The 133913-nt window shown below is 38.5% G+C and overlaps 4 protein-coding genes and 2 long non-coding RNA genes across 10 annotated transcripts; 4 read left to right on the top strand and 2 right to left on the bottom strand.

Moving 5' to 3' along the window:
* Positions 1-32644: 32644 nt before the first annotated feature.
* Positions 32645-34102, top strand: LOC147176679 (uncharacterized). The gene is made up of 3 exons (XR_015094328.1): positions 32645-32837; positions 33704-33777; positions 33877-34102. It is a non-coding gene; the product is annotated as an uncharacterized LOC147176679 (long non-coding RNA).
* Positions 34103-34685: 583 nt separating this feature from the next.
* Positions 34686-65050, bottom strand: mapk8ip1b (mitogen-activated protein kinase 8 interacting protein 1b). Of its 2 annotated transcripts, none has more exons than XM_086070746.1 (12): positions 64869-65050; positions 57132-57243; positions 50499-50753; positions 45559-45640; positions 42302-43423; positions 40417-40492; positions 39062-39234; positions 38752-38855; positions 38526-38642; positions 38199-38269; positions 37811-37909; positions 34686-36512 (listed from the first exon to the last, which is right to left on the bottom strand). In XM_086070746.1, the coding sequence occupies exons 1-12, from the start codon at positions 64943-64945 to the stop codon at positions 36440-36442; spliced, it is 2361 nt and encodes a 786-aa protein (XP_085926872.1). In that variant the 5' UTR covers positions 64946-65050; the 3' UTR covers positions 34686-36439. The 2 variants fall into 2 exon arrangements, with proteins under 2 accessions (XP_085926872.1, XP_085926873.1); XM_086070747.1 differs by lacking the exon at positions 64869-65050 and adding an exon at positions 60425-60818.
* Positions 65051-65529: 479 nt separating this feature from the next.
* Positions 65530-76588, top strand: LOC147176676 (uncharacterized). Its single transcript, XR_015094329.1, has 4 exons — positions 65530-65600; positions 68179-68255; positions 68318-68373; positions 74887-76588. It is a non-coding gene; the product is annotated as an uncharacterized LOC147176676 (long non-coding RNA).
* LOC147176677 (guanylyl cyclase-activating protein 2-like) lies at positions 66967-74083 on the bottom strand. Of its 3 annotated transcripts, XR_015094326.1 has the most exons (7): positions 73703-74083; positions 73456-73605; positions 72615-72723; positions 70222-72537; positions 70036-70118; positions 68364-68432; positions 66967-68265 (listed from the first exon to the last, which is right to left on the bottom strand). XR_015094326.1 is itself a non-coding variant. In XM_086070748.1 (4 exons), exons 1-4 carry the CDS (start codon positions 73898-73900, stop codon positions 72410-72412), a joined length of 585 nt encoding a protein of 194 aa, XP_085926874.1. In that variant the 5' UTR covers positions 73901-74083; the 3' UTR covers positions 70197-72409. The 3 variants fall into 3 exon arrangements, 1 of the variants encoding a protein (XP_085926874.1); XR_015094327.1 differs by lacking the exon at positions 70036-70118; XM_086070748.1 differs by lacking the exons at positions 66967-68265; positions 68364-68432; positions 70036-70118 and having other exon boundaries at positions 70197-72537.
* Positions 76589-76885: 297 nt separating the features above from the next.
* Positions 76886-99760, top strand: LOC147176675 (solute carrier organic anion transporter family member 3A1-like). The gene is made up of 10 exons (XM_086072208.1): positions 76886-77666; positions 80520-80979; positions 90645-90743; positions 91052-91318; positions 92021-92185; positions 92264-92462; positions 92632-92767; positions 94107-94279; positions 94501-94565; positions 95667-99760. Exons 1-10 carry the CDS (start codon positions 77487-77489, stop codon positions 96044-96046), a joined length of 2124 nt encoding a protein of 707 aa, XP_085928334.1. The 5' UTR covers positions 76886-77486; the 3' UTR covers positions 96047-99760.
* A 3304-nt stretch (positions 99761-103064) lies between these two features.
* LOC147176674 (nuclear receptor subfamily 2 group F member 1-B-like) lies at positions 103065-111234 on the top strand. Of its 2 annotated transcripts, none has more exons than XM_086071936.1 (3): positions 103065-103788; positions 105692-106216; positions 110444-111234. In XM_086071936.1, exons 1-3 carry the CDS (start codon positions 103329-103331, stop codon positions 110716-110718), a joined length of 1260 nt encoding a protein of 419 aa, XP_085928062.1. In that variant the 5' UTR covers positions 103065-103328; the 3' UTR covers positions 110719-111234. The 2 variants fall into 2 exon arrangements, with proteins under 2 accessions (XP_085928062.1, XP_085928061.1); XM_086071935.1 differs by having other exon boundaries at positions 105689-106216.
* Positions 111235-133913: the final 22679 nt, after the last annotated feature.

The raw sequence follows: 133913 nt of genomic DNA, 5'->3' as shown, positions 1-133913 counted from the left end.
TGTGAATGTTTGATGGAGGCTGAAACATCCCTTGCCTCCTTTGGCTGCCTTCCTGCAAGCCCGTCCACAACCCACACGCTGAGAAACTATTTCCAGGTGTGAAATGGATCCACTGTGGCACTGCTTTAGGGATTTGGAAAGGCGGAAAATGGAAACTTAAATTTGATGAAGACTGCAGCTAAAGCAGAATCTACCTTTGCTGGGCCTCTGTGGCGAAGACGTCATTACGTGCTACACTGGAAGAGGAAATCATGCAATACACCACAAGCTCTAATATCCACCAATAACAACATACATAAACAGGTCCAAGTCAATCATATGAACCTTAATGATAACAGTGGTATGAAATTCTCATTAGGTACGAACCCACAGCATGTAACTGTAGAAAAATGTCGGTATGATTAGTACTATTTATGAAAACGTAGCAATATATTGGCACCAGGGTCATACTAGTTTGGGATTTTTCCTTTCAGTTAGTTTTAATTACATTTGAGAGAAAATGTGTTCATTTTTATTAGTTTTCGTAATAGTTTTAGTTTTTAGTTGTTTTTTTTTAATATATGGAGTTTTTGTCGAGTGTAAGATAATTAAAACAACTAACAAATCAAATTATTGTGTCATAAATTACAATTCTCAAACAACTGACCATCCTTCTTCTGTACGGACATACAGCAATACCAAATTAAATACACTTAAAATGAACCTGTAAAGCTCATATATTAATTTTAATTATTAATTAATTATTAATTGACAAAGACAACTGATTTTTGTTTGTTTGTTTGTCTTTTAAACATAAGATGTAGTGTCATTTTGTTTTTGTCTTTTTAAAAAGCATTTCGTGTTTTTTATTTTATTTTGTTAACGAAAATGTCTTTTACTATTTTAGTTTATTTTGTTAACTATAATGACCTTGATTGACTTTGCCAGATAGACTCTAAATGTACATTCATGCTACTACAACTCCTTTGTATCATTGTCTGTCTCGACTGTCCTGAGCATGTAAGCCTTTGGATGAGTTAGCTTGAAGCATTTGGTGGTTTGTATTACAGTACATCCTTAACTCATTCACTGCCATTGACGGCTATAGACGTCAAAAATTCATTTGAACTATTTCTATTAGTTTAACATTTTTCCCACTTTTGTTAAGAGTATGAAAACCTAGAATTTTTTTTATTGTATTAGAACAGATATAACATTTGCGATTAATTACAATTAAAAATGGTAACCGCCTGACGCCCCTAATTTTTTAATAATCTTTTCTTAAAAAAAAAAGATAAAAATTTTGAAAAAAATAATTACAATTATTTTATTTTATTTTATTTTTTAAAGAAAAGATTATGAAAAATTAGGGGTGTCTGGTGATTTTTTTTTATTGTAATTAATCGCATGACTTCACTAGTTGACTCACGATTAATCACAAATTTTATATCTGTTCTAAATGTAAAAAAAAAAGTATCCTAGGTTTTTATACTCTTGTTAACAAAAGTGGAAAAAAATGTTAAACTAATAGAAATAGATCAAATGAACTTATGACGTCTATAGCCGTCAATGGCAGTGAATGAGTTAAAATGCCGCTCGGGTAAGCAGACTGGATTTTCTCCTGTGGGTGCATAACCTCATCACCTGTGTCACCTTGCTCTGCCTGTCACTTCTCAACCCTCCGTTGGTGATTGACCTTTCACTGCCCCAGCTAACAGTTGTTGCTATAGCTATTCACAAAGAGTTAGCATCACATAGCATAAAATTCCTTCATGTAAGAAAACTTAAACACATGAATATTATGACTTATTATGAACACGACACAGTGAGATCCAATACTAGAGCTTTATCAGTTCTTGTTAACTTATTTTGCTGCACGAGCATGGGAAATATTACAGGTAGAAGCACCTTATGTAACTTAAAAAAATTAATTAACGTTAATTAATTCCTAAAATGTCATTAAACCAGATGGTGGGCCCGATTGACCCCCCCACCCCCCCTCGCTGTCGGAGGATATAAAGGCACTGCATGAACAAAACTGACTACATAATTGTTTTCAAAAGTCATTTTCTCAAGTGCTTTCTCAGTGTGTTGCGTTGTGTCATCTGTTTGCATAGTAAATTATAAATAAAATTAACATTGAGTTTTTTGACACTGCTGGCGCTTCTAACACGGGCAATTTGTAATGGATTCAGTTTTTGGGGTTTGTGAGGCACAGCCTGTCCACGCAACTGTTCTTCATTCTTCATGCTTATTCATCCAGACGGTACCAGCCTGCAATTGCACCTCTGCCACCCTCCTGTGCTCCGTCCGTGCACGCACCTGAAAATCATGCACTGGAAATTGGGTGATGTAAGACTCACGTTGTGAGCAGTGAGTCCAATTTCCAATGAATATTTAAGACCCATGCCAACAGGAGATGATGCAACGCTGAGCCAGGAGATGAGATCGCAGGTAAAAACTGGAATGCTGGCTGAGGGTCAAGCAGGGGCGTGCAGAGGGCTGGCCAATGGTGCCAATGTGGTGGCGGCCGCATCCACCCCCTCTCCCGCCATGGTCGATGAAAAGGTTCAATGGTAGCATTTTTGTATATTAGATTGTAATTATAAGCAGTCAATAAAATGACATCATTATGCTTGAAACGTTTTCACATTAACTTTGTGTGCCAACTGCTAACTCATATTAACTGTTCCGAGTCAGGATTTCTAAATGAGTGGGAAATATAATTATTGACAGTGATGTATAATGATAGTGATACACCCATAATACACCCAAATTCCAACACATACATTATATGAAGCTGTGGATGTAGAATAGTTGCCAAGGGGTTGAAAAAGTTGCTACATATAGCGAAAAGTTGGCTAAATTGGCAACACTGCAGACAAGCGGTAGTTCTCGTTCGCTACCTTGCTTGTACTAGCATCCACGCTTTCAAAATAAGAGCACCGCATATTTTACATTTTTCTTTGACTCCATGCTCATTGTGACGGGCCGATCAGAGACTGTGAGCCGCGTGGGCCGTACTTTGTCCAATTCGGGTCTATTATGACAAGAGGGCGGAGTTGCCTGCTTATGCTAGCTGGTAGTCGCTAACAGGCTAGCTGCTAATGTTGTTGTGCTATCAAAAGTCATTCATCATTAATGTTAAGAGTGTTTGAAGAGTGTTGTTTTGACAAATACATCTTATTGCTAACTTTTACACCGCCAAACATGCTATTTTACTTAAAACTTTTTTAAAAAATTGGAGGTTTTACAATGGCAACAGTTTAATCCTAGAAATTTGGATTATGTTGGATTGGCTTTTCTTTTTTAAATCATCTTAAAAGGGCCTTTTACAGATTTTTTTTTTTTCCTCAGAAGAGGAAGAGAACATCTTATCACTCGTGCTCTTTTCTCCCTTTCCCCCCCTCACAGAATGAGCTCATCACATTTCTACATCCCCAACCATTACAAAAGCTTTCTTTCTTCTTTTCTGCCCACAATCCATCTTGGCTCTATTTGTTTTCCCCTGCCTCTTTTCTCGTAAACACATCGTTGAACTTTTGGTGGTATTGTCTTGCTGTAAGCAGCAGAACATAAATGAATGTGTGTGTGTGTGTGTGTGTGTGTGTGTGTGTGTGTGTGTGTGTGTGTGTGTGTGTGTGTGTGTGTGTGTGTGTGTGTGCGCGTGCGTGCGTGCGTGCGTGCGTGCGTGCGTGCGTGCGTGTGTGTGTGTGTGTGTGAATGAGAGATAGAAAGAGCGAGAGCAAGAGCGACCACTACTTCCCCTCTTGGCTAAATGGCAGGTTTTAAAAATGGAACCATGGATTTAAGGAGTAGCCTGCAAACCTTTGCCAGAATGACATCATGAAATCCCAAAAACAACACAAAGCTAAAAATGGAGTGGGGCCTTACAAGAACAACACACTCCAGCAAAGATTATTGCCCGTCTCTCAGCATTGCTTTATGTGAAAATTAAAGATGACCGTGAAGAGGCGGTTTGGATGAATATATATATATCTTTTTCTCAGCCTACACAGGAAGTGTCATATGTAAGCAAAGAGGAAAGCAAGTGTCAAAAGTAGTTGTGGACAGGAATTCATGACTGCTGAACTTCCCCAGAAAGCTTCGTGCAGCCTCGGGTGTTTATTGATTCAATAAAGCTTTCACTGGTTGACGTTTGCCCCGCACCTCCCTGCGTTTGTTTACAAGCTTGTAATCACGAACTCTTGTGTTTCATCCCCAATGCCGCGGCGGGAGATCATGTTGCTGTGCGTGGAGCAAGGGGATCAAGCGTATCATCGCCGCGTCTGAGCTCAGGTGAGAGACAGATGTCTGGCCTCTGATCACAACAGGTCACTGCTAACGTGATCAGAGGAGCAGCGGTGACACGCTGACACCACACGCATGCACAAGGAATGAATTTGTAGCATGTAACCGATCCGGCAGAACCTCCCCTTTTAATTCAACGGCATCTTTGTTTGAACTGTTTAGCCCTATTCTGTTTTTGGTGGTACAAATAAACATTTTGTTTGTTGTTTGTTATATCATTTGTTAAAAATATTGATTTATTTGATGTAATATAGCCTACTTAAGACAGATGATTCCTCTTCTTTTTTTTTTTTTGCATTCAACGTTCCTCGTCCCTGAGCCATCACCTCATTTGACTGGAGGGGTTTGTGTGTCCCAATGATCCTATAGGAACACATTTAACTCCAGCTTAATGCCTCTGGCAGGGTCTGCTTAGGCAATTATATTTCGCTATCCCGTCATAAGTCACCCACAGCTATTGTGTTTTATTAACACTGTATTACTAGTTCCAACTGCTAAACTTGTCATCGCTAATTTAAAAAAACTAAACGTTCTTTCCAAGTTTATGTCATCATATCAAAAAATGTGTAGCGTCTAGCATCTAGCTAGCTCGCTACGTCGGGAAAGCTAGCTAGCCACATTATTACCCTGCCTTCACGTGCTATGGGAAAGATGGACCTTACCACTCGGAAACTCCTAATTACGACTGAGTGATGTTCATGTGCTTTGGTTGTTGTAGCAAAAAAAAAAAATAATACACAGGGCAGCTGACGTCGTCTTTGAATTGTGTACGCTACGTAATTGTGTAGTTTCTACAAACAAACTGCTAGCAGACGACAACGCCCGTATAAGCGTTAATATTTCTTGCCGTTCATGGATATGTCCGCCATGTTGAAACTTGAAAAGTTCTCTCAGCTCGGAAACTCGAGTACCAAAACAAATTCCCAGTCGTCCAGTGGAAAATACGACATGAGGGGGTGTTCACGCGCAATTTTCTTCTCGACATGTGGTGTTTACCATCATTTCATAATCTATCTATCGTATCTGGAGCACGTTGAGCAAGTGGTTAGCATACTTCCCACACATTTCTGAAGGTTTGGACTTGAAATCCAGAGCTATGCAAAAGACCAGGCAAATATATAGAAATACAGTATATATCATGTTGATGATTTTATTTATTTATTTATTCATTCATTCATCTATTTTACATATTCATTATTGAGTCATCCAAAAGTAATAAAGTTAGATTGCTTTAATATTATAGTATTGGATCTTATTATTGTCTTCTTTTCTTTTTTTACTGGTAACTAGTACATGTGTTACATGTGCAATATATTTTTAAAGTAACCTTCCCTACCAGCATGACATAATGAAATCCAATTAAAAAAATAAAAATAAAAATAAAGACTAACCATTTATTTTATATAACATAGTACTGTATAATATTATATTGGACATTTTGGAATGCTATAGTCTAAGGTTTACATTGAGGTTGCTGATACTTGTACTGTATGTTCAAAGTGATGTGTTGAACAATTTAGTGTTTTGTTTTTTAGTTGATTTATGACCATAGAATATTGGTGGAAATGTCAGGGCGGAGCGAAGGTACGCTGACATGTTCTTGTCATTGTTAAAATGAAAGGTCATTTTTTCCACTGTGTACATCCAACAAGGTTTGTTTTGTTTTCTTTAAGAAGTGTTACTCATCCGCTTCGGTGAATGTGGTCAAAATATCCAATATTTATACAATCATAATATTCACATGCGTTTAAAATGTGTACATGCAAAGTTCACTAGCTCGTATGCTAGCTACCTTTAGAGCCAGTTCACGGGTCTTAATGACATGTCCGTGACATGCTTTAAACCGAACGATACTCCGAGAATCAAGAATTATAGGACACTGTACAGGTGGTCTCTTACAAGCATCATCTGCTCTCCACAAACAAAAACAGTCCCTGAAACTTGAGAAAAAGCTGTCGGCCAAGCCGGCGATCTGTTCAGTGTTTCATGCAGCCGCGGATTCGCATTTTTTTTTTACTGTAATTCCATCAAGCGTCGTCGTTGCAGCGTCGAGACTGAACTTGAAAGTGGTGGAAGGGATATCTGAGGACTGGAAGATTGAGAAAGAGGCGAGTGTTCAACTTTTTGTTGCAGGGACCTTCAAGAGGATTTGAGCTTTGAGACTAATTTGAGAGCCGGGGATGATTTAGAATGGAAAAGTTTACTGTGCTCATTTTCACACTCGGAAATTGGAATTGGAAACAGTAAAGTCATTTTTATTTGATATTTCTATGGCACATTAAATGATGAGCTCATGGATTCTGCCGCAAAATTAATTTGTTCTGTCCAGTAATTCGTGTCCACATTCTCTTCGAAAACTTTCTACGTGTTATGTACAACATATGTGCAGTTGTAAATCAAGTGTTAATGTTTGTGGTCATTTTGTAGTGTTCCCGTAATTCCGATTTTTTTCTCGTCATTTTTTTTCCCATCTTTGGCCCTAAATCAACCAAAACACATCAACATTACACACGCATGTACATTCAAAGAGAGTAACCATTAATAGAAAGGAATAACATGACATTTTTATGTCAATAAAAATAAAACTAACCTGTCCAGTTTTATATCTTGACCTGCAAATCATCATGAGCATTTGTAGCTTTTCCTAATTTGTTGGCTGGAAACACAACAAAAGGACAAACACCACACACAATTATTTCCCTCACGGCCCCGAAGAGGTTTGGCACAACGACAGACCACACGGTCCACAAACACTCCGTCCGTCGGGAGTTTGAGAGCTGCTCCAAATCTGGAGGCCACATGTGAGCCTTCACTTTATCCAAATGTGCCTTGATTATTTTATTCCTGACGTACTTTTTTCAATGCAATCTTTAAGCGACGCTTACCCTAACGCGGACCGCTCACCGTGCCTGTACAAACTTGTAGGTATTGCGCATTTACATTTCGACGTAAATGAATTGAAACATTTGAAATAAATGTTGGCATGGCGACGGTTCTGTGGATAACAAGAACTGCTCCTCCTGGCAATCAGTCATATTCAGTAGCCGACATGCTCATTTTTTTCAGTGACTCAACCATCCACTCGCTTTTGCCGCCGGCTTGACATCATGCCGATGCTGGCATGGAAACTTGATTACACACCTTGCGTTTGCGTTAAATATGATTATTGAGCTCGTGTTGAGGAAAATTTGATGTCGTTTCCACAACAACAAGGACTCTAATTGGCTGCTAGACGTCACTTTAGCTTTCGCAAAGCATATAAAGCATCCAGTCTGTGCCTCTCAAGTAATCACCATTGTGATTTGACATCAAATGGATTTCTGACTCTTCAGACAGCGTAATTGCGGAAAACACAAGATGCACAGCAGGGTGGCAACATTGTGTTGAAACCAGATGCTGTTAGTGGTTATTATTTGAATGAAAAGACAACAAGAACAATTATAAAACTCAAAAAACAGATTAAAACAATTCAGTCAATGAATAAATCTATTAATTGATAGATTAATCACAGAACAATTTTTTTGTTGTGATCTCTGAGGTATACAGAAAGTCTCATCAAATTAAAACGGAAGAATGCCAAAATTCACAGCATGTTTCAATGACATTTTGTAAGAGCGATTTATTTTCTTTTTCTTTTATTTATTTATTATTATTATTATTATTTTTTCTTTTCTTCTTTTATAAAGAGCTCAGTATTGTTCATTCGGAAATGTCATCATCATTGCTCTTTTTTTTTTTTATATATATATATATATATATATATATATTTTTTTTTTTTTTTGGTGTGTGTGTGGGTGAGTATGTGTATGTGCGTGCGTGCGTGCGTGCGTGCGTGCGTGCGTGTATTTGTTAGCTCACCAAAAACCTATTAGAAAAAATCCCATACCGTTCACCTAAACCAAACACCGCCGTCAGGAGACCCGAGGGGACCAAAGAAAACCAAGGAAGGTGAAATCCAGCACCAACCAGACACCACCCACCAGAATTCTTCCCCAACCCAAGAAACATCTAGATTCCAACAAATCCAAAAAATAAAAAAGAGCGATTCTTTACTTCAAAGGGACATTATTTAGTGGTGAACTAATACAATGAAACAATTTTGAAGGCGATCTCTGATACCACAAGGCTACCACCAATTCCTATCAATTATTATTTGGAGTGAGCAAGCCAGCCGGGCGGGAGCAGCTAGCACAAACTAACTGGAGCGGCTAACGAGCGGCTAGCGGGAGAAGCTAGCAAAAGCTTACGAAAGCAAAAGCAGAGGGAGATAAGCGGCGGGAGCCCAAATCACGGAACTCAGCAAAGACCACCTGCGGAAGGTAAGCGGCGGTCGACCATCGGGTCCGACACGAGCTGCAAGCACCACCAGAGGCTAACTACGTTCGCAAAGTTCTTCTTCTTCGGCTATCCGTAGCAGAAACATGTCAGCATCCTGGAAGTAATGCATTTAGTGATTACTAGACCTATGTTTATATATATATATATATATATATATATATACATTGATGTGATAGAACATACAGTATTTTCTTTGCATATTATTACAATTTAGATTGGGGTTTTAAAATGAATGAATTATTAGTTTACCACTAGATGGTGCTAGATAATACACACCGTCTCTTAAATATTCAAAGTAGCGAAATCTGTCTGTCTGTGTATGACTCAATCAAGTAGAAGCCTTTATTATTTATGGGGAGTGATATTAACTTTAAAAGAAGCCACTTGGTGGTGAAATTGTAATTTTAGCTTCGACTGGCATGCAGAGAAAAAGGGGGAGAGGAACTTGAGGACAGATTGCTAATGGCTAAATAATGACATGTTATCAAACCTTGACTGACGACAAGGAAAATAAGGGCCTCAGTTCCAAAACAATATAAAAATAAATGGACTGATTGATGTCGAATTCATAACGGCTGCAAGTTGTCATTGCTATCAGGGAAAGTACATTTAAGTTTGATTTTTTTTTTTTTTTTATTGATCGAATTGATTCCTTTTCTGCAGCTTTAGTCATGTTTGTCCATTGTGTGGTCGCTGGTCCAAGTGGCCTTAAGATCATATGGTCAATTTTTTTTATTGTGAATTATAAATTGGATGATAAAATATTGACATGAAATTTGGCTTTTTGGTTGCTCATTTTAGTCAGAAGAGTTTGGAAAAGTTGCCATTAATGACAGAAGACATGCATTTATTTTGACCATAATTTGAAACAGTTCTCAGGTATTTTAATAACATATGCTAATAACTTTTTTTTTTTTTTTTGTACAGCAAGTTTCTTGCCATGATAATATCAGCAGGCCAATGTGCAGACATGATTGTGACACTTGTCAACTAAATTGTTGCTTTGTAACATTAATTTAAATGTTCATAGACAACCCAGCCGTTTTATTCAGGTTTGTACTGCAAAACATCTTTCCTCTTTTAATGAGAAGGCTTAACGGAAAAACAGACAACTGCAGTGTCACTTATGTGTGGCAAGTGCTGCCATAAGCATAGTAATCAACTAATGAAGTAAACATGGGTTTGGAAAGAGCATTTCCACATCAAAAGGGCGCGTGCGTGGTGGAACCAGATGGGACTCTGGAGACGCTGAGCTTCACTTGAGAAAAACAAACTTGAATCTTTCAATAGATATAAATGACGTCATCCTTAATGTAGGCTAAATGTAACAGTCGCATGAAGGAAAATGTTTGTGAATCTGTTTGCAAATGGAATGAAGGAACGATGTGCGTCCTTATCATATAATCAGTTATCAGGCCGTTCTGTTTTTCACAGTAAACACTGTGAAAAAGTGTGGCAAGATTTCTGCAAGCCTATTTTTTTACACAGTAAAACCTAAAAGTATTTGCATCACAATGAATCTTCAACTTTTACGATTTGACTTTTTGGATAACACTGCCATCTAAATCAGTGTCGAGGAGCGCATAATAATAACTGCAGTTATATTTCCTGCTCTGGCAGAAATGGATTTTGAATGCTGTGCATCAGTGATAATGCTAAAAAGGTGCCACTTTGCCGTGTGGGGAGTTTTTAACTCTGACTTGGTGTATAAAGTTGCGGATTCCCCAGAGGAGAGAGAGAGAAGAAGACGACAACCTTATGCTCCCGTCACATTTTTAAAGCTATATTATACATGCTGTGTGTGAGTGTGAAGTAGTCGGTGGGTGAACTTGAGTTTGATCGAGCCGAGGTACTGAAATTGTAAACTCGCGTTGACGTCACGTGTTCAATCGCCTGCTGCAGCTGAAGGTTGAACGTAAACAAACAACTGCCATTTTCTAATAGCTGTTCGTTCGTCCATTGGTGAGTAATCTTACAGTATATTCCCAATAATATTGATTGTAAAGAACGGTTAAAATACAGTAGCTCTCATGATTGGCTGAATGTGTGCAATGATGGAAGCAGACTTCACTGAATTTTAATGTAACAGTAACTTTTATAAACATACTCTAAGATCAGATGATATTCTAGCTCCCTCCCAAAATACAAGTTTATAAATGTTTTCCTTTTGGTTTCTTGTCCTTAGACATCACCAACACTTAGTTTACTTATATGCTTCTGTCTACTTTTTTTTTTATTTTTTTTAACAATTCGTATATTGAGTAAATAAGTTTGCTGTGAAAATATGTCAGAATAAATGAATAAAATAAACAAGGTTATTCCACATTTAAATATATCCTGCCGTCAAGCCAGAACAAGAAACTCTACTACTAACTACGCTCAAGACAGTCTTTGACATGAACCACAGCCAATCGCCACCCCCCCCCCCCCCCCCCCCCCCCTGCTAACCAAGCATCTTAATTAGTGCCTTTAAGTGCATGCTGATCTTAATGCCCATATGCTGGACTGAATATTCATTGAGCCACTGAGCAAGCTGTCCCCTGCGATGGACCAAAACTCGCCATCTCTCTTGCCCTCATTATTCCGACATGCTGACAAAGAGCAACACAGCAAAAGGAGGAGAAAAGAAAGAGCAAAGTCAGACTCAAAAGTTCACCGCAAACTTCATGACACCGGTAAACAGAAGTGGAGGACAAATTAAGTACTTTTATAACGTTCTCTCTCGCCTGTGTGAGAGGCATTTTGCTGAGGGTGAGGGATTGTAATGTTTTTTACTGTTCGACATGGAGCAAAGATACAATAAGAATTTATTAGTCCCCGAAGGGAAATTCAGGGCATGTAAAATGGAAAGCACTTATAAGATACTGTTCATTAGAGCGCCGTGCTTTCAATGGTACATGTGGAACCTATGAACCGCGTCCATATAAATCACTGGAATGTGTTTCTGTCCGTAATGTCAAACTGGGCTGATTTCACCTCCAAGACTTAAAAAAACATGTCCTAAACATTTAGACTTCATCGTTTAAAATAACGAGACTCCCCTTTCAACTCAAGAAATCATCGCATATGACAGGAATTTTAATTGGGACTCAGTAGGTAAACGGCGCTTTAGTTAGTTGAGGTGTTGGCACTTCCTCTCGCACGCTGTGACTATTTGTTTTAGGGGCCAGTATGGAAGCGTTAGTGCAGTCCGTGTGTCAAGTCGTGGAGCGGCAGCAGTAACAAGTGCGCCTGAACTGTACACGGTCGGCGGGTAACCGCACGTGAGTCGAGACGGTGTTCACTTTCGGCCCATCGTGGTGGGTCGACTTTCCAGCGGACTCAGCTGTGTTTCTATTGTGTTTACCGAATGTTCTTTTCTTATGGATGAATGTCACCCCCCAACTTTCTCGAACGTTACTTGTGAAAGCATGTGGAAGATTTAACACGTTGAAACGTTTGATAAGTGGAATCGATGGGATTACAAACATTTGCCGGCGTTACTGCCCGGATTTGGACTACGTGGCAACATCACGTATGCTATGAGGTCGGATGACTCGATCCCAAAACACGGACGTTCTTGCGTCTTCTGTACTTTTGGCTTTTGTTGGTTGCTATGCGCATTTATCATTATGAATTTGCGGTGAAGAATCTCGGGTTATTTTCAAACCAAGTTAGCGAATTTCCCGACCGCGCTAGCTACTAGCGCTAGCATGCTAGAACAACAACAACAACAACATTGTTGATTTGTTACTTATTTTCGTACACTTTAACAACGATTTCCATTTTTGGGCTGCTGGGAAAGGAAAATAAGAGACTTTAAGGAGGGTTTATTTAGAATCGAACACCTTGACCACCAAATCAATTTTTAGCCAGAGCTAGCCACGGCTAAATTATGGTAAAAAGCATTTTTACCATCTTACAATGACACCTTCATCAAAAATGGTCAGAACACATTTTGGAAATCCTTTCGATTTACCTTTTCTATTCCGGACACACCATTCGACATTCCACGGGCCCGTGAACGTCACCCAATGTGGGGGCACATGACGTCATGCGAATACTAATCTATACAGCAACTGTGTAAAGTGTGATGAGCGTGACTTGGGGCGCAGGGATGAAAAGGAGAGCAGATCAGCGGTGCCCGTCCTCGACCTTGCCGCTCTGCTTCGAGGCTTCAACACCTCCGGCAGCCGCTTTTGGAGCAACTCCAACTGTGGGCAAGGTCAGCACAGCTCTGTCACTCATCCCCTCTGTGCACCTATGTGCGTGCGTGCGTGCGTGCGCGCACTCGGGCCGGGGGTATTGGCATTTGTGCAAGGGCAACAACAAGCCTTGATGCGTCTTTGTGTTTGTTACCCTGGTAACATTACAGCACACGCAGCGTGGGGGGGAGTATTGTATGAGCGGTTCAGTTCGATGTTAAAATGTCCCGATACCCCAAAGTCACAACGTCAGGATTATACTTTTTTTTCTGAACGTTTGCCTACTGAGCGCCACGACAATTTCAGGATGAACCAGATGTGAACCTGATTTGACCTTTTTGTAAACGTCAGAATGTGCGCAGACAGCTATTATAATTGCCAAAATTTGCACTTCTCTAATCAGGATATACATTTCCTTATTCCGTGAGGATAAACTTGATTATGCCGTTCCCATTTGGAACAATTGATCTCGCCATTGAGAGGCTTCAAAAAGTGCATGTTCTCGGAGATGTAGTGGCCACGTTAGAGTACCAGATTGTCATCTGTGGGTTGGGTTGCGACAGAAATAGAAATGGACGCTTTTGGGGGAATATATCGCTCGAGCCATGGATAAAACACCTGTTGTGAGTTTTGCCGTTCAGCTTTTTGTTCAAGAAGAGAAATTGTGCAAAATAAATAAAAAAAAAACAGTTGGACGTCCACATTTAAAGGTTTCTAGAAGTTCAAAATAAATAAAGAAAATAATGCATTTTTGAGGGGAAAGTAAGAGATATGAGATTCAAGCAGAAAGCAATTTGATTTGTTCATTTCGTATGATCAACGGTGTGCTGCAGCTCTTTGGTTTGGCATTGACAAATAATCTGTTTCACAACTCTCTCCTCCTGTGCCATCGCAATACAGTCTATAGATAAATAACATTTTTGTTCCCCATTTGCGGCTATGTCGTGTTTTCTGCTTATTATCAGGTTGACTTTTATTTTACTCCCCAAAATGTTTGACCTTGCTTCTATGTTAGTGTTTACCCAAGTCGATATGCGTCCTTTGTCCACCTTTTTTGGGTCTGGATAATATGCGACAGTCAGCAAATGGCCGCCATCATGACACTTCTCTCCAAATTGTAACATTTTCTTCCTGGACCTACAGGAACATTTCTGATTGGCTAGTTTGGGGGAGTTAGGTTTGATTTGCCCCAAAGTACAAACGTGTAAAAAAAGAAAAAAGAAAAAAAGAAGTCAAAGCTCAATTCAGTTGTAACTGTGGGAAGAGACAGATTCATAAACTAATATATTCATGGATTATTCTGTGGTCGGAAATATGAAACCCAGTCAAGGGTTATGGATGCTTGGGATCGTTCGGTAAAACCGGAAGTAAATGAGGAATTGTGGGATGTATTGGTGCCGCTGATCTGAATATATGACCAAGACTTTTTTTCTTTTTCTCTTTTTTTCTTTTTCTAAGAGCTCAGTATTGTTCATTCGGAAATGTCATCATCATTGCTCTTTTATTTATTTTTTAATTATTTTTTTTTTGTGTGTGTGTGTGTGGGTGAGTATGTGTATGTGACCAAGACTTTCGAAGTCGCGAGGCCGCCATATTGCTCCTCCCAAGAAACGAGAGTATCGAAATTGGAGAACATTTGAGACAGTACTTAGTAGAAACAGCATGATATATGATGTTTAAATACATGTATAAATGATATTCTTAATGATGTTTACAGGAAGAAAGTTGTATATTTTTTATTAAATAATTATAACTGTAATTCAACAAAAGATTCCTCTGCCAAATCTAATATTGCGGTCGAAGGAACTGAGCGATAAAAGAAACGGGGTCCTCAAAGCAGCGCATACCGTCCACTTGTTAATTTTTTTATTGTATTTTATTTTTTACTTGTTAAAAAAAAGAGTGACCACCCCACCACAAACCTGCCTACGAGCTGCATATGTCTCATCTGTACGTATACCGTATAGCTTTATATGGTAGTCAGTAGATGGACCGGCTATCGGCTATCCAGTCATAACTTCAGATCAGTGATTGGTGCTAACCAGTGACATTAACCACACGGTTAACTTTGACAGCGTCGTTATGTTCTGAACAACACATTTTTAACGATCAGTTAGCCGATGGCGCGTTATGAATTTAAAACGGTGGTTAGCGGTTAACGAGTGGTTTTTAAATAACCGGGAATTATATATATTAAAAAAATAAAATAAAAAAAAATAAAAAATAAAAAAAAGAGCAATGATGATGACATTTCCGAATGAACAATACTGAGCTCTTAAAAAATAAATAAAAAAATAATAATAAATAAAATTAAAAAAAATAACCGGGAATTGAAGAACCCGAGTAAAAAAAAAAATCATTCTTTACACCATGGAACATGATTAGATCAAATAAAATAACCACAAATTGTTGATCCCGCTCCATGTAGACCGTGCCAAAAAAAACAGTCTTTCACAATCATTAGAATCACCTACAATGTATTTTGGACCAAATTAATGACAAGTATCTTTTAGTGTTCCCGCTCACTTTTTCTGCCACGAGGCCCATAAGCTCTCCAGTTGAACCGTCAGAAGTGACTCGTCTATGAGCATCCCGCGCCTCCGCCTCGACCCTCACAAATGTCATTTGTTGGCCAATCTTCAGCATGAAGGCTTGAACCAGTCGAGCGTGGAGCATTTCGTTCCTGTAACAGCTCTCAAAAACAATATCCTGTTCATCACTGCTATGTGGAGCCCCGAGCTGTCAACACATCACCCAGCAAGAAGGAATAAATAAGTCATGGTGGGGGGTGGGGGTGGGGGAGGGGGGTTGGGGGGGCGCTTGTACCTTGACAAAGCCTTGGGGCATCTGAGCAAACTCGAGCTGCCCCGGCCTTCCCCCCAATCAGCCGCTGTCCATCAACGCCGCCGCTGACTCGACTCATCCGTAGAATAGGTGGTCGCTTTCGCCCAGCCGGTACCGGCGCCTCCTGCCGGTACCAAGCCGCGTGTCGGCGTACACAAATTAGCCGTGAGTCGGGTGTGCTCCGGGGACATCGCTTAATTGGCACAAACTTACTTCTGCAGCTCCGTGACGTTCTCTTCTGACAGCGAAAGAGAGGGAGGCGCACACAATGTGGAAGGCAGACGATGTGGATGTCACCTTGGCAGACTTGAGGCGTCATGTTTTCTTATTCATGCGCTGAATAACTAATACAGAGTCAGTGGCTTTTTCATATCAAATATATGGTGGCGTACCAACTGTTTCAGGAGTCCAGAAAAACTAACCCATTTCTTAGGCTGGTTATATGCTGCAAGTCAAAGTGCCCGTTTCCTATTTCGCTTGACAGCATTTATTGCACCTGACCTTTATATGATATCTCTGTTTACATCGAACACCTTTAACCACCCACATGCCAAAATGCAAAACTCAGGAAGCAGATGAGACGAGCGTCAACATGGGACAGCAACAAGAAGTAAACAATGATAGGAATAATCTGATAATTAGTGTGTCTCACTCTCCTTGCATTTTACTCGAACACACACTCTAAAAACCGTTGGGTCAAAAATGGACCGATCCTCTACTTGGGTCAATCTAACCCAACTTTGAGTCAAGAAATGGGTCCTTTTCGCGTAAAACAACTCTAAATATTGGTCAGATCCTTTTTACTTGGGTCATTTTGACCCATAAAGTGGATTGGTCCATTTTTTATCCATAATTGAGTTACTTTTGACCCAATTGTTTTTAGAGTGCAAAGAATGCCAACATCAGCATAAAGGCAACTAATCCAACATTTTGATGACAATTAAGAAGTAGACTTGCGAGTCTGATGTCTGGCCACGGCTCGAAATGAGCAGTTTCGCATTGCGGTTTGTGAGTCGAAACAAGTCATTTGCGCCTTACAACACATTAAACAGTAAAACAGAGAATCACAGCTTTTTAAGTTTTTCCAACAAGCGTACGTAACGTGCCAAAAGGGCGCTTATGTCACCTATTCACGGGTGCTACTTAGCCCACAACATCGAGCTAGCAACGAAGCTTCAGCTGGCTACACATGTTGCGGACTCACTCGTAAATCAGTAATCAGCTTCTAAGATTCTTACAAGTATTGCTGGCACGAAGAAATGACACGTAGTGATTAACAGAAGATGGAGACGCCATGCTAATTGCTAAGCTAACCTAAAAGTGACGTAACCGCGGCGCTCCTCAAATAAGTGCTGGGGTGATCTGGTACACTTTTTTTTTTTACAGAAGTCTGGCTGGAAAGGTGTTAAAAGCGCAGGGTATACAATTTGGAACAGCAAAATGTTGGGCAATTTAATAAGTGTATGTAGAGAGAATTATATACATGATAATGTTAAATGTTACACGCACACACACACACACAGCAACAGGACAGAACACCCCAAATTCATTGTTACTTTGCGACATACGTCAGCCCGGAGTAGTGGCCTAGAACATTAAAAGTATATTAGTAGCCTATATTTAATACATATTTTATGTTATCACTCCCAGTGCAAATAAATAAACAAATGCTCTAAAACTGACTCCACTCGTACTTACCTACATTTTAGAACCCGTTCTAAGCCCTCGATAAACGAGGCCGCCTGATTTCATGATTTTAAATTTGACACAAAATGTAAGTAATGTACTTAAAAAAAAAAAAAAAGAAAAAAAAAAAAGAAAATAATTAACTATCAAATTCCATCACTATCATTTTAACTTGTACTTTTAGCTGGTCTACAATCACCGGAACCATTCCGTAATTTCGCAAGAAAAAAAAAAAATCACAGGTAAGTCTTATTGCCACACCGAGCTAGTAAACCGCGAGTTGTGTGATTTAAAGGAGTGCGTGCACTCTGCTCGCAGCCATAATTCATTCATGCCAGACCAACTTCACACAACGTTTTTTTAGCGTGAGCAAAAGACCTTCTCGCTCTCTCTCTCTCTCTCTCTCTCTCTCTCTCTCGCTGTCATTACCCGTCTGTTGAGTCCATCATTTCCCATGCTCTTGATAAGAAACAATAAACTGACCCCCTTCCCCTCACCCTGAGGTAATTCCTTTGGGGTATGGAGGGGCCTCTGAAAGACAGAGAGCGAGTATTCGCAAGACATTGTGCGGGAGTGCGCGAGTGCGAGGGTCTGATTAATTAAGTGTGCGATATTGTGTTTGTGTGTATAGGTGGAATGGCCCGCATGTGGGCTCGCTGGCCTGCATGCGTGTGATTGTGCGTGTAAATTTCATCACAAGTGCCAGTGTGTGTGTGATCTGTTTCCAATTAGCCCGCTTGTGTTCGTGTTGCCGAGAGGCATGACTAATGTCTTCTTGGGCCGGGGGGATGAGCGGGGGGGATAAAGCCCCAGCTGATGGCCCTGAAAGGGCTTCCATCTGCTGCAACATCACAATGAAGAACTGGACGGCTGCAGACGGATGGGTGAGACAGGGACTAAAGGCGACGTGCATTATGGGAAGGACAGCAATGTGGGAATAAGCTATTAGGGACGAATAGTGCTTCGGGGAGGGGCGGGGGGGCACCTTCACAGATATAATGGCTACCATCATTAAGGTGCACAAATACACAAAGTCATACGTCATCGTTCTTTCATCCAAATATTATTTTGCCTTCTGCAAGAAGTCATGTGGTTACTTCGGTTGGTCATGATGAATCCCAATTTAATTGGCGTGTTACGTTGTACAGGGAAGTTTATTGTTTACAGGCAGGAATGAGGAACGATCGGATCGGTAGCTTACGATTAATGGATTTTCCCTATCCTTAAGCCTTTTTTACTCGGTTGCCACACTATTTTATAGAAATAATTATATAATAAGAAAATATATAATAAATAATATGAACTCATTCACTGCCATTGATGGCTATAGATGTCAAAAATTCATTTTAACTATTTCAATTCGTTTAATTTATCCCCCCCACTTTTGTTAACAAGAGTATGAAAACCTAGAAAAAAAGTTTTTGTACATTTAGAACAGATATAAAATTTGTGATTAATCGTGAGTTAACTACTGAAGTCATGTGATTAATTTCAATTTTAAAAAATGAATTGGGTCATTCCATGATTTAAAAAAAAAAATTGCAAAAAATGAGGGGCGTCAGGCGATTAATTTTTTTATCGTAATTAATCACATGAATTCACTAGTTAACTCATGATTAATCACATTAATCTGTTCTAAATGTACAATAAAAAAATCTAGGTTTTCATACTCTTGTTAGCAAAAGTGGAATTTTTTTTAAATTAAAATCCAAATCTGTTTGATTAAACCCATTGGGCGACTTGGCATGGAATCACCCAATTCAATATTTGGCAAGATTAAAATGATACATTGCAGAAAGTGAAGTGAAGTCTGAAATTGATATTGTTCTTTTTAACTCATTCACTGCCATTGACGGCTATAGACGTCAAAAATTCATTTGAACTATTTCTATTAGTTTAACATTTTTTTCCACTTTTGCTAAAAAAAAAATTTTTTATTGTAAATTTAGAACAGATATAAAATGTATGATTAATCGTTAGTTAACTAGTGAAGTCGTGGGAATAGTTACAATTAAAAAATCCAATCGCCTGATGCCCCTAATTTAAAAAAAGGGGTGTCAGACGATTACAATTTGTAATCGTAATTAATCGCATGACTTCAATAGTTAATCATAAATTTTATTTCTGTTATAAATGTACAATAAAAATAATCTAAGTTTTCATAAAAAAAGGAAATTAAATGAAAAAAAAAAGTTAAACTAATAGAAATAGTTCACATGAGTTTTTGACGTCTATAGCCGTCAATGGCAGTGAATGAGTTAATAAGATGCACAGCAGCCACATCAAACTAATTTACAATCAAGTTATGAAGTCGTCAATATAGCGTTTGTTTTCGTCCCGAAACAGAAAGGAAGCTCAAAAATCTAAGAATGAATTCACGCTAGCATGTTGTCAAGCTAATCGTAAGAGGCTTAATTTAACTCCATGAGCCAGTGTAGAATTGTTCAAGTAAAGAGCAATGAGTCGAGGGTAGATTAAATCGCGATGCACATTCATTAATGGAGAAATGACAGAGAATGGGAGCCAGTTCTCCGTGTTCCATGTTTTCAACTTTAAGGGGCCCCCAAAATAGCGTCTGGTCCTTATCAACGGTGACACTGCTGTAGCACGACCACCGGAGGTGAAAACTGAAAATTTTTGTTACAACTAATTTGAAGTACAAACACAATCATGATCAACATCACAAGCAAAAGTCACCTCCAACGTCTTCACTATTTTCATCAGTTCAGAGCAGATTGGCGGAGGAAAGCATTTGTCAGCACGAGGAACCTCGCAGCCCACCAACGCGCGCATTTTTGGAAACAGGAAACGGGAGGCGGCCAAGTGAGCCAACAGCGACTCAGAGGTTACGTCTCGAATGGGCCTCTGACATAATGTCAACAGTCGAGTTGACACGCCGTTTTAGACAGGCGGCTCGATATTTTTTGCCTTTGACACAAACAGATAAGAGAGTGCGAGCACCTCAGAGACTTGATGCGTGCAAAACAAGTCCTCGGCACTCTCGCCGGGCGAAGTGATGGCGGGCCTCCTGTGGAGGGCAGCCCATGGAAAAACTCAACTGATCTCACTCGTTAGAGTTACAGAGTCGGGGGGTTCATGTAAGGTAAAAACAGGATTGCCTCAGAAAAGGAATTTTCTGGATTTACGTTGAACTCATTGGCTGCCATTGACGGCTATAAACGTCAAAAATCCATTTGAACTATTTCTATTAGTTTAACATTTTTTTTCCGCTTTTGTTAACAAGAGTATGGAAATCTAGAATTTTCAGATATGAAATTTGTGATTAATCGCGAGTTAATTAGTGAAGTCGTGCGATTAATTACAATTAAAAAATTGAATCGCCTCTTGCCCCCAATTTTTAATAATCTCTTCCTTTTTCTTTTTTTTATGAATTTATGGCAGTGAATGAGTTAAGACTGATACGCAGATTATATGACTTTTTACAGCATTAGCAAACCTCAACATTAGTGTCATTTGCATAATCATAATAAGCAAAAGGGTCTATGAAAAGTTTGTGGCATTTGCGTGTTATCTCTGGTCATATTTTGTGCAGACAGCCAGAAAAAGGGGGACAGACAAGTTGTCTTTCCAACGTCGTTGTGTTCGTCCTGGAGACTCAGGAGGCTTTTCTTTTTTTTTTTGTGTCTGAGTGTTTGAACATCCGGCAGGTGCTGCTTTCCTGGACAAAGCTACCCATCCACATGTTGCAGACACCGCAGTGCAACACGTGTTGCGTCCAGTGACACACTAAACGCTATAAGAAGAGTGAAAGGGGGACAAGACAGCGTTGGGTGTTTTGTCCGTCTCTGTATGTATGCTTGCATTCCGGACAAAATCAGACACCGTGTGCTTCTTTTTTTTTTTGGGACATACGAAGACTGCAATTCTTGACCAAAAAAAAACATTATTTTTAAACTTGTGTATATAGACGCAGTGAACAGGCAATTATTATTATTTATTTATTTTTTTACATACATAACACCACACATACTGTGCCTGAAATATGTTGAACATATACTAATACAGTACTTAAAGCTACTGAACGCAGAAAATTGAATTTCACTACTGCCACCTGTGTCCGAAAAATGGAACTGCATTTTCTCTTCTTCACATACACAACGCTCGTATGACGTCACATTCGAATTCGAACCCGAATCCAGTCGGACAACTATTGGCCAAGGTTTTGATCTACTAATTAAAAAATGTTTCTGTCATAAATGGTCAAATCAAAAGATTTTTTAAGTGCGAATTGTTACAAAGCGCATCTTTAGGATTCGGAATTTAGAAAAGCTTTCCACCGTGTAAAATGAGGACAAGTAGGTTGTCTTGGCAACAACGGCGCGGCGTCGTCTCTTACAGTAAATGTGTTAGCAGTCTAAACAGTACTCTCAAGATATCAGGCACCGGCTGAAAGGAAAAAAATGATGTTATTAATTTAAGTGATTCTGTTTCTAATATTTTTACAACAATATCATATATGCTGTTGTGAAACACCGGGATGGCACCTGACCCGAGTGAGAAATAAATAAAACTGTGAGCAGTGGAAATATAAAAGCCACAAAATGACACATTTCTACGTACTAATTTCCATGCGTGTTTTGCCGAAATGTGCACCCACGGCATGCACGCTCTAATTAGGAAGCTTTTGATCGATAGCAACTGGCTACTCAAACTCAAACCGTGCATTGACACGATTGACAGCCGACTTCCCTGTTCCTGCGCGTGAAAACGCCATAACGAAGCCTCCAAATGTTCGGCTGTCAAACGCCGTCCATGTGCTGCGCAGGCCAAACGCGTTTTTGGAAGGGTTCACTTACTTACGAGACAACATACCCAACTGGAGCAGGTCAAAGATCAAAACCTTTCAAAAGCAAGACTAAACACAGCCCCGGCCGATCGTGTCCCTCTTTGCGTACATGTTGTGTGCAATGTATACAGAAGCAGATGCCTTCGTGTTAATGTCGTGTATACAGTAAGCGTGTGAAGCTTGACTAACTTTAGCTGTTTAGAGTCAATCCCAGGTCACATGATTTATCGTGATTGCATCTGCACGCAGAATCACACGCAGTTGCAAACAAATAGCGGGTTGGGCCTCACATACTGTACCGACACTCGTTAAAAGTTTCCCACAAGGCAAAAAAATCTTCTGCCGCCGCTATTTAACAACGATTTTTTTTTTTTTTGTTTGTGAGAAATGTATACCTTTGAGCGGCAGCTCGTCTCATCCGGTGAGTTTAACTGCCTGCCTTATCTCGCGGTGACCGGACGTCGGCGCTGAAAATGACGTACAGTTACATGGTTAAAAACAAAAAGGACTAAACTAAGCACAAGGTTACCAAACTGCTGAGTTTTTTTTTTCTCTCTCACCAATATTGCCAACGTGCGTAGCGCCTTCAAATCCAATTGGCGGCGGTGAGGGAATTTTCGCTGGAAGTTTGACGTACTACGCATGCGCAAAAAACACTCCAAAAATCCTTTGGTGATGGAAATTAAAAACGTACATTTGGTGCTTCGCTATAAATTTTATTTACATGAGGTTAAATACATTTGATCATAAATATAAATTAGAAACTTGACTTGAAAACAACAAAGAAATATTTTTAAACAATTTTAGTTAAAAAAAAAAAAACGATAAAGGAATGACAGTTGTTGTACATATTTTTCAGAACTACTACCATTCTACTAACTTGGTGGTCAAAGTTAGAAATATTAACATTTGTGTCCACTTTCTGACATTTTTGTTTGATGGTGTGCTGTGAGATTTTTTTTTTTAACTCATTCACTGCCATTGACGGCTTTAGGCGTCAACAATTCATTTTAACTATTTCTATTAGTTTAACATTTTTCCACTTTGTTTACAAGAGTATGAAAACATAGAAACAAGTTTTTATTGTACATTTAGAACAGATATACAATTTTTGAATAATCATGAGTTAACTATTGAAGTCATGCGATTAATTACAATTAAAACTTTGAATCGCCTGACGACCTAATTTTTAATAATCTTTTCCTTTTTTTGAAATAAATAAATAAAAAAAGATTATTAAAAATTAGGGCGTCAGGCAATTACATTTTTTAATTGTAATTAATCGCATGACTTCAATAGTTAACTCACAATTAATCACAAATTTTAAATCTGGTCTAAATGTACAATATTTTTTCCCCTAGGTTTTCATACTCTTGTTAACAAAAGTGGGGGAAAAATGTTAAACTATTAGAAATAGTTCAAATGAATTTTTGACGTCTATAGCCGTCAATGGCAGTAAATGAGTTAATGTAAAATTTTTGCCTTGGCTCAACAAAGTTTGGGGGGGGGGGGGGGATGAGAGCCTTCATCAAAATATTACGACTTACAAAAAAAGTTTGCATTAATAACATCGTGCTTAATGCTAAATTAACACATTTCATTTCTATTTTCATTACAAGGGGTCATCATGCTTTATGATGGTGGTAACGCCCCCCCCCCCCCATTTTCCTTTTGATGACTTTTTACAGTACTTTTGGTCTAATGTTTTCCATACAACTATTTACTGCATGAGTAAGTTAGCGAATAATAGAGACTGTGTGGTCCAACATTTCAAATTAGATTTACACCAGTGTGACACGAACAGAACACCTTCAAAAAGCTATCAATGTTTTTCCATGAAGTTGATGGTTTTGCACCAGTAAAAAAATGTTCCCCATTAATAGAATCAGGTACAATGTTGATTTGAGGTTCAAAACAACTCAAACAAACTGATATGAATGACATGCAACGAGGATTCAATGATAAATTGGAAGATCGTTGCACTTGGGTCCCTGGGATGAGTGGCCCCTACCTCCCTATATAAGAACTTCAGCCCAGTGACATATTTGGGCAACCAGTTACTGTACAGGCTCTTTAAATTAGTCTTGTTGTGATTATTTAATTGATGTAAAACCTATGATTCTAAGAATTCCGAAAAACAGATGCACATTGTGAAAGGTGGTTTGTGAACGTTCCCTATATGCAGGCCCTCCGAAAGCCAGCTGACTCTATAAATACTCTGCGGCACTTTACATAAGCGGGGTTGTCATTAATGTGGTTCACTTCCCTCTCGACCCGAAAACGTACACACACACACACACACACACACACACACACACACACACACACACACACACACACACACACACACACACACACACCACACAATCTCAGTTAACTGAGATTGTATTTGCAGGAACCAATCATGCATCATAATTGTATGTTCTCCTATTAACATAATGACCATGTAATTATTAGAGCAGAATTACAACAACCATGATTATAGAGTTAAGACAGAAAAAAAATCATGACTTAAAATGATTCAAACCTTTTGATGAAAACAAAATGATCGACTCAACACAGATGGAAAGATGCACGCAGCTGACAATCCACAAGAAATCCTTCTCTTCGTTATTGTCAGAAACTGCATCCCAACGCAGACTACAAAATAAACACACACAAAAACAAGTTTATAAATGAAGTACTGTGCCTACTGTTAAGCGGGAGACACAGGAAACAAAACAGTAAGCACGCTGGACAAGGAATCCACGAGTGAGCAAATAAATGGTAGAAATGGAGACAAGTCAATGAAATAGTCTGACGTTAGGAAATTGCCGCAGCCCGTAAAAAGTTACTGATCAACAACAGGTGTCTCGCTAAGGCACCCACCCACCAAGCGCACCAAGTACTGAAACGCGGAGAAAAAAAACACAACTGAACAGAGACGTAACAATTCATACGTGTTGTGCAATACTGCCGAAAGAAAATATCCCAAATCTGACACAACACATCAAAAGAATACAGTGGAACCTCTGAGTTCGAACGTCTCTGAACTCGTACAAATTGGAAAAAAATCTAAGTAAAAAATGCCGAGCAAACCCAGCAAACCCGAACGTACCTTGATCGGGTAGCCGAGTGAAGCCGAGCGATGCCGAATGCTCACGTGAGGTAGTGGAGACGAAACGCTGCCCATTTCTAATCAGAGCGGGTGAATACTCCCGGAGGTGCTCCGTACATTCGCGAGCGCATTTGGATTTTTCAACGACAATTTTCTTTAACATTGGCCCGAAGAAAGACAACAGTGCCGGTGGCAGAAAAGAAAAACGTACAGTGCTATGAACCATAATGGATTTCGGAAGGAGATTATCGCGCCGTTGTAACTACTTCCGTAAATACTGGCACAAGGACCCCCCTTAGCTGTTCAACAACGTGCCTGATGCTAAACAGTAGTCTAACAATATGCGCAATGTAAAATACACAAACTCAGCACTGAACTAAAGCATGCATTCGTTAACATTGTATTTATCATCCACTGATGCCATCACACCACAGCAAAAAAGGTACGGTATTTTTTATTGTTTAAATACTGTACAGGGTGTACATGTTTTTATTTTATTTTTTATTTTTTACGTAAATAGAAATTAAAACAGGAATTTTTGGTTTTTGGAGCTTGGGAACAGATTAATTGCATTTACATTATTTCCTATGGGGAAAAAAAATTCCGAGGTGGAACAATTCAGACTTTGAACACTCCACAGGAACGAATTGTGTTCAAACTCCGAGGTACCGCTGCATTTATATGTGCTACACCGTATATCAACGTTCTCTAAGGCCCAACTTGACATTCACTGTATGATCCAGTTTACAGCATAATGGAACACATAGTACAAAAGATTAATGGGACACCGAGCACAGCATGTGGCAGTGACAGAAGAACATGGACAGAAAAGGCCGAAAGAAAGAAAAAAAAACATCAAAAGTAGAAGAGGGCTTGATGGAGCAGGCCTGAGGCTGGGGGAGCGATCAAACACCTCCTTTATGTACACACATGCACACTGCATGTCACTCATATGTCAGAGGACAGACTAAAACCCTGCTGGAGATTAATTACCTAGCGCCATTCATAAGGAGAATTTGGGGAATTTTCCTTCTTGTCCCAGTTAGTGGACACACACTACTTCTTCCCTAGACACATTTGACTCACAAAATTGGTTTGCTTCTGAGTATAAAAGAAGCTGCACACTCATTCACTCAGAATCTGCTTTTATACTTACAATTTACATACTAAATAAGTTGTAGCCAAACACAATCAATAAATGCGAAATATACTTGATATAAAGTGATTCATTCAAAAAGCAATTTTGGGAAAACCTAGCCGAGTCAAGTACAAAATGTTCTTTACAATTATGCTCTCCAGCTATAAACACAGTTTTCAGATTAATATTGTGTTTGACTAATATGAATAAATTAGGGGGGAAAAATCAACCTGTTTTTTAGCCATCACAGGGGGCGGCCATTTTACCTTGCACTTATGATGCGAATGTAAACAACAAAGATGGCTGATTCCAATCAATTGTTTGTTGTTCCGGTTAACACAGTCAGTCGAAATCATGTTGAGATACGTGAAGTGCACTCCCATTCGTTTTGTTGCTAACACGTGGTTAGCAGACCAAATATTCCCGTTGCTAGCGGTGTTAGCCAGCCAACAGTGAGGCGTTAGTCGTAGCCGGCCAACAAGGAAGTGTTAGCTGGCCAAATATTCCCATAACTGTTTCTGGGTGAACCGTGTACGTAGTTTTGCATGTGCACTTCCCACGTAGATACGGCAGACATAGGGAGACGGGACACGTGTCATTCCCCGCTAACAACAATATGCTATGACGTTTTCTGTCTCGAATGGGAAAATTCTGATTCGTTTTCAACAAACGATTTGCTACTCAAGTCAAGACGCCGACTGATTCGTACACAACCCGAGTAGCCTGTTAACCTGTACACAGGGTTGGGAGGGTTACTTTTTAAAATGTAATCCATTACAGTAACAAGTTACCTGCTAAAAAATGTAGTTAGTAATGTAATCCAAGTACCATAATATTAAAGTAATGTAACTTGATTACTTTGATTATTTTGGGATTACTCCAATACCGAGTATGCTCATGAAGACAAAATAAAAAATAAATAAGACAAAATAAAAAATAAATATCACCCCCCCCCCCCCTCAGTTGACCTTAATTTGGGTAAAACAGAGAAACTTGCGGAGAAGTGACTAAGTTTGAAGATGAAGTTGAATGTGAAAGATGAATTATTAACACAGCCACATCCCCTGCTTAAGATGATGCAAATACATATTTTATAACAGTTATATTATTTTAAGTAATTTATCGTGGTGACTTGAACAGGGGCGCGCGTACTTTTTTTTTTAAACCCGCCGTGTTCGTGTTACACAAGCAATCATTGGCCTGACTTCAGAACTCGTTGGGTTGTTCCTCGATCATTTTTATTCAATGAGATTTTATTCGAGAACAGTGATGACCTTTACCCTCACCCTTTGGTTGCCATTACTCGTAACTTTTTTTTTTTTATTGACACGTCCTGGAATGAGTGGCTTTGTCACATCATTTGTCCCATTTGACCACAGGTCACATAATCGTAAAGCCTATTTTTCTCCCCTCGCCTTTTGAAGTTCATACCTCATATTTGAACAGCGTCGAATCACAGGTGCTATTAAGACTGTCGCTGCACAATGGAAGATTTGGCTCAAGGCCAGATGTGTGTATGTGTGATATGACTAAGCTCAAGCTCAACACAATGACGCTTTGTGTGTGTGTGTCAGGCAGGAATGCGGCTGTAAAAGGATGTGCCAGATGCCCTTCAGTGTTACCTGATTTTATTTCTACACTCCTCTCTCATTCCATATTTCCGACATCTAAATTCGAGGACGTAAGTTTTAATCTGTCACAATTTAGCGTCATCCACGTGGTTCCGACAGAGGCTAACGGGTCAGGAAAGACCTTGTCTGGTTATGTAAAAGAGAAGACCACATACCTGGAGATAACCTGTGGCGCTTCAGGGCAGAATGTGAATGAGTTAACTCATTCACTGCCAATGACGGTTATAGACGTCAAAAATTCATTTGAACTATTTCTATTAATTAAAAAAAAAAAATCCACTTTTGTTAACAAGAGTATGAAAAGCTAGAATTTTTTTAATTGTACATTTAGAACAGATATAAAATTTAGGATTAATCGTGAGTTAACTAGTGAAGTCATGCGATTAATTACAATAAAAAAATGTAATCACCTGACACCCCTAATTTTTCATAATCTTTTCTTCTTTTTTTAAATAAAAAACAAAATAATTGTAATTATTTTTAATCTTGTTTTTAATTTAAGAAAATATTATTAAAAATTAGGGGCGTCAGGCGATTATCATTTTTAATCATAATTAATTGCATGACTTGACTTCACTAGTTAACTCATGACTATTCACAAATTTTATATCTGTTCTAATGCAATAAAAAAAAAATCTAGCTTTTCATACTCTTGTTAACAAAAGTGGGAAAAACGTAAAACTAATAGAAATAATTAACTAGGGAAGTCATGTGATTAATTAAGATTACAATTTTTAATCGCCCGACGCCCCTAATTTTTAATAATGTTTTCCCTTCTTTTTTTTTTATCGCATCAAACGTTTACATTTTTTAATTGGAATTAATTGCATGACTTCAATAGTTAACTCACGATTAATCAAAAATTTTATATCTGTTCTAAATGAACAATAAAAAAAAATTCTAGGTTTTCATACTCTTGTTAACAAAAGCGGAGAAAAAAAATGAACTAATAGAAATAGTTCAAATTATATTTTTACGTCTATAGCCGTCAATGGCAGTGAATGAGTTAAGAGGGACAAACGCTGGTCTAACACAATTCATCCATGCTTGGATATTAGCGGGAGCGGACCTAACATTGGTTGGACGATTACTCCATAATTGGGTTAAATGGGTTATACTACCAATGTCACATTACGGACCCAAGAACTGAAGAGTGCACAGCACCGAGGGAATTCCCACCTGCAACATACAGCAAAGAAGGTGATGCGAAATAGCAGCTAATGACAGAGTACAGCTAGAAAAACAAAGGAATATTATACAGCAAGTATGAACGAGACTCCGGTCGGATACAATGCTCCTGTTTACCTAAGATTCCCCCCAAGCCTTTGATGGCGGAACTTGATCTCGGTCTGAGAGACACAAGTCTCAGCAAGCTTTGCAGTCGGCGCTGCCATGCGAGATCGACGGTAACAACGGAAGGCCAGAAGCGCCCGCGACTCTGACATTAGCGATGATGACGATGACGATGTTGTTTCCCCCAAAAATCAAGATGATGAAGTTGAATGAGATGCTGACATTGAAACGTGTATTAGGGACGGTGACTGAATCTCAAATATGAGGCTGAATCTGTTAAAAACTGAGACTGAATGGAAATATTCAACAAAACGTCTTACTTAGGGTTAGGATTCACACATTAAGCATGGAAGAATGTTATTTATTTATTTTTTTAAGCCTGACTTTTCAGATAAATAAATACATTTTCATACAAATATTGCAGCATACATGTACAAGTTTACTGATTTGCATTTTCTAAATTTGAGTTTAAAAAAAAATCGCAATAATCAATTTATAGATTCATATCGGGATTAATCGGTATTGAATCGAATCGTGACCTATGAGTCGCGATACGAATCGATTCGCCGGGTACTAGGCAACTCACACCCCTAGTACCTCATTTACATAATAACCGTCTGCACATAGAGTAGGCTATCTCCATTCATAACTGATGGACGATATTTTATTTTGATTATTAGACAATATGCATCTTCCACGGCAAGAATTAAACACCGTCAAAGCCAAATGCAAAGCCGTACTGGACAGATTAGCGTTAGCTAACAGTGTTGGAGTCAGAAAGACTGCGATGCAATTTTGGGGGCAAAGAAATTCGTATTGAATTACTGTACATATTTTGTTATTCGTTCAGAACACAGGATTATATGAAACATTCTGAAAGTCTCACCTTTGAAAAGTTTTTCTTTCTTCTTTTTTTTTTTTTGCAGGGGGAACGAGCACCAGGAGGTCTGGCAGGTCTGCAAACACATGAAAGAGTGGCTACAGTATACCACGGACGCACGCAGGTGTGTTCACACATCGAGTTTATGGGGAGCATGACGGTTATTCGCCAGTGTGTGTGATTTTAGCTCACCTCCATATTTCCATAGCTGGGTTCCACCTTAGATGGCGTCGCGGATTAAGCAGAAAGTGATATGAGGTCCGCACGTTCCAGCCAAGAAGAAATTAACACAATTTTAAAAGGGACTTGAGAGTTTAATGTCAGAATTCACAGGAAAAACTACGAACTGGGTACAATTGATGACATTTTTAACCCGTGATACAAACTTTATTAGTTGGATACTTTCTAGCATTTCTTCTCACTCATATTTTAGATCCTTAAAAGAATAGTAGTCTAGTGGTACATTTTGTGTTATAAAACCTTCTTGGTTTAATATTTAGTGCGTTCATGTTACCGGAGGGGGGATTTAAAAATAATAATAATAATAATAATAATAAATCACCTACTGTGCAGTTCGGTGCTTTTTATGATCGTTGATTAAACATTGGCGCCCTCATGTGGTTTAAGGCAGAATAACATTTTATTACGCCTTCACACTCTTCAGTTTTCTTTACTTACTAAAAGGGTTACAAAAAAAAAAAAAACGATTTTAATGTTATGTTTGATTTTAAATTTTATGTTGGCTTCAGCTCTTCCCACAAGCTTCTGGAATTACCCAAAAATGGTTCCCACTGCTTCCAGCAGGAACTTTTGTGGATGGAGAACATACTGTAATATCCTATAATAGACATCAAACTTATTTCAAATAGCATTTTGGGAATAGTATACCTTATTTTTATTTTACAAACCACAAAGAAACAACTGAAACATTTAACCGCGTTATCATTAAGTTTTCTAAATTAGGGAACGCTCCCACCATTTTTTTTTTTTCATCAAGGCCATTACTTACAGTATATTGAAGATTTTCTGGCCTTTCCTTTCTCTTTGGCAGGTATGGGCGAGGGTAGAATTGAATTGACCCAAGCAAATAAACAGAAAGTATATCACAGATTATTATTGGCCCTCGTGAAGAACAGAAACGATGAGTCTGCAATCTCCAGTTACAAAGAAGCACATTTGAAGTGACAAAGTTCTGCAACGTTTGATTTAAGGGAGGTAAGATGACCTCACTTGAGCTTAGAAGAAAATATCATTATCCATAAACATTCATAACATCTGTCTTCTATTCATCTTAAGAAGGGGTCCTCATATGGTGTGTGTGTTTTTTTATATGACAATTTCAAGAACAAGAGCACCTCGAGTCAGAATAAATCATGTGAATTTTCAAAAATCTCAGATGAAACCTGCTTTTGGATCGTTAAAAAAAAAAAACGCTTCTGAAAGGCAGGCGCAAACCGGCAAAATGGATATAGAAATAGTAAATAATAAATAAATAACAAAAGTTTTAAAAAATTGCAATGCCAGACACAAAACAATTTATTTATTTATTTTTTTAATCGTCTATCCGGCAATAGTTTTGGAGCGTCTCAACGGTGTCACAAGAAGGAGTCATGCCATATCACTACAGGTGATTAAAACAGTCAATAATTGTACTCGAGTAAGAGTATGTTACTTTAGAATAAATGGCATTAAGGGAAAAATTACTCAAGTACTAAGTCCCTGGTGAGTAACTCCTTCATTATTTGTTTTAAACGGAGCATGAGTGTCAACTAGATAAAAATATACAATTGTAATAAACATTCAGATATTGCCCAACAAATACAACAAAAATCAAACCCAAAAAATAAAAAGTAAGTAATGCACTGTGGTAACAGTTTCCCACTCTTGCTTGATGTACAACATCAGTTGCTCAACAGTCCCTGTTGTCGTACAGCAATTTGCGTGTCATTATGTCCTACACATTTTCAATGGGAGACAGGTCTGGACTGCTGGCAGGCCAGTCTAGTACTTGCATTCTTCTACTACCAAATAACGCTATTTTAACAAAATATGGCCTGGCATTGTCTTGCGTAAATAAGCAGGGACGTCCCTGAACAAGATGACGAGAAGACTAAGGACGTGGATTACTGGAACCATGTCCTGTGGTCTGATGAGACCAAGATGAATTTATTTAGTTCAGATGGTGTCAAGCATATGTGGCGGCAACCAGGTGAGGATTACAAAGACGAGTGTGTCTTGCCTACAGTCAAGGATTGGTGGTGTGAGTGTTGTGATCTGGGACTGCATATTGGTGGCATTTTCACTTAGGGGTGTACTCACTTTTGTTGCCATGCTATTATTGGCTGCGTTTTGAGCTATATTGAGGGACCAATGCATGTGCACTGTTAAATAAAATGTACATTGACGACTTTGCCATGATGTCAGTGTTATTTCCTCAGTGTTGTTTTTTTTGCATCACTGTTGAGCTTTGAAGTTGCATCGTTCAACATCGCCACTATTGCTGACTTCAGAGCTCTGCGATACGTTGATTGTTGACGAGTTTGTCTATTTGGGAGCTTCGTACTAAATTTAAGCACGCTGCAGAAGAATGTTATATCTCCTAATCCTCCCACTTCTGGTCAGTCGAAGTATGTCAGGCCCTGAAGGAAGGTAATAAGAATCCTTAACTTCATTGTTTACAGATGAAGCCACTTTGTTAACTCATTCACTGCCATTGACTGCTATAAACATAAAAATGTGAACTATTTCTATTAGTTAAATTTTTTCCCCTACTTTTGTTAACAAGAGTATGAAAACCTAGATTTTTTAAATGTATTCAAACAGATTTTTGATTAATCGTGAGTTAACTAGTGAAGTCATGCGATTAATTACGATAAAAAAAATTAATCGCCGGACGCCTCTAATTTTTAATAATCTTTTCTTTAAAAGAAAAACAAAGATTTTTAAAAATATATATATATCTATATATATTTATTTATTTATTTTTTAAGATAAGATTATTAAAAATTAGGTGCTTCAGGCGATTCAAATTTGTAATCGGAATTAATCGCATGACTTCACTAGTTAACTCACGATTAATCACAAATTTTATATCTGTTCTAAATGTACAAAGTTGTTCTAGTACCAAAAAAACTCTAGGTTTTCATACGCTTGTTAAAATGTAAATAATTTTTTTTTTAACTAATAGAAATAGTTCAAATGAATTTTTGACGTCTATAGCTGTCAATGGCATTAAATGAGTTAAAATTGTTTATGTGCCGCGTGTGATCATGACAAATCTACGGGAATCTAGCAGCAGCATAAAATTCTGCTTGACTGGTTGTTGTATTGTGGAAGCTGCAATATAAAAAAAAAAATCTCTTGCTATTACGCAATACAACTCGAGACAAAATACAACTAAAATTAAAAACATGTCCTAGACAATTAACAAGTTGTGAGAATATGATCTTGTTTGGTCAAATCAACTGTAAAAAAGTTTTTGCAAATAATGTCTTTTTTTTCACACCTCCCCCCAGAACTGCCAATGGTATGCAAAAAACGGAGTTCCATTACTCCAGCAATAATGAACCATATGTTGGATATACTGATGGTGAGGCAATCCTTTGGTAGAGCTCCTTCAAATGTCCCTTTTTATGTTTGCCACTTTCACCAATAAACACAAATGTATATTATTTTCTTTTTCTTGCAGATTACGGCGAGAAGCCCCTGTCTGACCTACATGGTACAGAAAGTTCCTATGACCTACATCTGGAGAATGACTATTATGAAGGAAAGTCATAAAACGTTACCTTTTGAGTTTTTCCTCCTGAGAGTTTGATCAGGTGATGTCGCCGATCTTTGTCGACTGTGGGCGTGTAAAACCCTTTGACACTCATTTGTGATTAAGCGCTGTTACAAATAAACACACCTTTGATCAAAAATCCGCATTTTTAAATGATTCTGCCCATGTCAAAGGTCAAACAGAGAAATTTGAAATATTTGTTGGAATTTAGATGTTTCTTGGGTTGGTGAAGAACTCTGGTTGGTGGCCCGGTGGGTGGTGTCTGGTCGGTGCTGGATTTCACTTTCCTTTGCTTTCTTTGGTCCTTCCTCGGGTCTCCTGACGGCGGTGTTCGGTTTTGGTGAACGGTATGGGATTTTTTTTAATAGTTTTTTGGTGAACTAACGAATACACACACACATACACATACAAAATAATAATAATAAAAAATAAAAAAAATAGCAATGATGATGACATTACCGAATGAACAATACTGAGCTCTTAAAAAAAAAATAATAATTAAATTAAAATTTTTAAAAAAACAATAAAAATAAAAGAAGATTTATTCCATCACCCGTCTTGTAAATCTCATCAGACTGTAGATGTATTTCGACAACAAATGCTCTAATATTTCTCACGCAACAATATTCCTGACGTGTTTGAATTATTAGCGCAATGTGAAATGGAATGAGCGTGATTGCCTTCTCATGATGTAATAATAACAGGACACAAGATAATCATCTTTAAAAAATTTAAATAAATAAGCCACACCTAAAAAAGGAAATAAAAATAAAGAGATTTCACTCACTATATGTTAAATTAGTACATTGTTTATAATTACAGATAATAAATTTATATGACAGATCTGTACATTTTTCATGTAGCCGCCCCACGACCGTCTGGCTTCTCATCACATGATTAGCAACAGCAGATTTTCTTAGGAACTACCAGGGGGAGGGGCTTAAAGATGGTAATGAGAATCTTGCATTTTTAGAAACATTCTGTGTTACTCATATATCCCATAAAACAAATAAATATTAGTGATAAAGGATGTAGAAAGCTGTTTTTTTTTTGTCCCCACTGCAAAACAACTGTTGTTTGACTTCTCATCCGATTACCCTTCATTCAAAAACCCATCCTAAGGGTAACAAAGACAAACAAGGCGTTCATGCTTTGAATAGTTATTGCGGGGAGAGAAAAAAAGCGCATCAAAACACTACATTGTCACAATCGTCAATTCGTCAATCACACGCACACACGCGCACACTCAGTAGCGTCATCATTTAGCTAGCATGTTGTCAACATGATGGAGAAGGTCCCAATGAAAGACGAAAAAGAGGCACTAGTAGTGAAGTTCTCTGCTCCCGTCGTGCGAAGTCACTTAACTGAGCTTTAGCCTCCATTCTGTCCCGACGCGTAATGGTTTGTTTTTGTAACACGTACTAGCGCAGCACAATGTATCTGGATGCTAAAAAAAATACAGCAAGAAGCAGTTGTAATTTCCATCAGCGCTCTTCAAGATTAATATCTTAAGTTTCGAAACGACTACCCAAAGTTGTCGGCACGGATGTGATGTGGCGAGTGCGCCTTCAATTTCATCCTAAAATGTTTACTCCTATTTGGTCGTTTCCTTCATTTCTCAGGATGCCTTTGAACTCATTCACTGCCATAAATTCATTTAACAGTACGGGCGACAGGCAATTACATTTTGTAATTGTAATTAATCGCATGACTTAACTCGTGGTTTATCGCAAATTTGATATCTGTTCTAAATGTACGATGAAAAAAAAAATCTAGGTTTTCATACTCTTGTTAACAAAAGTGGGAAAAAAGGTTAAACTAATAGAAATAGTTAAAATTAATTTTTGACGTTTATAGCCGTCGATAGCAGTGAATGAATAAAAAGAAAAGATTATATAAAATGTGGGGCGTCGGGTGATTAAAACTGTAATCCTAATTAATCGCATGACTTCACGTTAACTCACGATTAATCACAAATTTCATATCTGTTCTAAATGTACAATGAAAAAAAAATCTAGCGGTTCAAACTCTTGTTAACAAAAGAGGGAAAAAAATGTTAAACTCATAGAAATAGTGAAAATGAATTTTTGACGTTTTTAGCCGTCAATGGCAGTGAATGAGTTCATTGACAGAAAGCCAACATGGATGGAACCCCGAGACGAGTGTTAGATTCTAGTCTGATGTTCTTCTTGAAACACTAAATATTGGCCCTCTGCTGCCGACTAAACAAGTGCAAGTAAAGTCATCCACCTTCCGACTGCTACTTAGTTGACTGGCAGCGCTTACACCCAACCCCCATTTTGCATAATATTCTTGCCTGGAAAACACTCTTTTGGCTTCTTGCGTTCTCTCCTCCTGCTTGCTCGCTCGCTCCTCAAACGTGTTGTGATTATTTGAAATGTGTCCTTCATGCAACACCATGTTATGATACAGTGTACTGTACAGGGCTGTGGTTGAAGGCAGGACAAGGCTACTCCAAGTAGATATCTTCTGTGGGGCATGAAAACTCCACAAATTCTTTGTAATACAACTGGAAGGCTTTCCTGGAAAACAAAGACAGTGCAGTGAAAAAATAAATACTCCTACTTACTGGACAACATCATTTATTGACTTCATTCATTTAGGGTGACCTGATTTTCAAAATTAAAAACCAAGACACTACAATTTTGTTAAAAATCAAATATACAATAAATTCTCACCAGGAACTAGCTTTAGCCTCTGATGCTAGCTAGCAGGTAAACAAGCACATGGGAGCTAGCTAGCTAGCATCAAACTGTGGCAGGGTTTTTACTTTCTGCCCAGTTTCTGGACCTGGATTTGCCACCTCCGACTATAACTGATTGAATTGCTTGTGAGTGGTGCTTAGCTAATGTTAAATGTTATCTTGGTTGACAGTTCAAAAGCACTAAACAAGTTAGTGTAGGCCTACTAATCATTATCCAACCTTTTTTTGCTCGCTCCCAGCAGCTATTGGAAGTTGTCTGTGCCGTTTACCTCGCGCCAGTCTCACATTTTAAGATTGGAAATACGCTGCCAGAATAGTAAATTTGTTGTATGAATTGCAATGACCACGGTGTGACCGACATACACACGGTCAAAACAATTGGCTTGCTGACTTGACTGAAGGGAAGACAAAAAACACCTGCATAAATATCGGACAAAACCGTGGTGAAATTAATCGGAACTCGGGACACATGGCTCAAAATGAGACCGCCCGATTAAACCGCAACGTCTGGTCACCCTAGATTAATTGAATAAAATGTCACAATTACAGTTGCATCATTTTATGTACAACCGCCCCCGTTTCTTCGGCCATAAATTGGCAGCTAGGTTGGATAAAGATTTTTGTAGTCTATGTAGCATTTGGAGATTTCTTCATTTAATTTTTCTCCATTTTTTTTAAAAATAGTAAAATAAATAAATAATAATAATTAAATATATCATATAAATAATAACAATAAATAATAGATACAATTATTAAATTAAAATAAAAAAAATCTTTTTTTAAATGTTTAATTACTGCTATTATTATTATTATTATTATTATTATTAAAGATGTGTCATAGTCAAGCAATTGCCAGACTACACAGAAGCACAGTTAGCTAACTGTTCTTACAACAATAGCATGTTGATAATCTGCCTATTCTTAAATATTTGAATAAATAAATAAATAAATTTGCTTGCTTCTGTCTCACCGTCACGCTCGTAATGCGCTTCTGTAATCTGTAGCATACAGTAAGTGGGCTTTGAAATTGTGGATTTCATTAGCACATAACCTTGTAAGCTAAGTGTTGTGCTAGCAAGCGTTTTTAGCGAGCGTTGTGCTGTGTTATTAACTTACCCTACTGACTCTGCAACAGCCTTGGTAGAATTTTCAGACACAAAAACATGGCAGGCAAATCTCTGGTCTGCCGGGTGCTTGGTTATGAAACCAAAATATCTGCAGACAACAAAAGAACATTCACTCCAAGTCTCAATTCTTTGAAGGGTGATTTTCCACTGTCATGGTTGCTATTTGAAGGGATGTCATCTTAATTATTTAACCAACAACAAAATTAAATGACACCTAGAAAAAAACAGGCAGGAATTATGTTGTTGGAAAAATAAAAAGTAAAATAACCCTGACACCAACATGGTCCTAGCAAACACTATAAAACGTAAACGTACAAAGTATAAAAAGAACACGATGGAAGAAACTGGAGGGTTTGTTTTCAGTACAGTTGACTTACTTGCAGTTTTTGGGGTGATAACCACAGAAGGAGACGTTCTTTAACTGGAAAAAGTGACTGCATTCGTTACTCTGACAGAGATACGAGAGGAAAATTGAGTTAAGAGCAGGAAAGGGACAATAATGTTTCAACTGTGCAAGCAGGAAAGTGTAGAGGATTTTCTTTTCAAAAAAATCGAACACATTTAAATTAATGCCATTGATGTTATACAATTTAATTGTTCTAAAATCAAATTGTTGACACGATTGCCTGTAGTGTACACTTATGGCCACATGGTGGCGACACACCGCCGTTGCAGAGCAAAAAGCACAATTTAAGCAGTCTTACTCGGTCACAGGCGTAATAGTCCTCATGAACAGCCAGTTTGATTCCCTTCACGTTAATTTCCAGGATGCACGATGAGGGCGGGTTGTGCTTGACTGTCATTCTTCTGTTGGTGGCAATCTGGGAAGAGCAAATGTCTCTTAAAACTTGAGCGCTTCTGTATTATTTAAGACATCTGTGATACAAGACGACACTGGTGGCAATATAGAGAGAGGGGGGGGGGGGGTACCTTCTGCATAGCTGCACATAGAACATCATTTCCTTTGTGGTAGGGCACTTGGACTGAGCCCAGGAACTTTAGCCGGTATCGGTCTAACCACTCACTATTCTTTGCTGAAAGGATGTAAAAGATCCACGCAGTGTTATTATATTTATAAATTAAATTATAATGAATGAATTAATTATCATTAAGAAAAGCAAGTAACCAATGGTCTTGAAAGTTTTTTTTTTAAATGATTTTATCAGTAAATATTTACTGTAATTATGACTTTGCAACTTTGCCAGGATGCCAATATTGAAATGTTTGAGGTGCTAATAACCTTTGAACCCGTCAGTCTCCTTGGTCACCTCGATAGCATAGTAAGCAGGGAAGATCCCGCGGGCGCCCGTTCTCATGTTGAAGCCCTCGTACCAGTAATCCTCGCCTTGAACCTCCACCAGCAACGGATCATCCACTTCAAGTTCGAGCTCGTCATCGTGCCTCGGGACAAACCTGCAGAAAAAAAGAAAAAAGAAAAAGAGGAAGCTGTGGCATCTCTGAGTCATGAACTGAATGACGAAGCACTGAACGATTCGCTGGACAAATCTTTACAATGAATAATATCATGAATTGACTCTCGTGATGCCACCTGCCGCCCCTGCCCGTTGGCTTTCTCGTCCAATCACAAATGAGGAGTCAGCCTATTAACATTAATGCTGCATTCGAGGAAGGTCGCTTTTCCCAGTTCCGACCTGAAAGCGAACCAAAATGGCGGAGACTGATAAATAGTTTTTGGTCCTCAAAACACATTTTGACCTTCTCGCAATTCTGCTTCATTTACTGTTTTTATCTTATTTCATAAACATTCCATAGAATTCAGTACTTCACCGTTTAATTTCACGCAGGCACATGGCAGCATAACTGCCACGTATGTTTTGTTACGTGAAGTTATGTTGAATATTTATGAATGAAGAAAAGAAGAATCTAGTTTTATACTCGAGTAAATTATGTTTTACCATTCACGGTATGTTTCTCCAATGGGGTCGCCATTTTAGAGTGACGTCGGTGATCCCCCGATTTCGCAAGTGGGATTTCAGAGTTCAAGGGCGGTTCCCGTACACACTTCCTGGTTTGAAAAGTCAGACTTCCCACCTTCCTCGAATGCAGCATAATAAGACTGAGATATTTCATTATTTTTAACTGATTTTCCAAACCACTTATAGTGTTATTTATGCACTTTACATTTTTATGTTTTTGTTTTTATCGACTCTTATTGACTAAGATTTGAAAATGGAGCAACAATGCTATAAATCCCAAGTAGGAAATGATCAAATCCAGATTTTACGTAACAAATGAAACAATGAGTTGGCTGGCACTTGGTTAGGCATTTTTTTTTACCACAACAAGTGTCCAGTCCAAACAAAGCTTCAGATCAAGAAGCCGTGCTTAGTTGTGCAAGCACACGTTTATTAGCGATATTTCTGGTTCTTGCCAAATCAAAGGTTTTTGATAATCTGGATTATCTTTTGGTTTGCTTATCCTGTCCGATCCCATGGAAAAACACATTTCTTGCCCTGAAATACAGGGGTCATTGTTTCATTGTTTTTTCATAGAGAAAAAAGAAAAGAAAAATTAATTCATATAAAAATGTAGAGTATCTCTAATATTTCATAATATGTCTTATTTTCATCTCACCTGTAGACAGCTCGATGACTCTGATCCTGCTCCTCTCCATTTATGGTGCAGGAAAATAAACCAAAAGACTCAGCACCTAAGCACCCCCCCAAAAAAAGAGAAGAAAAAAAGTCAGTTTTAGAGGCACAAATGATAACAAATAGGCACATTTGCACAATGAACAAAAGCATTAAAAATGTTATTCTAATTAATTACTAGGACCACACGCCCCAGAGACGTTTGCAAACTTCAGAAAGCAAAGCTGTACGACATAAGGAAAAGACAGGAGATTTTTCCCGAACAGTTAATTATGCAAACTAATCGAATGCAGCATATTTTTCTCTGTGGCAAAGTGACCAAATCTTCTCCTTTGCATTTAATGCAGGTTACTGATGTAATCTAACTGTACAAATATTATTATTATTAATATTATGTGAATCCGTTTTTACTTATTTAGACTTATTTCACTATAATGCACAGTACTATTAAAACATAAAAATGCAAATTTTGTGACAATTAAAAAGTAATTTAATTAATCATTTCCCCCACATCATTATTTTGTATTCACATTTTGTGACTATCATTGAAAATAAAAAAATAAAAATTCATTAATTTTCCCGATTTCCCTGATTTCTAAACATTCATCTAGCATCTAAATATTTCCTTGAATATTTGGCAGGACCACCTAAAAGCCTTACTGAAGACATTTTTGAACTCGTGGAAAGAAAAAACACAAATTTGTAACATTATGGCAAAATGTTTTTACATTATGATTTACATGGGAGAGGTTAATCCATAGTTACAGACTGCATTACACACAATACCTTATCATACAATGCTTGTGTATTGTAAACAAGAAATATTGTTATGAAATGTAAAAATTAGATTGTCACCTAGTAAAATCTAAAGCACATTTTAATGTTCAACAGAGAAAAAATATTTTATAAAAACAAGTTTGAAAAAGTTGATTATGATGCATTTTTTTCTTTGGAAGTATCTTGGACACAGACATGAATATTCAGGTTAGAAAGCGGTCTCCAAGTGTCCACTTTGCAGTTCTGGATCTTCCTATACCTAGTCCCTATAAAGTTCCAAAGACTATCAGTGCGCTTGAATTTAAAGGGAATGACAGGAGCCACTTCAATTAGTAGCAAATTGAGTTGACTGTGTTCATGCTTAAAATGGCACAAAACAGCCTTTTTTAATATGTCATGCTAAAATACCAAAACCTAGTCTAGCCTACCCCTGCGCAAACCAAAAAAGTTCTTTACAACAATATGTTCTATGTAGCCCAACTAGTCTAAACACGACATTTTGATTAATATTGTGTTTGTAGAATATGAGTTAAACAGCAAAATCCAGCCGTTTTTTATCCATCTCAGGGAGCGGCCATTTTGGCCACTTGCTGTCGACTGAAAATGACATCACAGTTACTCAGGGTGATGTTAACGACCAATCACGGCTCACCTATTTTCGGAAGTTGTTGAATCAGCAAGTTTTTTTTTTTTTTTTACGTTATAGAGTGTATCCGAAGCTTGCAAAGTAATCACAAATGCAAGACTTGACTATACTTAATCACTAGCGCGTTATTGCTTATCGCGATTGCTAACCGTTTAACAGAGGCTAATTTTGTTAGTGTTTTTGTTGGCAAAAGATAATAAATAATTAGTTATATCCACTCAATTAATCTCCTGTATATATAAATGACGCATGTGTGAACTAAACGGCGGTTTGTGTTTGTTTACCTTTACTGGTAATCAATAGCGCGCTAATGCTAATCGCGATTGCTAACCATTTAGCATAGGCTAATTTAGCACTCAACTTCAACCCTTTTTTGTTACGTTATAGAGTGTATCCGAAGCTTGCATGTAACCCAAAAAAAGCACAAATGCAAGACTTGACTTACTTGACGAGCTGGATCGTCCGTTCATGAAGACGTTGAGAAACTTTTTGGAGAAATGCATATCGCCGTCTGGCGTCGAGTCTTCGGACAGGCACGCCGTGGCCTCTCGTCTGACTCCACCCAAATGAGCGCAATCTTCCTCTTCGTCTCCCTCCTCGTACTCTTCCCCGATGGCGGACTCGTAAGGCGAGGAGACGCAGTTGTCGTAGACTGTGGCCGAATCGCTGTCGTCGCTATAACCTTGGTAGCACTGTCTCAAACTGACAAGTTCTAACTGCGCGTGCTCGTCCACCACCAAGGTGTATTTGACCGAGTCGTACGACAGGCCGCTGGCGTCGGAGCTCAAGGAAGTTCTTAGCAGGGCGGCTCTGCTGTTGCCGCCGTCCACCTTGCCGACCACTTTCTTTATTCTTTCGTCCATGATTATTCGGTCCACATCCTCATCCTCCCCGCAGTAGCTTTCGTCCGTTGCGTCTACGTACTCGACAGACGATCCGGTTCTCAACATTGCCCCCGTGCCCGTTCCTGACCCCTTGAGACTGAAGTCCAGCGCCAGGGAACAATGAGTTGACAAAGCCATGCTAGGCGGCGTGATGAGCGATTCGACGCAGGACGCGTAAGAAGGTGGGGCGATGTAGACTTCGTCCTCCTCGTAGATTGACGGGTTGGACTGGTCAGGTAGTGGCTGGTAAGGAGGCGGGCCTTCTGTGTCAGAACTAATGGACATACGACCCTGCTCACTCAGTTGTGAAAGGAAAGGTCGTTCCTGCGCGCAATGAGGCTCCGACGGGTCCGAACAGCGCTGGACTGGGGTCAGATATATCTCCTCTGTCGGCTCCAAAGGAGCCTCCGAGTGGTGCTGGATTCTCTCCTGTTGGTAGCCACTTCCATCCAACTTTCCCGCTGGATAAAGAGGAGCCGGTTTGTAATTCTGTGGTGGCGGCGGCGGTGCAGGTGGCTTCTCTTGAAACTTTGGTCGCGTCGCCGCCGCTGTCGAGCTTCGTCCCGATGCGTGCCTGCAGGGGGCGTCGGTGGAGGTGCCTCGGTCTTTGGTCTGCGCGGCGCCGCTCCGCGCCTTGTCCTCGTCGCTCAGGCAACTGTGCTCGCGCGGAGGCGTTAGCTCGCCTGGAAGACGAGAGAAGATGTACAGGAACGTAAAGACAGCCGTGTAAACACACACGCACAAACACACGGAAAGGACACACGCACAGACAGTTGAGTTTAAGAGCATAATGCAGACGCGAAGGCGGACATGGCAACAAAATACAGAAAGTGGAAAAACAGGAAGAGCAAAAAAAAAAAAAAAAAAAGTATAAAAGGTTAGGTAACATATGTCAGGATTACTCAGCTAAATCCCCATTACTCATAAAAAGTCAAAGTACGCCTACGGGATGGCGATTGACCGGTTATGTCATAATCCATTGCCAGGAAGTGCAGACATAATGATTTCACTGGGGATGATACACTGAAATCGGGAGCTACGGATTAGCAAACAACCGCTGAATATAACAAGATAATTCAACATGTAAGGGCCAAGGATTTCTTGTAGGATTGGGGAAAAAAAGTCGACTGGAAATGTCTGCCTCGAAGTTCGGAACCATGTTTGCACCGCCTGCCATGTTGCGACATAAACGCGCGCAGTGGACAGGAAGCTATTTAGCTCGCTAAGGAGGCAGCTCCACTTTTTACTCATGGACTATTGTTGAAGCATCATCTGTAACTTTGTAAGTAACTTTTAAGAGACTATTAAATGTGTAATGTACAGTAAATATGTATGTGTGAACTAAATGGTAGTTGGTGTTTGTTACCGTCAATGGTAATCACTAATGCGTAATTGCTAATCGCGATTGTTGACCGTTTAACAGAGGCTGATTTTGTTGCTTTGTAATGATCATGCACAAAAGATAATAAATAATTAGTAGTTCTATCCACTCAATTCAACTCCTGTAGATATAATGATGTATGTGTGAACTAAACGGTGGCTTGTGTTTGTTTACCTATAAATGGTAATAAATAACTGCTAATGCTAATCGTGATTGCTAACCATTTAGCATAGGCTAATTTAGCACTCAATTCAACTCACGTTCAACTTTAGTGGATTAACAAACAAACAAAAAAAATTTGGGGGGGGGGGGACAGGCGATTATTCAATGAAATTATCTATAGGATAATTGATTCTAAAAAGATTTGATAGTGACAGCCCTAATTTCTTGATTTGTTACTGAGCATTAACAAGCTAATTTAAAATGTACAGCTTAACTTCACCTTTTTTTAAGCAACAAATTTAAATTATTTTCAAATAACTTATTCTGAATACAATTTATTTTTTCATCAAATATATTGTCGCTGCTATGAGTCTACCCAGCAGAACAATAAATGCACTCACGTTTATACTGAAAAGAAGCCAAGCATCAACATGTTTGGTTGGAACATGTGACGCGTTATTTTTAGGCATGCGTGACGTCACGTGACAGACTGAATTTATGTTATGATATTTCCGATAATTGCTGATATTTGTCCTTTGTTTTCAAACGTGAGCCCCAGATATCACTGCACAGGTAAATAATGAAATAAAAACAAATTCATTTGTAGAGCTGCTTACACAAACTCAGAAGGTGCATCATGTGAATAAAAATAGCAGTGCTGAATACATTGAAATCATGGGAGTGACAAACTAAAATGGGGCCAGCACATAAGAATTATACGCAAGAGCGTGATTTTGTATGGACTCCTCGCCAATTGTCTTTTGAAATATTTTGTGATATTGTCATTATTGAAGCAAGTGCCGCCTCACATGATGCGGTCAAGAGAGTTAGAGCAGCTCGCTAGTGATGGCAAAATGAAGCTTCATGAAGCATTTGCGATACTTTTGGACTCCTCTAGATGGTGCTCTTGGTTTAAAGATAAAGGCAAGTGCAATGAAAATGGATTACATTTGCATTGCATCTTTGAATCATGAGTGCCATCTTGAGGAGTCAAAAAGTATCGCAAGTGCTTCATGAAGCTTCATTTTGCCATCACTAGCGCTGCTTGTACACACACACACACACACACACACACAAGCACATAGACACACACACACGTTCAGCAGTCTGAGCAGCTTGCTACTCAACACACTCAACTGTGACCATTTGAATCCTTATGATATTATTATTATTATTATTATGTGACATTATTAATAAATGAAACCTGGCAAATGCACATCATGCCTCAATTAAAAACAACATCATTCCGATCATATTTGAGAGACAAAAGCTCACCAGTTTTGAGAGGTGACGATGAGCCTGAAACTTTATCCTGCCATGTGTATTTCTTGCCAAAGGAGTTGTTGTTGAGCGTGTCCTGAGGAAAAGAAGATGTAAAGAACGAATGAAGGAAGCGGTGGGAACAGCAGAAGATGAAGAGAGACGAGAGGGCCACTAAGCTCGGGATCCTGAGACTCCACCTTTTGTCCCCAACTCACCACACAACACGCACAAAGCTTTTTTTTTTTTTCTGGTGAAAATGCACTGAATGAGTCTTTTGTCTGTGCATAGTGGTGTGAATTTAAAGGGAACCGGACCTTTTCCCAACCGGGAAGACAAGACAAATACTTATTTCATTTTCCATCCCATTTTATTTTTCATTCTGGAAACACAAACACCACAATTTCGTTTTATCTGCCCATACAATGACAACAATGGGTATGGTAATTTATTCTATCCTGTTTTACCGTATTGTGTGCATACACCAACAAACAGTGCGTTTGTTTCCAAGTACAGTATGTTCAATTCTACGGTCAAGTTACAGTATCAGAATCATTTATTGTCCAAAATATGTAAAAACACACAAGGAATTTATCTCCACTCGTATGAGCTAAACTAGTATTGCACTCTAAAAACAGGACTTCCCACTTCTTCTTTTTTTTGTATTTGCACTACGTATATGCACTGACCAGCATGACCATGTGTGTGGATCAAAGCAGCAAGATGTGGTTGGACAAACTTCAGTTAAAAATAAATAAATAAATAAGTTGGACATTTTTAACAGTAATTATCAGAAGAACATCACGAATTGTTTGACCAAAAGTGGCAATCATTTATACACAACCTACACTCTAAAAACAGTTGGGTCGAAAATAACCCGACTATGGGTCAAAAATGGACCGATCCTCTACTTGGGTCAATTTGATCAAATTTTGAGTCAAGAAATGGGTCTTTTAGTGTAAAACAGCTCTTAAATATTGGTCATATCATTTACTTGAATAATTGGTCATTTTGTATAAAACAACCCGGAAAATTGGGTCAAATTGACCCATAAAGTGGATCGGTCCATTTTTGATCCAGAATTGGGTTACTTTTGACCCAACTGTTTTTAGAGTGCAGTAACAAGCAACTACGACAAAGACATGACTCATAAGAGAGAAAGATGTCATTTGTGCTGTCGTATCAACCAATGACATCTGTGCAAAAGAGTCATCAAGCAAAGATAACATCAATTATAAGTAGAGGTAGTTTGTGTCTAAATTGCAAACAGTACACTCTAAAAACTGTTGGGTAAAAAGTAACACAATTATGTAAATTAAAAAAATAATAAAGGACCGATCCGCTTTGTGGGTCAAGTTGACCCAACTTTCTGGGTTGTTTTATACTAAATAACCAAATTTTTTGACCCAAGTAAAGGATTTGACCAATATTTATACATTTCTTGACTCAAAGTTGGGTCAAATTGACCCAAGTAGGGGATTGGTCCATTTTTGACCCATAGTCGGGTTATTTTTGACCCAAATGTTTTTAGCGTGTATCTTGTGTATAAATGAACGTCACTTTTGGTCAAACAATTCGTGATGTTCTTCTGATACTTATTGTTAAAAATGTCCAACTTATTTATTTATTTATTTTTAAGTGAATTTTGTCCAACCACATCTTGCTGCTTTGATCCACTTACACAGTCATGCTGGTCGGTGCATACATAGTGCAAAAAAATTAAAATAAAAAATAAATAAATAAAAGGAAGTGGGAAGTCCTATGATCAAAATATTATTTTCTAAATACGGTTCCTTTTCCTGTGTCCATCCACCCATGCATGACTCACCTCCCGAACTTGTGTACCAGGCGGAGCCAGAGCTGTCGTCGTGGTAACCAAAGACGTGCGACCATCTTGCCGTGAATATAAAAAGATCACATCTTTGGGCAAATGACTCATGTGGTGTGCGTATTATAATTAGTCAGATATACGTGGAAGTGACACCGCCTGACTACAACTACACCGCCCACAATTCCTCATAAAATGCGGATTATCTGTCATGTCATTGTGTCTGCAGATGAATGGGTTTAGAACCCAGGTAGATTTTGCCTGCGAGCTCAGACTCACTCAGAAGTACATACAACAAGTGTGGTGTAACCAGATGGGAGATTATCAGGTCTCAGGATTAATCCTGACATCACGTCTGAATACATTTACTCAAACAGCCTTGGAGAGGACAAACGGCGAAATTAAAGCTGCCATGTAAGTCTGGGTGAAAAAAAAAAAAAAAAAAGTTTACAAATGACAATTAAAAGTACTGTCTTATTATGACCCTCTTGTTTTTCGGCCACAGAAGTCTGCCAAATGAAGCAGAGCTGAATTTTCAGTTTACATTTTTATTTATTCGCTGACCTGGAAACAATCACCCACTTTCCTCCGTGCCTCGGATTGTAGAACGCATGCGTCTTATGTAATCTTTTGAGCCTGCACAGAGAGGTTATGGTTTTACATTGGAGGGGTAGGATTGCTGTCCGCATGACTGATGAAATGACAATTAAGGTGTACAATCTATAGTACGTATATCTAGGGCTATGCAATTAATCAAAACTCAATTACAATTTCAATTATTACACTCCACAATTACAAAATCAGCATAATCGTCAAAAACACATTTTTATTCATACAAATTTTTTAAATTCTAAAATAACTAATTTAATGAATTTAGTTTCATCCAAAAGGAACTTGCATAATTACACTCTTTCAAATAATTTTATTTATTTGTCTTAATCATTTTTACGTCTAAACATTTTTTTTTGTAACAAAAAAATAAATGATCATCCTATGAATAATAATCGTGATTAATATTTTCTTTATAATCGACAGCTTTTTTTTTCTTTTTTTTTTCAAAGTGTCAAGCGTGTAAAGAAAGTGAATGACTTCCAAACAGCTCACAGTCCTTCGTAGCAATTGCGTCCGTCATACTTTCGAGACGTGACAACTCAAAACACAGACAGGAAATTGGGAAGAGAAACGGTAACGTGGCTTCAAACAGTCACTTTTGCATCTCAGGGAAACGGGACAAACTAAAAGCGCTGACAAATGGGACACTGCTCAAAAGATCGTTTTGACAGCCTCCAAGCCTGGAGCAGTGAGCGCACAATCATCCAGAAGAGAAGATATAGCTTCATATGTACTCGACTTACATATATACGGTACAAAGTAAAAGCAAATGTTCAATTTTGATTTAACACAAAGATGAATCCGATATTTGCTTCCTCGCTTTGTTCATATTTGAACAAACATGCAGCGATATATGTGTATGTTAACGTACATACTGTGTGTATACAATTCTGAGTATGTAAACTTATGAGCGCAAACGTAAAAAAGCTAAACGTCGCTTAAAAGGTGTATTCAAGGATTTTTCCTTGCTGCGTCTTAATGATTGTTTCTCGATCCTGTCAATCAGTTGCTCGTTAACAGATGCGACCGCCTGCGCACTTGGAGTGTTTGTAGCATGATAGCCGCTGAGCTTCGGATTTAGCCATTCACCGTTGTAGCTCCAGCGCGTACTTCGAAAATAGCCGAGAGCCGCAAGGCCGTTCTATGCAGTGAGGCCGGCTGCAGAGACGGATGAAGATGATGATGATGAAGATGAGCTTGCACGTTTGCGACATTTGAGAGGCGTTTCCCCCGGACGAGCAGGAGAGCTGGTGACAAACAGACGTTTGGCTTCTACTTTGAGAAAATCCTTGAATACACCTTTAATGACAAGTGACGAATTGTCACGAAAATTCACTTGCACATCTCTACTCAAGTCTACGTCAACCTCTGAAAATATCAGAAGTTGCCACTGTATGTTGGATTGGATGTCTTTTAAGCCTTTTTCGCACTACAAGACTATTGAGGGAGCTTGATTTCTTGCATTCATTGGATGACCACAAACATGACTCAAATGTGCTCCCGTAATTATAACTCACACTTAACATGTTTTAAGTATCCAAAAGGCATATTTATACGTTTTTTTAATGTTTTATTTATGCTAGAGCATACAGAAGGCTTTGATGCAGCCTCTCAACTGCAAAGAACTGTTGAAGAAATTGTAGTTATTACACTAACGGCCAGCAGGTGGCAGCAGCGCAAAAGAGATTAACCAGGGACCATGCTGAAAAAAAGCTCATTTTGTACTTACATTTCTAAATAGATTTGTGAATAATGAAGAAACTTAGCTATATTCTAATGCTAATTGCTGCAAAACGGAAACAGATTCAAACATACTTTTTTCCTGATGAAAAAAAGAGAATCTAAACTCTCTTTTGGTAGATTCCATGTTTTTATAGCAATAGAACGCAATTTTCTGTGGGCCTTGCAAAATCCAGTCAAACAGCCGGCCGGGAGTGAAGGGGATTGCTTCTGTGAAAATGGCTGGGAGTGAATTTGTTAATAAAGTTGTGTCTAACAGTAAAATCAAAAAGTCATAGGGCAAAACTACTGCTACATCCACATCCATCGTCCTTTACAAACCACACGATTCAACTTTGAACTTCCTGCCGATACGGACGACTATCCCACGATTTATTCTTCAGATTTTGGAAAGAAGACGACTTCCACTCACATGCTCATATAAGCTGCTGTGTACTTGTGAGGTTCATCATCAACATATAACATCCTACATTCTATTCACAGTGATTCCAAAACATGGTCACGACTATTGTTGACATTTATATACAACAATAGAAATTATACACACACAAAGTGTGTGTGTGTGGGGGGGGGGGGGGGGGGGGTCTTGACAATAAGAGATTGTTGTTCAGCTGAGTGAATACATCCTCTCACAGAAATGCAAATACAACAGAGTCAATAGTAAAATGACCGCCATTGTCCAGAGATGTCCGCTTTAAAAGAAAATTTAAATTTGACTCACTAAAAGACACAATTTAATATTTTCCTATTCAAAAAAACTGAAAAACGACCTTACCTGTGTGCGGGGCACAATCGGAAATAGGTTAAGGGTCGTGGGTCTCTTGGGTCGGTAGGTATCCATGGTAACCGGTGCTGTAGGGTCCTTGGTGACCAGCGGAGGTGCGATGGAGGCCTTGGAGGACTCTTTGTCGCCGCGAAAAGCGTCAGCACCATCAATGAGCTCCAAATGCAGCATCTCTGCCTGGAGCTGTCCGACGGCGCCGAGCTCGGCCCTCCCCGGCCTGCTATTGGTCCCTCGCCTCACGTGGCCCTGCAGGGATTGGGAGACGCGTCCTGTCATTTGCGGCAGACAGACGGACACAGCCAGCAAGGGCGAGAGCGAGAGCGAGAGCGAGTGCGCGTGGACCAGATGAGGAGACTCGACTGGCCAATTAGAAAATTCCTTGACTTTGGCTCGCAGCGTCTCGCTGTCAACACTGAGCTGCTTAGAGCCCAAACACAGCCGAGGCTGCTCTATGATGAGACCCCGCACAGCTTTGCTCTATTTTCTTCAACATACGCAGATGGTACATGCTGGCGGTCTGACTTGGCCTAATAATCCCCGCTATGTTGCTAGTTGGTAGCATTACGAAGACGTTATCTTATAAGCAAGAACGGATGTATCAGTCACTCAACACACATGACGAGTAGGGCACGAACCGATGTGGATTTTTTTTAGGCTGATGCCAATTTGTGGCAGAAACAAAATACAGACCGCCAATTAATTTGAAATATATATATATAAAAAGCATAAAAAAATGATTCAATGCATTTCACTGGCCATCACTTATATGTAGATTTGTACTATTTGCCGGCTGTCCTGTTTCCCTTCCATTTCCTAAATATCTCATTAACTCATTCAAACCCAAAAACGTATAAATACTATATTTAGTACGATTCAGAATCGATTTCAAATGTCTCAAAATCGATTTTATTTAAATTATTTTATACTGTCTTCCCTTTGTTTGTGTGTGCCCTTATTTGGAGCGCTGTTCATGTTGTACCCGATTTGGCCACTTAGGGGCAGTGTGGTTCCATGCGGTCTGATAAACTGTTAAGTTGTAGCCACATTAGAGAGTAGAAGGAAAAAGCCACGATCAAGTTATTCCAATAAAAGTTGGTTTTTTTGCAGGGTGGTTAAAGTGATAAAAGTGATAAAAGTGGCGCGACTAGAGCACTAATTAGCATTAGCGTGTCAGACTGAAGTAGATCATTATGATTCCTTGAACATCTATAAATTTAAGCAAAAATCATTGTCAATCAAATAATTTTTAATAAAAAACGGTCTTAATCGAAAAGCGATTCTGAATCGAATCGAGCACCCAAAAATCTGAATTGAATCGAATCGTGAGACATTCAAAGATTCTCACCCCTAATAAATATGTTTTTTTTTTTAAATAATTTGTCCTTTACTCCCAAAAACTTATTTAGACCTTTTTATATATTTTTATGCTAGAGCATAGGGTTGTCGATCCAGCAATATATCGCCATATTACAGCGTGGAATTTTCAAATTGATTCGATATGCAGCCGATGTTTAAACATCAATTTTTTTATGGGAATATTCAACAAAACGTCTTACTTAGGGTTAGGGTTCACACGTTAAGCATGGAAGAGTGTTTTATTTAAGGGATCATTAAGCCTTAATATTTTATTTCAATGCTGTTCAAACATGAGACAGATTGTTTGTTAAATACAGTGGCTCACAGTTCTAAGCCTGAAGTTTCAGATAAATAAATACATTTTCATACAAATCTTACAGTGTACTTGTACAGGTTTACTGATAAGTATTTTCTAAATTTGAGCAAAAATATAAATAAAATCTCAATAATCAATTTATAAATTCGTATCGGGATTAATCAGTATCGAATCGTGACCTATGAAACGTGATATGGATTGAATTGGTACTTGGCAATTCACACCCCATCACTAGAGCATACAGAAGGCTTTGATGCAGCTTCCGACCTGAAGAGGTCACTTAAAGCAATGGTAGCTATTACAAAAAAAGGCCAGTAGGTGGCAGCAGAGTAAAAGAGATCAGCCAGGGCCATGTTGCAACAAGCTCTTTTTGCCAGTGTTTTCAACAGGAATGTGAAGAACTATGAAACTTAGTTATATTCTAATGCTAATTGCTGCAAAAGAGACGCTAATCTTTATTTTGGTAAGTTCCATGTTTTTATAGCAATAGAACAGAATATTCTGTGGGCCTTGCAAAATCAGTCAAAATCCAGTAAAACAGCTGGGAGAGAAGGGGATTGCTTCTGTGAAAATGGCTGGGAGTGAATGAGTTAAAAAAAAAAAAAATTTATTCCCCTATATCCAAATATAGCAATTTTCCTATGGATGGGCAAGTATCAATACAAGGTATCGTATCGGGCTGAAGATAAGTAGAATTTAAGACATCCATCCATCCATCCATTTTCTTAACCGCTTAGTCCTCACAAAAGGTCGCAGAAGAATGTAAAGATTTATTAATTTATTTAAACTTAACATGATATACGTTCGTTCTGAACTAAATATTAGGGATGCAATGATATCCAAACGTCACGATACGATAAATATCACAATGAACCTTACAGTATGATAATTATCACGATATTGTAAGGGGGTTGGCGACAAAAAAACGCACGATACAAAAAAAAGAAAAAAAAAACTCATATGGAGGGGGAAAAAAGCACAATATTTTGTTTTTGTACATAACAGCAGTGAAAGAAATAGGCTTGGCACAAAGTATCCTGATGTTTCTGCGGTTGGTGAAAGACTGGTTGATAACCCGGTGGGTAGTAGGTAATGTCTGGTCGGTGCTGGATTTCACTTTCCTTTCTTTTCTTTGATCCTTCCTCGGGTCTCCTGACAACCTCCCGACTCTAGCTGGATTCTGATGTATTCGGTTCAGGAGAACGGTATGGGATTTTTAATAGGTTTTAGGTGAACTAATGAGTACACACTCACACGCACGCACACAAAATAAAATTGAAATAAAACAATTAAAAAAAAGAGAGCAATAATGATGACATGTCAAATCGGTAAAATTACCAAATGAACAATACTGAGCTCTCCAGAAGAAAAAAAATAAAAATAAAAAATCAGAAACTGGAAATGACAGAATAGAAGCCAATAGAAAAATACTATATTGGGATATATAGGTATTTCTTTAAAATGATCTGTCATTATATGAGCAAATTTTCTGCCTCAAAAGTACTAGTGGTATCTGTACTTTGTATTGGTGACTATTCGATGGTAACGAACATCCCTAGAAAACAGCATTATTATGATGCATGGTGTATGATGTAGGGCTTTCTATTCTTAGCTCCTGTATGACAAGTATTTCTTCTCCAGGTACAGTAGCTACACACGCAGGACATTGGAAGCGCTTTGAACACTTAAAAGGCTCATTTTCCGTCCCTTTGACAATTTCAAAAGCGTAGATCGATACCCGCTAATGCAACCCGCCGCTTCCGTTTGCCCTCTTGTGCTTTACGGCCTCAATTTAGAACTGGCCCCTTTAAAAGGCTCTGCTGTGTTGCTAGGAGACAAGTGACGAGGAGGAGTGCATGCCGCTGGCCCCCTGACGCCGCCGCAACGCTGTGATGCTGGGCTCTCGGCCAATCAGAGAAGCCAACGCAGGGGAAACCTCACAATCGCCCTCGGTTGCAACCTGATGACTCACAAATGATATCAATCGCAACCATCGGAAAAAGATGGACTTTAATCTTTGTATAGAGCCGTGTCGTTACAGTGATTGCATCAGAGGAAAATCTGTTCTGAAGTTTGTAATATTACAGCGATTATCCACCCTGAATAAAATAGTCCTCAAGGCATCCGTGGATTGGAGAGAAAAAAAAACACGCACACACAATCAGAGACAAGGCGCTTGTCTGTTTGCGTTTGCGTTGATGAGGCCGGGTCCTCTCCTCCATCCATGAGTGGATGACGTGAGCAGTATCCATGGAGGCAGTGCAAACCACCTCTTGATGTATTTTCAGCTCAAACACAGGCGGCTGGGAGGTGAAAGTAGGTTGCCATGGAAATAGCTCCTTTTGCTGTTTTGCTGAAGCGTCTCTTTCCCCGCACCTTCCCTCACATTCTGGATGATGTTTTCATTCCGATCAATCTCATGATTGGCACTTACGATGTGAGTTGATTTTATAGATAACATTTTTAGAGCATTAACAACGGGGAGTTAATTCATTCATTTTCTACTATAGTCTGTTTAGGGTTGTGGGTAAGCGGGAGAGGGAGAGAAAGTATACACCCCGATAAGTCCATGTGATAAGCAAGTATTAACAGAAACTCATTTGACCAAAATAAATGAATGACTATGTCCTTCCTTATCTATGGCACACTTAGTTGTGAAGTCACACATTATTACGCGGGCTAGGCCAGTGTTGTGAAACATACGGCTTCGGGTCAGAACCGGCCAGTGCCTTAAAACAGAACACAAACTGCAGTTTTTGACCAAAATTAACTGCAGTTCCTAATTATGCCCATTGGAGGGCGCACTGACAACCACTTAAATGACATTCTGAAATTTGGCTGTCACTCAGGATTTGATGCAAACACATTTTTGTTGTGAAATTTCACATTACTCTGCATTGAGATACTTTTTTTTTTTTTTTTAAGGAAATATTTTGACCTGTTATTTATATATCATTAGGCCACGGACATACTGATTCAGCCATCTTGAGATCAAATTTGGCAGTAAGTGAACCCGGAATTAAAATTAGGTGAGGCTTCATGGCCGTGTACTCAATCTTTTTGGCATCCATTAAATAGTTGAACATACAGTAGTACATATATAGGCTATAGTTTAAACATATGACATATTTACATTTATATATATATTTAATAGTCTTCTGATAGTTATTTTTAATATAGTGAGTTTTAAAGATGAATAAATCAGCGGAGGTTCACACATAACTTTTCATTATCAACACCCCAATTTACAAAATAAAATAAAAATTATCCAATACTGAATTTAAATGGCTTTTTGATCTAAAAAGGCTTACTTTGGTGTACAATGTATAGTTTTCTTTGTTGCTTTTCCAATAGCTTTCTGTTTACTACATACCGGTCGATCTCGTTATTGCCTACTTTAATTGAATGTACTGTAGAGATAATCAATTGAGGTGCTTTGTGTTACTATGGTTACCTAATCTGCCATTCCATTTGAGCCCAACCTCTAACAAATAATAGGAGACTGCTAAATCAAAGATATCCACTCCCTACACATGAGCATTTTCTCTCCCCACTTGTCATTTACACACCCTATGAGTGATATACAGTATCTGTAGTCCATCGTCATGCTATGCATCTAAAAGAGAGGCTTCCTTTTTGTGAGTTACAGTATGTTACCTATAGTAGTCTTCAAAAAAAAAAAAAAAAAAATAGGTAACCTATTGCTATTTGATCACCCGCTACTTATCGTTTTTGACATGACTGACAGGACAAGCGGAAGCCTGAACCCCTTTGGGAGGGTGAGCTTAATGATGAGGTCACCACTGTGGGCCACTTGCATACAGTGCAGGGTCTGTGCTGAGGTCACACACAACCTCGGTTTGTGAAACTGTATCAACGCTTCATGCATTATTAAACAGGGCTGGGCCTGCTTCACTCATTGCTGAAATGATGAAAAACTGTCATGGCTGTGTTGCTATCCCGACTCCAGCACCTCACTCGTTTCACATACACAAAAATATAACGTTTCGTGGAGCATCATGTGTTTATTATAATACTCAAGTAAGTCTGAATGTGTTTCAACAATTTTTTTTTCCATCTACATTCTACAATTAAATGGACTTTGGCCGCATGTGACTTTTACATACACGGCTTATAGTCCGGAAGGCTCCTCTATGGTTTTCACCCCAATGACGAAAGCATGACAAAGCACAGTGAGCGACCCAAAAATATAAAATGCTCATCTGATAGCATAAATAACTCAAAGGAATCAGAGCTGTCGAACCTCCCGTTGCCTTGGTTACCAGAGAAGAAATGATTAGCACAGCTGATGGTGGTGGAAGCGTCAATGTATTCAGAAAGAACAGAGCCAAAAAGATCTGACGGAATAATACATTCACCTCTATCACTTGCTCTCTCTGTAGCAGTCAGTTTTTCTGCCTCTCTCTTTTAGTTCAAACATGCTCCAATTAAAAAAAAAAAAAAAAAAAGAGGGAGATGAATCTTTTTTTTTTGTATGCCAGAATTTTGAAAAATGTAGGAGGGGGATCGGGGTGCCCAAAATAAACAAACTTCTAAATGTCAATTATTAAAATGTGCATGACACAGAACAGTATACTCATCACACACACTTAACCAGATGTCCCATTTCGAGACGGGCATCTGGTGTCTATTCTCTCCTGGCAGAAAGCTACATAACAACAACAACTCAGAAGGATCTCGCATCTTGTTCAGATTTGAATGGTGCGCTAGAGGTTGTGTACATTAACAGCGGCGAAGCGAAAAAGGCCGGATTTAAGGGCAGAGCTGGCAAAGCTCCGCTTTACTTTTGTCTCTAAAACGCATAAACCATGTAGAAATGCATTGCTGAATGGATAGAAGGAAAAAAAAGTGGACTACAAATACAGATCTTATGAATCTTCACAGAGAAAAAAATAATCATAGTTGTTGAATTCCTTTTGCTCTCGTCTTACCTTGATATCTGGGCCATTGCAGTTAAGGCTCATCCCACGTTCATCTGTGATCTCCGTAATCTCCGACAGGTCATCATCTTCAAACTCCCCCAAGCTAATGTCGTGAGTCAACCTGGTCAAATGGTAAAATTAAAGAGAAAGTGACAGATTAGGGAACAAATACAATTGATCATTAATCGGGAATCAGACTAATCCTCCAGTCCAGTCCTGACAGGAAGGAACACTACGACAAACAATGGCCACAAAGTCATAATTCTTAACTCTCAGTCAGAGAAGTGATCAATTTCAAACAATGAATCAATCAAACTTTATTTATAAAACACCTATCAAACAAAACAACTCAAAGTGCTTGACGATATTAAATCACTTTTCACACAATCACAATGAAATTACTCCTCAGAGTTAGAATGTTGCTCCTCAAATCAATCTATCAATCTTCAATGATTAGCAAAATGACTTCTCAAAAAAAACAGGTTCTTTAAAAACCGTGCAACCTCGTCATCTAGTTGTAGCTGCACATTTTACGCAGTCTTGGCTTCACTGTGTTTATTTCGTTCACGACTCAATTCATGCAATCATCTGAAATGGCACCAATAGCCCCAAGATGACCTCTGGTATCGATATTATCCTCCACAAATGCTTCCTTAACATGAACATTCTAAAAAGGACAGGATCAAGCACAGACATGTTTGTGGCAAGATTTAGTTCCTTACAATGTTTTACAATAAGACGCCTCCTTAACCTCGAGCGTTGTAGGTTTAAAAAGGTAGGAAACAATAATAAAGAAGCTAACTTAGTTAATACATGCCTTACCTAATGATCAAGCAAAAATAAAAATGGTTTCTTCTGAACGGAACATTTTTGTACAAAATGGAACGTACATTACAATAACTGCTACATAAAAATAAAAAAACAAATTGATTCACAATAAAGGATTCATTGAAACCCTTGATCAATACATGCAATTTGGTGGCACCAAAAAGACCAAGATAATAGCCAAAATCCACGTCTAACTGCCGACCACTTAAATGCACCGCTTCTTTTTTTTTTTAAACACAAACATTTCTTCAAAAAAAATTAAAATAAACGACTCCTGTTCTAAAGCTAGAGCACCACCTGAAATTCTGACATTAATATAATCCAGCTGCTTTCCACATATCTGTCAGTTATTAATTCAAATGCACCACAAACTTGCGCTATAAAAGAATGAACTAATGACAATTGAAGGGAGCTGAAAGGATGTTTTCTTTATTTGTTGCAGTGGTCCCCAAACATTTTTTTCTAGTGCCCTCTTTTCTAGATTTTTAAGTCAACATATCCTGACACAAATCTTTTACCACACAATGTACAAAATATTAACATTAAACAAATGCACATGCATCCGCTCTCACTCCATCTCTCCTATAGCTAACGGTCATCCGAGGCTGAAACGAGACGACCATATATTTCTGACACATGTCCGTTTAGATTCTTGGGTTTTTAAATCCTGTTCCTGTTCCAGAACAGTAAAAATATATAATTGCACCTCTCTGGGAATGTAATTTTTAAAAAAAAAAAAAAAAAAAGGGGAGAGAGAAATCATTGTAAGTGAACTGGAGGATCCAGAACAGCTAACTTGTGTCTTAAGGAGTGAATTCTCTCTTGAGTTGACTTTAATACTTAATTGACTGTGAGGTCATTTTGGAACAATTTCAACAATGTATTATCGTTCTCCCATGACAGCGCAATTAATTATATACTTTTTTGAGCCAGTTGTGCTCATCTAGATGTTGTGTATATTCATATGCATCAATGTACATTATACAGTACTGGTCTGAAAATGTCAAGCAGAAAGATTCCTGTGTGTATACAAGACATGCTTCGGTTTTAAAACATTGCTAATGCTAATGCTAAAGTCAATGTAAAATCCGATTGACATGCTAACAGGAAATTGTCATCGATTTAGGGATTGATATTCCTTCAAATAGTCAATACAGTACTGTATTCACACAGGTAAAATTACAATACTCAAAAGCACAAATTATTCCCAATCTGTGAAAAAATTTGTTATATCGCAACTTTCTTCTGATATCATTGTGACTATCAACCTCAGCAAAAACAACTGGTGTTTTTTTTTCTTTTTCCATTGCTATTATTTCAATCTATTCTTATTTTTACTCCTTACTCATTTATTTTATCGTTGTTATACAGTACATAAAAGGTGAGCGTACAAGGATTCAAGGAATTTGAAAACTGAAAATTCAAGGATGCAAAGATCCAAGGATGTTTTTTTGTTGATATGGCACTAAATACGATACCTGAGCTCCCAGGTGAGGTCAGTAAGCCCCAAAATCAAGCTAGGACAATAACACAAGGTAAAATAAATACAAAACGTAATCTGTCATTCTTTCTCATCCACATTTCCCTTGTAACATCTGGAAGTAGATCTCCTTAACCTGTAACCACAAGTTTTGAGGGCATCCATCATGTGCCGACACTCTTGCTCTTTGACCTGTGGGCTGGTTGGCACATTATCAGCTCTGTGTTTTCTAGTTCCGATCACACCCAGTTTCCAAGTTTTGTCAAGTAAAAGTTTAACATTAGATTGGCCTATAGTCAGTGAGTTTACGAGGCTTGGTAAACATTGAGATAGTATAGATGTCTAAAAATATTCAAAAAGTGCATGCTGTGAGTATTATTGAACGTAAAGTGGCCAATAACAACTTAGCGCTATCGGGTATGTCAAAAGCATCATACAGTCGAAAAACTGAACCTGGCATTTTCGTTGCTAAATCAAATCAGACGCACGTACAGTAAACCTGCATCCGTCCCACAATGATTCACACACCTTTATACTCCTACTTGGAGGCTACAGTGGTGCAAGCTGCTGGCCATTCATCAGCTTCGCCCTCTCGCAAGGACACGCTGAGGACCAGAGCCGGACGGTCCTGTCAGATGCCACACATCCACATAAGTCACTATTTGATGTATGACAACAAGCGAAGCACAGGCCTATTCACACAGAGCTTTTCCCTGCACTCACGCCGCTGTCATAACAACGTTATGTGGGCTGTGTGTTTTTCCTGGTCGTGCTATTTCGGGTCTGCAGGCTCAACATCTTTTTCTAGACACACAAAGGCATAATATGCATACCCCTCCAGTCAAGGGCAAGCCTGCCCTGAGCTTTAACATGCAAAGAGCCGACGTGTTAAGAGTCGCACACAAAACACAAGGTCACACAGCCGTCCGTGTTGCTGCATTCCAGTAAAAAAAAAAAAAATAATAATAATCAGAAAACGTGCCTAATGTCCTACCATTTTTCCCACTGGTCCTCCATCCAACCCTCTTCTCCTTCCCCTCCCGAGTCCATACTGTAAGTGAGGAGGGCATCCGAAGCCGAGAAGAGGAGAAGGAGCAAGGGCTTTAGAGAGTGAAGGAGGCGGTGGGGGGGGGAGTGAGAGGGAGGAGCATCGAGCTGGAAGAAAGGCGTGGAGGTGCAGCTCGCACGGGGTCGATGGAAGAAGCGTTTGATTCAGAGCTTGCTGTTGCTTCTCTCACCGGGGAGAATTATTTAAAGAAGAGAAGCCGGGGCTATCGAAGAGGAGCGTTACCTAATCTGTTCCCGCCTCTCTTTTCCACTCTGATGTTTACACTGCCCGTGTGAATCGGTTTTACTATGCTAAGGCAGGAAAATGCTGGCGTTAGCAGAATACTCGCTGGGACAGAAAGCCCCGGATAAGAGAAACATCAGCACAACGGGGCACTCCTCTCGCTATGCACCATGGTCATATGCTCAATTATTCATGAGCCCCATTGATCACAGAAGACTTTTTTTTCCCCTTTGTTATTCCCTTTCAATTTATCTGAGTAGAATACTGTTGATCATTGGTACAAAATCATGATACTTAGAGCAGTTACAATATAGTCACTCACCCCTCTTGGTAAATATATCACTGTACTCATCAAACCACAATCTTTATTAGAATTGGATCTGAGAATATAGAAAGGTGGAAATAAAGCCACACCCATTTCAAATGTGGAACAAACTAATCCTGAAATTAGATTTTTTATTTTTAATGGAGTAAAAATACACCATTTAAGGATTGTTAAAAGAATGTGATTGTATCAGCATTTAGATTTATTACAGATATAACGTCTCTTTTTTTACTGTACTTCACAGCTTCTTCTTTTCTTTTTTTTTTTTACAAAAGTTCTGAAATCTTTATTCCTGTTTTCATCAATACTCTGATTTGGATTTCAAATTTGTAACTGTCAGTGCACTTTCGGTCATTGTCATACTGAAAGGCAAAATTCCTCTTTCCTTTTATGGAACTTTTTTCCCCAAAATATCTTTACAATAGCCTTTTTATTTGACCATTTATGACTGAAACACCTCAGCTGTTCACACTCTTGCAAGCCTCTAGCCAATAGTTTTCAGACTGGATTCGGTTCGGGTTCAAATTTCCCGCCCTATGGCTGCGGATGTGACGTCATGTGTGCTTTGTGTGTATGTGAAGAAGGGTATGTGCAGTATCACTTTTTGTCAACAGGTGGCAGTAGCGATTCGAAATTGAATATTCTATGTTCAGTAGCTTTATTAAAAAGGGAAGTCAAACATTTTATTTACAATATGTTCTATGCAGCCCGACTAGTCTAAACATAGTATTTTGGTTAATATTGTGTTTGTGGAATATGGGTTAATCGGCAAAATCCAGCCGTTTTTATCCATCTCAGGGGGCAGCCATTTTGCCACTTGCTGTTGACCTAAAATTACATCACATTTCATCAGGGCTCAGGTAACAACTAATCACGGCTCAGCCTCAGAAATCAGGTGTTGGATAACTTTTACGAGTACTCGTATTGTCCTGGCATACAGTATCAATACTATGGGTGTGATGTTTGAATAATTATTATTTATTTTTTTAAATAGAATACATTGGTTGTCTACTCTAGACAATGTCTGCTTCTGGACGAGTGGATGAAATAGCAAGCTACATAAGGCTACAGAATCTTATGAGGAATTTTTTTTACTTGTAGTTTACACCAGTGTCAGCCAATTGTTATTTTATTGCACTTTGGCATTGCAAAAGTGACGAATAATTGATTGCTTTGAATTCATTTGGACAGAATGTTTATTGATCAAGGCTACTTTTGTCATTAACCCATGGAGGGAGGTCTCAGAGAAAGTGGGCGTGCATTTAGTCCGCAGAGGCGGTGCGGGGGTGGGGCCGCACACAATGACGTCAAACCGCGCCAACAGCTCGTTTTCTCAGGTTGGGAGGGGCTGGTGCTCGGAGAGCAGAATAACCTAGAATTTCTCATACAGGGGCGAATGGAGGAAAACACAACTTTGGTCATGTTTCTGGTGAGGAATTAGCATTTTAACATGGCTAAAAGCTCGAAAAAGTGGATTTTTCATGTTGCAGTCCCTTTAAGATGTGTTCAGAAAGCGGCCCACGTGGAGGCAGCAACGCGACTTGGTTAGATTACTGAAGATTGTTAGGTTCCGGCGTATTTGAACAATGGCAGATTTGAATGATTTTGTCTTTTCTGTTCCTAGGTTTTCCTTGATCAAAAAAATATCTACAACAAGGACAGCTCCAGGATTTTTGACCGATACAAAAAGGGGCTGAGAAAATAAAACCTGAGAAAATCATACCTGATCCACAATCATCAGGATTAGATGTATTTTGCTATATTGAGCTCAATACAAAAGTGCATTTGCTGATGACAAAAGCGAAGAAACGCAGCAAGTAATGGAGGTTGCCGTGAAAGACCAACCATGCACCTCCAGGGAGGAAATTCACAATTTGGTGATGTTCATAAACTCGATAAGTCCAGACAGCAAAGAATTTCCATCCAAGTTATTAACACATTGGAACACCTAGTAAGTACAGTTGCAGTCACTTTACATGACTGTATTTTCTCAATAGTCATATTTTTGTGAAAGCTCAAAATGCACGCATCACCTATTGATTCATTTGAAATAAAGGCAAAATCATTGAAAAATTATGACGTACTGAATGATGAAGAATTTGATCACAGACGGAGGATGAAGGCATGTGGCCGACAGGAAAACAAGGCAGCAACATATGGCTCCATTGGAATGAAGCCAACTTCAGGGCTAAGGATTACATGATTTCCCTTCTCTGGCAAAAATCTATTCTGAAACAATTGCGCACGTATTCGCACAAGCCATTTGGAAAACAATGACATAAAATAATCGAAAAGTTTAGCCTACTTGCATTATATTGTTTAAATGTGTTCTGAATATGAATTTTAGTAATTTTGCAACGACTGCAACCATGAATAATACAATGGTTAGGACGTAATTTGTAAGCAACATGTTTTCTAAAGAATTTGGCTGGATGTTGAATGTCAATAATGCATTATAATTAGCAGAAAATATACCGTTGGTGCAATATGACACACACAATACTTTAATCATAATGACACATCCATGTGGTGTGCATCATGACAGTTGTGATATTTTTTAATGCACTGACATTTAGTATAGCATTAGTACAGTATATATTTTTTTTATAAAATTTCCAACTCGAGATTTATCATTTGATTTATAACAGATTTAGATGAATGGTCCAAAATCTTGATTCATATCAATTAGAAAACATAGAAGACTGGCTGCAAGGATTCCTGTATGGTAAATAATAATGATCTGTTAACTTCCTGAAAAGGCTGATCAACGTGTGGATTAGAAATTGAGCATCAGGTTCTATGATCCTCGACAGCTATTGTCTTTATTGATTTAGCAAATCAACTATTCAAGTGTGCATATGTTCCCTGCAGTAACGTACTGTGAAAAAACACATTCACTACTTGATGTTAAGTTGGCTCTGACCATTTCCTTATGCATGCTTTGGATATTTATATTTTATTTTTTTGAATGTATAATAGTAATTGTGGTTATGGACTTCTTCCTGCTCCACAGTGCTTTCACAGCACTTCATTTTTTACATATTTTGTATTATGAATACATCTTTATACCTTTATTACACTTCGCATGTGACGTTGACATCATGCCTGAGCACTTGTTGGTAGATGGCCCTTCATGTTTAATACAGTAAATGGCGATAACTTTTAAAGTGAAACTGAATTAATTTCTCAAACCAAATACTGTACAGAATTTCTTTCTGATAAGACCGCAATTGCCACATCTGTGAGTTCTTATTGGTCACTTCTCTTGTGATCGAGGACTTGTCCTGTTGCATTCAGGATAGACAATAGTGTGATTACAGCTGCCTGCCTTGGTTGGATTCATAAAAGTCCAGGAATATTATAAATATATATATTATAAAAGCCTACTTTTGTGACATCAATAACGAACAGCATGCATTAATCAACCATGCGGGTGGAGGGATATAAATGTATTAAATTGATATAGTACACAAAACTGGCAGTGTGTTTTGGGCTGTATTTGTAGTTCCTTTAAATGTTATAGTAGCCTGCTATAAATTGCTTAACAATACAATATAGCCACCATTTTTAAAGGACACACAAGATTAAATGTACTAATTTAAAGTGCTGGATTACTTTTGCAATTATGTCAAACGTAATCAGAAGACTATGGAGCTGTGATAAATAGAAACCGCTTCACACTTGGGACTTTAATCAGTAGAGGTGCAACCAAAACACCGAGAGACTCCAACCAGTCGGAATCAAATACAGCACGAGCTCAATTCCAGCAAGCAAACATCTCAGCCCTCCTCATCGCACCGAAGCCCCGCCGCCGTTTCTTACCTGCAGCTGGTTGGAGACTTCAGCTGAAGATTGCGGTCTGACTGCTGGTTGACTTCCCGCTTTTCGCCGTCCGCCATGCCGCTCGGCTCTCATGCATGCCTTCGTTAGCGGGAGCCTTGAGCACTGAGCAGTGAGCGGTACAGCCGCCCTGCGGTCGGTTGCACAGCCAGTGACACACCTGACACAGACACATGAGATGTCATCGTAGGCTGCGATAGGATGCTGCCTTCACGGACTGTGGTAAAATGGAAAAACACTATGTGCTCAGGCCTATGAGATGAGTTGTTTTGTTTTTAGTCTTATTTTGAGAAAATGACAAGGCTGTGTTTACATACTGTATCTTCTCATGAGATTTGCATCTTAATTGTTTAAATATAGTGTAATTATGTGACACATGCGGATAAACATTTACCTTGCCAGTGTGTTTCCCGCCTCTTTTTCTCCTCAATTGTTTTTTGAAACTTTGTTTTGAACAAAACAAACAAACAAAACAAAAACAACCACAAACAAACAAAACCAAGCCACAAACAAAAACGAAATCAAAGAAAGCAGTAAAGTCAAAGGCGAAAATCATTCAAAGTCTATTTTAGATCAATCCCTACGGTATAACGATCACTCAAATGTGTCTAAAATCCATATGCCTCTACTTCCGGGTGACAAAAGCTGGGGCATTCTCCGATTGAACGACTAGTAAACAAATCCTTAACAAGACACAGCGATTGAGAAAAGAAGGTAAATGACTTCAGGGATGATTTTAGCCGTCCTATTTACTGCAGTAATTTAAATGTTTGAAGTGGCAGTCGAAATGAAGCTATTAACACTTCACCTGGGACCATCGCTGCCATTTGGTCAAATTCAGACATACTGTATTTGGTAGTGATGCACCGAAAATTTTCGGCATTCAGTCGAAATAAAATTAAAGTCGGTGTACAACATTTAAGCGGATCGAAAAAAGACAGAACTGCCGTGTACTGTAGTACAGGTGAGCCACTCTTTCTCCCGCAGCGCCTTCGAACGCTTCCACTTTTTTTCCGGTGGCCGTGCTAAATACTTTAGCTAATGCTAGCTAGCACTATTGCTATCGACAGTTTTAAACACGGAAACACTTACCGCTATCTCCGGGTGGCGACAGACCTCCTGTTCAGGACGCTGTGTGTGACTTTGCAGTCCGTTCCCGAAACCGATTAGCTGGTGCGAACAAATGTATTTATTTATTTTTAAACGTTGGTAAATATGTGAATGTGTCTATTTTAAGTGCGCCGCACGCATCCGTGCCCGCCTGTGCGAACGACATTGACTACAAAGTGCAATCGCACCGCCAGAAAATGCTCAACCCTCATTTGGTGTTTAACGTACCATCGGCCAACATGACTGCGGTGTGGACAAATTTCAATTTATATTGCGCTTGGTTAAAATGCCAGTACTAAATACATATTTTATAATAATATTATAAATTTAATTAATTATAATAAATGCAATGATAGTAAAAATTGGCATAAGTTTTCGGGTTTCGGCCAAACATTTTCATTTCGGTGCATCCATAGTATTACGCAAACATGATCATCGAGGAACTGGCTACTTAGTTGACATTGCTGTTACTCTGAGGTGCTCTTTTAACTGTGAAATCAATAGGCAAGCAATTATGTTTGGTTAAATCTCAAAGACAACGCAACCAAACATTTTATGCATACTTATGAGTAATGCATTCTAAACCCAATGATAGTACCATACCTGTTGCCCGCCACCTGCCAGATCCTATAAAAAAAATTAAAACGTTTTTCAAACACGAACAGGAAAAACAAAAAACAAGATTAAGCTATTAAAAGTGAATCTGGAAGCAAAATCTATCACCATTGTAGGTAGATGTTCTTTGCATCAAATGCTTTTAATCTTAGTATGTTGTGGATTGGTAATGAGGACATTAGCTCAGGAAAATCCATGTTTAAAAAAAAAAAAAAAAAAACTAAATTTAGTTTAATCTTATACTTGTTTTATTTACTTACTGTTGCAGGTGCAAACAGCTGCAGGCTACTCCAAAATAATGTGATCATACAACACATTTTAAAAACAAACTTTTATTTGTAACATAACAGCAGCACCACATTATGCATATATTATTTACTGTGTTCTGTAAATGAAAATCAAACATAAAAGATGTTTTACGAGGATTGTTCCAAAACACTAACTCAAAATTATACGAACAGCTAATTAACTGTCTATCCATAATAATCCATAATGAGTTGCACACACGTATAACTGTAAAATTCAGTTCACAAAAAGGCAACTGTTGGTTACAAATAATTATTCTCAACTCGCGTTATTGAGTGTCTGAATGTTTTCTTTCATTTATGTTCCAGTGAAACATTTTTAAGCACATGGATGTGTGGTTTGGGTGAAAAGGTGGTTTCCAAGTGCCCACTTTACAGAATTATGATCTCCCGAGCTAACTTTATATTAGGGCTGGTAGATATGGCCCAAAAATAAAATCAAGATTAGATTTTTTCTGTCATTCAGAAACAATTCCAATTTTAATTGATTTTTAATCTAATAAACCCAACAAACATTTATTTAAAGGTTTCATTTATTCAAAAATCATTCCTGTGCAAAATTTTCAGACTAACAATAATGTATACTGATTCTAAATCAGTTTTAACAAACTTAACATTCATAGTTTGTGCTCAAATTTGTCAAACGTAAGTACAAATATGATAAAAGTCTATCGTAAAAATAAGTCGACACAAAAAGTTTTGCCCCCAGGTATTGCTGGCATCATTGCAAGACATCCACACAGACATTTCCAAGGCCTCTTTGTACACTTACTAAACCACTCATAACCTTTTTATTAGCACCCTCTATTGGTGGAAAGTGGACACTGCAGTCAGTGACATTTTCCCTGCCTCGTCAGGTGTCACCACAGTAATTATATATTTGGCATAATTTTTACACCGGATAGCCTTCCTAAACACATCTCACTCATTTTTATCTGGGTTTGGAAAGCAGTTGTGCCTGGGAGTTAGGGTGTAGCATACCAGAATGTTATCATTCATGACTGGGATGTGTGTGAACCCGAGTCCTAGGACATGTAGTGGCGGAAATCATTTCATTTCATTTATACGTTGTAAAACACAGGAAAAACTCCATGTCAGCGATATCTATCAGGATTATGTAGCAGGCCTATCAAGTCAACAAGACACTTGTGATATTGGTGGGTAATGCATTTCCATATGGCATGTTGTATGTTTTATATGTGTTTAAGAATTTTTCTCAGACATAATTTTTTTGTTACATAAATGTCTCCGGACCCATCCAGTGGGAGTGATGATGTCAAACTGTAGGAAGCGTTGCACCCACGGACTCTTCTGTGCTCCGCCAACAAATGCATCCAGGGTAATCGCACCTGCATTCCCAAAATAAATTAAAAAGAATAATGACTCTTCTTTGAATTACAGATCATCACATCTAAAGAAAACTATTTGCTGATATCTGATCACACACCTGCTCAGACGTGAGTCTCTCATTGCCAGTTTCATCACAAATGGAACCTTTCTTTATCTTGTAGATGATCTGAAATTCATATACAAATATTAGGCAGTGTTATGATGACTATTTATGTAAATCATTGAATATTTTAATTGTATTCTACAGTCCAGGGCCTCAACTAATACCTTTCCTAAAAAGTCCAAACTCTAATTCCAATGAAGTTGGGACGTTGTGTAAAATGTAAATAAAAACACAATGCAATCATTTTTAAACAATCAATTTCAACCTACATTCAATTGAATACACTACAAAGACAAGATATACAATATACAGTATAATATGTGTCACTCACGATGCTTGCGCCATGCTGCAAAAGAGCTGGGACGGGCGTCTTTACTAGGGCCTGACCGATGTGCATTTTTTTTAGGCCGATGCCAATTTTTGGCAGAAAAACATACTCATTATCGATGAATCTGCCGATTTATTTAAAAATATGTATTTAATGCACAAAATTGTTTTCCCACAGCATTTGCATGTGAATATTCGTTGTTTGAAGGAAAATCTCTCCCGAAGTTGATGCTAACTTTCCGTTAGCATTTGAATGGGATCTTCCCTTTACTTTTGGCTTTAGCGTTAGGCTAGCGATGTTTTAAAAACGAAGCATGTTTTTTATTTAAATATACAGTGGATGTCATTCTTATCGTCGTGTGTTTAGTTTTATAATTAACTCCAACTAGGGTGTCATTAAACAGCTTAAAGGACGCTTAGGGACTAACACACTTGCTAGCTGCTAATGCTATGCAAGCAAAACTTCGGTTTTCTTTGATGATAACATTTAAGGGGAAAATAATCGGCCAATTGGACGATCGTTTTGGCTGACGTTTGAAGGCGGACGATTAATCGACCGGGCCCTCATCTTTACCACTGTGTTCCATCATCTTTCCTTTAAACAACACTCAAAAATGAGTGTCTCCATTGCGTCCTGTGTCGAGTCTATAACGGCGTTGAATGATAACCATTTAATGGGATGCCTGTCTTTATCCAACATTTTTATTTTTAGCCACTGGTTGTGAGTTTAACTGTGTAATCCATATGCTTTATCCCTTCCTGAGTTTAGAGTGACCACAGTAATCTGCATTTTAACGAAATGCTTAGTGAAAAGATCAGAATCAGAATGACATGTAGGAAAGCTGTTAATCCATGTATCATAGATCTTAAGCCATTTGTTGTAGCTACGTCCAAACAAACAAATCACAATCACGCTACTAATGTAAAGCTTTAAACTAAATTTGGGCTCTAAAGCATTATTTTTGGATTGAGGGGGAGTGGGTTGCACCATAAGGTTCCCTTGACGTTTCTCCATTTGACCAAAACATTCTCAATGATCAAGTTGACTGTGCACTATTAAACCAAATATAGATCTATTTTTAAAAATGATTGTCATCCAATAATATTCATTATGACAGGCTGGACAATTTAAGATCGTCAGCATTCAGCTGTACACATAATAATAATTAAAAAATCTTTTTTCTGCAACTCATCACTGTTTCAGCCTCAAATAGTCGAAATGTCACTGAAAACATTTAAAAGTATATTTATGCGGGAGTTACCCATAAATGACAGTGTGGACAGCAAGTTCAGGGTCACATGCTAATAAATGTTTGATATTATTTTATAAAACTCTTACATACAGAAGATGGTCAAATTCACTCCTTTCCTAGTAAATCCCAATGATTGATTGGTTAAAAAAAAAATACAATCCAGCAATCTCTGTAGAAGTAAGAGATAAGCAATTTAGTAAATGTTCTTTAGTGATTAGTAAATAAAATGATGCAACAGCAACAGCACTCCATTGTGAGATCACTTTACTTACATTGCAACATAACATTGTATTGGATCACAGAAGGAAGGAATGCAAAAGAAAGAGTAAAAAAATCATTAATGCAGTTAAATAAACAATGTAGTGTGTAGGCCTACATGTCAAGAGGGCTTTGAGTCGTATTCATGAACATTATGTACATTAAATATAAACAATGGTGTTGTTATAGTGGTATAAAGAAATTAGTTACTGTACATAAAAAAAACTAGATTCAGAATTTTTAACTGCGCGCAGTATAAACGTTTGCCGGATAACAAATTCTGGCAGCTTGCACATATTTCAGTCAGTGGACACGGAGCTATTTGCAAACGATATTGAAAAGACGTTTGACATGAAAGTACTTTTATATTTCCAAAAGCATTTGCTCACCTGTCTTGATTTACATCTGAACTTAAGTGACATTTGCTTCTTAATCCATTAGATTTAACATCAGTCAACCCTTTGCCACAATAACAGCTTCAACTCTACTGGAGAGACTTTCCACTAGGTTTAGAAGTGTGTTTATGGTTTTTTATTTATTTATTTACCATTCTTCCAAAAATATGTACACTCTAAAATGAGTTTGGTCAAAAATGAACCCAATTTGGGTTAGAAATTGACAGATCCATTACTTGGGTCAATTTGACCCATCTTTCTGGTTATATAAAACACGTAAACAACCCCCATAAATCGAGTTGTAAAACAACTCACAATTACCTCATTTTTGGGGGGTTTGTGTAAAACAACACATGAAGTTGGGTCAAATTGACCCAAATAGTGGATCATTCCATTTGCTTTACCCAAATCAGCTTGTGTTTTTTTTCTACCCAATTCTAAAATTGTTGGGTAAAAAATAAACCATGTCGGGTTGATAATGGACCAATCCACTACTTGGATCAATTTGTCGAAAGTTTTTTTGTTTGTTTTTTACCAAATGTTATTTATGTTTTGTACAAAACGAGCCAATTTTGGGGGGGGGGGGGGTTTATGCAAAGCAACTCAGAAAATGGGTCAAATTGACCCTCTACTGGATTGGATAGTTCTTTTTTCTTTTTGTACCAAACAAAACAATTTTTAGGTATGACCCAATTTCTGTGTGTGTGGGGGGTTGTTTTCATACAAAATGACCATTTGCGAAAATGGGTCAAACTAAAATGAGTAGTGGATCGGTCCGTCTTTTACCCAAATTGGGTTATTTTTGACCCATCTGTTTATAAGAGTCTACATTTGTTGATTTATTGTTTTTGTACAAAACAACCCACATTTTTGGGTTATTTTCATACAAAATTACCATTTTCAAAAATGGGTCAAATTGACCCGAGTAGTGGATCAGTCTACTGTAATTTTATTTTATTTTGACCCAAATTGGGTTATTTTTGACCCAACTGTTATTAAGAGTGTACATTTGTGAGGCCCACACTGATATTGGACAACTTTGTGGGAGTAGTTTGTGGTTAGCCTATAGAGAGTTTGGTGTAGACGAACTTGACTGGCCTGCACGGAGTCCTGACTTCAATCCAATAGAATACCTTTTTTTTTTCTCCGAATGAATTAGTTGAGACTGAAAAACAGACCTTTTTGTCAAACATTAGTGTATAACTTTACAAATGTGCTTTTAAAGAATGATCAAAAATGAAACTTTGTTGAAAGACATCCAAGAACATTTGAAGCTGTTCCAGCTGCACAGGGTGGACCCACTGGATTCAAAATGGGTGACACTTAATTTCCAAAGTCAGACAAGGCAGGTGAGCAAATACTTTTGGCAATATATAATGTAGTGTTTTTAAAAACAAAAGTGTTTGACGCATAGCCCGTACACTAACCTGAATGTTCTAAGTTCCTGTCTTTGGTAAGAGATCAGCAAAGATACTGTAGCACTGAGTGACCGTGTGCCATTGACTACCCGATGTTAGTCTACAGTACAATTATAGAGGTAAAGCAACCACACTCGCCAAATGCAACCTAATGGTCGTGTGTTTGCCAGAAAATCACTTTGTTTCAATTAAAAAGAGTGTTTCCTAAAGACAGATAGCAAATTTGAATGTTATGCACGATTTTAGAGGAATTAACTAAATGGCTGAAAGTCTCAGGGATTGGACCCTAGTTAAGCTTTGGTTGGATGCCCTCTGCCAATTACAGCCTTGATTTTTATAAATGTGTTATCAATGTACTATAAAGACCCCAAACGTGGACTTGGCCATTTTCAAAAGTGTGCGCTCTTTCTCCTCTGTTCAAGAACCCATAGTGCGGGATTGATGTCCAACTTCAACATATTAAGAACCCAGGGATCCTGTTGCGCTCCTCGAATAAACTCTTCCATATTAATACAACCTGTCGAACAAACCACAAGAACATATCATTAATATACTCTTATCTTTAAGACCTGAGCTTCTTTAGTGTACACTTACCATCCCCATCACTATCAACAGTCTGCAGTATTCGGTCCACGGAATCATCGACTGTAAAAGGGGGCTCATTTGTGTCCGTCTTTGTGCCTTTCTTTACACGGTAAATGCTCTAGACAGACACACGGACAACTTGATGTAAATCGTGTAACGCATATCCTTTATTACAAACTGAATTATGCTAATGAGATGCCTCCTCCTCAGCAAAATGTACAGAATAAAGCTAAAAGCACTATATGCACTATATGATCACTTTAATTTCTTATCCATTCCTCATGTGCAGATATTGGCATTTCCTTTTTATTAATTGTTCTTTTTCTTGGAGCTTTTTATCCATATGTCTATTTTCTTCACCGCTTATCCTGTCATGGGAGGCTGAAGTGAAAGGCCGACTACAATCTAGGCAGGTGGTCACCTTTAAATCACAGGGCCAGTAACCTTCTTTTTTTTTTTTACATTGCCTAAGAATATTTTACAGTTGACATCCTGATTTTAAAAATTTAAGTAGAAAATTGTTTGTTTGGAAAAGTGATGATGTGTGAATAAATGGATTATTCTGCATGTATTACTTTCATTTCAATTATTCAAGACATTGTTTTCCATGGAAGCGTAGCAGTCAAATTAAATAGCAAGTGACTTGAAATACAATAAATGGTAAAATAATAATAATAATATTGCATTTTTACATCTTATAAAGAGTTCCATAAAATTAGCTTGTTACTACCAACATGATTAAGACATTTTGTGATCTAAAACTTCAATTTGAGTGTTTTTAGGGAGATGCTTTATGTTGTTACAGTTTGTATACAAAGATATCACTGTGCTTAAAAGTACATTTACGTACATGGATAATTGAGCGAAGCTCGTCCCTGTCAACATAGCCGTTCTTGTCTTTGTCGTACACCTTGAATGACCAGCGCAGTTTATGCTCCATGTCTCCTCGAAAAACAAGATTCAAAGCTGCTACAAACTCAAGGAAATCGATTGTATTGTCCTGAAAGGCAAAGTGGATTAAAGGAAATTGAATGAATGTTTTTTTTGTTACACCAATTAAAATCATAAACTACATGAATTTAAAAAAAAAATCTCACCCCATTAGTGTCAAAAGCTCGAAACATGTTCTCCGCGTAATCCGATGCTTCACCGGTTGGGTCCACGCCAAAGAAACGCTTGAATTCATGCAGGAAAAGTAGTCCACTCGGGCACTCTGTGACAAATTTTTTATACATATCCTGAAGCGCTTTGACATCGATTTCTTCTGCATTCTCCGTTTGCTGGGCCTGTCCCATGGTTTATATTTTAACAGGACATTGTCCTTTAGACCGTTGCTATGAACTCCATCGTGGAGTGTCTAGACTAGGAATGGCCATCTTATTGACCTGGGCGTTCCATAAGCCTGTGGAATCCCAAAGATCCAGTATACCTTTGAGACAGGTGATTAGCGTGGGTTGGAGATTAAGACCGGATTACCTGCTTGGGGTTTCCTTTCAGCGGGTTTGCCTTCGATTTGAAAGTGGACTTGCCCAAACCCACAAATAAGCGTATTCATCAAAGTCTAAGTGGGTGGGAGAAAATGTGGGATCCTTGCACCCCCTTTTATGTCATCAATAAGGTCAACCGTTTTAGAAACATACATTCAAAAGTATGAAGTTTTGTTTTTTTTATGTACCAAAAACTGAATTTATTTATTTCAAACGAATGTAAGCTGTGACTGATTTAAAAATGTAAGCTGTGACTGATTTAAAAATTAAAAGTGAAATAAATGCTGAACGGAAACAATAACTTCAAGTATTCCAGGTCAACACTGTCATTATTGATGTAGCTTATTCAAAACTTTGTCGCCATTACAATATCTACCTTTTGACAAAAAGTGACTTATCTTTAATACAATTATGCATAGTGCAAGTGTACATATTGTCTTGACCACCCGCTCATGTCCAACGTTTTTAATCAGACTGCTGTGGCCCAGTAAAAACAAGCTAAGAGCATAAGACGCTCAAGGCCATGCTCATTTGGAATTGGTATATCAATCTCTTTTAATTAAATTGCACTAGGTAAGGGAGACAAATCCTTTAAGAGATGTGCATTGAGATGATCTCTAGGTAGGTCAAACTTAAGTAGGGGTAACACTGACGTTGGCTTTTTAATTTGGATCTAATCTAATCCTTGGGGAATCTAAATTAAATCATTTTCACTGTTGATTCTCAGATATGTGTTCGACTGATTTTCCACGCAAATCCAATACTAATTTCACAAAATGTCTCTGTTCAAATAGATACAGTACAGTATATGGATTAGAAGTGAAGAGGTAGCAGCGAGCAGCCATCCTCACATCTGATGCAGAGAACAACAGCACCTTCTATTGGTAACATTACTGTATTACAACAGAGGAGGCTTTTGGTACAAAGCCACATCCCAAGTGACAGTAAAAGTAAGTTGTTGGTTCTGCAGTTTTGTAGACACATTATCTCAGTTGTTTTTTTCATTTGTCTATTTTTTTTATACATCCTAAAATCAAATCCTAGCATCTTAACTCATTTACTGCCATAAATTAATTTAGAAAAAAAACATTATTACAAATTTGGGGCGTCAGGCAATAAAAATGTGTAGTCATAATTAATCGCATGACTTCACTAGTTAACTCACAATTAATCACACACTTTATTTCTATTCTAAATGTACAATAAAAACAATTCTAGGTTTTCTCTTGTTAACAAAAGTGGGAAAAATGTTTAACTAATAAAAATAGTTCAAATTAATTTTTAAAGTCTATAGCCGTCAATGGCAGTGAATGAGTTAACGGGTGTGTAGACTTTTTTTTTTTTTTTAACTATTGTACATGGCACAGTTGTGTGCTATTATATTGCATTTTTGTTGGTATCTGTGGTGGTATTAAAAAGTGTTTTAAATCTGATAAGTCCCCATTTAAGTACAAAATGCACAGCTCGTCACTGCCAGAAAGAACTTTAAATCATATAAAGAATGCAGAACTTCAAAGCAACCTTCTGTTTTAACATACTTTCTTGCCTCGGCAAACTGTACGAAACACTTTTGGACACTAAAGCAATAACACAATCACCACCAGTGCCCTTGTGATGTACTTGGCATTGTCATGCACTCGCCGCATAATTCCATCTTTCTGTGGACCTGGTGATTAATACACGTCCTAAAATAATGTCCTCAGATGGTTTTCGCCGCGTCAGCAGGCTTTATTGTTGATTTTAAATCACCGCCGCACTCGGTGAGTCTGTGAGAAACGGATGATCTCCCTGCTGAGTCCACAGTTTGCCTGATGGATTGTGCTGCTTCAGATGCTATTGAATAGGTCTTGATGGAGCGTCTGAATGGTCTAAATATTGTGAGCCAAAAGCTGAGGGGGGTGTGAGTATGGGTGGGATGTTGATTGACCTTGACACTGGGTGCACCACTAACTCACTATATTTCACGTTGATGACGGAGGATTTTTGCATTGCGTTTACTGCTGTCGATTCCGCCACTCTGCTGTCATTTTCATTTCTTCTGCACGGCTAACTTCAATAAATGCCGGAATGAGAAAGTAATTGATGCCTTTTATGTTACTCATGTACATTGATTTGTAACAGCAGCATTGAGAATGGAAACAATACCTGATTGTTTCACATTTGTGGGTATGAAACGTTATTGAATTGCTTTCATGTTCCCTTTAACAGCACCCAGAGACATATTATGATTTTATTAGTGCTATAAAAGTTAAAGCTTTAAAACTTTTAATATTATTGAGGTACTATGTTTGTCCCGCATGTCATTCCAAATCTGCAAAAAAATTATTAGGCCTACTCATGTTGTAGTATAAGGCAGTATAAGACCCTGTGTAAGAGCAACTAAGACATGTCTGCCATCTAGTAGTGATTGGTGACATTACAACTTAAAACTGCCACCCGCTAATTTGCACATTTGCAGAATTCTTATTATTTTTAATTCTCTGGATTTTTTCCCTCTACCCATTTACCCGTATTTCGTGGGAAACATGTATTGAATGTTTATCAGTCTTTTCAAATATTTTTCCCCCCTTTTTTTTTTGAAAGGGCGGGGGTATATTATCATAGGGTCAAAGTGGTCTCCTTCAAACGCGCAGTTGCTAAGCCTTGCTCTATATATTTCTCATGTCACTTCCAAACTATTTTGTGCAGATACATCAAGCATTTAAGTAATGTTGAAAGGTAACAAAATGGGTAAGAAGCATTGCAAAAAGGAGTGATACTTTTGCAATGATAGATAGATAGATAGATAGATAGATAGATAGATAGATAGATAGATAGATAGGAAGGAACTACTGCTCATACATGCAGTGTGCTGAGGTCGTGCAAGGTGTACCTAATGAAGTGTCCAGCCGTTATTCTTGCACGTACAGGACTCAGAGCCTACCTGGAAATATTGACAGAAAGGTAGACTATAGCGCTGTCACAGTCTTATCGGGTATACCGACAATGACGACGACAATGATGATGACGACGACGAGGAGGAGGAGGAGGCAGAGGCGCTGAGCACGTGTCGACGGGTGGGCGGAGCATCGTCATCCTTTGGCCGCCTGGAGGACGCAGAGGATGCAGCTCGGACCCGGCCTGACCAGTCGCTGGCGGTCCCTGCGGATGGCGATGTTGTAACATTGCGGATGCGGGGAAACGACCATTAGACGGCGTCGCTGCCATCGAAGCAGTGACGCGCGTGATGCCGAGTGGTCCACATCGGCGCCTCTAGCCCGCGGAGAGCTCCTCGCTCTTCGCTCCTCGCTCCTCGCTCCTCTCTCGCCGCCTCGCTGTGCTGCGTGTGCGGTCCACGGGGCGCCGGATGATCGCCGCCCGGACACGCTGACGATCCCTCGGGCTGCATGCAGAGATGCAGGTGAAAAATCAGATGTGCAGCGAGCGCATCGGCGGCATCGGCGGCGGTGGCGACGACGACCCAGAGCAGGACGACGTCAGCCAGAAGAAGACCTCGTGTTTTTCCAACATCAAGATCTTCCTGGTGTCGGAATGCGCGCTCATGCTGGCGCAGGGTACCGTCGGCGCCTATCTGGTGAGTGACTTGCTTCTTCATCCTCCTCCTCGTCATTGCTTGTGTTGTGTGCGCGTCCTTCAAACGCGCAGACAAGGCCGCGCAATCGTGTCATTAGAATGAGCACCAAACGGGCAGATGAGGCCTTTGCAGCAGCCGCATCGCAGCATCGCCACGTTTTTGTTGTGGTTTCCAAACGACGTCTTGCACGAGGTTCACAACCTGACGGCTTAGTCCGGGGGATGTCGCCGATAGCAGCCACTGTGGGCCTATCTACAAGGGGGTGCTTGAAATGTGGACGCAAAAAAATCAATTTCAATTCATTTCTAATATGATCAAATGGCATCTTCAAGTCAAAACATCAAATAGTGTTTATTTTGGCTTTGAACCAAACCTTGACATCAGATTCCCAAAACATGCATGTCGGTTTCATTGGAGACTCTCGTTGGTTCTGAATCAAGTGTGAATGATTGTTTGTGTATATGTGCCCTGGGATTGGCTGGCAACCAGTCCAAGGTGTACCACACCAATCACCTAAAGTTGGCTGGGATATGCTCCAGATTTCCCATGACCAAGGAGGATAAGCAAATATACACGGAATAATTGTGTTTGTTGGAGTGCCGTCCTTGAAAATGTCGACAACGACAAGGGCCAGAATTACATCTTAATCATCATAACTCGTGCTCCAATGACATCCAAAAGACTGTTTTATTGGAGCCGATGTTGTTTTGTTGAAGCCCTTGGAGTCATAAAAAAAATAGACTAGGCCTACATGCACGCACTTCCAAGTTTGGAGTACGGTGCCATCACTTCCGGTCGAGGCTGGTGGAACTATCACCTCGCCTTTGGAAAGTAGTAAATATTTGTTTTACTACTTTGAAAAATACTAGGAGTGAACTATTGAATATGCCTACACAACCCCAGGTTATCACACATTTAGCAACAGAATGTGGTATTTAGTAAGACGTTGACAATAGAAATTGTTATGTCATATTGATCTTATCTGAAATGCTTCATGCATAGAGATCCCAACGTTGACATCGCAGGTCCCAAAATGGGCGTTAGCGCAGCCATTTTGGCAGCATAGAAAACACGTCTGCCACTTTGAGTAAACGACAAACGCCACACTTTAACAATGATTGACAGCTGTTGTGGACCAGCTGCCACAACGAGAAGAGGCACACAAAAAAAGGATCGAGCAATCTCCAGGCTACCAAAAGAGGAACCAATGCGTAACCAATTTTGCACTTTGTACATGCTGGCTGAATCAGCAGATGCTAACTGTTACCACATGCAAAATGTGGGGGGAAATAATCTGTTTTGTGCATTTTTGCTGCTACGGTTTAATAGATATTACACAGCTGAATTAAAATCTGACCAACACCATAAAGAAGACTTTTTACGGCATAAAGGACGGCGACCAAATTAGCAATGGCTAAGTTGCTAACGTGAATAAATAACACTGCAAGACTTGCAAAACTGCTCATTTCGATGGCATCTTGACCACACATAAAACGGAAATTAATCCGAATTGTACAAACTTGTAAAGCCTTTGTATGATCAGATTTGAAAGCACTCACCGGCAACAGAGGCGGTCATTCCACGTAGCAGTGTCGCCGAATTGGAAAGAAAAGCACTCCTGACACTTCATCGGCAATCCAATATGTCCACCTTGTGCATGTATATCATGTTCTTTTCATCAAAGTGACCGTCAACGCTTTTGGGCGGAAAGTTGACGAATAAATGCTAGTTTTTCTCCTCCTCGCCGTTGTAGTCCATTAACGCTGCACCGCTACTTTCCTGCCACAGGGGGCGTTTACTCCCAATTGTTCAGTTTAGTGAGATCACTGCAGTGCATTACTCAGCCATGTAAATTCCAAAACAGAAATGATTCATGGGTGCCTTTTTTGTGTGAGTGAGTATACCTTATCCTTCGCCAGGGTTTTTGTTGTTGTTCGCCCGCCTAATTAGCATGCATTCAGCATTATTTCCCCCAAAAATGTTTGTTACAATATTCCAACGATGATGGATAAGCATCAGTCCCCTCCCTTCAAAAACTAAATCTAAAATAAATGAAACGTATGTTTGCTTGTGTGCTGGCCTTGGCTCAGGGAGCACACTTCGGGAATTGGAAACACTGTGTTGGTTTTAGATGTCAATTCAAAATGCATTATCATATTGCAGCCATACTCATCCTTGAACATTGCCAAAATCAAAAGTGCACTTCTTCATTTCTTATCTTTTATTAAATGCTGTCTGTCTTGTTGTCTGTCTCTTTTTCAAGGGCAGATGATTTTGTTTGTTGGTGTTGCTTTGTTCCTTCAACTTTTTTAACATTCTGAATGTCTGAAGGTCGTCACAGGCAAAACACCGTTGCAAGTTGGTTTTAATCAGACTAAAAGATTACTATTTAAACAATATGATAGAAGTTGGGTAAGCAAGCACAAATTCCGTTTTTTGAAATGTGAGCGAGTCCACACGACTGGGGGGGGAAATTGTACCAGCGAAACATGTCTGTCGTAGTACCAAGATTGACCTGTGAGAGGCAGCATGGTGCCACAGGGCATCCAGACTTGAGAAAAATATAACGCAGAAAGAGAAGTATTCAAATTGGCGAACACGTTTATACCAGCCTGATTATCGGATGTCTCTAAAAGATAATCCGGATCAATTGTGGCGTTCAGATGGTGTTTTAAGAGTTTTTACTCCCTGATTTGCGCATAAAATAATGATAAATGTTAAACATGTTTGACATTTCCGATGGCAAATCTTTGTGTGTAGTCAAGTCATTCAGCACAACAACAGCGGACATTTGGACTTCCTGCTTAGTGCTTACCCATCAACTGGTCTTCTGTCAATGTGTCCCCCTGCCAGGTGAGCGTCCTGACCACGCTGGAGAGGCGCTTCAACCTGCAGAGCGCCGACGTGGGCGTCATCGCCAGCAGCTTTGAAATCGGGAACCTGGCCCTCATCCTTTTTGTCAGCTACTTCGGCGCCAAAGCGCACCGGCCGCGGCTTATCGGCTGCGGCGGCATCGTCATGGCGCTGGGGGCGCTTCTGTCCGCCCTGCCCGAGTTCCTCACCCACCAGTACGAGTACGACGCCAGCGATTCGTGGCACGCGGAGGACGGCCGCGACGTGTGCTCCAACAGCTCGCGCTCGGACAACAACGACTCGGCATATAAGTGCGGCGACCGGGCCAACACCAATATGATGTACCTGCTGCTGATCGGCGCTCAGGTGCTGCTGGGCATCGGTGCCACCCCTGTCCAGCCTCTGGGGGTGTCCTACATTGACGACCACGTCCACAGGAAGGACTCCTCTCTGTATATAGGTAAGCTGTGATGGGAGAAAGTCATATACTGTATGTGCAAGTCTTAAAGGTGCATTGTGCTGTTTAAAAAGGTCATATTAAAGCTTTTTCTACATCATGCATGCTCCCACTAATGGCCAAATGAGTACGAAGAGCCCTGACTGTTTAACTCTGACTGCACCAATCAGCTTTTGTCTTCCCTTTATAGTAGAGTGTGCGGACATGCCAGTTTCTTTGGAGAGGGGAGGGGCGGCGTTTTTTTTTCTTACCTTATTTGAAGTCATGTCCTCGTTTGTCAACAGTGGCTGTCGCTTTAAGATTGTGCACGTACTCGCACGCGCACCATGAACGAGCCTGACACAGATGCTGCAGTTACGCTTTGGGCCAGAGGTGGCAGTCGCGAGTATAAAAAAAAAAGTGCACAAAGATCCTTTAACCTTCAAGTGTCAAGTAAATCCCAAGTTGCAGTGGCAAATATATATATATATATTTTTTTTTAATTGATATAAATAAATATTTATATTTATATTAATGTGTAATATAATATAGTAATATTCAATATACATCATATCTAATAAAATTACAGTAATGAAAAATCCCAAAGTATTATAACCCTGGTCACAAGTCAAGTTATGCAACCTTGCTCACACACAAGTTATGCAACTTTGCAAATTAGCCACATTGTAGTCACTACCTGTACTTCCATTAGTTTGCTGTACTAAGAGATTCACCATCACATTCTGTCATTTTGTAATGGTCCCAAACCCGTTTTCATATTGTTTATTACTTTGTCAATCAAACGCATCATGCACATGAAGCAGAGCTCTTGTTTGACCAGCTATCCGTTAGCTAAACCTTTTTTTTTTTTTAAACCCAATAAATTCTTCAATAAATGCTGATGAACATTGAATTAATATTTTCTATGAAAAACGGAGAGGAAATGCTGTGGGGTAGGAGAGGAAGGGGGACAAACAAAAAGCAAAAACAAAATCTGCAAAATATTGAAAAAAATCTGCAACATGCGAATCCGTAGGTGCGGAACCGCGAGTATGCGGGGATCAACTGTATTCGATTCAAAGTCAAACACTATAAAACCTCATATGAAATGGATATTCTCGTCATTTTAGTTTTATGCTAAGATAATCATCTGCCAGGTATTTCATACACTTAATTCCGCAAAGAACATACACACGCACGCACGACATCCTGTCTGCCAAAGTTGCTAGGGCAACAATGCAGAGGCAGACAGCAAGTGAGAATGCTCTTGTTCCTCTTCATCTTGGGAGGGACTGAATCCACAATGAGACCAAATAGAAAGGAAATGAAATAAAAGCCATGTACAATGTTGTAAATCTCCTTCTTCATAACCGTTTCCCAACCTTTATCGAGCTGAGGTGCCCAATTTACATCGGAAAAATCCCAACACGCATCACCAAATAAATGTCTCACTCACAAATGTACTTACACAATGTGAAATTTCCACCTGTTTATTTGACCTTGGCCATGATCCCATTTTGTTGTATTAATTGCAACAGGTTTTCTTTTAACTGTACATACTTGTCCTGTGATATTTTTCACATTGGTTTATTTATTATCAATTGGTCGCTTAATATATTTTATCTAATTAAGTAATTAGTTAATTCACTTATTGTAATATGAATATTATAATATTAATATTTTAATCTAATTAAGTAATTAGTCAATTCACTTATTGCAATATTAATATTATAATATTCTCTTTTTTTTTATCTAAGTAAGTAATTAGTTCATTCACTATTTGTAATACTATAATATTCATATTTTATCTAGTAATTAGTCAATTCACTTATTTTGATATTAATATTATAATATTAATATGTTTTATCTAATTAAGTAATTAGTTAATTCACTTATTTTATTTTTAATATTATAATATTTTTTTAAATCGAATTAATTAATTAGTTAATTCACTTATTTTGATATTAATATTATAATATTAATATTTTTTATCTAATTAGGTAATGAGTTAATTCACTTATTGAAAATATTGAAATAAAATATATAATCACATGAAAATATATCGAAAACGAGCCTCGTAATTGCACCGATCGCCTCTATTTGACTCAATTAAATTTTTCACAATGACTTTTCTGCTGCTCGGCGTTGTTTTGTGTATCTGTGAGCGCCAAGACAGGCTGGCGTGTAAGCTAACCCTCTGAATAATGCAGTGTGACACAGAAGCAGTTAGGAGTTGTTTAGCAAACACGGCAGCCCAACATTAAATATTAAGCGCAAACACTTGGTGCAGGCAAGCGAAGGCTGCCTGCGGGGCGCCCGGCCGATCGATAGCGGCCTCCGAGCGGGATTTGGTCCGCTGGGAGCACTCTGGGAAGTACTGAGTACTTAGCAATCGACCGAAGGGAGGTCGCCCACAATGCACCTGTGTCGACGACGTGTCTGTGTATCCTTATTGAGGTCAAACAACCGCATCCATAAATCTTTTCAATATGTTTCTTCTCCAGTCATGTTCTCATTGGCTGTGATGTGCCGAGGTGAAATACAAAAGTTGGCACGAATTTCTTTCCTCCCATAATATACTTGTCTCCTTCCTTCCTTCCAACCTTCTTTTCATTTAACCTTGATTCCTTCCTTCAGTCTTTTGTCTTTATATGCTTGCTTCCTTCCTTAGTTAGGTTTTCCTTACTTCTCCTATCCTCTCTGTCTTTCCTTGCTGGCTTCCTTTCTTCATCTTTTCTCCATTGCTCCCTTCTTTCTGATTGCATCCTTCATTCTGTTCTTTCATCGTGCCTTACTTCCTCCTTTTCTTCAGTTCATCGTGCCTTCCTTACTTCCATGCCTTCCTTTGTCCCTTAGTCCATCCTTTATTCTATCAGCCTTCTTCCTTCTTTTTTCCTTCCTTCCTTTCTTCCTTCCTTCCTTCCTTTAATTTGTCATTCTTTCTTCCTTCCAACCTTCAGTCTTTTGTCTTTATATGCTTCCTTCCTTAGTTACGTTTTCCTTCCTTCCATTTGTTTCCTTTCTTCCTTCTCCTATCCTCTCATCTTTCCTTGCTAGCTTCCTTTCTTCATCTTTTCTCCATTGCTCCCTTCCTTCTTTCTGATTCCATTCTTCATTCTGTTCTTTCATCTCCTTCCTTCCTCCTTTTCTTCAGTTCATCGTGCCTTCCTTACTTCCATCCTTCCTTCGTCATGCCTTCCTTTGTCCCTTAGTCCATCCTTTATTCTATCAGTCTTTTTCCTTCAAACATCCTTCCTCCTTCCTTCCTTCCAGCCTTCAATTTGTCCATCCTTCCTTCTCTCCCACTCCTTCCTCCTTCCGGTTCGTGCGTACCTACTCTCGGCCCCTCTGTACCGTATGTTGTTCTCATCCTGTTTGTCATAAAAACTACACAAATGAGCCATTTGATTTTGGTATAAATCTGCATATATGTTCATTTGACTTTCTTTCTTCTGCCATTTAAGTCCCAATGAAAGCAGCCTGTTAAGCGTAAAACAAAAAATAAGTTCCATTAATGTATCGGTGGGGCCTCCCACCCAGCGATTGCAAATGGAAGAGCCCTGTTAATGTACTTTAAACATCCTCCTTCTTGTCTGAACTCACTCCATTGATTGCATAACAATTTCCTTTGAACAAACAACTGTGCTATTCTAATTGGTTTTTATAAATGTTTTTTTTCCTCGTAAGATGAAATTTTTTTTTTCACTATTTCTATTAGTTTAACATTTTCCCCCACTTTTGTTAACAAGAGTATGAAAACCTAGATTTTTTTTTATTGTATTAGAACAAATATAAAATTTGTGATTAATCGTGAGTTAACTAGTGAAGTCATGCGATTAATTGCAATTAAAAATGGTAATCGCTTGGGAAAAAATAATTACAATTAGTTTTTTTTTGTTTTTTTTTAAAGAAAAGATTATTAAAAATTATAGGTATAAGGGGATTAAAAATTTTAATCATAATTAATCGCATTACTTCACTAACTCACGATTAATCACAAATGTTATATCTGTTCTAAATGTACAAAAAAGAAATCTAGGTTTTCATACTCTCAACAAAAGTGGAAAAAAACGTTAAACCAATAGAAATAGTTCAAATGAATTTATGACGTCTATAGCCGTCAATGGCAGTAAATGAGTTAAATTTGAGAGTCAATCCAAGAGGGCGTCGTGTTGAAAGCCCGGACACAAGCTGCTGTCATGAGGAAGCCACATAAGTAGTGTAATTGGATTATTGATTGTTGTCATTGGCTGTGAGCGATAGCTCACGCGCAGACAAGTGACCCTCCTGTCTGATGCATTGCTTGTCCGGCCTGCTGCCGTTAAACAAGCCTGCTGTCTCATCCTTCAGCCTCTGCTAAAGCACACCTTAAATACAGTACTACTTGAACTCACAAGTGCCCCCCAACTTACAAGTTTTGGGAGTTGAGTCATATTCATGCAGGACATTTTTCAAAAGGCTCATTTAAAGTGGCTTCTATCAAAATGGGGGTCTCAGCCTCCAGGTTGAGAACCAGCGCAATGGAGGATGCTAAGCCGCAATCGTCTTGTTTACAGTGGCAGAGGCAAGCCACAGCGTTTCTCTCCCTCTCCTCTTTCCCGGCCGTAATGCGTGTAATGAAGCGCTGCGAGGCCACTGCAGCAAAAATGTTTGCACTCCGCTGGAGTGATTGCGCCGAGGAAGCGGCGGTCGCTGACTCAGCACTCGGCCCGGCCCGGCTTTTCATTGGTGCACCTTTGCCAACGTGCAGTGTGAAGTGATTACTGCGACCTCATCCCTTTGTGGCGTTTCTTACACAACATAATGCCATCGACGAGTCCGATGCACCGTTTCTTCAAATAGTGGCCATCTTTTTACCCAATTAGTCACATTTTTTCCCCTTCTTTTTCACTTTCAACTTGAAGCATTTCCCAGGTGTTTTATGTCATGTCCTTCCCTCGACCACTTCAATAAGCAATCGAGTAAGTGCTGCTTATCGGAAGCTTACGCTGGTAGATAAAGCTAATCTTTCCATGCTACAAAACTCAGTGCAGCTTAGTTTTGACTTTATTCAGCCTGCCGCACCTCACTTGCGCAAAAAAGCCACCACTGGCTAATGTAAGCAGTTTTCCACAAGCTATGTTTAAGACCAGATTTGCTGTCAAGGAATACTGTTGATGTGAGAGGAGAAGCTTCATTTAGTCAGGCCATTGCGTTTTAATTATCTCGTCACATACGGTAGACGCTGTTATCCAAACACGGACACTAACGCGTTGAGAATGAAAAGAGCTGCAAGTAAAGGTTATGATGAATTTAAGTGTTCTTTTCTTTTTTTCTACACTATAGGCCACTTTAAAACAACAACAACAGTCAGTTATATCCACAAGACAACAGAAGCCAGAAGTCAACTCCATTGCTAACCAAAACAGCAGCACCAACTGAAGCACAAAAATAGTCTCGACGATGAATTTGTAGAAAGTGTGGAGTCTTATCGCACGTTGGAAACAAGATAGTGATAAACCGATATGTTTTTTGTCAAGACCGATACCGCTTATTAGTAGTCAAGGAGGCCAATATTCATTTGCAGTAAAAGAGAAAATATTAGCATTGAAATAAAATAAAAATAAAAAATTTCAGCATGTAAAGAATTGACAGCTTTGTTTAAAAAAAAATATTTAAAAAATTGCAGTGAGCTTCCAGGGTCATCAGCATGTGTTAAGCTAAATTAAAAACTAAGCAAGTAAATAGTTCCCTAAAATGTTCTACTGTTTTCCAAAATTCCAACATCATTTCTTATTTTTAATTTTGTGTTTTTTAATTTTTTGTAATAAAAATTGTAGGGTGTTTGCAGTGTCAGCATAATTTTTTATAAAGTAGAAATTTAAATAAGTCCATAAATGAAAAGTTCCCTGCACTGTATCTCACTGAGTGACAAATACATGCGAATGTAGCTAATTTAGGGTTTTCGTCAGGGTTCGTAAAAGGTTTCAAAAGATCTTCGCAGACAGAGAAAAATTGTCTGAATATGTTCTAAATATCTTTGCGACAAGTAAAAACTGTCTGAGAAGATCATACAAATCCTGATGAAAACCCTAAAAGCTACGTTCGCAAGCATTTACCGCTCAGTGAGATACCAGCTTTATCGGTCTTCAGATTCGTAAAAAGGCCGATATTTTCTGAAAATGACGTATATCGGCACCGATAATCGGTCTATACCTAACACAAGATCATCTTACGTGTTTAACGGTGGTTAGATTCATCCTTTTTATTTTGTTTTGATCTCCACTTTTACGTGACTAAAATTGTAATATAGTGGTAATACAGTTATTATCTGAGTAAATAAATACCCCGGCCACCATTTGTTTTGGGATATTATTGGTCCAACCATACCGTATTGATGGTATCACGATAAGCATTTGTGCGATGGTGGGCACAGCTGGAAAAAAAATCACTATTTTATTTTTGACTTTTTCTATTCAACCATTTATGTATTATCAAAGCGAGTGAATATCTTCCTCCATGCTGTGATTTGTCCTTTACAAATCTCTCTCATCGCCAAGCTCCCTGTTGGCTCTTCTTTGTTTGCTGACCTTCCCCCTCTCTTATTTATTCAAGTGGGCAATCTGTCAAGCTGCCACCTGCAAATGCCTGACCATCACTGCAACAGCAACAAAAGATAAAAGTCGTGCATTTAGGGAGAACAAATAATCCCACCATTTAGCTAAGCTACATACCGGGAAAACCACAGCGTTTTAATGAAGTCATAATAAAATAAGAATGATCAATTGCACAGATTACACAAATAATTTTTGATTCATTACAAATAGAAATGCGTAACTAATCGCGGTGACATCATCCTGTTGCCAAGCAGGATTTTTCAATAGCTGCTACATTAGCCAGTGAAAAATAAAGCCATAGTAAATTCAAGTGTGGAATCTAAACCGATTCCTTTTACACATTTACAGCACTTTCTGACCCAGCAGAGTTGGTAAATATCGATACCCATAGTCTAATTTAAAATGCCAGTAAAATAAGTATCCATTAGCTGTTAGAAGTCAAAGCTGTTGGTAATCAAAACAGCAGCACTGATCAGAAAACAGTTTATAGCTCCTTGTTGCCAGGCGGATTTCATGGGGCTTGAACTGATTTGCCCGGTAGGTCAGTTGAACACGAGAAAACTTAGATGTGCCATGTACTAAACACGCACACACACAGATAAATTTTGATTTATCTTGTAGGTGATTGTATTTGTTATTTCGCGTAATAGCACTGCTGATTTGTAGTGCTGCTTCCTCCTAATGTGTTTTCCAATGTCCTCATAAAGGGCCGCCCGCGTTCATTCTTCCGGTGTCATATTCCACTGATTGCCTCTCACATCTGCGGATGTTGCTGCAACGTCAATAAGAGATTTACGTTGGCCTGGGAGTGCTCATTACAGCTTTTATAGTGCTGTGCCACTGAATTAAAATGGCCGTTTAATACGTTGAATGGGAGCTTTAATTGTGTACATTTGGCATTGGAGGTTTATGAGAAGGAAAAATGTAGACCGAGCGTTGAATTACATGATTGTGTCACGCTGAGATCTGTCCAAATATTACAAACAGCAACCTAAACCTATTCATGGCAATTGGCAAGAAATTTTATTTATCACAAAAACGGCCAGCAGTTTGGCAGCAGAGTAAAAGAGCTCAACCAGGGCCATGTTGAAAAAAGCTCATTTATCTACAGTTCTAAACTGATTTGTGAATAATGATGAATTTGAGCTGTATTCTAATGCAAATTGCTGCCAAGCGGAAACAGATAGAGATTAGACTCTAATCTTTCTTTTGGTAGGTTCCATGTTTTTATAGCAATAGAACACCATATTCTGTGGGCCTTGCAAAATCAGTCAAAATCCAGTAAAACAGTCGGGAGCGAAAGGGGTTGCTTCAATGAAAATGACATTTTGACACTTCTAACATGTTTTACTTCATTCATTCATTACCATAAATAATTGAATGTTATTAAGTCCATTTAAAATAATATTTTAAATTGATAATTATTTTAATAAGGTATTTTACATACACATTTTTCAAATGTTCAAAATGTTTTACTTATTTTATTACATAATTATGAATAAAATAGAATTACATTAATTATAAATATTGGCAAATAAAATGATGAGAATAAATGGTTTTATTTTTAAAAAGATATATTTCAGATACACGTTTACACATTTTAAGCAATTTTGTATTTATTTTATTAAATAATGTGTTAATAATAAAATATGATAAATATTGTATTATAATAAACTATTTCACACATTTTATCTTACTTATCACTGTTGATGGCGCTAACTTTTTATTTTTCACAAACTATTGGTCGGTCCCCACATGGATCAGTTATATTTAAAAAAAGAATATTGACCAATGGGGTAGAGGCCATGGACTTCCCACTTCCGGGTTTTACATTGGCCGCGTTCCAACACTCGCGCACCGCCCCCCCATCCCCCTCCCCCCGCGCTTCCTCCTTATTGACGCGATGTCTTTGATGACGCAACCGTAATAGCACTACAAGGACGACATTGTTGTTTTTTTTCTTCTTCTTCTTCTGAGGAGTGCTAGTTTTGGAGATGTGATGATTTTGCCCAACGGCAGCAATATACAATACATAATAGCTTTTTCTTTTGTTTTCAAACGTCATCTACAAATGACCAGGTCCATCTGTCTGCTTTAAGAATCAAATGTGGCACCAAAGTTTGCCCACACCTTAGGTGGTTCAGATGTGCCTGCTAATTGTCTGCTTAGTTTGTCTGAACGATCACTTTAGTGGGTCCACTGCGGTCGGACAACTTGAAACGTGACACAACTTCCTGTTTGATTATTTATGATGGTGCAGGCTTATCAATAAATAATTGAGCTGCCCATTACACACAGTTCAAATACACCTATCTCAACAAGAGACACGATATCGTATTGAAAGTCACAAAAAGTCAAATAGCTAATACAGAATATATTGAAAGAGTTTTACATTCATGCTTTACAAAAAAAAAATATATATTATTATAATTATTATTATTATTATTATTATTATTATTATTACCCTTGTGAGGACAAGCGGTTAAGAAAATGGATGGATTATTATTATTATTACATTAGATGTGTATGGGCATTATATATAATGTAAATACGCTACATTAGGCCTAAACAGATCATTATGACAAGTATGCTACATTCGAGGGAATTAATATGTGCTAGAAAGGTGTATCGAATAGTTGGTGTAAATATGGTAGCTGTAAGTACAGTATATGTTAAATGTGATGTAAATGTGTTACATTAACAGTTTAAATATATTAAACTTGATGTAAACAATTGTACATTAGTGTATATATATTACTTATGATGTCAATGTGGTGCATTAGAGGTACATACACGTGGATTGTTGGATTATATTGATTGTAATATGCAAATATGTAAAAAAATAAAAAATAAAGGTTACACGGGAGGTGTATAGACATTAAATATGATGTCAATATAATATGCGGCTATGATATAATATTTAAAATCATAAAGGTCCAATAGCTAATACTGTTAATCACTGATTAGATTTGAAGGAAGGTGCCATTTTGCATCACGTTGAATCCAAGCACAGCTTTGGTTGAGTGGCGCCATCTGCTGTACATTGAGGTGAAATACACTCTGATCTGCATTCATCCTGTTGTTCTCTTGCAGGTATTTTATTTTCCACCTTAGTGTTTGGGCCCGCTTGTGGCTTCATCTTAGGTTCCGTCTGTACCAAAGTCTACGTTGATGCCGTCTTCATCGACACCAGTGAGTTTGGCTTTATTTTTTTCCTCTTTAAAAAAAAAAAAAAATTATTAATCAGTGCTGAACACAAATGTGGCAGACTGGTAAGCACATCCGGATGGAAATGTACTCTTGTTATTTATAACGCCTTACCCTCAAGTTATTTAAATCGTTCAAAGACAAATGCTGCTCAAAATCCCTTTAAAAAAAAAAATGTGTTTGAATCAGTTTGACCTACAGTACTGTGAAACGACAGGAATAAAAATTAAGTAATTATCGATTTTTTTTCCCCCCAGCACAATAAATTGACACGTTCCTCATGTCCCATCCAGGTAAGCTGGACATCACCCCAGAAGACCCTCGCTGGATCGGGGCCTGGTGGGGGGGCTTCCTCCTGTGCGGTGCCTTACTCTTCCTGTCGGCCCTCTTCATGTTCGGCTTCCCTCAGGCTCTGGACGAGCAAGCGCTGGACAGCGGCGGGGAGAGCGAGCAGGCCATGCTGCCTTCTCCTCTCAGCCTGGACTACCAGGACAAAACCCGGGGGGGCATCCACGGCTTCGACTTGAACAGCGGGCTCTCCGTATGCCAACATCTCAGAGGTACATGAAACATCAGGGAAATATGGTGCATATATTTAGAGTATTAAATATGAGGCTAATATAGTATAATGTTGAAAATATGCTATATTGGAGTTAATTGCACTTACGCTGATTGAGGAGCAGATACAGTGCCAAAAAATCAATTCTCATAAGAATCGCGATTCTCATTTAGTACGATTCAGAATTTATTTTAAATGTCCCAAAATCAATTTTATTTAATTTATTTTATACTGTCTTGCCTTTGTCTGTGTGTGCCTTATTTGGAGCGCTGTTCATGTTGTACCCGGTTTGGCCACTGGGGGGCAGTGTGGTTCCAATACCCTGTTAAGTTGTAGCCACATTAGAGAGTAGAAGGAAAAAGTCACGATCAAGTTATTCCAATAAAGGTTGTGTTTTTTTTCAGCGTGGAGCCGTTCTTTTGAGTGATAAAAGTGCCGCTAGTAGCGTGCTAATTAGCATTAATGAGTCAGACTGGAGTAGATCATTACAATTCCTTGCTCATCTAAAGATTGAAGCAAAAATCCTTGTCAATCAAATCATTTTGAATCAAAAATCATTCTTAATCGAAAATCGATTCTGAATCGAATCGCAGACCCAAAAATCGGAATCGAATCGTGAGACATTCAAAGATTCCCACCCCTTGTATGAATGTAAACACAATGCAATCATCCTCCATTTTGAATCCTTGCCTGTTTGTTGCAGTGATCCCGCGGGTGACCAGGCACCTTCTGTCCAATCCGGTGTTCAGCTGCATCACGCTAGCGGCCTGCATGGAGATTGCCGTGGTCGCCGGTTTCGCCGCTTTCCTGGGCAAATACCTGGAGCAGCAGTTCAACCTCACCACCTCCTCGGCCAATCAGCTGCTAGGTAGGCGGGGCGTTGGCCTCACCCGTCATCATTCACTGGAACGTCATGGTGTAAAAAGCGGCGGTGTGGTGATTCCAGGCATGACCGCCATCCCGTGCGCCTGCCTGGGAATCTTCCTGGGCGGGTTGCTGGTGAAGAAGCTGAATCTTTCGGCCCTGGGCGCCGTGCGTATGGCCATGGGCGTCAACTTGGTGTCCACGGCCTGCTATGTTTCCTTCCTCTTCCTGGGCTGTGACACTGGTCCCGTAGCCGGGGTGACGGTTGCCTACGGGAACGAGTAAGTCAGCCTGCCATAAGACCACGTCAGTCAACATTGCCGTGTTACTGTTATTTTTCTACTATTGCAGCTAACTGCTTATATTTATTTTGGAAAGGAGACATGCTGTGTCATTTTGTTGCGAGAGTGTATGAATGTACTGTATTGATTTCTGTGGCGTGTGTTGCAGGACGCTGCGGCACTGGCAGCGACCCGAGTCTCCTTGCATCAGCAGCTGCAACTGTTACACAGCCTCGGTGAGCCCCGTGTGCGGCTCCAACGCCGTCACCTACCTCTCCGCCTGCTTCGCCGGCTGCACCAAACCGGTGAGTAAAACCCGGTGTGACATGTAACATTTATTTTGTCAAATTATCGGTTGATTTATTCATTGTAATAAATAGTCAAAGAAAAATACTGTATTACCAAAATAAGCCATTTTATAATTATTTATAACATTTTTTTTTATCTTATTAAATATTTGGTCAAAATACATAAAAAACAATAAATCATATTTTAAATTCATGTATTGTAAATAATAAAATAGAGTATTTAGCAAATATTATATAATTATATAATTATAAATAGTCAAATAAAAATACTATATTTCTTAAACAATTTTATAGTTGGTAAAATTTTTATCATTAAATATTTGGTGAATTATTTGTTGTAAATACTAACATCTAAATATACATAAATAATACATAGTATTTTTAATTAATTCATTGTAAATAATAAAATACAATATGTTGTAAAAAATAAAAAATTATGCAGTTACAGTTTATAGATAGTCAAATAAAAATACTATATTATTTCTTGTAAATAAGTAAGCACTATCAACTGTACAGGAAATGTACTTGTGTAATATTATTGTATATTGTGGGAAATTGATTTGTGATTTTAATGACTTTTCTTTTACATCTGCCCAAAGGACTGCCAATGAAAATTAGCTTGACTTCGCTAACTTGGGCACATTTGCATTGTAAAATGTTGATTAATGTGCATTGTCCCTTTTTAAAAATACATTAAAATTCAAATAATATTATCTGAAAAATACACAATAAACAAATAATATTTTAAATTAATGTATTGCAAATAATAAAATACAATATTTTGTAAAATATTTTTATGTATGCTGTTACATTTTATACATCATCTTTTTAATTGGTCGGTGAATAATAATAATTGGTGAATTTACTGTAAATAATAAAATAATTGTAAAATAAACAATATTACACTTTTTGTATGAAATACTTGCAGTGAATTTATTGTAAATAGTAAGATGAAAAATAATAACAATAAATTGGTTTATACTTTTATGCTATACATAAAAAAAAAATTCTATATATATTATTTATTTTTATATGTATATATATTTTTAAATTGTGCATTTATAAATACATTTGACTTTTTTAAGCGCTTTTTTTCTTTTATCATTAAAATGGACACAGTTTTTGTTTTACTATCTTTGTGGGGCCATCATTAACATAATGCCATCTCATTAACATAATGCATTCCCATAATGCAACCCCAACCATCAAAAATTATTTTATATATATATATATTACACCTACACTGTTTCTTACCTCATCTGTGACTGAATGAGATGCACTGTGCACAAAATGGCCGCAGCGAAGCCTTATAACAGACCTACGTGCTGTTTGTCAGAACCTGACAGGTTGCACGTGCATATCGAGCAGCGTCGAGGAGGCGGTGGCTCTGCCAGGCAAGTGTCCGAGTCCAGGCTGCCAGCAGGCCTTCCTCACCTTCCTGTGCGTCATCTGCCTGTGCAGCATGATCGGAGCCATGGCCCAGACGCCCTCCGTCATCATCCTCATCAGGTCAGGAGTGGGGCCGCAAACGTTCATTTTGACCAAAGCTGTACAACTTTTCCCCTCGTGTTTTATTAGCCCCAACGGGCTTTCCTTGCTTTCAGGTCAGGACCCCCCCAAACAAATAATAATTTCCAACTCGTGTGCACTGACTTCCCCCGTGGTGACTTTGCGGACCCCTCATACTACTGACTACTGCTGTACTTTGTTGGTCCTTTTGGCTTCTTTAGGACGGTGAGTCCAGACCTGAAGTCGTACGCCCTGGGGGTTCTCTTCCTGCTCCTGAGGCTCATCGGTAAGATGACACACAGCAACACGTCTCACAACTTTCAAACGCTCAGAACAGAACACCCTCCCTTCATGTGTCGCAGCTCCGCTTCTGGCATCATCGCAATACACTTCGTCCACTGCTATTATTATTATTACTATTACTATTACTATTACTATTACTATTACTATTACCATTGCTATTGCTAGCACTACTATTACATTATAAAGAAAGGTCTTCATAAAACAAATATAGACTCAATTATTAAATTACAGTACAGAAAAAAGCAATTATAATAATAAGTAAGTATAATAATAATCATCATTATTATTATAACAATAATGACAAGAATAATATAATAATAAAGTATTATTATTATTGTTATTGTTATTATAAAAGTATAATAAGTAAGTATAAGGTTGGCTACAGAGAATAAACTAATCAATTATTTATAAGTTTTGTTATTTAAAAATGTATGGATATCGTATCGTTTATATACATTTTTACAGCTGAAATTTTCAACTCAGTTTTATGACAACGGTAAAAAAAATTGTGACCGCGCATGGCATCCAAACATTCCTTTGATACCTTTCTTTGAAATCCTGCATCCTTTAAAACCCAAAGTCAAAGATTTTTACAGCTGATTTTTTTTTCATCTGATTTTTTTTAATTTTCATGTCAATTGTTAAAAAAAAGTGGTGCCCGTGCATGGAAGCTAAACCTTCTGTCCTTTGAAACCCCGAATCCTTTAAAACCCAAAGTCAAACATTTTACAGCTGATTTTTTTTTTTTATGACAACTGTTAGAAAAAAATGATGACCGTGCATGGAGGTCAAACCCTTTGTCCTTTGAAACCCTAAATCCATTAAAATACAAAATCACACAATTTTATAGCTGTTTTCAGCTCAATTTTATGACAACTGTAAAAAATTGGTATCCATGAATTGAATTCTTTAATAGTTTGTTTAAAAACGACTTAGCTAGCTGCTGTCCAATCTAATCTATCTTTCTATCCATCCAACCTCCACCTTTGTCACTAATGTCATTTTGACTACCACTCTTATTCTCTCGTACTACTACCGATGATCATGAATACAATATTTATCTTTTTCCGCCCCCTGCTTCCAGGCTTCATCCCGCCGCCGCTGATCTTCGGCATGGGCATCGACTCGACGTGCCTGTTCTGGAGCTCGGTGTGCGGCGAGAAGGGCGCCTGCATGCTGTACGACAACGTGGCCTACCGCCACCTGTACGTCAGCATCGCCATCGCGCTCAAGTCGTCGGCCTTCCTGCTCTACGCCACCACGTGGCAGTGCCTGAGGCGCAACTACAGGAAGTACATCAAGAGCAGCGAGGGCTACCTGACGCCCACCGAGCTCTTCTCCTCCAACGTGACTCTGGACCGCCTGAGCAAAGAGGCGGCCCACTCGGACGCCGCCAGCCGGACCAAGTTTGTCTTCAACCTGGAGGATCAGGAGCCGTCCGACAACATGGAGTCGGTCTTGTAGTCGCACCCCGGCGGGATTCTCCTCATCAAGAGCCTCATCTTCCTCTTGGCTGCACACAAAGGTTGCACTAAAATCATTTTCATTTTTGACTGAAGGATGGACATACTTGAAATTATTTTTCAAACCTAACAGCATTTATGTCAAGGATAATATTGCCGCTGTCCAATTAAAAGCATGTAGCTCCACATTTTTAGCTGCTAAAACGAAAAAAAAAATATTGTTTTTGTCTTGGAGGAAAAAAATCCTACAATTTATTTGTTTTAGCTCAGTGGGTAAAAATCTTTTTTATTTTGTCTGATAGAAACAACACATTCTGTTTCTCAAACAAAAACAATTTCATGCAATTTGGAGATTCATGTTTTTTTATTGGACACCATCCATAATCACATAAAGATTATAAATAGGTTTAAAAACACAATTAGATATAATTATTGAAATAAGATGCTATTATATATTGCGTATCAATGTGAAAATGTTTTAATTAGACAATTTTATATTATTAATATCAATCATTTAAATCTATCAACTATTGATAATATGATTAGATTAGTCTAATTTATCATTTGTAGCCACTTAACTAGTGTTTAAGTGACAAGTTGTGACACTTGAATATGGAATTTGCACATTTTTTTTGTTTAAGCGTAAATGGATTTTATTAGGGGATAATCGCTTATTCATAAGTGATTGATGAAAATAAACAAGAGGGAGAAGGCAGTTGCAGTGGAACCTCTAAAGTCCAAGTTTGGATACCCCGTCGAAAGTAATCAGTGTAGAATTAGTCGGTCCATGGGTCAAACAGCGAAGCCGATTGCTTCAATCAACATTTTAACGTTTTGCAAGTGTAAAAAGAAGAAAATTACAAACGATGGTAAAAAGTAGTGGCAACTTTGATGACAGTGACGTTGGAGATTTACTGCTTTGTTTGTAGTGTCACTTCCTGTTTAAATTCTTGCCATGTTAAGGCTGCTACGTGCGGCATAAAAAAGCCAAAGAAAAAGCCCCAAAAAACAAAACTAAATGCTTGCTGAACTGAACTCTAAAGTTTTGCGTGCATATAGAGCCAGGGTGGGCGACCCATGATACAATTTTTTAAAACATCAGAGCAATTCAAATGGCTACAAAAGGGAAACATGCAGCGTAATTTTAACTACAAAGGTTAAAATGAGGAGAAAACCGCAAAACAAAGTGCAAAATATCAAAAGCAAAAAAAATTAAAATTTAAAAAGCATTTGCCATAACTTCAAAATGGGAAAAATATAAAACACAATTTGAAGATCTAATAAAAATATGACGTGAAACGGTATAAAAAATAATAATGTATTAATTAAACTCAAAATTAAAAACAACTATGACTGCAAAGGACATGATCAAATGCAATTTAAAAAGCAAATAAATCCGTAGAAAACGCAAAACCGCAAAACATCAAAATAAAAAACCTTAAAGCCATTTGTTATACAAAAAACAGAAGAATCGAAGGCAATTTGAAAAATCATACAATGTAAACATGAAGCTCCTGAATCAACTGTCAATGTAAAAAAGCACCCGAGGAAAACTAAAATAATTAACACATCAATGAAAATAACAAAAAAGGCAAAAATAACCTTGACGGAAATTTAAAACAAAACGAAGGAAAACTCACCGTCAATTCGGACTTTAGAGGTTCTACTGCGTCCCACAACACCTTCAACGTAACGCGTCATTATCCGTGTAGCAATCAGCAGAGCTTTCGTATCACAAACCAACAAAACGCAACAACATGGACTTCATCTTCCTTCAACTCGCTCACTGCCAGACGTCTATAGCCGTCAATGGCAGTGAATGAGTTCATGAAAAAAAGAAAAAAAACGGGACGTACCATATCCGCCGTCCTCCCGCTCCCCTCTGCGCGTGCGCCTGTGTGTGCGTGCGTTCGTGTGCGTGTGTGTGTGTACATACAAAGTGCCAAAGTGACGCATCATCATGGACCAACACCGCAAACCTCCTCCAGCTTGTATGTAGCCTCTCTGCGACCAACGGCGCGCATAACAGCAACTTGTTCGGTGTCTGTGCTCTAGAGGAAAGTAGGATGTCGTCACTGTTGCTAGGTAGAACTTTCATCAAGTGGACGTGCTCGTTCCCATTTGCATCCGCGCCGACGAATGAGAGCGACGAACTTTAGCGTGCCTGGAACGTCCTCGACGGCCGTCTCGTTGTTGCCGTGGCAACACCCACAAGAAGAAGAAGTAGACGCTGTTTTTCTTTTAGCACTTCAAATGTTTTTAGCCTTGTGATGCGAAAAAGTAACCTTTAGAACAGCAATGCCTTTTTTTTTAATCATGCGAATGATGATGAAATTCGCAGGTCGGTAGTTTTTCGACGCACATTTCTCTTCTTATTCACAAAATTCATGACATCTTGGGAACCACACATTCACAAAATTCTGCTTTTCAAAACAATTCCGCATTTTACATGAAAAGAAAATTCCAGTTGAAATGAGACATTTTTCAAGTTGAGCTCATGTTCCCACATTTCTCATTCCAACGTTAAAAATGCAATGTTCCCTCACTACTTTATGGTTTGGTCATTGCAGTTTCACTCTATTCAGTTGTGACCATCACTTTTTATTTTGTGGCTTTTCTTGCTATTTTTCTTCCTTTGAAGTCAGACCAGTCAAAAAAGTTAAATTTAATATAACCCACAAAAAGTGAGGGAACGCTGTATTCACAAATGTTGGAGCCATTTTTCCATATTTCCCAAATTTCCATTTTTCCATATTTCCAAAATTTCCATTTTTCCATATTTCCCAAATTTCCATTTTTCCATACTTCCATATTTCCCAAATTTCCATTTTTTCCCTCCACCAATTGATTTCAACCATTCCAACTTCAAACTGTTCATTCAAGACCTCTTGGGATGTATTTGACCATATGATTCAATATTCCGCATGTTTCATGACAACATTCCCAAATATTTTTGTTTTAAAATCCTCTTATCATTTAATGAAGCCTCGTTTCAGACTTCAGTCACGTCATCCATTTCAATTGGTTGCGCAACATTTCAGTTCTTTCTACAGAAATTGCATCCTCGAGTTATGATGACGAAGTGTTGCTTTATTAACGTGCATTGTGGAGACCTGACTGCAGGCCAACTTTGTTTTTGTTTACGTTGGGAACGGCATCTTCTAAATTAATAGCACGGTTTTATTAGAGGCGCGGTGTTTTTCTGCATACGGCAGCATGTTGCCTTCAGCTAAGAGAAACCATAAACTGCGGTTTTCTTTGAAATGGTTGATTGTGTGCAGGGGACCTTTTAAGTAGAGGGAGAAAAGGGCATTTAAGTAGAAATATATCACTTGTTTTTTGTTTTTGTTTTTTATTTCAACTACATGAATTTGTTTGTTTTTTATTAAAAGCTTTACATCCTGTATATTCTTTGGAAAGGATTACGATGATTGTATGTTCATTGTATATAAATTAAATATACTATTTTTGCTTTGAATATTACGCCACCCGTGCTTGATTGTTGTACATGAGAAAATACTTGGCAGCTTAGCATTACAAAATATCTTGTTTATGTTTCAGAATCAATAACATGCGAATGATTTCGTATTTATCATCTTATCCCCAAGTGGTTTGAGTTTTGACTTCAACTTTTGTGTGTACTGTGCGTATTTAGAACATATTTTTATACGTTAGCACTTAAAATATACTGCAAATTAAAGACTTTATGAAATTATTTTACCTTTTGTAATTTCTCAAATTGTCTCAAAATATTATTTACTAATAGTAATATATATGTATGTACATGGTGTATGGTCATGTTCTTGGAATTTTAATATAAAGATACTTGGGAAAAAAATATATCATTTAGCACTTTTTATGTCAGCTTGGTTTTATATGAGTATTCATAGCTATTTTAGATATTGTTAGATTCAAGTCTTTCAAATTGACTAGTAAAGGGACTATATTATCTAAATTCAGGACATGTTCTATGGCGGAAATGGAATGACATTTTCGTCTAGTAACTAATAACACTGACAGTCATGGCCAAATTCCTCAGTATTTATATGCTTTTTTTTATTCAGTTTGCATTGGAGCAACAATATTCCTGCCCCAAAAAAATGCACATTTATAAAATGAATCTACTGTCCTTGCTTTGTGTAGGCGTAAAAAGCAGAATCGATTACGTAAAATTTTCAAATTAGACCGTCTGAATGACTTCCTGTTTTTTTTCTTCATTCATCTTTCACATTTTCACCATCTCACAGTAAATTGTGCGCCACCATCTAGTGGTCAGGAATAGAATTACACCCAGTGTGTGTGTGTGTACTTGTACATACGACATTGTGAGGACCAAAATACGTCTTTACCCAACAGATTGAGGACATTTTTGTAAAGTGAGAACTTTTTGGCCGGTCCTCACAACTCAAGACCTCTTTTTGAGGGTCAAGACTTGGTTTTAGAGTTTAGGTTTGAATTGGGTTATTGTTGAGGTTAGGGTAAGGAATGGGGGTGGGCAATCATTTTTTATGGTTAGGGGAAGGGGCTAGGAAATGCATTATGTATATGGATGTCCTCACAATTATATAAGTACAAGTGTGTGCGTGTGTGATGTCATCAAAGGGACTTGACTGTGCTCGGTTGTTGTTTCTTTTCACGGTAGGAAGAAGATTGCTTGTGACAGCGCTTATATCCAAAAGCGCTTGTTCTTCAACACGATCTCATTTCCGCCATGGATCTCCGCTCAACCGGTAGCTCGCCTCGTGGATGACGGGTCGGGGATCGGTCGAGCCAGGTCGCGACGTGTCTTCGCCAGGGCTGTTCACGGGGCCGCGGCCCAGCCTGGGGGGGAAAAGCACGCCATTCTATGTCACAAGTGACTCTAAGGTCGTGTCGCTGTTTGGCCGGTTGACACGATGACTCGGGACTGGGCGCCCGAGACGCAGCTGACAGACAAATGTGTCTTCCACTCGTCTTCACTTTTCAAGCGCTCTGGCCTCGGCAAGCCGCCGACCACCTCGCCGTGACCTTGGCCGTCTGTCACGCACCGCCTCGCGGCTGCTAAGGTTTTGAGTGATGGTGAGGCGTGGTTAGCACATCTGCCTCACAGTTGGGAGGTCTGTGGTTTGGCGCCTTGCGTTTCTCCACATGCCAGTCGTCACTCTAATTGGCCAAGCTGTCAAATCACATACATAAGTAGGCAGGTAATATAATGACATTCACGGACATTCTTTATCATCTACAAAGAGCAACTAATGTGACAGCTGTGGAGTTGTGACATCTCCTCCAGGGACGGCCCTAGGATTATTATTTTTTCTCTTCTGGGGGGCTTTATTAATATGGGCGGAGGGCTGAGAAAATAAATTATTTTTAAAAAATTATTTATTTATCATTTATTTTAATTTATAATTTATTTAGATTTTATTTTTATTTTTATTTTTTTATTTAATTGATCATATTTATTTATATATTTTATTATATTATTTATTTATTTATAAATATATTTTAGAATATTAAATAATATGCTGGAGGGGCTCGCAAATTTATGTCAGGGCAATTTAAACATGGCCCTGTCGACAATCTCGTGGAGTCAAGTTGGGGATATGTTGCACCTGGCCTGCCCGTCCGTCGTCCATGGCGAACACGCTCACGTCAGTCTCTGCGAATCACGCTCACTGCTGCTCGGCGACCTTGAAAATCACCTGTATCATTCGTGCCCAGTGGCCTTGGTGGCACCTGTCCGATTGCGTCAGTGCCGACAGCCCATCCAAAACTTTCAGGACAGACGTTCAAAAATCCCCTTCGCTCGGAACCCTTCAATATCACAGCGCATCTAATCAACGAAAATCCCTCACGCATACACATGAAAATGCTCACACATTTCATCTACTCACACATATGTTGAATTGCTCTTATTAGTTGTTTGTGCCTATATAAAAAAAAAACTGGACAACTGAGAAGGAAAAAGAGGTCAAAACCTACGCAGGGGCAACCTAAACTGGGTTTTGGTATTTTTCGCAAATGCACTAGCTTGGCGCCAACAAGTCCTCTAAATTTTGCACCGTTGTGGGTGTGAACAGTCAATTGTAGCGGCTTATCTCTTTCCCTTTTAATGCAGCACACGTGCCCCAGGAACCCCCTAGCCACCCACCACAACCACATCTTCTTTCCTTGTCTCTCTGTCTGGAGGCAAGACCCGAGGCCGTTTTTTTAGCAATAAGTCGCACAGCATTTACACATGACTTAGCATCAACACACGGCGGCTTCTGAGGACAAGATGATTGCATCTTCCACTCTAAAAAAAGAGAATTGTTAAAGATTACAAATTTAATTGTTGGCCAAATTTTTAAAAATTGCTTCAATTGGTAACACACGATTGAATTGAGTTAATCCAAAGTGAGTATATTAAGTTTATTTAATTATGAGTTCAATAAACTTAATATATTCCGTTTGAATTAACGTTGGATTATTTTATATTATAATTAAGATCATAATTAATATATTCCCTTTGGATTAATTTAATTCAATCGTGTGTTACCAATTGAAGCATTTTTTTAAATTGGCCAACAATTTAATTTGTAATCTTACATTGGTTCAATTCTCTTTTCAGAACAAGAAAGCATCCATCTTTTTTTCTTCTTTTTTTGGGACATTATTAATATTTATATTTTTACACTGTTTTGAAACCTTTGCCTATATAGATCATTTCTTATGGTGACATTTTGACCCCGGAACATGTTATATCCATTATTTCCTTTTATAAATCTGAACCAAATCTGCTCTGGGGTCGAACTGTCACCATTTTAAAAACATTCTAAAACCCTTCCCAGCATTCGCAGTGAGGGCATCGTGTCATGTGTTACTCCTTGTTAGCACCAGGGGGAGTCATGCTACTACTGTTGCATAGTGATGCGCACGCTGGTTTCCCCTCTCGCTTTGACCACGCCTCTTCTACACGCCACTGCTGATGATGTCACACCCCCTCCCTGTCCTCTTCAGTCCCGGAGCCAAAAAACATCATCAGACCCATCAGACCTACACGCGTGATCTTCCTCTCTTCTTCTTTGCGTGCTACTCGGGGACTTTTGGGGGGAGCAAGGGCTGCCTGGAGAGCCGGGTAACAAGCTGGAGGACCTGGACGTGGATTTGTTTATTCTAATTTTTTTTTTCTCCATAGGATAAACCTGTTGGGTGGTCTCCACGCACGCTCATCTTCTTTTGTCATGCGAAATTTATTGTCACTTTCCTCCTAGTGACAAAAAACAAAACAAAAAAAAAAAACGAGTGAGGAGCTGGGGAAGTTTATGACGGACATGGCGATGGTGGCGTGGAGGAACCCCGAGGAGGGGACGCTCTCTTCCCCGGCGTCACACGTCGCTCCCTTGGCTCTGCCGGTGCACATGAACCCACCGCCGGCGGCCTCCCTGGAAATGCCCCCCGCTGCGGCTCCACCCACCCCCGCCACCGCCACCGCCACCGCCGCCGCCGCCGCCGCCAACAGTTCTTCTTCGTCGTCCTCGTCGTCGTCGGACAAGCAGGCGAGCGCGCACATCGAGTGCATCGTGTGCGGGGACAAGTCGAGTGGCAAGCACTACGGCCAGTTCACCTGCGAGGGCTGCAAAAGCTTCTTCAAGCGCAGCGTGCGCCGAAACCTGAGCTACACCTGCCGGGCCAGCCGAACCTGCCCCGTCGACCAGCACCATCGCAACCAGTGCCAGTACTGCCGGCTCAAGAAGTGCCTCAAAGTGGGCATGAGGAGGGAAGGTACGACACATTGCAGGGTTCGGCTGCCCCCAAATTCTTGATCGGTATCGTTACGTCCATTTCCGACACGCGGTTACTCTTTCCGCATGTATTCGGTCAATTCAAATCATTCCACTTCAAAATGTTCGATTCGTGACCTTGAGAAGTAGGCCTTTTATTTATTCTATTCTCTTAAATGCCCACATTTGGCCTTAGGCTGTGTTCCACATTTCGACAACTTCAACGTCCCTAAAATGATCAGTATTTAATTTTCCACAAAATCAACGCAGTCATTTTACATATTTACATCCTTCCACATTTCTTGATCGATTCAAACAATTTTTTACCTTGTGTTTATGGAACACGCTAACACCAATATAGATTTAAATTGGTTGTATATGTCAATATGCAGCTAAGCAGTTAAACAGAAAAAATTATCTCATTTTGCAAGAAAAAAATATTTTACTGTGTGGTAGGCCTATCTACCATTTTTTTTAAATAAAAAATTGTGATGCTTTTATTTTTTTGAAATCCCACAAGAGGAAATTTTACTTCATTCCAACTAACATTCTTTTAACGTTCAACTTCAAACATTGTTTTAATTTAAAATAGAGTGACATTCACATTTATTTACAATTTGGAGAAAAAAATAATGTGCCATTTTTTGTGTTTCTTTAAAAAAAATTACAAAACAAAAAAACACGCAACTCAAGTCATTTTTTTACGCGTTAAACATTTAAAAAGTTGACATTCAATAAAATCCCCGAAATAAGCCATCTTCCAGTGCAGGGTTTATAAACGACTGCACAAATTGGTCATTGTAATACAATGCATTTTACATTGTATTGTTTATAATACTGACGTTTCATGAGCAATTAAACAATTGATAAACTGGAATAAAAAAAATACAAAAGTGATATATATATATATATATATATATATATAGTAGGTTACATGTTAAGGAACTACATTTAATACATTTAATCTCAGTCCAAATGGACGCCATAAGGGAATGGAGAACCATGTGATTTATCTCAGCCAATCAATAACGAAAGAAGATATACAGTATTATTAAATATTTATAAGTACATATTTTATAGACTTCAGGTTTTAAAACATTTATATATATATATATATATATATATATATATTGTATATCAACACGTGTGTGTGTGTGTGTGCGTGTGTGGGAGTGTATGCGCGCGTGTGTGTGTGTCCTTTTGAGCCAAATCACACCAATGTAAACAAATCCTCGTGCAGTCCAGAATGGAAGCAATAAAAATTACCTGAAAAAAGACGCCACCCCCAAAACAACAACAACAACAACAAACAACGAGCGTGCGTGCGTGTGTGTAAACGACACTCAAACAATATCCCCCACAAAATCGGAATCGGGCCCCTAAAAACAAATCTGGATGGCATCCAGATGAAACGAGTCGATATTAGTGAGTATGGGTGCATCCAAAGTTTCAGGCTGGCAGTTGAGGAGGAGGGGCTTGGGTCTCCACGTGCGTATGGGGGTTGGGGGGTGAAATCAACCGGGACGCCAAGAAGACAGCCAGTCCTAAATTTAGCACCTCTCCAAACCCCCCTCTGGCGTGACGGCGGAGAGGCTCGCACGCGATCCACAACCCTTTAATCCCCTGCCTTTTTTCAAGTCTCTGTTTGATTTTATGGCATCTTTAAAATATATGAATTTCGTGTCGTTACAACACATTTATGGCGAATATGAACCACACATAGTGATGTGAGCTGTTGTTGTTGTCTTTTTTATTGCGTTTCTGATGTATTTAGTAGGCCTATTTTTTATGTGTTACACTTGATTGTATTTCTTTTATGATGACACTTTTCATTTGTATGTGTTTCTTGATTGTTTTTTTTTTATGGATTGAATTGTTTGTTTATGTATTTATTTTTCCAGCAGTGCAGCGAGGCCGCCTCCCCCCGGCGCAGTCGTTCCACGGCCAATTCTCGCTGAGCACGGGGGAGCCCCTCCAGTGCCACTCTTACCTGTCCGGCTACATCTCGCTGCTGCTGCGGGCCGAACCCTACGCCACGTCACGCTTCGGCTCGCAGTGCCTGCCGGGCGGCGGCGCGGTTGGCATCGAGAACATCTGCGAGCTGGCGGCGCGCATGCTGTTCAGCGCCGTGGAGTGGGCCCGCAACATCCCCTTCTTCCCCGACCTGCAGGTGTCCGACCAGGTGGCTCTGCTGCGGCTCACCTGGAGCGAGCTGTTCGTGCTTAACGCGGCGCAGTGCGCCATGCCGGTGCATGTGGCGCCTCTGCTGGCCGCCGCAGGACTGCACGCCGCCCCAATGTCGGCGGAGCGCGTAGTGGCCTTCATGGACCACATCCGGGTCTTCCAGGAGCAGGTGGAGAAGCTCAAGACGCTGCACGTGGACTCGGCGGAGTACTCTTGTCTCAAAGCCGTTGTGCTCTTCACCACAGGTACGTGACGTCATCGTCCGCCGCCGGGTGACCTGTAAAGATCACAATTCCATCTGGTCACTTATCTCGATATAACGCGACACTTAGCTTGACTGGGCTATGTCGTTCCAATGTACTGCAAAGTCGTTTGATCATAAGTTGTTTGAACGGATTGTAGCGTGGGTGAAATAATCAGGCCAAGCGTAGAACTAACTTTTTAATGACAATTTGCAAGTTACTGTCAATTTAACCACAGCTCAGAACACAACAGCTTGCTAACGTGCTAGTAGCTAAAAACAAAAGTCTGTGTTGCCTTCAAGGCCCATCCAAACCATGGGAAACTACGCAACCCAAAAGGGTTGCTACATTATTGATCGAGTCATTTGAGCATATTGGTAACGTTATTTGAACGTATTGGTAAAGTCGTTCTAACATATTGGTCAGGTTTTTGAACATATTGTATTGGTAAATTCGTTCGCACGTATTGATAAAACGTAGGCTAAATGCCAAACATATATTTTTTTCCATAATGCCACTTAGTATTGACTTCCGCATGCGCAATTGTGGCATTACCCCGTTGCATTATGGGGATATATATATATTTTTTAATTATTATTATTTTTAGGAAATAAATTCAAACGGCATTTTAAACTTTTTCTTATCCTGGTGTTGTGACAAAAACTCTTCGGTACTTTAAGGTTTTCCAAATTAAAATAAAAGTAATTTACAACAACCTGGAAATATTTGTCATTGTTTTCATAGTGACATATATCATCTTTCAAAGAAAAACAGAGATGACATGCTAGCAGGTTCAAAAATAGTCTCCAGCCCATCAACCCTCACTTCCTGTGACCTCACCAAGACAAATTTGACTTGTAGGAAGTCAGTGTGTGACCTAAAACGTTGATCTTTCAAAAATATTTATAATTATAATTATAATTATAAATATAATTATAATATAAATATAAATAAAATATAATTTATAATTATATATATATATATATATATATATATATATATATGTATATATATATGTATAATAATTATAAATAAGAGGACTTTCACTGGATAAAAAATCTATAACTACTATTTACAACAAGCAGCAGTATCTTATGTAAGAGGTTCAGTCAGGCAGTCACCTCACTTGACCCGGTTGAACATGGCCGCCCTTAAAGGGACACGCTGCATTTAATCTGTCATGGAGAAAAGAACCCACTCTGCATTAATTATGGAGTGCAGAAGGGGAATCAAACCCATCACTATTATATTGCTTCTTAAAAAAGCACTATCATAAAAAGCCCAATGCTTTAATTTACTATTTATTCACTTTTTAATTACAGTTAAAAAATAATAATATAAAACATTTAATGTTGCATTTTTAAAAAGTACTCTCATTATTTTGTCAATGGTAGGTTATGTCCATTCCCTGCCTACAAAATATTTTTCTTTGCTATTCAAAGTGTTGATATATTTCAGTGCTGTTTTACAGTATGGCACATTTAAATTCTATTTAGTGTTCCGGGATGTTTTGGGGCAGCGATGATCAAATTGTGGCACGTATGCTCCCTCTAGTGGCACGCGAAAGAATCGCTGAATAAATTGTTCAAATTGCGCAGATTGTTATAGTGTCTTAAAAGTGTTTTAAAAGCAGTACAGTGCATTTGTTCAGTGGAGTATGGTTGTATTTAACTTTTAACTACAATATGTTTGCATGTAATCTTTTAGATGCAATTTTTTAATAACTTTTATGTGCAATATATTTTAATTGAATACTATTTAGGTATTTGTTTTTTGATATTTAAGGGCAGTGTTTATGTTTAAACTGTGAAGGATGTTATAGTGGTTTAGAATAATAAGATATGTGTACTTGTTAGGAATTAAACATCTGCCTATATGCTATTGTGGTGCTACTTGGTGACTGAGCGACGTATTTTTTTTTTTTTTTGTGGGGCCATATTTGGTATTAACTATTGTTATGGCATATACTGTTTATGTGTTGTTTTTGGCACATTTAAAGCATTATTTGGTGGCATATTAGTAGATTCAATGTGATTAGTGCTCAAATGGTTTGAAGTCCTATTTCTTGTTTTGCTTGTGGTTCCCGTGTGCTTGCGTTGGCGTCCGCATGAGTGGGCGTGTCCACGTGTCATCATAACGGGACACATGTCAGCGTTGGCGAACGCTTGCGCAGCTGCCATGCTGCAGCGCGCTGTCCTACATTTGACGGCGGCCATCTTGGCGGTGGCGTGCCGAGCGAGCGGGTCAAACGAGGTCGACCTGGATGTTTATCTGGGCGGCAGCTTGCAGATTTGTCGTCTCGTACGTTCGTGCGCTGTTGATCTCGTGAAAGTCACACACTCGTTAAGGCATTCCTGTGCCGTTTAGTTTGATGCCCTCGTATCTTTTTTTTTGGGGAAGTCTGATTTTGATGAGTTGTGAGCAGAAGTCATATTTGATTTGGCATTTCAATCCACTCACCAAGATTAAATCGCGTTGCCAAGTTTTATTATTTGAATGAAAATCAATCAAAATAATGAAATGGGAGGACGTATTACAGAATAAAAGGCTTATGTGTGCAAATAAATGCACTTTTTTTTTCAATAATTACTGATTACAACTATCCTAAGTGATTGATTGATTGATTATAGTATTAAAAATATAGAAACAACCAACAAAGCACAAACAATAGCAAAAGCAGAAGCTTGAGATGTTGCTAACTTGGGGTCAGCAACCTTTGCTGTCAAAGGAGCCATTTTAGGGCAAATGAATAACAAAAAAAATCTGTCTGGAGCCGCAAAACATTTCAACGTTGTGATGAAGGAAACAGTGTGTTAGTGTTAGTCTAATGTACTGAAGGCCCAAGAGCTAATTGGAGTTGCACCATAACAAAATATGCAGCATTTAATACATGTTTGGGATTTATTATCATTATTATTCTTTTGTAGTTTTCATGCATTTTTAGACTTTTTCCTGCCTTTCTGACAACATTTCTGACATTTTGTGCGAATGTATGGACATATGGTAGTTTTCTGCCTCTTGTCTTCCTTTTTTGTACATTTTATGGCTATTTTTCAAGTTGTTTTTTCCCCTTTTTTGCTAGCAATTTTGTGGGCATTTGATGGTCATTTTCTGAATTTCTTCTTTTGTTTTTGGACATTTTATGGTTACTTTCGAAACATTTTATTTTCTGCCTTTTTTTAATAGCTGCTTTGGCAATTTTGTGTACATTTTATGAACATTTTCGTGATTTCTTCTTGTTTTTGGACATTTTGTAATTACTTTTAAAATGTTTTTTGTCTGCCTTAAAAAAAAATCAGTTTTCTGACATTTTTTGTTTACATTTTATGCTCATGTTCTGCCTTTCATCTTTAATTTGGACAATTGATAGTTACTTTGAAGTAGTCTTTTTTTTTTAATTCAATTCTCTGACATTTTGGGCAACTTCATGGACATTTTATGGTAAATTTCTGCTTTTCCTTTTTGGACATTTATGGTCTTTTTTTTTTTTTTTTTACATTTTAAGATCTTTTTAAAACCTTCATCTACCTTTTGTCTCTTTTTCTGACAACTTAAAAATTTGGACTCTGACATTTTTGGAATTTTTAATTATTCATTTTTTTTCTAAATTATTAATTCCCTTGAAGAATATTTTATATAAAATGTATTTTAAAAACTTTCCCATTTCGGGACAATAAAGTGAATCAGATTGTGATTCGGATTTGTTGACACTGCTTGTGATTAAGGTGGTGAACTAAATTTTCGTAAGTTTCATTTATGGCTAATTAGAATTGGAAAAAGGCAAATACAAAGCACAGATACTGATTTAAATGAAGTTTCATAAGATTGTTGGCTTATTAAAGGATGCTGGTTTAAACGCTGATGTTTTGCTTGACTTTGTTCTTGTTACCTAATTTTTTAATAAATAAGTGTTGCAAAAGTGCCTAAAAATAGTTTCAAGATAAGTCTTTAGGTTTAAATGTTGATGATTTAGTTAGAGGCACATTTTTAATGAATGCTGTACATATAGTAAATCCTCACCGATTTGCAAATCACCATTGGTATAAACTCGACATAACAAAAACTTTTCGTCCCAAAAAATTGACAGTTTTGCGCATTCCATTTTGTCGAGCCATATTTACTCCAAACAGTCAACTCGACTTTAAACGTATTTTGCTTGATGATGTCACAAGATTTCGACACTATTCTTTCTCTTTTCCCGATTCCACTTCCGGTTCCCGTCCTGACCAGACGCGTGCGGCCTGTCGGACGTGGCGCATGTGGAGGGTCTTCAGGAGAAATCGCAATGCGCGCTGGAGGAGTACGTGCGCAGCCAGTACCCGAACCAGCCCAGCCGCTTCGGCCGCCTGCTGCTGCGTCTTCCGTCTCTGCGCTCCGTGTCGTCGGCCGTCATCGAGCAGCTCTTCTTCGTGCGCCTGGTGGGCAAGACGCCCATCGAGACGCTGATCCGCGACATGCTACTGTCGGGCGGCAGCTTCAACTGGCCTTATGTGCCCGTGCAGTAGCGCCCCCCTGTGGCGGGGAGGGCGACTGCGCTGAAGTCAAATCGTCTTCTTCGGGACAAACTTGCACAGCCCCAGACATGACATTCGGGAAACACAACAAAGATATAACATGCGCTTAAAATGCTTATTTGTAGCCACAAAATACTACTTTAACCTTCCCCTGTGCTTATTAGCTTTTCACAAATGTATGACATAAACAGCTAATTTAGGCAAACCAAATTTTTGTTTCTTTCTCTATTCATTTTAGGGCTGCATTTTACTGTGCTACAAAAAATTGACACAAAATATTGATTTGTGGGTTTAACTCATTCACTGCCATTGACGGCTATAGGCGTCAAAAATTAATTTGAACTATTTCTATTAGTTTAACATATTTTCCACTTTTGTTAACAAGAGTATGAAAACCCAGATTTTTGTTTATTGTACATTTAGAACAGATATAAAATTTGTGATTAATCGTGAGTTAACTAGTGAAGTCATGCGATTGATTACGATTAATAATTTTAATCGCCTTGACGCCCCAAATTTTTAATAATCTTTTCTTTAGATTTTTTTTAAATTAATCGCATGACTTCACTAGTTAACTCACGATTAATCACAAATTTTATATCTGTTCTAAATGTACAATATTTTTTTCTAGGTTTTCATACTCTTGTTAACAAAAGTGGGAAAAATGTTAAACTAGTAGAAATAGTTAAAATTAATTTTTGACGTCTATAGCCGTCAACGGCAGTGAAAGAGTTAATATTGTTTACATGAAGAATTCGGGCCTTGGGGGCAAGCAAATGGAGCACACCATCACTTTCATCTTATCTTTCTAGGAAAGTTGCGCTCATTTTGAAAACCATTCACGTACTTCATGGCTACAAATTAGCGCTTTGTGTGCATCTTTTATCTGTATTGTGGTTCAAAATGAAAAATAAATAAATAAATTACCCCGCCATGTCTGTTGCTCCCAACAAACTTTCCCTTTTTTGAGATTACTGGACATTTTTTTGCAGTGTTGTAAAATATGTCTTGCGTGTGTGTGTGTATATTTATCATAGTTGTCATTTTTTAAAACGTTTTAAAAAGGCAGCAGGGCTTTTTCATGATATTTTTTGTTGTGGTTTTGTCAATATGTTATTTTTGTTATTTTGCAGAAGTGGCACTTTTTTTTAGTTATGGACTAGGCCAGTTTTTAAAAAGTAAAAGTTCACACAAAAAGGACGCACAAGCTTCGTGCTAATGTTAGCTATTAGCTCGACTGTCAGCTAGAATGCATTAAGAGTGTATAAAAGCAAACATTTTGTTACTTTTATATTTTTATTTATTCATAATTGTTTTTATTTACATTGTCAAAGTTATTGAGGGGGGGGGGGTTCAAAAAATAAACAAAACACAATATACAGATAGCATATTTTAATTGGACAGCGATTACCCCGGTATGTATTTTCTTAACAGCAATAACAAATATTTTTTGTTTCCATTTTTCAACCAAATGTAGCATTTCTAATTTTGACTTGATGTTGTCACAACATGCAAATATTCTCTCAAATTCACATTTTTTATTGACATTTTGTGGTTCAACCTGTCAATTGGGTTACTTAGACATTTTGTTGACATTTTGACAATCGGCAAAATGCAAACATTTCCGTGCAAAAAGATGAAAAAAATCAAATAAATTGAAATTCTGATGATGTTATAACAATTCCATGAATTAATTGAAAATGTTTGATTATTTCCAATTACTGACTAAATGAAACGAGTCACCCTGAAAAGTCTTTAATATATTAGAATAAAAAAAATATATTAATTTTGAGGAATCCTTCAAAATTCACACCAGACATGAAGATAGTTGGTTACAGATTTGTTTTTAAATTTATAATACTGCAGTATAATATCATTTTCTTGTATTGTATTATTACCATGGCTTGTATGATGTGTAAAAATGTCATCTACAGACTTTTAGTTATTTAAACAAAAAAAGTAATGACATTGCTGTAAGTGTGTGTGCGCGCGCGTGTGTGTGTGCGCGCGCACGTGCTTGCGCGCGCGCTTTTTGGACAAGCACTGATGAACTGTGAAAGCATATTTGTTTGATAAAATATTTCTCCTGTGTTAAATTATAACTCAAGATTTATACAACAAAATAATAATAATAATAAAGTGTATTTGATTGATTTTGACACTTGTAATAAGTCATGTTTCTATGTGTGTGTGTGTGTGTATGCGTATGTGTCATTGTTATGCTGAAAAACTGACATTATTAACACTGACCCCACCTGAGTCTGATTATCTTTAGATCTGTTCAATTAAAAAATAATAATAATAATCCTGTCTTACAAAGTGAAGTCGGTCAAAAACTCTCAGCGAAGTTCAACTAAGGCACAAATGAACCCAGGACAACATCTGAAGAACGTCAAGCCTCCCTTGCCTCAACAATCAAACAATAATAATAATAATAAAACATTTGAATGATTTCCAAGACTCTTGGGAGAATATTTGATGTACCGGCGAGACGAAAATTGAACTTTTTGAAGATAAATGTAACGCAGCATTACAGAAAAAGAACATATAGCAAAAGTCAAACATGGTGGTATGATAGTCTGGGGCTGCTTTGTTGCTCCATAACCTGAACAACTTTGTCATTACCCCAAACGGCACGTTACCGTGAAATTGAAAAAGCGATTAGCAAATCTCTCACGTCCTCTGCACTCGGAGGCGGAAGTGCTAACCAGTGAGCCACCGTGCCGCCTGTTAGCCAGCTAATGAGCATTAATTAAATGACACTGCACTGTGCAGTGCCGACAATGAAACTCATCTCGGTAATGTATCAACACCTCTGTTGTTACTTTGCTCCCTGCCTCTCACTCTGTCGGGGCAACAAACGAAGGGAGTTAGCACAGGAGAGGTGACCCCCGCTTTCCCATTCCCCTAGCTAGCTAGCAGCTAGCAGCTAGCTCCATCACTCTGTCAGGACAACAAACGAAGGGAGTTAGCACCAGAGAGACGACTCCCCAGCTAGTTAGCTAGCTAGCTAGCTAGAAACCATAATGCCAACTACAGTAGTATTTATTTACAGCACCAACAGGATCAACATTTTTAATTAATTAATTTTAAAAGTTAAGTAATACTAATTCAGTAGATATTTTTAATATGTTTATATTTTTAATATGTTTAAGTCTAGTAAATGTGCATGCGTGTGTGTGCGCGCGCGCGCGCGCGGATTAAACCGCTTCTTCGCTTGGGGGACTTAATGAGGGCCCCCCCGGGGGGGCTCTTGTCACTCCGCTTTAGCCTGAGGAGCATGACGCTGAGGATCCACTGGAGGGGTCCGGGGCCAAAGGGGCCAACACGCACCGCGGGGTGGGGTTACCACAAGTGTTGATGCTGTGGAGTTGAGACGTTCAAAAGCACGTTTGGAAGAAAAAGAAAGCTGCTCTGGTGTGTGTATAGGCTACAATTGCGAGCAGCCAATCAGATGGCAGAAGAGGGAGCGATTTGAACCAATCAGATCACGTCGTATACGTCCTGCACTTTTACGTCTCCTGATGAGATTTTTCACAGTTTTCACATAAAGACAAACTTGCACTCGTTTTTTCAAGTAAAAAAATAAAGTAATATGGTTTTAATTTGTTTTAAACGTGCCATTAATTAGGTTTTTAAACGGCATTTTCAAAACGGCATTAGGACATATAATAACTATAACAATGTATATTTGGCTAACTTAGTATAATGATCGATGCATAACATCAAAAGATATTGATTAGCCTACGTCAGATGAATGACTGTTAAGGTTGAATTGATACGTGACCTTTCCGGCAAATACAAAGCAGAAAATTGTAATACGAATTTAACAAATATGATGGGGAAATGGGGCAAACCGACATCCAAAAGAAACGAAAAATAATTAAGTAATTTGGACCTTAAACATTAAGGTTGACCTTGTGCTTTTAAATCGATTGTTTATCTATCTATCTATCTATCTATCTATCTATCTATCTATCTATCTATCTATCTATCTATCTATCTATCTATCTATCTGTCTATTTATTGATTTATTGATTTATTGATTGATTTACCATAACTGAAAAAAATCTACATTTTAGTTTCATTGTTAGTCAATACAAGCATTAACAAATTAATGAAATTTGTGTTTATTTGGAATATAAAGCAATTTAGTTGTTTAAGATTAGCCCCCCAACAATACTTCGGAATTCATCTTTTTTTCCCAATGTAAAAAGTGTAAAATTCAAATCTTTCAGTACAGTTCAGAGTAAAAAAGTTGAAATACAGACTTTTTAAAGTCGTAGCAACATTCAAAATATACTCAAATTTAACATGGAAATTTGAGATTATAATTTCGATTTATGATAAAAAAAAATAATAATTTGCATAATGACAATTTACAGAATCGTTTGATTATTAGTTTTATTACAGAATTTACAGAACTACCTGTCCTTTTCTTATTATTATTATTATCACTCAATTTAAATTTGTATGCATTGTTTATGGACTCAAACTACCAGGAAAATGAGCATTGACAATGAAGGCGAGGCCCACGACTGTCTTTCAAAGTTGCTGTCAATGTAAAGATTCTTGTTGTTGTTGTGCTGAGGCAAAAATCACGCCTGATCATTTATAAGACGCTCAAGTCACACCTGACGATGGACGTTGATTATATATGAAAGATATGCAAATTATTTATCCCTTGTGTTAATGCTCCCCCCCCCCCCCCCTCCAAGTGTCTGGTTGGCTAAAATGCTCCGAATTTTAAAAGCATGCACATGCATGCATAAAAAAAAAGCTTTTAGGACTCGAAAGTTGTTTGCTGTAATAAAATACTAATAAAAATAAACAAACAAATAATATACATTTCGTTGATGATGAACATGCCATTTTGTTCGTTTGTTTGTTTTATCAGAAGAAGAACAAAAATAAGTTGGGTTGATTCATGTTGGATAAAAGGAAAAAAGGTAGATTGAGACACATTCTTTTAACGACATAAACTTTCAGTTTAATAATTAAATAGTTAATTTTTAAAAAAGTATTTCAAAAGAAAAAAGAAATAGGCCTAATAACAAAAATAAATAAATATAATACCAAAAAGAAAGATTGACTCAAGGATGGCTTAATGAAAAACATTATTAATTCTATTTTTAATTTTAATTTTAAAAACAATTAAAAAAAAGTTTTTTCATATGTTCGATAAAAAGTATTAATTAATTTAAAAACAAATCCCTGCAGCTATAAGATATGAACTCTTAACCTCAAAACATTTTGAAATGCACATTTTGAGAATTATTTTACTTTTTAGTTTGATCGAAAAAACAAAAAACACAAATTAGTGTTTCAAAAGCAATTACATTTTAAATGGAAAATGCAAAATGTATTATATATTATATAAGTTACAAGTTATATGCCTTTTCTGTAACAGCAACATTGTACCTATAAGTTATATTTTTATATATGACAAATGAAAAAAGGCAAGTCCAAATGGAACTGTTTTTCTTTTAATCAGATACTTTAATCAATTTTGTGTGTTTGGGATTTGTATTTTATTTTACTTTTTAAATTGGACGTTAACGATGTGAAAAAATGTGACACGTGCGACACCTTTGAGGACGGCACCATATTGTTTGTGTGCTGTGAACTTTGACCTCTTGATCTCCTGAGCGCCCCGTAACCTCGTGTGGATCGGAAGTGTGGAATTCCTGGAGGTTAACTGCTTGGAATGGAAAAAGTGGACACACCGGCAGGGGAGGGGCGCAATGCCGCCGCCCCGCCCCCTTCAGAGTCAATTATTAAAGTTCATTTCTTTTTAAAACTGTAATTACATTGTGACTTTTTTGTATAATCACATTGATTGTAAATTTCTATGGAATATACATTTTTGTTGTGTAATGAATAATAACAATTACAAATGTATAAATATATTTTTTTTAAATATCTGTTTTTATTTTTTATTATTGTTTTAGCTATTTAAAAAAATAAAATGTAGCTATTTTTATTTAGAAACTTTAATTGTGACATTTTAAAATAATATTTTCAATAGACTATTTTTTTAAAACTCATATTAACTTGAGCCTAATATATTTACATTTTATATTTACATTTTAACACACATTTTTTTAACTTTATTGTATTGTTTATCAAAAAATGCTTTCTGTCCATGATCACATTTCATTAATAAATAAATAAAAATTTATTTTCTTTTTTACTTAAATTTTGTATTTTAATTAAAAGTTTGTATTTTAATAGGATCCCACTTAATTGAGTTTTGTTTTTTTAGTTTAGTTTTAAATCAGTTGAGTCTGAAAAATAAATGATCTAAACTTGGTATGTGTTATGTAGATCACTTGAAAATTTTAAAAATCCAAATTTTGAATTTTTATGTAATTTATTTGATCATCGTTTTTGTGAATAATTGACCATTGTACTAAATTGTTTATTTTGAAAGATACACATTTTTTGATTGTGTGCCCTCTACAACTTATCTTCGTCATAACAACATGTCTTAAAAGTACTTTTATTTGTATTTATGCGAATGAATGAGTGTGTGCGTGCGTGTGCGTGTGTGCGTGCGTGTGTGTCCGAGGTTTCATGCTAGCGTGCAAAGCGAGACGTCTGTCTGTATTTGGGCAGGTTACGTAAGAGCGAGTGTAATCGCTTATATAAGCAGAGAGAGTGAAATGCACTGAAGCTAAATTGGTGCATTCACAGAATCTTTTTTTTCCTCTTTCCCAGCCACCCTTCAAATCCCAACTGTTTCATCTTCATCACATTCAAATGTCTGATTGACATGTAAGCCTGTCAATCAAGATGTCGTGTGATGTGACCATGTCATCTAATGGCAGCCTATGTTCATTATACATAGTAGTCAACCGACATTTCCTCACATTTTGAAATCAAAATAATCCTCACAAATAATACGTTTGCCCCAAGGAAGACCGCCATTTTGACTTATGACGTAATTGTGACAAACGCCACATTAAACGAGACTTATGCATTAAAACAACCATAGTAGAAGCACGGCGACTACGATTAGTATTGGTAAAATACTTTGTTACAGTTGCAGCTGCTATGAAAGTGCTATAAAGTTGATTTGAGTTTGGTTAGCATTAGCGGCTTAAGCTAACGCATTCTTTCTGTCTGTCTGTATGAGATTGTTATAGTATTTGGACCAAATAGCATGCTAAAGGTCTAGCTGAAGACTTGGACCAAAGGACTTGCTTCTTGGACTTCTTCTCCTGGACTTAGTTTTTTTCAGTCTTCATGGTTCAAATGAGCAGGGACTGCATACATGGACCAAATGACTCAAGTCTAGCTGTTGCAGTGCTGAGAGAAGGAAGATAAAAGGCAGGCCACCATCACAGCGGCACATGTGTGAGAAAGAGGGGCCCCTGGGGACCCTCAGGCTGAATGGGAGCGAGGGGGCGTAGGTTACAAGGGAACGGGAGCGTCTCGCTTCTATCCCTCCCGCTTTGAGAGGCGACGTGTTTATTATCTGCGGGTGGGCGGGGGTCCGTGTCACATTGAAATCATGGTGCGGTTGACAACTTCATCTGCCATTGTGACAGGTGCACAATGGCGCCGTGAACCCGCAACACCATCATATACTTAAGTAGCACGTGGGAAAACTTGTCATGCCACTGTTAACCTGGTTGAGTTGAAAAAAAGGTAAGGGTTAGCCTAACCCTAACCCTTTTTTAAAACCCTACTTTGAGATCCAAACCCTTGTTAAAAAACCCTACTTTGAGATCCAAACACTTGTTTAAAACCCTACTTTGAAACCCAAACCCTTGTTTAAAACCCTACTTTGAAATCCAAAACTATAGTTTAAATCCCTACTTTGAGACCCAAACCCTTGTTTAAAACCCTACTTTAAGACCCTAACCCTAGTTTAAAACCATACTTTGAAATCTAAACCCTAGTTTTAAACCCTACTTTGAAACCCTAACCATAGTTTAAAACCCTACTTTGAAACCCTAACCCTAATTTAAACCCCTACTTTGAAACCCTAACCCTAGTTTTAAACCCTACTTTGAAACCCTAATCCTAGTTTTAAACCCTACTTTGAAACCCTAACCCTAGTTTAAACCCCTACTTTGAAACCCTAACCCTAGTTTTAAACCCTACTTTGAAACCCTAACCCTAGTTTAAACCCCTACTTTGAAACCATAACCCTAGTTTTAAACCCTACTTTGAAACCCTAACCCTAGTTTTAAACCCTACTTTAAACCCTAAACCTAGTTTTAAACCCTACTGTGAAACCCTAACTCTAGTTTAAAACCCTACTTTGAAACCCTAACCCTAGATTTAAACCCTACTTTGAAACCCTAACCCTAGTTTAAAGCCCTACTTTGAAACCCTTACCCGAGTTTAAACCCCTAATTTGAAACCCTAAACCTAGTTTAAAACCCTACTTTGAAACCCTAACCCTAGTTTTGAACCCTACTTTGAAACCCTAACCCTAGTTTAAACCCCTACTTTGAAACCCTAACCCTAGTTTTAAACCCTACTTTAAAACCATAACCTTAGTTTAAAACCCTACTTTGAAACCCTAACCCTAGTTTAAACCCCTACGTTGAAACCCTAACCCTAGTTTAAAAACCTACTTTGAAACCCTAACCCTACTTTGAAACCCTAACCCTAGTTTAAAACCCTACTTTGAAACCCTAACCCTAGTTTAAACCCTACTTTGAAACCCTAACCCTAGTTTAAACCCCTACGTTGAAACCCTAACCCTAGTTTAAAGCCCTACTTTGAAACCCTAACCCTAGTTTTAAACCCTACTTTGAAACCCTAACCCTAGTTTAAACCCCTACTTTGAAACCCTAACCCTAGTTTAAAACCCTACTTTAAACCCTAACCCTAGTTTTAAACCCTACTTTGAAACACTAACCCTACTTTGAAACCCTAACCCTAGTTTAAAACCCTACTTTGAAACCCTAACCCTAGTTTTAAACCCTACTTTGAAACCCTAACCCTAGTTTAAAGCCCTGTAATTGAAACCCTAACCCTAGTTTAAACCCCTACTTTGAAACCCTAACCCTAGTTTAAAACCCTACTTTGAAATCCTAACCCTAGTTTTAAACCCTAACCCTAATTTAAAGCCCTACTTTGAAACCCTAACCCTAGTTTAAAGCCCTACTTTGAAACCCTAACCCTAGTTTTAAACCCTACTTTGAAACACTAATCCTAGTTTTAAACCCTACTTTGAAACCCTAACCCTAGTTTAAACCCCTACTTTGAAACCCTAACCCTAGTTTTAAACCCTACTTTGAAACCCTAACCCTAGTTTAAAACCCTACTTTGAAACCCAAACCCTTGTTTAAAACCCTACTTTGAAATCCAAAACTATAGTTTAAATCCCTACTTTGAGACCCAAACCCTTGTTTAAAACCCTACTTTAAGACCCTAACCCTAGTTTAAAACCCTACTTGGAAACCCAAACCCTTGTTTAAAACCCTACTTTGAGACCCAAAACCTTGTTTAAAACCATACTTTGAAATCTAAACCCTAGTTTTAAACCCTACTTTGAAACCCTAACCCTAGTTTTAAACCCTACTTTGAAACCCTAATCCTAGTTTTAAACCCTACTTTGAAACCCTAACCCTAGTTTAAACCCCTACTTTGAAACCCTAACCCTAGTTTTAAACCCTACTTTGAAACCCTAACCCTAGTTTAAAACCCTACTTTGAAACCCTAACCCTAGTTTAAACCCCTACTTTGAAACCCTAACCCTAGTTTTAAACCCTACTTTGAAACCCTAATCCTAGTTTTAAACCCTACTTTGAAACCCTAACCATAGTTTAAACCCCTACTTTGAAACTCTAACCCTAGTTTTAAACCCTACTTTTAAACCCTAACCCTAGTTTAAACCCCTACTTTGAAACCATAACCCTAGTTTTAAACCCTACTTTGAAACCCTAACCCTAGTTTTAAACCCTACTTTAAACCCTAACCCTAGTTTTAAACCCTACTGTGAAACCCTGACTCTAGTTTAAAACCCTACTTTGAAACCCTAACCCTAGATTTAAACCCTACTTTGAAACCCTAACCCTAGTTTAAAGCCCTACTTTGAAACCCTTACCCGAGTTTAAACCCCTAATTTGAAACCCTAAACCTAGTTTAAAACCCTACTTTGAAACCCTAACCCTAGTTTTGAACCCTACTTTGAAACCCTAATCCTAGTTTAAACCCCTACTTTGAAACCCTAACCCTAGTTTTAAACCCTACTTTAAAACCATAACCTTAGTTTAAAACCCTACTTTGAAACCCTAACCCTAGTTTAAACCCCTACGTTGAAACCCTAACCCTAGTTTAAAGCCCTACTTTGAAACCCTAACCCTACTTTGAAACCCTAACCCTAGTTTAAAACCCTACTTTGAAACCCTAACCCTAGTTTAAACCCTACTTTGAAACAATAACCCTAGTTTAAACCCCTACGTTGAAACCCTAACCCTAGTTTAAACCCCTACTTTGAAACCCTAACCCTAGTTTTAAACCCTACTTTGAAACCCTAACCCTAGTTTAAAACCCTACTTTAAACCCTAACCCTAGTTTTAAACCCTACTTTGAAACACTAACCCTACTTTGAAACCCTAACCCTAGTTTAAAACCCTACTTTGAAACCCTAACCCTAGTTTTAAACCCTACTTTGAAACCCTAACCCTAGTTTAAAGCCCTGTAATTGAAACCCTAACCCTAGTTTAAACCCCTACTTTGAAACCCTAACCCTAGTTTAAAACCCTACTTTGAAACCCTAACCCTAGTTTTAAACCCTAACCCTAATTTAAAGCCCTACTTTGAAACCCTAACCCTAGTTTAAAGCCCTACTTTGAAACCCTAACCCTAGTTTTAAACCCTACTTTGAAACACTAATCCTAGTTTTAAACCCTACTTTGAAACCCTAACCCTAGTTTAAAGCCATACTTTGAAACCCTAACCCTAGTTTTAAACCCTACTTTGAAACCCTAACCCTAGTTTAAAACCCTACTTTGAAACCCTAACCCTAGTTTAAACCCCTACTTTGAAACCCTAACCCTAGTTTAAACCCCTACATTGAAACCCTAACCCTAGTTTAAAACCCTACTTTGAAACCCTAACCCTAGTTTAAACCCCTACTTTGAAACCCTAACCCTAGTTTTAAACCCTACTTTGAAACCCTAACCCTAGTTTTAAACCCTACTTTGAAACCCTAACCCTAGTTTAAACCCCTACTTTGAAACCCTAACCCTAGTTTAAAACCCTACTTTAAACCTTAACCCTACTTTTAAACCCTACTTTGAAACACTAACCCTACTTTGAAACCCTAACCCTAGTTTAAAACCCTACTTTGAAACCCTAACCCTAGTTTTAAACCCTACTTTGAAACCCTAACCCTAGTTTAAAGCCCTGTAATTGAAACCCTAACCCTAGTTTAAACCCCTACTTTGAAACCCTAACCCTAGTTTAAAACCCTACTTTGAAACCCTAACCCTACTTTGAAACCCTAACCCTAGTTTAAAACCCTACTTTAAAACCCTAACCCTAGTTTTAAACCCTAACCCTAGTTTAAAGCCCTACTTTGAAACCCTAACCCTAGTTTTAAACCCTACTTTGAAACCCTAACCCTAGTTTAAAGCCCTGTAATTGAAACCCTAACCCTAGTTTAAACCCCTACTTTGAAACCCTAACCCTAGTTTAAAACCCTACTTTGAAACCCTAACCCTAGTTTTAAACCCTAACCCTAATTTAAACCCCTACTTTGAAACCCTAACCCTAGTTTTAAACCCTACTTTGAAACCCTAACCCTAGTTTAAAGCCCTACTTTGAAACCCTAACCCTAGTTTAAACCCCTACTTTGAAACCCTAACCCCAGTTTAAAGCCCTACTTTGAAACCCTAACCCTAGTTTAAACCCCTACTTTGAAACCCTAACCCTAGTTTAAACCCCTACGTTGAAACCCTAACCCTAGTTTAAAACCCTACTTTGAAACCCTAACCCTAGTTTTAAACCCTACTTTGAAACCCTAACCCTAGTTTAAACCCCTACTTTGAAACCCTAACCCTAGTTTAAACCCCTACTTTGAAACCCTAACCCTAGTTTAAAACCCTACTTTGAATCCCTAACCCTAGTTTAAACCCCTACTTTGAAACCCTAACCCTAGTTTTAAACCCTACTTTGAAACCCTAACCCTAGTTTAAAGCCCTACTTTGAAACCCTAACCCTAGTTTAAACCCCTACTTTGAAACCCTAACCCTAGTTTAAACCCCTACTTTGAAACCCTAACCCTAGTTTAAACCCCTACTTTGAAACCCTAACCCTAGTTTAAACCCCTACTTTGAAACCCTAACCCTAGTTTAAACCCCTACTTTGAAACCCTAACCCTAGTTTAAACCCCTACTTTGAAACCCTAACCCTAGTTTAAAACCCTACTTTGAAACCCTAACCCTACTTTGAAACCCTAACCCTAGTTTAAAGCCCTACTTTGAAACCCTAACCCTAGTTTAAAGCCCTACTTTGAAACCCTAACCCTAGTTTAAACCCCTACTTTGAAACCCTAACCCTAGTTTAAAGCCCTACTTTGAAACCCTAACCCTAGTTTAAAGCCCTACTTTGAAACCCTAACCCTAGTTTTAAACCCTACTTTGAAACCCTAACCCTAGTTTAAACCCCTACGTTGAAACCCTAACCCTAGTTTAAAGCCCTACTTTGAAACCCTTACCCTAGTTTTAAACCCTACTTTGAAACCCTAACCCTAGTTTAAACCCCTACTTTGAAACCCTAACCCTAGTTTAAACCCCTACTTTGAAACCCTAACCCTAGTTTAAACCCCTACTTTTAAACCCTAACCCTAGTTTAAAACCCTACTTTGAAACCCTAACCCTAGTTTAAACCCCTATTTTGAAACCCTAACCCTAGTTTTAAACCCTACTTTGAACCCCTAACCCTAGTTTAAAGCCCTACTTTGAAACCCTAACCCTAGTTTAAACCCCTACTTTGAAACCCTAACCCTAGTTTAAAACCCTACTTTGAAACCCTAACCCTAGTTTAAACCCCTCTTTTGAAACCCCAACCCTAGTTTAAAGCCCTACTTTGAAACCCTAACCCTACTTTGAAACCCTAACCCTACTTTGAAACCCTAACCCTAGTTTTAAACCCTACTTTGAAACCCTAACCCTAGTTTAAACCCCTACTTTGAAACCCTAACCCTAGTTTAAAACCCTACTTTGAAACCCTAACCCTAGTTTAAACCCCTACTTTGAAACCCTAACCCTACTTTGAAACCCTACTTTGAAACCCTAACCCTAGTTTAAACCCCTACTTTGAAACCCTAACCCTAGTTTTAAACCCTACTTTGAAACCCTAACCCTAGTTTAAAGCCCTACTTTGAAACCCTAACCCTAGTTTAAACCCCTACTTTGAAACCCTAACCCTAGTTTAAAGCCCTACTTTGAAACCCTAACCCTAGTTTTAAACCCTACTTTGAAACCCTAACCCTAGTTTAAACCCCTACGTTGAAACCCTAACCCTAGTTTAAAACCCTACTTTGAAACCCTAACCCTAGTTTAAACCCCTACTTTGAAACCCTAACCCTAGTTTAAACCCCTACTTTCAAACCCTAACCCTAGTTTAAACCCCTACTTTCAAACCCTAACCCTAGTTTAAAACCCTACTTTGAAACCCTAACCCTAGTTTAAACCCCTACTTTGAAACCCTAACCCTAGTTTTAAACCCTACTTTGAAACCCTAACCCTAGTTTAAAGCCCTACTTTGAAACCCTAACCCTAGTTTAAACCCCTACTTTGAAACCCTAACCCCAGTTTAAAGCCCTACTTTGAAACCCTAACCCTAGTTTAAACCCCTACTTTGAAACCCTAACCCTAGTTTAAAGCCCTACTTTGAAACCGTAACCCTAGTTTTAAACCCTACTTTGAAACCCTAACCCTAGTTTAAACCCCTACGTTGAAACCCTAACCCTAGTTTAAAACCCTACTTTGAAACCCTAACCCTAGTTTAAACCCCTACTTTGAAACCCTAACCCTAGTTTAAACCCCTCTTTTGAAACCCTAACCCTAGTTTAAAGCCCTACTTTGAAACCCTAACCCTAGTTTAAACCCCTACTTTGAAACCCTAACCCTAGTTTTAAACCCTACTTTGAAACCCTAACCCTAGTTTAAAGCCCTACTTTGAAACCCTAACCCTAGTTTTAAACCCTACTTTGAAACCCTAACCCTAGTTTAAAACCCTACTTTGAAACCCTAACCCTAGTTTAAACCCCTACTTTGAAACCCTAACCCTAGTTTAAACCCCTACATTGAAACCCTAACCCTAGTTTAAAACCCTACTTTGAAACCCTAACCCTAGTTTAAACCCCTACTTTGAAACCCTAACCCTAGTTTTAAACCCTACTTTGAAACCCTAACCCTAGTTTTAAACCCTACTTTGAAACCCTAACCCTAGTTTAAACCCCTACTTTGAAACCCTAACCCTAGTTTAAAACCCTACTTTAAACCTTAACCCTACTTTTAAACCCTACTTTGAAACACTAACCCTACTTTGAAACCCTAACCCTAGTTTAAAACCCTACTTTGAAACCCTAACCCTAGTTTTAAACCCTACTTTGAAACCCTAACCCTAGTTTAAAGCCCTGTAATTGAAACCCTAACCCTAGTTTAAACCCCTACTTTGAAACCCTAACCCTAGTTTAAAACCCTACTTTGAAACCCTAACCCTACTTTGAAACCCTAACCCTAGTTTAAAACCCTACTTTAAAACCCTAACCCTAGTTTTAAACCCTAACCCTAGTTTAAAGCCCTACTTTGAAACCCTAACCCTAGATTTAAACCCTACTTTGAAACCCTAACCCTAGTTTAAAGCCCTGTAATTGAAACCCTAACCCTAGTTTAAACCCCTACTTTGAAACCCTAACCCTAGTTTAAAACCCTACTTTGAAACCCTAACCCTAGTTTTAAACCCTAACCCTAATTTAAACCCCTACTTTGAAACCCTAACCCTAGTTTTAAACCCTACTTTGAAACCCTAACCCTAGTTTAAAGCCCTACTTTGAAACCCTAACCCTAGTTTAAACCCCTACTTTGAAACCCTAACCCCAGTTTAAAGCCCTACTTTGAAACCCTAACCCTAGTTTAAACCCCTACTTTGAAACCCTAACCCTAGTTTTAAACCCCTACTTTGAAACCCTAACCCTAGTTTAAACCCCTACTTTGAAACCCTAACCCTAGTTTAAACCCCTACTTTGAAACCCTAACCCTAGTTTAAAGCCCTACTTTGAAACCCTAACCCTAGTTTAAAACCCTACTTTGAAACCCTAACCCTACTTTGAAACCCTAACCCTAGTTTAAAACCCTACTTTGAAACCCTAACCCTAGTTTAAACCCCTACTTTGAAACCCTAACCCTAGTTTTAAACCCTACTTTGAAACCCTAACCCTAGTTTAAAGCCCTACTTTGAAACCCTAACCCTAGTTTAAACCCCTACTTTGAAACCCTAACCCCAGTTTAAAGCCCTACTTTGAAACCCTAACCCTAGTTTAAACCCCTACTTTGAAACCCTAACCCTAGTTTAAAGCCCTACTTTGAAACCGTAACCCTAGTTTTAAACCCTACTTTGAAACCCTAACCCTAGTTTAAACCCCTACGTTGAAACCCTAACCCTAGTTTAAAACCCTACTTTGAAACCCTAACCCTAGTTTAAACCCCTACTTTGAAACCCTAACCCTAGTTTAAACCCCTCTTTTGAAACCCTAACCCTAGTTTAAAGCCCTACTTTGAAACCCTAACCCTAGTTTAAACCCCTACTTTGAAACCCTAACCCTAGTTTTAAACCCTACTTTGAAACCCTAACCCTAGTTTAAAGCCCTACTTTGAAACCCTAACCCTAGTTTTAAACCCTACTTTGAAACCCTAACCCTAGTTTAAAACCCTACTTTGAAACCCTAACCCTAGTTTAAACCCCTACTTTGAAACCCTAACCCTAGTTTAAACCCCTACATTGAAACCCTAACCCTAGTTTAAAACCCTACTTTGAAACCCTAACCCTAGTTTAAACCCCTACTTTGAAACCCTAACCCTAGTTTTAAACCCTACTTTGAAACCCTAACCCTAGTTTTAAACCCTACTTTGAAACCCTAACCCTAGTTTAAACCCCTACTTTGAAACCCTAACCCTAGTTTAAAACCCTACTTTAAACCTTAACCCTACTTTTAAACCCTACTTTGAAACACTAACCCTACTTTGAAACCCTAACCCTAGTTTAAAACCCTACTTTGAAACCCTAACCCTAGTTTTAAACCCTACTTTGAAACCCTAACCCTAGTTTAAAGCCCTGTAATTGAAACCCTAACCCTAGTTTAAACCCCTACTTTGAAACCCTAACCCTAGTTTAAAACCCTACTTTGAAACCCTAACCCTACTTTGAAACCCTAACCCTAGTTTAAAACCCTACTTTAAAACCCTAACCCTAGTTTTAAACCCTAACCCTAGTTTAAACCCCTACTTTGAAACCCTAACCCTAGTTTAAAACCCTACTTTGAAACCCTAACCCTAGTTTTAAACCCTAACCCTAATTTAAACCCCTACTTTGAAACCCTAACCCTAGTTTTAAACCCTACTTTGAAACCCTAACCCTAGTTTAAAGCCCTACTTTGAAACCCTAACCCTAGTTTAAACCCCTACTTTGAAACCCTAACCCCAGTTTAAAGCCCTACTTTGAAACCCTAACCCTAGTTTAAACCCCTACTTTGAAACCCTAACCCTAGTTTTAAACCCTACTTTGAAACCCTAACCCTAGTTTAAACCCCTACGTTGAAACCCTAACCCTAGTTTAAAACCCTACTTTGAAACCCTAACCCTAGTTTTAAACCCTACTTTGAAACCCTAACCCTAGTTTAAACCCCTACTTTGAAACCCTAACCCTAGTTTAAAACCCTACTTTGAAACCCTAACCCTAGTTTAAAACCCTACTTTGAATCCCTAACCCTAGTTTAAACCCCTACTTTGAAACCCTAACCCTAGTTTTAAACCCTACTTTGAAACCCTAACCCTAGTTTAAAGCCCTACTTTGAAACCCTAACCCTAGTTTAAACCCCTACTTTGAAACCCTAACCCTAGTTTAAACCCCTACTTTGAAACCCTAACCCTAGTTTAAACCCCTACTTTGAAACCCTAACCCTAGTTTAAACCCCTACTTTGAAACCCTAACCCTAGTTTAAACCCCTACTTTGAAACCCTAACCCTAGTTTAAACCCCTACTTTGAAACCCTAACCCTAGTTTAAAGCCCTACTTTGAAACCCTAACCCTAGTTTAAAACCCTACTTTGAAACCCTAACCCTAGTTTAAAGCCCTACTTTGAAACCCTAACCCTAGTTTAAAGCCCTACTTTGAAACCCTAACCCTAGTTTAAACCCCTACTTTGAAACCCTAACCCTAGTTTAAAGCCCTACTTTGAAACCCTAACCCTAGTTTAAAGCCCTACTTTGAAACCCTAACCCTAGTTTAAACCCCTACTTTGAAACCCTAACCCTAGTTTAAAGCCCTACTTTGAAACCCTAACCCTAGTTTAAAACCCTACTTTGAAACCCTAACCCTAGTTTAAAGCCCTACTTTGAAACCCTAACCCTAGTTTAAAGCCCTACTTTGAAACCCTAACCCTAGTTTAAACCCCTACTTTGAAACCCTAACCCTAGTTTAAAGCCCTACTTTGAAACCCTAACCCTAGTTTAAAGCCCTACTTTGAAACCCTAACCCTAGTTTTAAACCCTACTTTGAAACCCTAACCCTAGTTTAAACCCCTACGTTGAAACCCTAACCCTAGTTTAAAGCCCTACTTTGAAACCCTTAACCTAGTTTTAAACCCTACTTTGAAACCCTAACCCTAGTTTAAACCCCTACTTTGAAACCCTAACCCTAGTTTAAACCCCTACTTTGAAACCCTAACCCTAGTTTAAACCCCTACTTTTAAACCCTAACCCTAGTTTAAAACCCTACTTTGAAACCCTAACCCTAGTTTAAACCCCTATTTTGAAACCCTAACCCTAGTTTTAAACCCTACTTTGAACCCCTAACCCTAGTTTAAAGCCCTACTTTGAAACCCTAACCCTAGTTTAAACCCCTACTTTGAAACCCTAACCCTAGTTTAAAACCCTACTTTGAAACCCTAACCCTAGTTTAAACCCCTCTTTTGAAACCCCAACCCTAGTTTAAAGCCCTACTTTGAAACCCTAACCCTACTTTGAAACCCTAACCCTACTTTGAAACCCTAACCCTAGTTTTAAACCCTACTTTGAAACCCTAACCCTAGTTTAAACCCCTACTTTGAAACCCTAACCCTAGTTTAAAACCCTACTTTGAAACCCTAACCCTAGTTTAAAGCCCTACTTTGAAACCCTAACCCTAGTTTTAAACCCTACTTTGAAACCCTAACCCTAGTTTAAACCCCTACTTTGAAACCCTAACCCTAGTTTTAAACCCTACTTTGAAACCCTAACCCTAGTTTAAAGCCCTACTTTGAAACCCTAACCCTAGTTTAAACCCCTACTTTGAAACCCTAACCCTAGTTTAAAGCCCTACTTTGAAACCCTAACCCTAGTTTTAAACCCTACTTTGAAACCCTAACCCTAGTTTAAACCCCTACGTTGAAACCCTAACCCTAGTTTAAAACCCTACTTTGAAACCCTAACCCTAGTTTAAACCCCTACTTTGAAACCCTAACCCTAGTTTAAACCCCTACTTTCAAACCCTAACCCTAGTTTAAACCCCTACTTTGAAACCCTAACCCTACTTTGAAACCCTAACCCTAGTTTTAAACCCTACTTTGAACCCCTAACCCTAGTTTAAAGCCCTACTTTGAAACCCTAACCCTAGTTTAAACCCCTACTTTGAAACCCTAACCCTAGTTTAAAACCCTACTTTGAAACCCTAACCCTAGTTTAAACCCCTCTTTTGAAACCCCAACCCTAGTTTAAAGCCCTACTTTGAAACCCTAACCCTACTTTGAAACCCTAACCCTACTTTGAAACCCTAACCCTAGTTTTAAACCCTACTTTGAAACCCTAACCCTAGTTTAAACCCCTACTTTGAAACCCTAACCCTAGTTTAAAACCCTACTTTGAAACCCTAACCCTAGTTTAAAGCCCTACTTTGAAACCCTAACCCTAGTTTTAAACCCTACTTTGAAACCCTAACCCTAGTTTAAACCCCTACTTTGAAACCCTAACCCTAGTTTTAAACCCTACTTTGAAACCCTAACCCTAGTTTAAAGCCCTACTTTGAAACCCTAACCCTAGTTTAAACCCCTACTTTGAAACCCTAACCCTAGTTTAAAGCCCTACTTTGAAACCCTAACCCTAGTTTTAAACCCTACTTTGAAACCCTAACCCTAGTTTAAACCCCTACGTTGAAACCCTAACCCTAGTTTAAAACCCTACTTTGAAACCCTAACCCTAGTTTAAACCCCTACTTTGAAACCCTAACCCTAGTTTAAACCCCTACTTTCAAACCCTAACCCTAGTTTAAACCCCTACTTTGAAACCCTAACCCTAGTTTAAAACCCTACTTTGAAACCCTAACCCTAGTTTAAACCCCTACTTTGAAACCCTAACCCTAGTTTTAAACCCTACTTTGAAACCCTAACCCTAGTTTAAAGCCCTACTTTGAAACCCTAACCCTAGTTTAAAGCCCTACTTTGAAACCCTAACCCCAGTTTAAAGCCCTACTTTGAAACCCTAACCCTAGTTTAAACCCCTACTTTGAAACCCTAACCCTAGTTTAAAGCCCTACTTTGAAACCCTAACCCTAGTTTAAACCCCTACTTTGAAACCCTAACCCTAGTTTTAAACCCTACTTTGAAACCCTAACCCTAGTTTAAAGCCCTACTTTGAAACCCTAACCCTAGTTTAAAGCCCTACTTTGAAACCCTAACCCTAGTTTAAACCCCTCTTTTGAAACCCTAACCCTAGTTTAAAACCCTACTTTGAAACCCTAACCCTAGTTTAAACCCCTACTTTCAATCCCTAAACCTTGTTTAAAACTCAAATTGGAAACTCAAGCCCTGCTGTGAAACCTAGACTTAGTTTAATTTAAAACTCTAATTATTTTGAAACCCTAAATTAATTATAAATGAACTGAATTGAAATGCTGACTCTACTTTGAAACCCAACATGTTTTTCTTTTTTTCTTTTTTTAATCTGTTGCTGCTTTTTGTTCCAAGATGTCGGCCGACTATTGTCAGGGTGTGTCGACTCCTCTTGTTTGCAATGTTTCACCGACAACCACGAGGAACTTGTACGTTTTCAGCTGAACGTGAAGCCAGCCAGAAGCCCCTCAGCCAAGATTTCATGAGATCATTTCAGGAGATCTGAAATCCAGAGAGAGAGAGAGAGAGAGAGAGAGAGAGAGAGAGAGAGAGAGAGAGAGAGAGAGAGAGAGAGAGAGAGAGAGAGAGAGAGAGAGACGGCTCTTTTTCACTCCCTCCTCTGGGGAATCTCCATTTCATACACACTTGAGACCACCAACAGGCCGCTGGCAGAACAACAGGCGGACAAATGACAAAAGAATACTTTTTACATGTCATGTCATCAAATGATTGAATGTTTTGTTTTTAAAAAGAATAACTCCCCTTCTTCTTTTCTTTGCTCGCTAAATAAAGTGGAGCTAATTTGTGCCAACACTGCATTTCCCATCATCGGATCACGTTACCGCCGGTGTCTAATTGATGAGCCATGCAGCGCTCGCTAATGCTGAAGGTAATTGTGCCGGACAAAAGGCCAAATACCGCACGCACGCACGCACGCACGCACGCTTGAACCACATTAACACGTTAAGCAAGTGTCGTCACCTCTGTGGCCAATTTAACGCAAACAACAGAATTGTTCTAGATTCTCATGAGGAATGACATCTTGAGAAAAAATTCTGACTGTTGTGGTTCCAAAGCAATTGCGTTCCGGGTGGGCTGGGTCGTGGGTGGGGGTGGGGGGGGGGGTAGTGTTGTGCCGTCTGGTAGCCGTCGACGGTGACCTCGGGGTCCGGCGAGTGACATCTCATCCCGAGGGATGACAAGAGGGTCGTCTTTGTCTGCCGTCTTCTTCTTCTTCTTCTTCTGGGAATTGGACGAGCTTCTGCGTCGGAAAAGAAAAGAAAGGAAAGAAAGACCCATTTTCCAGGAGTCCCCGTCCCGCCGCTGACCTCCGCCGCCAAAAGAAAAGCCGCGCTGAAAAGAAGCCCGCCCGTCTCAAGATGGCCGCCGGGATGACAGCAGGGAAGAAAGCCAATCAGGGAGGAGATCAAAGGCCTTTCACGCCGCTCCAGAAAAGGGGATCAGGAGCGCGGTGAACGGCAACGGGACCCGAGCCCCACACTCACACGTCCTTGGCGGCAATTAAGACAAACGTGAATGGGGGACGGGTCAAGGCCTACCCGCAGGATGGCCTTCAAAGTCCTTTATATCTCACGCCTTTCACAACACGCGCACGCGGGCGCGTACAAGCACAGTGTGTGCGCGCGGGCACAGGTCACCTATGCGTTGCCGGTGTGTGTCAATCACAGCTGTGCACCCTCGGGCGCGCCTGAATCGGAACGTTTGATGTCACCGTGAGGGCCGCCATGACGTGACGTCGTTCCCTCCAGTGAGAACCCCTGGGGGACGCCGGGACCCCCAGTAGGCCTATACCGCTCATTAAAACCAGCACGTGCGCGCGCGGTAATGACGTTTTACATAAATCGCCTTCCTGTGTGCGTGTGTGCGCTGTGTGACGTCACACAATGCCGCAAAAGGTATAGGCTATATTTTGCCAAGTTTGCAATATTGTTGTTACAACTATATAGTATTCTACAAAACTTCTAACGAAGCAACTCTCTCATAAAATGACTCTGCTACGACGTTAATGTAAAATGTGTTGTAAAAAAATATTTCCTGTATAGTCTCGTAAAATTGACTGTTTTATATTCCAATGTTTTTGGTGTGATATTCCGAAATCATTGTGATGCATGTTTTCCTTGACTTTATTCTCGTAAATTAAGTTGTTTCCCTGCACCAAATGAGTTTTCTTATAGATTATACAACCTTCTCGTAAATTATTTTCCTAGTAATATTATGATTTAATTTTCATAAATTAAAAAAACATGATTCATTCTCGTAAGATTGCGACAAAATTTAAGTCTCAAAACATTCAGACGCTTTCCTTAATTGGAATAATAGACTTTTCTATTTTTTTCTTCTCATAATACAACGATTTCCCAATATATTACAACTTTATCTTTTACCATTACTTTATCGTGAAATAAAAATTGTCAATTAAACATAATTCTCTGAAAATTCCAATTTTTTCCTCTTAATATTACTTCTTTATCCTAAAAAAAAAAATACAATAGTTTTGTAGCCTTATGTTGCAACTTTTTCATGAGCTATACATTTTTCTTTCCTTAATATTATTCTCATAAAATTTTGATGGTTCTTTTTCTCATGTTATTTTCCAACTAAAAATGTCTAGTAATGGTAAACTGCCTTGCCTTTAAAAGAATAATAATAAAAAATACAAGTTTATAACAGTAGGACCTTATTCTCAAAAATGGAATTTCATTTTTCACTCTAGCTTTATTTGAGAAAAAAAGGGTGAGTTTACAAGTACAGTCATCTTTATTTGTGACAACGTACATGCGCCTTAAGCCTAGTCTGTGTCGCAATTGATGTTCTTGACGATAACACGAGCACGCACGCACGCACGCACACGCCGAGATCTAACAAGTCCTCTGAGACGCAACAGCAGCGGCCATGTTTGCGGCACGTGAAGGTGCGATTTGACTTGCTAATGCGCGGCTGGTACATATTCACATCTTCATTATAGTGGCGCTTGCGCCACATGCGTCAAATTGACGCGACCTTGAAGGCAGCTCATTAATATTCATCTGCGGCGTTGACGCTAACGAGACGTCGAGGTGCGAGGGTCGACGTCGTGTTCGCGCCTTCTGTCGCGTGCCCGCCTCTGTGACCTTGTGAAGGTCACGCGTGATGGAGCACAAAGTGATGACTTAGCGTATATCTCAACTTCGTCGGAGTAAAAATTACTTTTTCTTTCCACAACTTAATATCATATTCCATTTTCTTACACTTAGCATTTATTATACAATAATGTATTTAATTTCCAAAATTGTCACCATAACAAAAAAAAAAAACGTCTTCATTAATTCTTGTGAAATTGAGACTGTCT

The sequence above is a fragment of the Leptonotus elevatus genome, chromosome 3, assembly GCF_054856555.1.
Source record: "Leptonotus elevatus isolate MCC_2025b chromosome 3, RoL_Lele_1.0, whole genome shotgun sequence".
Classification (NCBI taxonomy): Eukaryota; Metazoa; Chordata; class Actinopteri; order Syngnathiformes; family Syngnathidae; genus Leptonotus; species Leptonotus elevatus.
This window is presented reverse-complemented; position numbering and strand designations above follow the sequence as displayed.

What these genes read in the sequence shown, in the direction of transcription:
- LOC147176677 (XM_086070748.1), bottom strand. Translation starts at nt 73,900, where the DNA reads ATGGGACAGGCCCAGCAAACGGAGAATGCAGAAGAAATCGATGTCAAA. An exon ending in GAGCTTTTGACACTAATGGG is followed by an intron (nt 73,606 to 73,702) that starts GTGAGATTTTTT and finishes TTTGCCTTTCAG; the next exon opens with GACAATACAATCGATTTCCT. An exon ending in TGTTGATAGTGATGGGGATG is followed by an intron (nt 72,538 to 72,614) that starts GTAAGTGTACAC and finishes TTTGTTCGACAG; the next exon opens with GTTGTATTAATATGGAAGAG.
- LOC147176674 (XM_086071935.1), top strand. Translation starts at nt 103,329, where the DNA reads ATGACGGACATGGCGATGGTGGCGTGGAGGAACCCCGAGGAGGGGACG. An exon ending in AGTGGGCATGAGGAGGGAAG is followed by an intron (nt 103,789 to 105,688) that starts GTACGACACATT and finishes TTATTTTTCCAG; the next exon opens with CAGTGCAGCGAGGCCGCCTC. An exon ending in CGTTGTGCTCTTCACCACAG is followed by an intron (nt 106,217 to 110,443) that starts GTACGTGACGTC and finishes CGTCCTGACCAG; the next exon opens with ACGCGTGCGGCCTGTCGGAC.
- mapk8ip1b (XM_086070746.1), bottom strand. Translation starts at nt 64,945, where the DNA reads ATGGCGGACGGCGAAAAGCGGGAAGTCAACCAGCAGTCAGACCGCAAT. An exon ending in CGGACGATCCAGCTCGTCAA is followed by an intron (nt 40,493 to 42,301) that starts GTAAGTCAAGTC and finishes GGGGGTGCTTAG; the next exon opens with GTGCTGAGTCTTTTGGTTTA. An exon ending in TATGTGCAGCTATGCAGAAG is followed by an intron (nt 38,643 to 38,751) that starts GTACCCCCCCCC and finishes TGCTCTTCCCAG; the next exon opens with ATTGCCACCAACAGAAGAAT.
- LOC147176675 (XM_086072208.1), top strand. Translation starts at nt 77,487, where the DNA reads ATGCAGGTGAAAAATCAGATGTGCAGCGAGCGCATCGGCGGCATCGGC. An exon ending in TGCCGTCTTCATCGACACCA is followed by an intron (nt 90,744 to 91,051) that starts GTGAGTTTGGCT and finishes TGTCCCATCCAG; the next exon opens with GTAAGCTGGACATCACCCCA. An exon ending in TCCGTCATCATCCTCATCAG is followed by an intron (nt 94,280 to 94,500) that starts GTCAGGAGTGGG and finishes TGGCTTCTTTAG; the next exon opens with GACGGTGAGTCCAGACCTGA.